Source organism: Corvus hawaiiensis, chromosome 4 (assembly GCF_020740725.1).
Source record: "Corvus hawaiiensis isolate bCorHaw1 chromosome 4, bCorHaw1.pri.cur, whole genome shotgun sequence".
Classification (NCBI taxonomy): Eukaryota; Metazoa; Chordata; class Aves; order Passeriformes; family Corvidae; genus Corvus; species Corvus hawaiiensis.
This window is the reverse complement of record NC_063216.1, coordinates 24691372-24825220: the sequence shown is the minus strand read 5'-3', so window position 1 is coordinate 24825220 and position 133849 is coordinate 24691372. Positions and strand designations below refer to the sequence as shown.

At 41.6% G+C, this 133849-nt stretch overlaps 2 protein-coding genes across 3 annotated transcripts; one reads left to right on the top strand and one right to left on the bottom strand.

Annotated features, from left to right (window-relative positions):
* Positions 1–12665: 12665 nt before the first annotated feature.
* NT5DC3 (5'-nucleotidase domain containing 3) lies at positions 12666–32718 on the top strand. Its single transcript, XM_048301127.1, has 14 exons — positions 12666–12810; positions 15690–15874; positions 18790–18864; positions 19293–19348; positions 21513–21603; positions 23319–23456; positions 24777–24837; positions 25071–25173; positions 25325–25426; positions 26421–26502; positions 26842–26928; positions 28109–28249; positions 28599–28663; positions 29759–32718. The coding sequence occupies exons 1-14, from the start codon at positions 12759–12761 to the stop codon at positions 30018–30020; spliced, it is 1500 nt and encodes a 499-aa protein (XP_048157084.1). The 5' UTR covers positions 12666–12758; the 3' UTR covers positions 30021–32718.
* On the bottom strand, positions 32718–110222 carry STAB2 (stabilin 2). Of its 2 annotated transcripts, XM_048301125.1 has the most exons (67): positions 109835–110222; positions 107456–107589; positions 106499–106614; positions 102510–102595; positions 101638–101707; positions 99748–99843; positions 99453–99578; positions 97831–98027; positions 96958–97091; positions 92603–92730; positions 90973–91055; positions 90175–90324; positions 88742–88885; positions 87896–87958; positions 87684–87803; positions 87009–87062; positions 86234–86314; positions 85133–85285; positions 79860–79946; positions 79233–79344; positions 77817–77997; positions 76709–76802; positions 76358–76516; positions 75864–75959; positions 75023–75118; positions 73990–74037; positions 71074–71210; positions 70591–70705; positions 69582–69659; positions 69325–69417; positions 69093–69200; positions 66899–67030; positions 65820–65945; positions 65175–65231; positions 63872–63967; positions 62940–63135; positions 62320–62415; positions 61252–61297; positions 60118–60194; positions 58504–58629; positions 57462–57535; positions 55552–55623; positions 53533–53652; positions 53110–53157; positions 52070–52153; positions 51823–51969; positions 51302–51427; positions 50905–50964; positions 50317–50493; positions 50148–50237; positions 48727–48873; positions 47493–47549; positions 46929–47052; positions 45742–45891; positions 43832–43936; positions 43358–43465; positions 42490–42683; positions 41359–41500; positions 40917–41050; positions 39669–39834; positions 39328–39434; positions 38594–38713; positions 37653–37811; positions 36717–36824; positions 35905–36033; positions 34702–34821; positions 32718–34119 (listed from the first exon to the last, which is right to left on the bottom strand). In XM_048301125.1, the coding sequence occupies exons 1-67, from the start codon at positions 109916–109918 to the stop codon at positions 34069–34071; spliced, it is 7494 nt and encodes a 2497-aa protein (XP_048157082.1). In that variant the 5' UTR covers positions 109919–110222; the 3' UTR covers positions 32718–34068. The 2 variants fall into 2 exon arrangements, with proteins under 2 accessions (XP_048157082.1, XP_048157083.1); XM_048301126.1 differs by lacking the exon at positions 69093–69200.
* Between the last annotated feature and the right edge of the window lie 23627 nt (positions 110223–133849).

Sequence of the window (133849 nt, the reverse complement as noted above, 5' to 3'; positions counted from 1 at the left end):
AAGGAGGCTGTAAATTGAAGAAAATTTCAGCTTAATTTCTACTTAAAAAACTTGAGGGAGTTTTTAAGCTCTTAGTTGCTGCCATTACTGCTGCCATTCAAAAGAAGTCTGAGTATCACCTTTCAGGATTTAATACCAGAGGGAAAATGTAACTGTCAAGTGGTGAGAGTTCTTCAGCAACTTAGCTGCGTTACAGAGTTCTATAAAGAAGCTAGATATATTATGATAATTGCATGCATAACCATTGAAATAGTCTATTTTAGCACTGTGTTGTTCTGTTAAGTAAAAATTCAGGGGCATGTGGTGATAAGAGAAATAGAATACAGGCAGTGGCTCCTTGCATGCAAATAGCAGAGCGAGCCCCTCTCCAGTGCGTTGAATGCAACCTTGTCAGGTCATCCATGTGTCAGTGTGTAAGTCACCTCTCTGAAGCAGGCCACGTGATTCCAACTCAGAGTTGGAACTAGCAAGAAATATAACCTTGACAGAAATAGCTGTGGAGATAAACTGAGAGGAGTTCATAAGACCCAACTGTGGGTATTGGACTTAACCAGCTAAATTAGCCAGCTAATCTTCCTGGGCTCCATCTGTAACAGAGAGCCAGCCCTCCTTTCACTGTCCTGCTTTGGCTCTGTCAGACTCTTTCCTGAGCTGATTTAATTCTCTAGCCCTGCAAAATACTTGGTAGTTAAATCAGCTTATATCAGGTCCAGGCTGAACCAGACAGGAGCATGGTAAAGAGCAGGAGTTTATGGCTAAGAGAAGGTGATATCCTGGTTTTCATGGTGGTGAGCTGAACCTGGGATGTCGATTACATAGGACAAAGATACTGTACATAGGTGCAAACATAAGGAAGCCATAAAACTAAACAATGAGTTTGCAATGTCATAGTATCTCCTCTCTTAGTACACGGTTAAATTGAAATCTGCAACTAATGGAGGTTACATTTTCATTCATGGATAGTTAAAATGCTTCGTGTCACTGCTAATTAGCTATTTATGGCCATACTGTATTTGGAAAAGTCATGTAAGTGATTTTATGTGAGAATAATTAATGCAGTCTGAAGTTTGTACCACCAAATTGAGTCCTGTCTTTCTTCCATGACAATGTGTTGGAAATATGAAGAGCTACTTATCTGCATTCCCTATAATTCAAACTTCAGTGGTATCTTTTAAAACAATACATTGAGAGTTTATATTCCCTTCCGCTGCAGTGTCTGCACCAGGGACTAAATACTGTGTGTACAGCACAAACTGAAGACATAGCCACTTATACAAGATGTTCTGCAACATCTGGGACTGAGTGTGAATATGAAACCAAAAAAAATGCTGCCATTAGCTAGCTTTTCAAACTGATTATCCAAATATTATAAAATTTTAACAGTAACAAGCAGGATTAAAATACTGTTGTTTGGAGTCTGGAGGAAAGTGTTTGCTCTTCAGGTATTATTTATTTGGGTTTTAGTTGTCTTTATCCCATTCCTCTGGAGACTGATGATTGCACTGCAGCTGGAACTGTTGAAAAGTCTGTAATCTGTGGTGTGTCCTTGACCATCAAATATTTTTGAAATTTGCAAGGTGTTCCTTGAAGTTTGGTGCTGTATATCTTTACAATAGAGGAACTCACAGAAGAGAATGGATTTTAAGGAGCCTACCTCCACGGGCAAAATTAGTTAAGGTGAAGATTTGTATCTAGAATAATCTTTGTACAGATAAAACAACCATGTTTTGGTCATTATAAAGCTCTCCTTGAGTCTTCAAGTAGTGAAACCTCTGTAAGTTTCAGTATCATTAGAAATCCACAGCTGCAGCAACCTATTTCTGTGGCTAATACCATTTTTGCCTGCTGGCACTCGTTTTGCTCAAGAACGCAAAAGAGGCATGAAAGTATAAAAGGTTTCGAAGACAAGACATTAAGCTTTAAATAGCGTGTTTTCTTTTTTGCCCTTCTCTGCCTGGGCAGCACGGGAGGAGGGAAGAACCAGAGAGGTGGAGCCGCAGGGCTGGGGCTGGATTTGCTGGGCGAGAGCTCGCCCTGGTGGCCTGCCGAGAGATGAGCCCTGCCAGGTCCTTAACGTGCACACACGGCTGCGTTGTATTTGTTGTTCCTCCTCCTTTTAAGAAATACTTCATCATCGTATTCTCCTTTCAGCACTACCTTTATATGTTTATCCCCTCATAGAGAAATTAAGACTGGAAAGAGTAATTTCTCAAATATTTCAGCTATTCTTTGCACATCCGTATTTATGTGTGCATGTATTTTAAATAAGTATTTCTCTTTTTAATAGGGAAAATATATTTTTTGTGGTTACACAAATTGCCATCTTCTTGAAAATATGTCACGACTTCTCTCTTCTTGTGTCCCAGAAAGGCACTTTGCATTACTGCCAGAGAAAGTTGATAGACAGCCCTTCAGCAGCACTCAGGTCAGGAGAAAGAGTATTCCTCCATTCAGAGACATAAGTAAACTGCAGTAGCCTAGGAACTCTAGACCTGTTAACTGTACAGAAAGGAGTTCCAGGATCTCTGTGAATAGCTGGAGGTATACTTTAGTTATCTCTGGGTTTTGTTTTTCATATATTAGGACAAATGTAATGTACCTGGGAAATAAATACTAAAATAATGTGGGTTAGAAAAAAAATCTAATTAATTTTGTAAAATCCATGTTTATATCAATGTAAAACCTGCATATTGGTTGTATGTCTAAATTTACTTAAATAGAAGGGAGAACCTTATTTTGGGACCCTGAAAGGAATTTAGAGGATAACACCACAGGTTTTTTTCCTTATTAGACTTATTAGGAAGTCACCTCAACCAAGCCAGCTATACCTAGAGCACAGCCTAGAAGCAAACTAAGGCACAATCCTGAGCTTAAATGCAGCTTGGGAGCCAAAGGGTGGGAGGTGTGTGGGTGGAAGCACAGACAAGGCCTCCCACAGCTGTTCTCACAGGACCCTGCTCCAGGTTACACAGCTGTGCTACATCAGAGAGTGGCTTGAACACTGGCAGCTGAAGTCTCAGAGGAGGGAGGGGGGATGTTGATGATAACAATAATAATAACAACAACAACAACAAAGGTTTTATATGGAAGAAAGGCTGCTAGCTCCTCAAGGTAGTTACAGCTTTTTTGTGGGCCTGGGATTTTGGTTCTGAAGTATTTCCTTTTTAAGTTAGAGGATAGTGAGATACCTTGGCTGAGGTGTTCCAGCTATGCAGACAAGTATGAAATCTCTCTCTTCTTACAGCTATTATGGTGTGAATTCAGGAAATTCCAGTGACCACTTGTACTTTCATCATTGTAAAAGCATCAGGTAGCATGAGCAGCTTGGTAAGTAAGCTACTGGATAACATATGGGGAAAAAATGAAATATTTGTTGATCAGGACAAAGCTATTTTTTCTCTAGGGTGTGTTACTCTTCTCCACTGGAGAAGAAAAGCTCAGTATCAGAAAAGCTTGGTTTCCTGGTTCAGGAGTACACAAATTGCAAAACTTCTTTTCAGATCTTCTCTCTGTCATCAGACCATCCTTTCTGTTCCTGGACCAAATTATTTAATTATTGCATATGAAGTGGAACAGCTTTAACAGGGGTGAGACTATCTCTTGTTTAAATACTCAGGATTGCCTGTCCAACTACTTTTCTCATGTGCTTTTAGCCTGGCATTCTCAGTCATTTTCAGGGATGACTCATTTGACTCTCTGTTCTATCTCTCAGTGTACAAGTGTTTCATCCCTAGCTACCTTGCTACCCTCATGCATTAGGTGTTCTCTCATCAATGTTGTGTATTCTGAATTATAATATGCATTTGGAGGGCTGAATATAAAGAAGTAGTTTTGAGGATTTTTTGAGGATTCATTCTGTTTGTATTCAACAGGTAACAGGCTATGAAAATGCCTGTAAGAGTGATTATGTAACAAAAGCAGACAGTGATAAAGTTTATGATAGAGAAATAGACTTTGGATCTGACAAGATGCTGTGTAAGATGAAATGCTGTCGTGCCTGGCTCATTAAAGCTACAGGGAAATAAGGGGGAGTGAATCTTCTGCGTTCTCTCAAAAGACAGAAACAAGCAAAAGAGGCTGAAATCTGTTTTAATAGTTTTGTAACAAATGATTCAGAAGTTCTTCAGCTACAAGACCTAGACACTTTTAAGGAAATAAATGCATATTGCCATGAATTTTTATTAATAGCTGTGCTAAATATACCATTCCTCTAAAGAAGCAGCGGAATTCAGTGGATGGTGTGGTGAAATTATTGATCTTCGGAAACTAATGAAATCTTTCAGAGGATTTGCAGTAGATTTTTAAGAACAAATGTGTCTATGGTTTTAGATTCTCTGAGTAAGTTGTATTTTAAGAATGATGTGTTACTAGGTTGTAATAGATTTAACTGTATTTCTTGAAATATGATTTCAAAGACCTCCATTATCTGAATTTAGATCTATCACTAGGTACCCAGATTTTTAAAAGATATAAGTGCTCAGTAGGACATGAGAGTCAAATCTTAACCAAGACTTCAAACTCAGTCTGTACCCAACAATTCCTTATTATTGTTGTTATTAAGTGATAGCTGCTTAGCATTTACCAGTTCTAGAAGCATCACCTGTAGTAATTAACTCTTGGTTCAGTCCCAAGAAAACAGAGGCAAGACTTCTGTTGATTTCAGACGTGCATGGTTAAGTCTTACTTGATAATACAGGCACTTAACCATGTATGTTACACTGCAATGAGAGATCTGTCATAGTTTAACGTGCTATTCTCTGTTATCATAAAAACTCTGTTGATAATGAGTTTTTCTGAATTCTCGAGTGCATGAGAAGTTTTGTATAAATCTTCCAATTTTTATAAGGTTGATCTAGAGAAGACAGGAAGATACCTTCGGTTATTTGCCAAAAAGGGATTTCCATAAGAACTTCTTGAATTGTATACACTAGAAACTAAGGGTAGATTAGAAAGTAAGGTTCTTCATGTGGGGTGAATTATCATTGATTTAAAGAGTGATAATGTTTCCTGAGAGGCTCATTAAAAAATGTCTGTAGTGTTTAATTCATGCAGGATAGACACCATGAACTTGCCAGATGGCAGTGCCACACTGGCTATAATTTTACATTTCTTCTGTGTACAATTCTTATCAGTAAGGAGTTTCCAGAATAAACAGGCTGATTGGCTTTATGGTGCTCAGTTCTTTAGGATATTGAGACTTCTTGAATAGGAATCCGCTGCTTAAAATATCGAAAATGGAGGACAAAAGCAAATATGTATTTAATTTTATATTAGAAAATGTAGAGAACATGGGAACCACTATAAATTAACTGTCTATTTACTCTATGTGAAGTGAAATAGTCTGAGCCTTTCTTCTGATAAAACTAATTACAGGGTTCAGAAATTACTCAAGACTGCAGACTGAAGCTGTACCAATTTTATCAGAGAGATCACTGTAATTGCAGCAGTGAAGTGACTGCAAATTCGTGTTGCTTAGTAACATTATGGACAAAGTTATGGGGGACGGAATCATTCTTTTATTGACTTTTCTGTTGGAATGTCATTCACAACTTGCACATCACTATTTTAGCATTGTGTCCTGGCAAGACACAATGTGAGTCCTCTGTTCTTGGAGCTTGTGCCTATGAAGACTTACCTTAGGGAATGACTTTGTGCAATAAGGAGCTAAAACTTCAAGGAGACTCCTAAGTCAAGTGTATCCATAAATCTTTGCAGGTTCCAGACATGGTGTAGTTAAGCTAAACTTAGTTACAACCACAGTGCAATGCAATGCGATGGACTTTTAGTAATTTTCTAGTAATTCACTTCTTGCCATATTCGCGTTTTTTAAATTATTTTTTTAGTCTTCAGATTTTTTTGGGTGAAGGATATTCCCCTTTTTGCTTCTATGCAAGCTATGTTTTGCATAGCAAGATTAATCCTTTTTTTGGAGGTCAAGTACAGCTGGCAGAGTTTTCAAGTCATGTCAGAAAAGTCAGGGCTATATATAAAGTGTTGAGTAATAAGCGACATATTATATGATCACTTCACCTACATTTGTCTGTAAAGAAAATAATGGTTTTTTATACATTTTAAACCTTATTTGAGTTTCATTAGCCTCTTTAAAGATTATCAGCTGTTTCTCCAAACTCTTCAAATTTATTGCCTCTTAATGCGTTGTCTCGGCTTTGGCTGGGTGAGTGACAACAACCCAATTCCCCAGGCATGGAGGGAATCCAGCCAGCCTGATGTATTACAGCCTCTTGTTTTCCCCTGCTCATAAACTCATTGAAAGTAAGATCATAAGATGAGTTTTTACTGAGCTCTGGCTGGGTATATTGGGGGGGGAACCCCCAGTTCTGCTTAGTCTCGTGATGTGACACGCTTGTGTGTTACGCTGATAATTGGGTCAGTCCTGTAAAGAGTGACCTCCTAGTGGTAGAGAGCCAAGACAGAAAATGCTATGACATCTCTTTCTGCAGCCCTGATGTGAGGCAGGCCTTGTGGGATGTATTTCCTAGCCCCTGCACTTGGAACTCCTTGGTGGTGACTTTTTGAGCGTGAAAGGGCAGCATCATCTGGAGTAATTCAGAAAACACTCTGGCTCATGCCACCTTGTCTGTGCAATCCAAAAATATTCTTTGCTATTTGAGCTATTCTAACTCAGATTGGTGTAGTACTGAGAAGCCTGAGCTATGAGACCAGAAGCAGTTTGGTGTGACAGCACCTGGTTCTGTATAGGCTAATTTATTCTGTCCAGAGGCAGATATTTTGAGTGACCTAGGAGCAGAATAGATTGCCCATGGGAACTCTGGGCTCTTGCAGCTGGATGAGTTGGAAGCATTCTATTCACTAGAGACCATTTTGCTAGATATGTGTGGGCCCTGCTTCTTGGGGATTGTCATTTGGCCAGAGTTTGTTCTGTAGCATCACGTGTGACAAAGCCAGAAAGATGTTCCTCTAGAAACTCATGCTGGAGGAGGAAAAATGCCTCCTTAAGCTGTGACCTGGTCTAAGTGCTGAATTGTGTAAGTTTTTTTTTCCATTCTGTCATGTTGGGGATGAATTACCAGACACATACTGAGCCTGGGGATAGAAAACCCTCTGTTCTGGTGTAAGGCATGATGAAATCGTGTCCTGACTCTTAGGAACGTGATACCTACATTTTGGGACTGCCTTGGCCAAATCAAGGGTATATCTACATTTCTTTGGCCTGGTGTTTGATGTGTTTACAACACAAAATTTGAATTAGATGTAGTTAACAGTGCCTGGTGGACTTGGTTTAGTTCAGGATATTTTTTGTGAGGGTTGGACAAGCTTGTCCAAGAGCTAATGGGAGTGGCTGACGACGGTGACAGGTGTTTAGGATGTGATCCACCTTCCAGACAGTGTGACGGTCTCTGTAGTGGGTTTCTTTTCATTTCCTGTCCACTGTGGATTTAAATAAAGGCACACTTGGCTGTGCCTGCTTTGCCAGCATTTTTGTTTTGAGATTTGGTACAAAATAATTCAAGGTTGCTTATTTTTCACCTTGCAGACTCAGACTCTCCTTTGGACCAGATGCTAGCTAAGTGCTCACCTGTCACTCAGCAGGTAGCCTGTGCTGTACTGGATGGTATTAACAGAGAGTAAGGATGGGCTTCTGACTCCTCTGCTAAGTTTGCTCTTAAGTGGATCTATAGTTTAAAATGTATCTCATGTGAAAAGGAAGTGATTTGGTTTTTTTTTTTTTGGGGGGGGGCAGGTTGTGGGGTGTGTGTGGTTTTTTTTTTTTAAGTCTATACAAACTGTGTGCTATTTCAAATTGTATTAAAACATCCTGAGAGTTTGGGCAAGTTTTAGGATATCTGATGTGGTGGATAGAATAAAGTCTCGGAATTCACATTCTAAGGTGCCTAGTTAGTAAAATCGTGTCACTTCAGTTACCAGGAAATCTCATAACTTGTTTGGATTATACATTTTCTTCTAGGAGGAGGGACAGCTGACAAATGCTTACCAGGCAAAACTAAATAGTCAGAGTCTTCTCTACCCAGCTGCATTATGGAAGTGTAACACTGAAAGTATTCAGATCTGCTTTATATTGAAGTTTGTGAGGAACAGTGCAGACACTAATGTTTCTGATTTCAGTTGCTTTATTCTCCTGCTCTCATTTCAACCATGTATTAATATGCTTAGATAGTGTGTGCTTATATTCTTGCTTTTCCACAATGCATGTAGCAAATTAATTTCAAATGGTGCCTTATTATTATTGAAATAGAAGCAAAGGAAGCACGTAAATAGCTCAGGAAAAAAGTTTTTTCCCAAAGAGTTAGATGCTTTTACCAAACAGTTGCACGTAAACACAACTCTGCTTATTTTTACATATCAATACCAAAATGAAAAGCATATCAGGATAAAGAACAGGCAAAAATTTTCCATGTGTAAACATTTGTTGGTGGGAGAGGTAGTCTGACAAAAGGGACTATAAAAGGGTATGTTTTCCAAGAAGACTTGGGTCAATAGCATCTGATGATTCTGTAAAAAAGCAAAATAATTTTTGCAAACACATTTAGGAAAACTTACATAAGCAGGAAATATAATAAAGATGAGGAAAATAACATTCCTCAGAATCCTTTAAGGTGGTAAGAAAGACTGTTCTTTCTTTATTCTTTTACAGGAGGTTGTTTCTGTGCTGCCTTTGCCCATTCTCTGTCAGTCCAAGGTCATTCACCTCTGTGATGAAAACCTGTCTGACAGAATCCGTCAAACGCTTTTATTGCTAACGAAGCTGTTCTGTTTGGAACACTGCACCACAGAAGCTGCAGTGAGACATTGTCAGCTTTCCTAGCGATGCATTTTAATTTCATTTAATGGTGCTTTAATGAATTGCAGTATCTGGTAGCCCAGTCAGAGGCTTTACTTGAAGGCTGTACAAGCTGATTAGAAATACATCCCTCAGTGACTTAAGTGCAGGGAGTGTCTTTATTAGCCAAGGTGGTTTCCGAGGTGTTGAGCACTCTCAGTGATCTCATAATGTGAGAAGGAGCTGGCAGGGCTGAGGAGGCTGCAGGGAGATTTGTGTGTTTTCCCTGTGTCAACAACACTTTCAAACCCAAAAAATTAGATGTGGCGTCTGACTTGTCAGCCGTAATATACACAAAACCCTTGAGAGGTTCTCAGAGGTGTTTGATGTACGCACATACGGAGGTCACATGGCATCTGTGTCCTGAACCTTCAGCAGCGCTAAAAGAGCTGCTGTTTGTGAATGAGGATACTGTGTAGCCTCTCTCTGAATTACTCCTGGTCACAAAATTCAGTCAAAAGTGCAACAGTTCATAAGTTCATATTCTCTTCAGCTTGCAAGAAATCGTGTATGTTATCCCCACCCAGGTCCTAGTTAATTCCACATGTCATGAATAGTAGTGGGATACCACATATAAATCAGCCTACATGGTATGTACATAACTAAACTCATGCCATTTTGGTTTTAGCCCATGCTCTCTCTTGTTCAGTCCATGAAGTAAGACAGCCCTCTGAGATTCTTCTTTGGAGGGTAATTCTTCTGTGAAACTCTTTATGCTGGGTATGGGGTTTTCTTTTTTTCTTTTTATTTTTTTAATTGTCAGACATACCTAAACACCTTTCAGTTTGCACCAAGTAAGTATCATAGGTGTGGTCAACACTGACAATAAAATGAGGGAAAGTCTGGGTTCTTTAGTGCATTGTGTCATCACAGTCATCTTCAGGATCACTTGGACTGATCTGATTAAGAAGTATTTAAAGTAACATTAGCCTGCAGGATCATATTTCATGTTAAGTGCCATTTTAGAAAAAATTTTTGAAGTTGACAGCCTCTATTTCTGCATGTTCTCTTCTGCTAAATAAAAGCTGATTTAAGTATTGGAAGAAGGAATGTGGACCCCAAATAAAGACAAATTAATTTCCACCTGTGCTCCTTCATACCAGTCTACACTATCACATATTTTCCAGCATTTAAACCATTACTTGGAGACCAGCAGGCACAGGAAAGAACAGAGTTGTCTGAAGCTGAGTTGTTTAACAACTTATTTTTAAACACCATTACCTCCTGTTTTAGTTCTGTCTCTAGTCTGTCTCACTGCTAACACTTAGGGATTAGTTTGATTTGTGAGAATACCTTGCTCGCCAAACACCCCATGGAAGTTGCCTTAGCTAATGGAGTTACATAAAGAAAACAACTTTTCTTTTTTTCTTTTTATTTGTATTGCATACATCAAGCATTAAAAAAACATGTTGTCTGATATGCAGGGAGAATGATCTTTGAAAGCACTGGGACTAAAGACTTGAGGACACATCTCTTTTTATAGGTTAGTCCTGGTTATCTGGGGACCTAAACTGTCTGCAGCAAAGACGGGATTTCTGCCAACAATAACAGTTTGCACATCCAAGGCTCTGTCTTGCACATGCTTGCAGAAGAAATAGAAGTATTAACATTCTAGTCTGATAGTATAAAAAAGAAATTAATGTGAAAATTTAAAGCCTTCAGGTTTCGAGGGATGAGTGATAGTGCTACAGAGCACTGTACTGTCTTTTTCCAGATTTCTATTAAACTTTTCTAACCTTAATGCTGGTGTCCCGGTAAGGGAACATGAATCCCTTTTTCTACAGTATTCTCTTACTGCTTATGGCAGAACAAACAACAACTTTGTCAACGCACTGACTGCTGGAAATGTCTTCTTCATTACTGCTCCTTCTTATATTATTCAGAGCAGTTCTTGTAATTCTTCCTTGAGAATGCCTCACCTACCAAAGTGGTTATTGTTCACAGTATTTATAGTCTCGGGACTTGGAGACCAGGCTAGACTGTGTTCAGGAGAAGAACAATGAGATTTTTCTTTTAATTTCAACTGAACTGCATCTGGGATTAATTATCTCATAGGCTGGAGTAAAAAAGCTGTCCAGTTATTATATATTTTTGTTTTGTAGAAGGTGATGAAGAGTTGGGGTGACAAGAAAACCTACAATACTCTGGAACTATGCTGTAAATTCAGAATGACATAGTAAATTCAGAATTTACTATGCCATAAATACAGACTTTTACCAAGCCTTGTAATTTCATAGATGACTTAATTTTTTTTTCAGTTGTACATGGAAAATCTGATGCTCAAAGTTAAATGGCAGTTTTCATTTTCTCTGCTGCAGGGTTCTGTAAAAATATTCTCAGACTAGAAACATCAAAGAAAGCAAGTACCAGATTAATAATTCTCTAGGATTTTTTTTTTCCTCTCACCTTCTCTGTTTTCTAAATATTGACCGTCTTGTTCTCTCCTTGTTCCCAGAATTCATTATGATGGATATGTAGTGGTGCATACCCAAATCACATACTGAAATGACAGTGTAACAACATAAAGGATAATGTAGGAACTCTGATGAAAGCTGTGTCTGGTCTCCACCAGTAACCAAGTCTGGGAAGTCTGTAGCATATCAGACTTTTGGCAATCTCAGTTGTACTGTCAGTTAAGAACTCAGCCTTGGTTGGAAGGACAGAGCACATAGCTATCCACTGACAGACACTTTGAGATCCAAAGTTGATTATTTTTCTTTCAGTTTGTTGTGGTTTTGCCTGTAAAAATAAGGTGCCATTCTTGGGGTGGGAGGAGGGGGGAAAGAGTGCTCAGAGTAGTACTTCACCTGAAATCCTTCAGTTTTATGTAGGATTGTTTACTCTTTTAGAGATGGATGGGGATGAATGCCTGAGTAATTTCCAGACATAAGTGACAATGGGTTATGTAGATCTCCTTGAAATAAGAACAAGTTGTATTCGATGTTTACTGTACTGGAAAAAGAATATGTTTCTTTTGTTGTAAAAAGTTTCTGAGCACAGTGATTCTGCATGTGGAGCTGTAACCATTCTGCTATGGCAGTGGTCTGGTCTTTGTTCTTCTTCATCCATGCATAGTTTGATTTACTTTATTTTTTTTTTTTACAAGTAATATTGTATAGATAAGGCTCAAGTTCTCCGACAGCCAGGGTCTACAGCTATCAGTGGCTAGTGTTTCATAAGGCAACGAGGGCCTCAAAACAGCAGTAGAACGTCTGTGTATTTTACATGCAGCTTGTGTTTTGAGCTAATTTTGTTACCGATGTCAGCAGGTGTATATAGTACTTTGGAAGTGCACGCGGGCTGGAGAAGTAAATATTTGCTTTTGATGTGGCGTTTGTGGTGAAAGAATCCCAGGCAGCTCCGAGCACAGCAGGGACCTGAAGAGCAGCAGAGCCATGAGATCGGGGTATATTCCCCACGCAGCTCTCCTTGATCTTGCCCAGCAGCGCTGATAAAACGGTGCCGGCGCTGTCGGTGGATGGGGGGACGCTGCTTTCCCTCCTCGGGACGGCAGATGGGAGACGCGGGGCCCGACCCCACCGGCTGAGCCCCCGGGGCCGCGCCGACTGCGCTCCGCTCCTCAGGCACCGCTTCCCGGTGCAGCCGAGCCCGCCCGGCGCAGGGGGGCCGAGGCGAGACAGCGCCGGGGCGTCGGGGAAGCCAAGCCCTGCCTCCCGCCGCTACCTGCGGCCGCGGGGCCGGGCCCGCCTCCCGGCCCGGGGCGGGGCCCGAGGAAGTGACTTCAGCCGGCGGCGGCGGCGGCGGTAGAGCGGCTCGGCGGGGCTGAGCGCGGAGCATGGCAGCGGTGGCGGCGCGGGCGCTGCTGGCGGCGGGGCGGGCGGGCGCGGGCGGGCGGCGGGGCCGCGTCCTGCCCGCCGCGGGGGCCGCTCCCCTCTGCACCGTGGCCCCGCAGCAGCAGCAGCAGCCGTCGCCCGACATGAAGAGCTACCTGTGGTCGCGCTACAAGGAGGCCAAGAGGGTCACCAAGGGTGAGCGACGCCCGCGGGCGGCAGCGGCGCGGCTCCCCCTCAGCGGGCCGGAGCGCCGCCGCTCCCGGAGGGAATGGATCCGTGGTGGCGGCTGGGAGCGGGGCAAGGGCGAAGCCTGTGGGGGCAGCGGGAAGGGTCCAGGGGGCGAGCCGCGGGTCCGTCCCGCAGCGGCTGCGGCGTCCATGTGCTCTGCGCTCCCGTGATGTGCTCAGGGCCAAACCGGGAGCGCGGGGAGACCCTCACCGGGTGGGTCCTGTGGGCCGGACACCGGGGACACGGGCTGTGGGGGCGGCTGCCCCTTCATCCTCCCCTCGAAGGGAGGGCTGAGCCCGTCACACCATCGCCCGTCCGGGGCCGCGGCTGTTCGGAGCGCCTTTCGTACAGCGCAGCTTGGGCCGGGCAAGGTGGAGGCGTGTTGTGTGGAAAAGCAATGTAGAAAGAATATCGAGAAGTTGGTCATCTCTTTGATGACTTTTATATATATACACAACTATTCTGAAATAGGCTGCTCTTCCAAAACGTTAAATTGCTGTGGAGTTTTCGACGACTCTTTTAATTCTGCCTGTGGTTCTATTCTAACACTGTGTGAGGCATTATAAAATGCTCACGGTACATACGTGACCTTAGGAAGCCCTGCTCTTCAGCCTAGCCAGGCAAAAAGCTAGGGGAGAAACGCTTTCTTGCTTCTGCCCTTGCTCCGGTGGGAGGAGTATTACCAAGATAATATTTGTTTGAGTATGTGGTCTTTTCTGAGAGCTGAAAGAAAAAGAGGCAGTGTGCTCCACAATACCAAGTGGAGGGCATGTCCTGTAGTGGCAATGGATGGTGCTTTATATTGCATGTTTTGCCTTTAAAAAAAGAAATTATTGTGTTATCCTCACTTAGGAGTCTTGAATGTGAACTGGGACTTCACACTGCTGGGTGCAAACAAAGCATTTATGAATGTAAAATAGTGTCAACATTTTAGAAGTGAAATTAAAAGCTATGTTAGTGATTTCAAGAGAGGTCTGTGGGCTTTGGAGGGTGAGATAAGGGATAGGAAGAAGGGAAGTGCCTTTTATTTTGATTCTATTTTTTCTTTTCCTGTTTTTGGAATTAACTTTTTCTTGTTCAAACCCACACCCAAATAATACTTAAGTGCTGAGGTAGGGTAATGTTGTGAGAAAATAAGTTGGTCAGTGGGTGTGAATTGGTGAAAGATGAGGCAACTGCTTCTAGAATATTTCAGAGTATTGTATTACAAGCTAAGTTACCCAGTGGCTTCATATATATGATATTTCAGTTAGTTACAGCGTTGAGATGACAAAGGTCTCCTGTTTTTTGACCCAAGATTTATAGCACTTGTGATGCTGTCTACTGGCCAGAATGTCTAATAGCCAACTGTTTATACTGTCTGTTTTCAGCCAGCAACTAGTCAAGCTTTTTTTCAGCTGAAGTATCTTTTTATCTATATATAGCTACATAAATATCTTTATTTTTAAAACAAGTGTTGACTCACCAATCTGCACAATTGACATTTGAAAAAATACTTTATAATACAGAAATAGGTGTTGTAACGTGATTTTGGAAGCCCTTTAAAAAGTGTGCTTATGGCTTCAAGTAAATTGAATGTTCCATGGCCCTTTCTATGGAGTAGGAGTATTTGCCTTAACCAGAGCAGGTCAAATTGCATTTGATTTGATTGCTGGGCTTTATTTGAAGTTTGGAATTAAACTCAGTGAATTTGCTTTTCTTCCTCTCTTGAAAATTAAAAGATTTGGGTGTCTGCATCTGAAGTCTGCACACCGACCTGCCTTGTTGAGATGTTTTCAATGATGGAGCATGTAGGGATCTGTCCTCAGAGCTGAAGGTGTTGAGAGAAGCTTCAGCAATTCCTTTTAGACCTATATGGAAAGTAACCAAACAAAGCATATTCCCTTTAAACTCACCTTTTCAAACACGGATTTAAGATGAATGTTCCCCTTTTTTTCCACTAGTAGAGCAGTCTGGAGTATAAAGACTGTATATGAGAAGGGAAGGAAGGAAAACGTGCTTATGTTTTATGCTGCCAGGAGAGTAGCATTTAACCTCCTAATGTTGATTTTTCAAGTTTTGTAAACAAGGAATATAAACACTCTCAGTGTTTAGTACTGACATTGGTGTTGGTCCTAAAGTTACCTAATATATTACGGTTTTAACTTCTCAGTGTACTTTTCCATCAAATATCAACAGAAACATACCCTTAAAAATGGAAGTGGTTTACGCACTCTGTGTGTGTGCAGAGAATAAGCAGAATATTTTTGGTTTTCTGATTTTCTAGGAATTTAATAAGCACAGCAATGTGTATGTGACAGTTATATACACAGTCACATAAAGTTTACTTGTGTGAGTTGAAATTGAGTAGTGTGGTAACCTTAAAATGGTTAAAAAAAATTTAAAGCAATATCAAATTAAAACAATGTCAGTTCTGCTTCAGGGGCAGGAGCTGGACCAAGTAATGGGAGGAGAAGACAAGGCTCCTAGAGTAGTAGTAATAATAATGTAATAATATTCTTCAACTCCAAATTAATTTTCAAAAGCATTAATAAATGTGTTAACGCAGTTAGCAAAAAATTATGTCTGGTGTTCTCTGATAAGCAAGATGCCAAAATGCATCTTCTCTTCAAACTTGGACTGCAGAGAATAGTGTGCTTTGAATAAAAACTATGGATCACCAAGACAAGTTAGGGACAGCATGTTCAATAGCATTATATTCTTAAGGATTAGCTGGTTAGTGTGAATTAATTTGATAGTTTCCATCATCATTTAGCAGTACTTAGCAATTGCTAATGGATTTCTATGTCTTTATTTAAATAAAACTGCAAGGCTGATGTAACTTCTTTTTCCTCTCCCCTGTTCAGAGTTGGTTCCTTCAATTATGAGTAACATGCTGAATCCAGATGCTATTTTTTCAAACAATGAAATGAGCCTGTCAGACATTGAGATTTATGGGTTCGATTATGACTACACATTGGTCTTTTATTCTAAACACCTGCACACTCTCATATTCAATGCTGCTCGAGATCTTCTTATTAATGAGCATCGGGTAAGTAAAATTAATGGAATAACAATAAATATATGATTGAAGAGTATAATAAATCATTTTTGACTGAGAGGCATAAATCATCTTTTCATGCCTCAGTCCTAGCTTGGCTCCCTTATAGCACATTTTGTACAACAGCTACACATGCACAGCAGAAGCCCTGTTTTATTCTCAGCTGCAGTTTTGAGCAGAGAGCAGTCTGTTAAGGAATACAGTTATATTTGTTTTATCTCTTAATGGGGGCATGAGGTTTGTTGTTTGTTCCTGAATATCACTTATTGGAGTCACATTAATAAATAAGAAGCTTAAAAGTTACCATCACTGTGTTTTATCCCTTGCTGTGAGTGCAGCAATTAATTTCCCTATGAAATATTTTTAGCTGGACTTCTCAGCAGGGCTTTGATTGCACTGAGTGCTTGCGAGGTGCTCTATGTGTGTACCTGGCATTTCGGCTGCCTTGGCTGAAGGGGCAGTGTGTGCAGGAATCAGAGCCTGGATACAAGGAAGTGTTCAGCTCAGAGCACTGCCCTGTTCCTCTCCAAGCAGTGTTCTTGCATCGGTGACCAGTTGACATCCAGGCAGTTTGGAGCTGGTTGTTGTCAAGTTTGGGGATGGGAGAAGTTCCCATGTGTCAGGAAGTGGAGATGGGTGACTTTGGAAACTGAAGCTGGGAGAACGACTGGAAAAAGCCCCATGTGAACTAGAAGCAGCAAAATTAATTAAACTGTAGCACTTGCAGGAGAGCAAAAGACAAAAAGTCCATGGAGTATCTTAATGAAACTGCTTGTGTATTTTTATGCAACCTAAATCCGAATGCGTGGTGTAATTCTACTTTCGTATTTGAATCTAAAGGTTAGGAGCTATATATAAACACCTATAAATATCCTTGGAAGAACAAACAAAACTTCATGGGTGTTACAAGCATACACAGCTTTATCTCCCTGCAATTTTGGCATGTCTTGATAGCAATTTCTGTGGAATGTGTAAATATACTTTATTAAAGCTACGTGGTTCTTGGAAAAACCCATGCTACTGTAGGAGTCAAGATTAATTCTTGTAGACAAAAATTCTAACCATGTTCTGCTTTTACTATTTGAATGGATTTGGGTAGCAATAGCCTTCCAGTTTGTCTCAGTTAAAATTTCCTGACTTCTACTAAACAAAGCTGTAATTAATTTTTGAGACAGCTTATTGAAATACATTGTCTCCTTTTGGAATTTAGAGGGACAGCAGTTTTTATTGGTGCTATCTCTGTAGCTGCTTGTATTGTTAATATTTTTTTTGCCTTTACCATTAGAACAAAACCCTCTAGACAGTGTCCATTATGACTGTCACAGTCAACCTAAAAGATGGCCAATTTTGCAGTGTGAGGTAATACATCAAAAATTGCAAAATGCAGTGTAGGAAGCAAGGAATTGTCCAAGAGAATAAACATGAGTTTAATGCTAATTACGAAGCTGGCAGCAGGTGTTCTATGTAAGCTCTTGCTCCTGGGTTTTTTTCTTTCCTGATGCACAGGCCTTGTGCCTTTTTATCAGGACTTCTGTTTCAGTCCAGTTATGCTTATCCCTACCAAAATTGGGGTAAGCAAACAGTACCATTTTCATCATTTCTTTGTTTGGTTTGCAAGGAAGCTTTGATTTGTGTGCCAGGGTAAGCTCAATCTTTTCTTTGCGTGCACTGACGTGTATCTGGAAAGACAACTTTCTAGTAGAATAAATTAAAGTAGCAAGTCAAGTGTGTGGAAATTTGATAAAGTCAGAAATAAATCTCATTGTACCTGCTTGATGTGGTTGCTTTGGGGCACGTGCAGTGCATAGTAGTTTTCAGTTGATCACATTCTCTATCATTCCCTGACGATTTCCCTTCTGTCTCTGCTTCATGTTCCCTGACCAAACCCACACCTCTTCCAACCTGTCTGTAGGCTTTTGATGCTGTTTTTCTTTCAGATCAGTAGCCTGCCCCACATCTTCTGGAAGTGGTAGTAGGGATGATAGGACTGTTTTCTTTAACTGCAGATGCCTGTACTCAGTACAAATGCAATCTACAGCAGTTGCAGAGCACGTCCTCGTCAGCAAGATAAGAACTTTGGGGGGAAATTGCAGTTTATTTCTTGTAAAAGTAGCTAGAGGCTCTGTTGAAGCTGCATAATGCACTTTTTCCCTGAAGGCTTGTAAATTAGCCGTATATGTATAGAGAGTGTTGTAGAGAAGGTGAAAAACAGTGTCAGGTTCTAAGGCTGATGTAACCTGTGGGAGGAAAATGAAGGATTGCCTTCCAGTGGCTTAATCAAGGAAATGATAGTTTTCTCAGGCCTTATTGAAGCCACTGAAGCATTTCACCCTTTAAAAACAAGTGGACAAAACCCTTAGCCCAAGAAATGCACCTAACATTTCTTTTCATGGCAACCTGTGCTTAAAGCAGGACAAAATTAGAGCTGACTGAAAATGGGCTTGTACTAAAAAATGTTAGACTACAGCTCACAATGTATAATGGTGTGAGCTACCTACATTATATATAAAGAACCTGAGGGAAGAGTGCATGACAGACATTTAGTTCAAATGCATCTCTAAAGAAAATTTTTTTTACTGTATTAAGAATGTATTAATAATATATTAAATTGACTTTTTTGAACAAGAGGCTAATGTTCAAAGGTAATCACTACAGAGTACCTGGATGTTCAGGTTCCAGGATGGACTTAAATTTAAAACAATGACCTTGGATTTTGGAAAAATGTTTGACTTGTCTTGCACTGTGTACATATGTTCCTGCAAATCTCACCAGCCTATGAAAAATTCTCTTAAATGATTAGAGCAAATGAGAAGCATAGGAAACTTAGACTTTTAAAATTTTGCAGAAACAATTTTTATTCATTTTGATTATGGTTTTCAAATCAAATCGTTGCTCTCTTTTCTTAGTATCCTGCAGAAATAAGAAAATATGATTATGATCCCAATTTTGCCATCCGAGGCCTTCATTATGATGTGCACCGGGTATGTATAAACAACTTTGTGATGAGTTATGTACTGTGGAGAACATGGCCAAAGAAAATAAATAGAGCTTTTAAGCCTTCTAACTTTTCACTCTGCATTGATGTGTAAGGATTTTGTTTCATGTTCCTGTCTTTAATAGCAAGCTTTATTATTATTATTATTAATTATTGTTTTTTAAATGGCTCTTAAGTAGGAAATATTTTGGGCATTTTGTTCTCATGGTGGGTGGGGAAGGGTGCAACAGGATAAACCTAGGTAAAAGTCGTTGATAAAAGTATTTTCAAGCTGTGAAGAAAGTTGAAGGGAGAGTGCTCAGGTGTTCTTGAGACAGAAAGGTTGTAGATAAAATTGCTTTGATTCTTGTAATTTCATGTCAAATAGTTGATGTGATAAAAATTGTTATTTTCTTTTTTTTCCTGACCTGCAAGGCATTATTAATGAAGATTGATGCTTTTCATTATATTCAGCTGGGAACAGTTTACAGGTGGGTAAAGTTACCTTCTCTCTATGATAACTATACATGCTCTTATTTTTGGAGTCTTTTAACTGCGTTTATTAGTGTACAGCTTGGATTCTTACCAGGAGCTGTGCCCTGATGAGCACAGGCACGAATGAGCATTGCAACCTTGCTGGAAGGGGTTTTCTTTGCACCTCTCTGTGTACACCCAGACGTGTACACATCTACTGCCTGACCCAGCACAGCTGATTGCCCAGTTCAGCCCTGGGAGAATTGGCAAGCTGGTTGGTCACATAGTGCTGACTCACTTTGTTTCCGGCTGTTAAATTGTGCTGAAAGACATCTAAAAATACCCTGATGACTTCTCTGCTGTTGCTTTCTATGTAAATAATTGTCACAGAGTGCCTGTTAGCATGACTTTGGTGTGGTTGTGGAGACACTTGAGAGGTCCTGCTGTGTTTGCACAGAGCTTTTAAGTTTGGACACATCAACCAAATCAAACTTGCACCACATTCGGTACCAGATTTTAAGTTAAACCAGAAGCCAGAGCACCTTTATAAAGTCATTGGACAAAAAGACTTTTACCCAAGTTTATTCTGTTGCACTCTTAGTTGTTTTCCATCACCCACCATGAGGACAAAATACCCAAGTTTGGGTCCAAAAGGTGGTGTGACCTGGAAATGGTGGTTTGCACCACCTTCATGCTGTTTCCCCAAACACCTGTACAGGGATGAGGGGAGGAAAAGAGAAGCTGAAGGCTCTGAGGGTTGATGTCAAGATGATGTGTGGTTATACAGCTGCACAGTGAACTGTGTCAGGACTGTGAGTCTTGTGGTAAAAGTAATCTAGAGCTTTGCCTAGGCAGTCATCTCTTCACTGTGGTTTTCACTTGTCTGTTGTGCTCTGTTGATTTGTGCTTAAGTAGCTCCTGATGCTCAAGTGCTTTCTCCAGCAGTATTCAAATACCACTTGGCATAGCTGTGTGCAGACTAGAAGGTACCTTCTCAAATCTGGTGGTGTTACTTGGGATCTGGTTTACATTTTGGTTGCATTTGTGTTTGCTGCTGTGGAGGGGGTGATGCTGAACTCTGTATGTTACAAAACACAAGTATTATCTGCCCTGTTTGTGCACAAGAGTGACTTGAATGCTGGAGTCCTGCCAGCAACAGCTCAGAGTTGTGTACCAGTTGGTGTGGGGGCAGAAGTGCAGTAAAGGAGCTGGTTAGTGTGGGACTCTGCCACCACAGAAGCCCTGAGGAAGTTCATGTTTCATGCCTTTCCACTGCAAAGCTGGTGTGGACTCTAAGCACTGAAAGCTCTAGGCTTGTGAATCAATTTATTTTTTAATGCCTGGCAACGCTTCTTGGTCAGACCACAGAAAGGGAGCCACTGAAATAATGGTATGTTTTACAAGGCTGCAAAACACCATAAGTAGGTTTGGAAAAAAGAGACCAGCTGATCTGGTTTTCATTAGTGTTTTTTTTAATCTCAAGTAAAATCTCAACATTTCTGTGGCCTCTTGTGAAGATGTTTGCATGCCTGCGGTCTTTGAGATGCTTTAGGGCAAGATGCTTGATACTGTAAACATTCATAATCAAACCAAAGCCTTTAATCTCTTAATAGTTGATAAACTCTTCTTTCCCATTTGTTGTTATATTTTAATGTTTTAATTATTTATCAGCTATCCTTCAAGTAATTTTCAGTTTTGAGAAACTGAACTCTTCATACAGTTTAAAAGAAATTCTTATTTAGTTAAGGGTTGCGTATATTTTTCACTCCCTTAAATCTTCAAGGTCATGCTGCAGAATAATCTGGTTTAAACACTATCATATCATCAAAGCTGTATAAAAGAAAAGGCAGAGTGAGGAATTACTTTGTGTTAAGAAACTGGAAGTTCCAACCACTTCTTTAAAAACCCCTTGAGGCATAGGTTTAATGGAGACTAATAAGCTCTTTTCCCATAAGAAAGTAGAAATGACTTAAAATTGGAATGTGTTCTGCATGCATGAGCCTGTTAAAATGTTACTTGTTTGGTAAGGAAAGATGCTGTTTTAACTTAAAAACAAAAGTGTTTCTGTTACATTATTATTGTTTTAATAAGATCCAGATCTAAGTGTTATTCTCTCAGAGTTCGGTGATTACTTGAAAATTTTACTCTGACTTTTGAGCTAAAGCTAGTGTTGTTTTCCAGAGGCCTCAGTGTTGTCCCAGATGAAGAAGTCATTGCAATGTATGATGGTTCCCATGTCCCTTTAGAACAAATGAGTGACTTTTATGGAAAGGTAAAACCACAAAATGGTTTTTAAAATCGGTTGGGGGTTTTTTGTTTGTTTGTTTTTATTTTTTCATTTTGTGGGGCTTTTTTTTGTTTGATTTGGGTTTTTTTTTTGGCATGAGGATAGTGGTGTTTAAATTTTGTTCTCATTATAACTACCAGTTACATTTTCTCAATATATCATTGACTTCAGTTCAGTGCTGTATGTGAAGTTTGCCCTCGAAAGTGACAAATAACTTTTCTTTCTCCTGCTCACTGTAGTTTCTTCTCTGACTGTTGCCTTACCAAGTCATACAGACAGAGTGGTGGAACACAGAAAATCAAGTGACTTGCTCAGTGTTGCAGAGACAATCTGATAAAGGCTGGGAAATGAACCATATCTGGTTCATGTACTTTACTTTTTCCTGGTAGTCTGATGGCTTAGGTGGTGTAGCAGCAAGAAAATGCATGGAGGCAACTCTTGCATGCAACTGGCAGAGTGACAGTAAGAGGATTTGACAAAAGATGAGTGATAGAAGATGAAACTTCTAAGTTAGATCTTGAACTTTGTCAAGAGAGTTGGTTTTTCCCTCTGGTGGGTTGCTTCCTCTTTCCCAAATGAAGAATGAAGCTGACTTTTTGCTAAAAAGCCAAGTTTATTTCACTCCTTTTGTGTACAGATGTTAATTCCATGTTGACATGAAAAGCCCTTCTTTGTGATGTGGAGTGGTTTATTGTTCTTGTACTTGTTCTTATTTTAAGGAGCTGAATTTAGAATTCCTGAATCTAGTCTCTGCAGCAGTTGTGAATATCACTCTGGTGTTCCCAGATGCCTTGGTCTGTTTAGGTCTATACTTTCTTTGATCTTGGAAAGGACAGTGGCAGGACAAGAGGCAAGGGACACAGACTTGAAACACAGGAGGTTTCCTCTGAACATCAGGAAATGCTTCCTTTGCTGTGAGGCTGACCTAGCACTGGCACAGGCTGGTTGCCCAGGGAGGTTGTGGAGTCTCTGTGGTTGGATACAAAAGCCATCTGGACAAGGTCCTGGGCAGCTGGCCCTAGGTGGCCCTGCTTGAGCAGGGGGTTTGGACAACATGACCTCCAGCAGGGCCTTGCAACCTCTGCTCTATGTTACTCTGATCCCAAGCTGCTTGTTTTACTTCCCTACTTATTGAGAGGTATTTGGGCTGTATTTGCTGTTATATAATGAGATTCTCTACTTCTGTGAAACATAACTATTGTTACAGCTTTTGCAGAATAGAAATTTCTTCCTCTGTTATTGCACTGGTTATTGTAGATCCTTACAACTTTTTATGGTCTCATTTCAAGGAGGTAAATTGTTTTGCAATCCTCATTACTATTCCACTTTACTTAAAAAACCACAAACTAATAAGAGAACTTCCATCCCTCATCCATCAGTGCCTCTTGTTTTTGGAGGTACAGACTTCTAGTGAAGGCCTTCTCTTGACTTTTAGCTGAGCACTGTCTTGTTTTTATGAATTAAAATACTGCTCTTAAGAGTAATGAGTTGGATTTATTTGAAGAATCGATCACAACACTTTTTTTGGGGGTACTTTATTGAAGGTCTTAGTTGAAAAAGAATCTGTAGCAATGTGAACAGGGATGGCAAAAGCTGAGTATCTGCAACTAAGCTGAAGTGTTTATACTGAACAAATGAAACTGTTCTAATCTGAGAAATGCCTGATTTGTTTTTCTTTCCTTTTCTTCCCATCACTGTAGAGCTCACAAGGAAATACAATGAAGCAATTCATGGATATATTTTCCTTGCCAGAAATGACACTCCTTTCCTGTGTGAATGAATACTTTCTGAAAAACAACATAGACTATGAACCTGTTCATCTGTACAAAGATGTCAAGGTAGGTGTCAAGTCTTGAAGATCTGGATTAACTTGTATATTTGTGTGTCTTCTCTGTGAACACTTCAGGAAGCTTCTACCCATTGTGTCAGCCTCAGTGAAATACCTCACCTTAGGTTTTGTATGGAGTAATTATGGATATACAGCCATAAAAACATGAGTAAAATAAGGTAGAGCTTGGAAAAGAATCAATTGAAATATGTTTGAAAGCTGACGTTCTAGGGCTGTTGCTCTTTTGGTAGGTTTGAGGAGTGAATAGGGGGAAAGTTAAGAAGATCTTCTAAGGCAATAAAAGTTCTTTTGTTGTTGAACATATTTTTTCGCACTATCAGGAATTTAACAAGCTATAGGGAATGTAAGAGGCTATAGGGAATTCCCATTTGGAGCTTTCAGTTTTACTGCATCTTGGCTAGCGTACAATCATTTGCTATCTTGGGCTTTTAGACTATCTATTTTGCCTGTTTACCTCTCTTCCTCCTCCAGAAAAACTCTAGCACTAGTCTAGAATAATTTTACCCTCTTGATTCCTCAGGATGTGTCCTGCAGAGGAGTTAATTTTATGTTATGGTTATGTAACATAGAGAAGGCCAGTTCTTGTCGTTTCTGCTGAAGTGTGTATAGAAATTTCTGCACTATTCAGTATTAGAAGCATTTTGGAAACCCTGTAGTGGTATTTTTTGAGGACATAGCCCATGTAAGTACCAAAATGGCACTACCACTGTTCTAAACAAAGCTGGCTGGTGCAGAGCTGGCTGAGGAGAGCTATTAAATGCGTCCAGAGCGCCTTATAAATACTTTGTTCAAGCATTCAGCTTCTTTCATCTGTGTGTAAATTTCTTATGTAAATAATCAGGGCATTTGTTAGTGATTGTAATCTAAAATCTGTCAGATGTACAACTTTTTTGTTTTTTTTTTTTTTGTTTTTTTTTTTTTTTTTTTTGCAAGGGGGAAGGAATGTGTTCTGCTCCAAAGGTCACTGGAAATCTGTGATGACTCTGCTTCTGCAGAGGGCTTTCACCCCACTTCACCCTTCTGAGCAACCTCTCACAGTTATGTAAAACAGCCCCTTTGCTGTACAGTTTTGTACTTCCCAAAATGAAGTTAATTTCTTGGAGGACAGGCTTACTCTTTGTTTAGTGGTGACATCACACACATCTACCTATCTATCTATCTATCTATTTAACATTACATTACATGGCATTTCTGTAAAATTGGAAGTGTTAAGAAAGGAGTTGTTTTAAAAACAAGTAACTATTGCTATGCAGTGAGCATGGATGTTACACTTGAAAAGATTCTTTGCTGCTCATTGCTTTCCTTACAGGATTCAATCAGAGATGTTCATATCAAAGGAATAATGTACAGAGCAATTGAAGCAGATATTGGTAAGTACTAATGGTATAATCTATCAAAGCTTTTCTTACTGATAGTATATGATTTTTCTGGCTTCTTTATTTAAAGATTACAAATTGTAAATTTTTAAATCTTGAAAGAGTTATTCCCACTTGTTAAAGGTGCCTTAAAGTATAACCCTGTGTTCTGAACCCTTGGTTGAATGCAGACAAAGTTTTTCACAAGAATTTTTCAATTGATGCTGTGTTTTCCCCAATCCTCACAGAGAAATACATCTGCTATGCTGAACAAACTCGTGCAGTGTTAGCAAAGCTGGCTGATCATGGCAAGAAGATGTTTCTCATCACAAACAGTCCCAGCAGCTTTGTGTAAGTGAGCAGTTTGTTAAACAGTGTTTGCTGCTTAACTATGCATTCTTTAAGGATGGGGAAGATGGAGTTCTCTAGTGTAACTCATTACATTGCACAGATAACTGCACTCTGCTATGCTTTGTTGTTCATATCCCTCTGTCCTTTTTAGGGACAAAGGCATGAAGTTCATCGTTGGCAGGGACTGGAGGGATCTCTTTGATGTGGTCATTGTGCAGGCTGAAAAACCAAACTTTTTCAATGATAAGCGAAGGTGGGTGTGTAGTCAGTAAAGAATGATTCAAGCAGCTCTTCCATATAAGGCTATAGAGTGTTATGAAATATTTTCATTTGGCTGCAATGTAAAATGAAATCATATTTGGTGAAATCCTATGTAAGGTCATTACAAAATGCAGTGACACCTAATGCTGAAGTCTAAATATTTACCTTTTCTTGCCTAAGAAAGTTTCAGGAGCTGTCACAGGTCTACTGGAGTGACTTAGGGCCACAGAAGCTGTTTTTAACGTCTTATTTGCACGTTGATGAAGTGTTTTTCTTTCCTAATAAACCTGAGAAATCTTGATGCCTTTCAAATCAGACCCTTATCTGGAAATTTCTTCTGTTTTTTTTTTTTTTTTTTTTTTTTCCCCCATCACACATTATATTTAAAAGGCATCTGTCTGGCTGACAGACTGGAATATTTGGACTAGTTGTGATTAAGTAAACACATTTCTATTGTGTATGCCCTACTTTTACCCTTGAAAATGACCTGTTTCTTTATGTGTGCTTATGATTTGAAAGTGAAATAGAGGGAGGTGGGATTATTTTCCCTTTACTTTTTGCATTTAATTAAAAACCACTTTGCTTTATGTCTTGGCCGCAGTCCTGTGCTCTCTCATCTTCAGTTGTCCAGGTGTACAAAATAAGGGATTAGGGGATTCTTACACATGGTTTTTTTTATGTTCTCTTCTCTCCTCCTTAGTGGCAGACAATTCATGCTGTTTCTTCTGCTCTGCCTCAGGTCCCTGCTTTACTTCTCAGCAGTTGTTCTCAAACTGTATTTATAAATCTCATAGGTATACTGGAGAGATACATTGCTTTTCACTGGTTAAGGTGGAAGTTTTGGAGTTTTGCTTTTTCTCTTACAAAATTCAGATGCTAGAGGGAATTTTCCTTTTGACAGATGAATATTTTTAATGTTAAGACTTTAATTTCCTAAGAAGTGACAGAATTTCTACAGCAACATAACAATTGTATATCTATTCTAGACCATTTCGGAAGGTGAATGAAAGGGGAGTCTTGCTCTGGGACAAGATTCACAAGCTTCAGAAAGGCCAGATTTACAAACAGGTATGCTTTCAATAGACTCCTTCTGTTCCAATTTAATACCTGTTTCCTAGAATCCCAAGCTTCTTTGGATATAAAGTCTTCTAAAATGCAGATGCATTCTTTAAGAGAGTTATTTTAATGTCTGAAGTTGTACAAATTCATTGTCGGTATTGTATGTCCTTGCCTCTTGAAGTGCTACTATCACTGAAATCACCTGTAAAATTTGGGATTTATGGTGTATAAGATGAGGACAAGATTTGTGATATGAAAATATTTTTAGTGGAGTACTAAGTTCCTTTTTTGTGCCTGTGAAGGTGCAGGTCACATGCTGTTACAATGTCCCTGTCATTATTTCTGCAGGGTAACTTGTATGAATTTCTGAAGCTTACTGGCTGGAGGGGCTCTAAGGTTCTCTACTTTGGTGACCACATATACAGTGACTTGGCAGTAAGTAGTTTGCTTTCCCAAAATCAGAGAAAAGATGAGGCTTTTTTAGTTTTCTTCTCTTCCTCCCCAGTTATTCAATGTAACACACTTTCATTTGAGATTTTAAAATACAACAAAATTTGGTAGTTAAGCCATATTGCCTTTTTTTTTTTTTTTTTTTTTTTTTTTTCCAGTGAAGAACACTGGGGGTGTAACATGCCAACCATATTTTCCACCTGACTTGTAGCATTTAAGTTGTTTACTAACTGTGGTCAGGAATGTGTGAGGTGGTATTCCCAATCCAGATACTGATTGTGTCAGGTGTAACAGAGAGTAAACACAGAGATCCAAATGTACAGGATATGCCTGACTTGGATGACAGTGGAATGAACTTCTATTTTGAATGCAGGAGGCAATCTTCCTGTCACTAATGGTAAACGTTCTTCCCAAGATCTTGCTCTGATTTGAATCCCCACTATCCAGGCATTTTTTTGCCACCTTACGAACAAGTGCTCTGTGAAGTGTTACTTTAGGGAAGTGACCACCACTTGGCCCTTTTGTAATTGATTTCACATGAATGCCTGCATGTGACTTTTCCGCTGCCAAGCTCTGGTAACATGTTTCAGCAGCAGCAGATGTTAACATTTTTTCCTCAGTCTGCTTTTAAAAGGAACAGTAACTTTGGGTGCTTCAGAAGATTGAGGGCCAAAAGGAGGATGCAGCTCTGTTCTACTCTGGCAGAATGGAGAAGAGACCACAGGTGGCAGCTGCCTTGTGTTGTACCTGTCAGGAGGAGCTTGAATAGCTGGGGCTCCTGGTTGTAGCCTTCTGTCAGCTGGGAGTGTGGGTAAACAGCACAAACCTAGCACACAGCTCCTTCAGGTACTGCTGGCAGCAGCAGAGCTCTCATCTACACAGGAATTTCCTGCTGTTTGGTTTAAACCTAAGGAATTAGTGTTTATTTGCAAGTGCTTGTGTGTTCTTCATCTCTCTCCCTTCAAAAATGTAGGATTTGAAGCTTAATCTGAAATTGAATTCTGTTGGCCATTAGCACAGTCAAGTCCCACTGTTTTATACTTCTGCTTGTACATAAAAAACAGTTAAATTAGTGCCACTTTGGGATAAAGAGTAGTCAGATTCTTTTCTTTTAAGTAGTTCTGTTTAAGACTAAGATCTGTGTTTTGTAATTCTTGGTGAATAGGACTTGACCCTGAAGCATGGCTGGCGCACTGGTGCGATTATTCCCGAGTTACGATCGGAGATTAAAATCATGAACACAGAGAAGTACATTCAAACCATGACCTGGCTGCAAACCTTGACAGGATTATTGGAACACATGCAGGTTTGTTCTGTGTGTGTGTAATCGGCTCTGTTGAGCCCAAGGGATCCAGCCAAGTTTCTAAATGCTGGACATTGATGTTGCAAGTGCTTTCAGTCTCACTGAAGTGTTTGACTGTAGATAAATGCAATTGTTTGTGTGGTTAATGAATAGGAGTTTTCTCAAAATCTTGTCTCCTTTCTCCACTGGTCAGCCTGGATCAATTCCTGCTTTTGGTTGTTTAAAATGGACATGGATAACTTTGGTATATGGATCTCTGAAGTGTTGCTTGTGTCCTGTTAGCTGATAAGGGTTTGTTAATGGAAAGGCTTATTTATCCTTACTTACAGGTTATCCATACTTTACATTTCAGGTTCACCGTGATCCTGATTCCCAAATGATTTTAGAAGAATGGAAGAAGGAAAGAAAGGAAATGAGGTAAGACACAGGGGAGGAAGAATTTGCAGCCTTCTTTAGTAGCCAAGGGTTCTATACAATATCTTCCACAGGTTTCTTTGGAATTTCTCTCCATCCCTGGTTTATATTCCCTGGTAATTACAGATCTTATAAAACATTTTTAAAGTGATATTCTACGTGTCTCTTGTGCAGCTCTTCTCCCCTCTGACACTTTGTACGTACGGACCCTTTTCCCCGTTCCCTGTCTTTAGAACAGATGTAACTTTTGAGTGAAAAGGTAACATCCTATCAAGTCCCATTCCTTCTCATTTTGGTTCTTCTGTCCACGTGTGTTCAGCTGTCACTGTTGATTACACAGCTTCTGCATGAATAAAGAATGTATTTCTTTGTCAAGATGTAGGTCACTTTTCCAGGTTTTTTACTTGATTTCTGCAGATTACATGTGATACGTCTTAGAATACATAGAAACTGAGCTCTGCCCTAGACTGGATTTAGCAATGGATTTATCACAAAGATAGGTAATAGGGCTAAAAGTCCTAATAATCTATTGTCATGAAGGAGTAATCTCTAAATTCAGGGTGTGTGAAGTGCACAGTTGGCAAGGCCAGCAGCTGTACCACCAGCAGTCTTCCCCAGAAATGTAGGAATAAACAAAATGGGAATGTTACTTGGCAGTGACTAATGACAGAAGTTAATTCCGAGATGTGTTTAAGCTTTTGGTGCGTGTTAAGCCCAATATTTGCCTTTTCTTAAGAAGTCTCTTATCTTTGGAACATTGGATGTCATTAGGATTTAGAGAAAGGCAGAAGTCTTCTTCACAATCTCTAGAAAAGAAGGTTTGAGATGTCATGTTTCTGATGTCAGAAGCAACTTATCTCTAGTGGGAGAAGTGTGAGGCTCTTCACAACTGTGATTTCTAGATCTGGGTTGTATATGCACAAGAGGTAAAAAACTTCTGTGGCACATTTTGGTGTTTTGAAGTACAATGGCAAGAGAATAATACATAGAACAGGTTTTAGCATCTGCTTGCTTCAGGTTATGGATGCCAGCTGGTGAAGAGATGTGTGCAGGTCTGTTCACGTCGTTGTCTTTGTTTTCTCTTTTTTGGGGGGACAGGGAGATGAACAGGAATTTCTTCAATGCACAGTTTGGAAGCATATTCAGAACTGATGAGAATCCAACTTACTTCCTAAGACGTCTCTCTAGATTTGCGGATATCTACATGGCATCACTGAGCTGTCTCTTGAACTACGAGCCTGATTACACATTTTATCCAAGAAGGACTCCTTTGCAGCATGAACTTCCTGGCTGGTCAGACCAGCTGTGCACTGGTACATTCAGAATACCTTTCCTACAAGAGACAGTTCAGATCAAATAAACTCTTGGTGGCTCCTCTCTAAAATGGACAAATAGCTCTTGGTTTCCTTGAATGTACCTGTATTTTATTTAAGTCACATCTGTTACTTTGGTTTATGTGTTTCATACTTTTTCTTATAAGCTTTGTACCTGTTTTTCTCCTCTCCTGCTCAGACATGTGAAAACTCCTCTTACACACAGAAGAGATGATGGGCTGCCAAAATAGTAGTGGGCCAGGAGGGAGGGCACATCTGAGGGGGAGGACTGCTGGTGTTCTGGGGTGGTTATTTTTGTTTGTTCATTGGAAACTTTTATCTGCAGCCTTGTGGTTTACGAAGAAATACCTAAGCTCTCTCTTCTGGCCCTTACCAGCACTCCAGCTGCAGTCTATAATGGATCTTGGCGTGGAAGAGCTTAAATCCAGTATTAGTAATTCAGCGATACAAATTAGTAACCGGCCTAGGGTGAGACTGAGAGGGAGGGTCACACTTTGTACCTTTCCTTGCTGCTATAGACAGAGCCTTACCTGTGAGGAGCCAAGGGCTGGAGTGTCCTGGCTCTGCTGCACTGGGCTCAGGCTCCTGGGCTCTTTCTCTTGTCTGTGCAGTTTCTGTTCTTGCCATATCTGTGCTTGGCTGCAGGTGGACCCGAGCCTACAACTGAAACTTGCAGTAGCTTGGGCTGCTTCAGCTTCCTTCTCTTAACTTTTAGGTAACTTTTTTTTTGAGTTTCAGGACACTTCAAGTATCCACTCTCCAATAATAGTAGTTTCAAGAGGTTTTGCATTTTGCATTTCAAAGTGGAGACAGATCTCTCTATCAGGCTTTAGTTTGATCCTAAATGCTGCTTTTAAAGATTTTAACAGTGTCTTATTCCAGTGGTATGCAATGTGGCTTTGCTGTTCCCTAGGAGAGAATGTATTTCGTACAGCCTGCCATAACAGACTTCTACAGTCAAAAGTAAACACGCACAATGGGCAAAGGACTTAAAGGAAAAACTAAGAAATGAGAAAGTGAAACCCAGAGTTTTCTGATGACATGTTTTTAGCTCAAACCCTGAAAGCTAAATTAGGGGTGGTACACAGTTTGAATAAAGAAAAATAGTTTTGGTATAGATTAGAAGTTTTATTGAATTACAAATATTGAAGGTAATGCATGAACACAAACTCTGGGGAGCATATGTGTTTCAAAGATTTGAGCTGAAAAATGTCTATTTTGCACAAGGAAAACATCTGTTGATGTATTTCCTCAAAGAGGCACTTTATAGAACTGCTATATAGTTGTTTTTAAATAAGAATTGTTTCCTTTGTCTGAATCCAAAGGAAATATATTTGTTTTTTTAAGTGGTGCTTCTCACCCCAGCCACTTTAGAAGGCATAATATGATTAATATTTTTCAAATTTTAGTTATAAAAGCCTTGGTTTTTAGAAGCATGTATAACAAAATACATAGTATTTGGTATTCATTTTGGGATATCACTTGCTTTCTGTCATGATTGTCAGGCAAACAAACTTTTGTTGACCAAAAGTTTTCTGGTTTGGTTTGTTTGTTTGTTTTTTTTTTTAACCTGTCTGTATGTGCAAGTATCTAGAGTGAATTTCATGTACAGTATATTTCATGTTTTTAAAAGCATGTTTGCAAAGTAAAGAATGTATTCTAATTTAGCCTGCACAATTTTGTAGGTAGTTTTCCTGTATGCTTGAAATCAGTATGAAGTTCTCAGAGGTGGTTTAGATTTTATGATTTTTCTATGCTCCTATGTCAAACTTGGCTGAAGTGTGTGGTTTAAACACCTCTGTGTTTAAACAGGTGAATATACTTGAAATGAGTACGTTCATCTGACTGTCCTGCTTGTTTAGTGTTGCAGGAAATTAGTTTGACTGTATCAGGAGAGACTCGGTGGGGCTGTGCAAGAAATATTTAGCATAACTTTATAATGAAGTACAAAGATGGGATTATCCTGATTTGCCTTCAGTTCTGTATCCTAATGCTCAGCTAGAACTGAACTTGGTGTGTAGCACCTCTCATGCTCCAGAGATTTCAATGCACTCTTTAAAAAAAACACCCACCCAAACCACTGTACATTCATCCTGTGTTAGGCAGGAACAGTTTCATTGGCTTGGATGGTGTTATGCACATAATGCACGTTTTGTTTCAAGATTATTTTCTTCTGTCACCCTTCCTTTCTCTTAACTTAGAAATCAAACTTCTGTACCAGGCTATGTTGCAACAGCCAGCTGAAGTAAAATATTGTTTATATTGCATGACTTGTTGAAATAAACAACGTTGCATGAAAAAAGTTAATTATGGAAGGGTTATGTTTCCTTAAAATAGTCCAACTATATATAATATAAATTTGAGTGAGAATATTCAAGTGTATTATTTATTTTTCAGTGCTAAAATGCTGCTTTTTAACTTTTAAAAATGTCTTGCATTTTTAAAATGATTTTACCATGACGCTTTCTGCATTACTTATTTTAACCTTATGCTACTGATTTCAAAGAGATTTTTAGGCATGTTTAATGGGCAGTGTCTCTATATTAATTTTGGAAGTATGGTTCATTTGAACACCAAAGCAAGAAGAAATTTTTGTTCTGGTCTATCAAAAACATAGAGCTGAATAGCCTATCAGTAAGAGAAGATTTTAATGAATTGTGGAGCTTTTTTTTTTTGTGATAAAAATATTTAATGATTATTACAAAAATAAATGCTTGGACTTTATCTTCTGGTCTCTGTGAGCCTTAATATTTTGATTGACTGGGGAGAAGGAAAGAGCATGCGTTGTATTAATTGCTAAATTCTGTGGGGAAAACTCTCCTAGATGTGACTGTGTTTAAGCACATTTGTGTTCTAAATTTTCTAATGTCCATGAAAACAAGCAGGCTTGTGTAGGGGGACAGGGGAAGGAGCTGAGGAAATTCTGTTTCATCCAGATGAATGTGTATTTACACATTATACTCCCTTCCTTGTGCATCAACAACCCTGGATTTTCCCCCCACCTTGCTCTGAGGGAAGGCCTCCTGGCGTAGTTCCCAGAGGTGACTAAAGCTTTCCTGGGTTTCCCTCCTGCCCCCCTACATGTTGGGGGGATGTTACTACTGCCAGCAAGAAAATCTTCTCTTTCTGTTTTGTGGTTTGTTCCATGTTCTCACGTTATCATGATGATATTAATATTTTGATGGAAGGGAGGTGACAGTGAGTCAAACTCAAGTTTGATCCATTTCTAATAGTGTGTGGTGACAGTGGCAGCTGTTACTACTGTGCTTGGTAAAAATACAGTATGGGAAGGAGCAGCTGCTGCTGCTGCTCCTCTCAGACCTGAAGAACTGAATGTGGACTCTGCATGGCAAGGGGGTGTTCATCTTCATAGTCCACTCTTCACAAAAATGGTTCATTTGGATGCTTTCCTAACACCTGCATTTCTTCCTAAAGCTGCCTCAGTTACTGCTTCCCTTTGTATAGTGAGGTGAGATGTAAACCAGACACCAAACCAAGTTCAAGGAAAGACAGAGAAGCTAGAGGAGGCAAGGGGACAGACAGGATGGTGGTTTCCTGCTGCTGAATATCTAACAGGAAAGTAAACTAGCAAAAAAATCCCCTCCGTTTAAAAATAGAGGCTTACCACATGTTCTGTTTCACACTTGCCTGTTCTAGTTGCAACTGAGCCAAAATGAAAGCACAGGCCTGGAGTACTAGGAAATTTAGGATATTTGCCAAGTTAACAGCCCTGTGTGCTTGTGGCCATTTTAAAGTCTGTGGAGAAGATTAAAAGCAGTTAAATAGCAGGTGAGTGAAAATCAGCTGCTTTTCCCAGAGAGGTGTCTGCTTCTGGGCTGGTTAGTTTAGACTCAGTTTTGCTTTCAGCACTCATAGTTGGTACTGCTCAGATTCAGCCCACACTTCTGAGGCTGGTATCTCTGTGAGCTATATAGAAGGCATCTTAAACAAAGCTGTGCTCTTTTGGTTTTTAGTTTGTAACAAGATTTTATTCCCTGTAATGTAGGTGCTCTTTTTTTCACAGTAAGTGTAAATAAAATGTGTTTATTAGCTGACTAATGCCAAATTCGGTCTTTAATTCTGATCATGAGGACCACTCATCACAAGCTGTTGGTCATCTGAATCCTATAAAATAGAGTAAAAAGAAAATCAGACTTGAACACTACATTAAGAAACAAAAGTAACTTCTTCGCAGATTTGTCCATACAGATGCCAGAGTTGGCACCTGACATTTTTGCAGCAAACAAGCCCTTTTACTGGATGCAAAACGGTGCATTTTGATTTTAGACTCTGTACCTTGGTGAGGGTGTGCTCTTTCCTTCCCTGCATTCCCAGCCCCCTCCCTGCTGTGTTTCAGATTCTTTGGAGTGCCAGCATGGCTCTCAGCAAGGAGACATGAAGACAAATTAGAAGGCTTCTTAAGTTTGTATGGACATGTCACTGCCATCCAGTGGCATTTGAAGTCCAGTTTAATTCAGCTGTCTTTGAAGGTGGACTTGAGATGCAGCTGTTGACCACAGCTTTGATTTTACTACAGGTGAGACAAACCCAGTTTCCAGCAGCAGGGAGACAGGAGAGCCAGGAACTCAAATGCTGGCTTCTTGCATTAATTTTTATTTTCCAGCTAGACGTTTTTCTTTCACTAAGTCATTCCCTCTTACCACTATATTAGTAGTGTCTCAATCTCAAAGCAAAATGAGCACTTACTGAGAAAAGATCATAAGTAGGTTCTGGTGAAGTCGCTGTCGAAGGACTTTCGTATGAGGGGTTGGTGATATTTGAAGGCTGTGACTTGTCCAGCGATGTGGTGTCAGTGTCATCTTTTGACTACACAAGAGAACCCAAACTTAAGTTTCATCTTCCTCCTCCAGTGCATAAAGTGGGGCACTTGAGCTTCACTACCTACTGGTGCGGTGTTGTGGTTGAACTGGCTTTGTTGTCTAAACCCGTCTCTGGGCATGAACTGTGGTTTTGGCTGTTGTATTATCTCAGGTCACTTAACACTGGTGTCTCTTTTCCTCTCCCTTCCTATTTTTAAGCCTCAGTGAAGAATGGGAGAGGAAGTGTGGCCCTGAAATTGTGCTTGGAGTAAAAAACATCTGGTTTGTCCTAAGGGCTCTCACTGACACCATTTAAAAATGCAAGTGTTTACCCTGGCTCTTGACTCCTGGGTTTTGTTTCTAGAAGATGATTCACGTTACATGCAGGGACTAGAACAGGAAGGGATTTCTGTTCACTTCTAGGTAGACTTTCTTTTGGTTTGGTTCTTGTGTATTTTGTAATATTTTTTTCTCATCCCTCATCTCTGTAGCTTGGCTGTTGCTGGCTGGTTTTGCATCTATGTGTTGCTAGCAAAATTAGTTAAGAGAAATCAAGCATGTAAGTGCATCAGTATAAAAACCTGCACTTTTCAATTCTACAGGCATTTCAATTTGTTTGTTTTTTGGATCTGGCCTTTTTCCTATAGTTTAGGAACTGTTATTAATGTTCTATCAAACGTTTCAACCTCCAGAACAACAAAATAAATAGCAATGGAGGACAGGTGCCCTTTCAGTGGTTGTATTTGCCTGCTTCCTTAAGGGTGAGCTTTCTGGGGAGGCAAAGACTTATGCACTGCTGTGGTGTAGTTAAATGAGCTTTGGGCCAGTCCTTGGCGTTGGAAGTGTCTGTGTGAGCAGACACTTGGGTGGAGAGGTCTGAGGGCAATTGTAAGCTCATGCCCAAGGCAAGTGTGTGAGCCCTTCCTCACTTCCTCTGTGTCTCAGTCTGAACAGTTCAAGTGTGAAGTGATGAGGGTTTTTAATCTAGCTTAAAACCCCTGGAGAAACTGGAGATTGTGGATTTGGGAAGTGCAGTGGGTCTGGGGAAGTGTTGTCCACCCCCTGCTTCGTGTTCTCACCCGCCACCTACCTTGAAGTGCTGGAAGCCTGTGTTTTTCTTCCTGAACCTGAGGTAAGAATATCCAATAAGAGCCACAATTCCAGTAACTAGACAGATGCCAAAGAATATTCCTGTCCCAGAACTGGCATGGAGAGGAGCCTGGAAGCAAGGGAGAGGGTGAGTGAGCTATGGGTGCATACTGGTCAGGTTACAGCATCCATGCAGTGTCCCTTTGAGCTATGCTCTAGTCCTGAGCTGTTCTTGTGTTTGGGTTTCCTGGTAGGTGTTCCCTAGAGACATTTAAATGCAGCCTTTTGACAGAATCATAGAACTGTTTATGTTGAAGTAGATGATCGAGTGCAACCGTTCACCCAGCACTGCCGAGTCCATCACTACACCTTGTGGACCAAGGAGACAACTGGATAACTGGGAGCTTTGCAGGAATTCATGCAGGCAAAAGGTATCTGTTTTCAAAAAACCTTGTTGTTTTGGATTGGAATGAATGCCAAAGCAAGAGTAAACAATGCTCCTTAGAATCTTGAAAGGTCTTTTTGGAAGAACTAAAGTGGAACTTTAAAATCTCTCTTACACACATGAGCTCCATTATGTTATATAAAGAAAATAAATTTATAAATGTGGGAAGAAATTGTTCAGACAAATATTTTGGTATCACTGGTACCTTGTTTTCAACTTCTAATTCTCTTTGAAAGTAACCTTTTAAGCTGAAAGCTGCTTGTATGTCAGGGAAACTGGGAATATATGAATGTCAGCAAGGAGTTTAGGGTGACATAAGACACAGTTACCTCTCACCACCCCAAAAACCTAAATCACTATGTACTTACAGGTTCTGATGGAGCCTTTAGAGGCTCTGAAATGATGTGGATTATCCCATTGGAAGCAATTATATCCCACTCAACAATAGCACTTCTGTCCACATATCGGATCTCACCCTACCAGGAAAAGAAGGAATGAGAGCTGAGCTTTGACCCTTCTCCCTGTGGTACTGAAATTGATGTTAAGATGATTTCCCCACCTCAGCTGCTGACACCCAGAGAGAAAAAATACAGGGGATTTCACACTGCTGCCTCCCTGGACATCAGCTGGGGATGGCCCCAGGCTGGTCATGGTTCTCCTGCGCATGAAGTAGCCATCATCATTACCTGCGTGCTGCCTTCATGTTGCTCTGTCCTTTTTATTTCTTTTCTAATTAAAGGTTTTTGTGATCTTTGGGAAATTGCCAAGCTCTGCCTAGAAGTGCTGTTATTCCTGATGCCAGGCAGCCACTTTCACTGTGGAGGAAGCCACTTGCCACTTGAGTTTGCTGGCTGGAGTTTGCTTGCCGTGAGCACGGCTGAGTTGGTGTCTCTTGCCTCTCCCAGAAAGTTACCAAGAAACTTTACAAATGCCAACACCTTTTTTTTAATTATAAGCTGCTGCTCTCATCTCTTCATCCCACAGCCATCTCCCCCATAATCCTGCCAAGCTGAGAGAAGAGTTAAATGAAGCCCATATCCCCATTTTTGCATTCCCAAAAGCCACTTCAACAGCTTCCTTTGTGTTTTGCAGGTCTGAGCTTGTCCATTTGCAAGCTTGTAAATTTGCAGTTTGCCAGCTCCTATCCTTCAGTCTCTGGACAGGAAAGAGCCTTCTAAACTCAGTCTCATTGCTGCCCACTCTAACCTTATCAAAATGCCCTCCAGATCCGTGTGCCACCCGATCACAGGGTATAGCCTGAGAGGGGGAAAGGCACAAAGATGGGAAATTTATTACAAAGGTACCTGGTCAGCAGTGGGGACTTGATGTTCCTGGCCCCTGGAGTTTGTAATGAGGAGTTTTTTCCCTAGACGAGTTAGAAGGGTGCTTCCATTGGTCAAGTCCTCATAAAACATTATATTGGCATTAGATAGATGATACTCGATGTCTCTCCCAGAAAGTGTCTGCAGATGAGGGGCAAAATACAAGGAGAGTTAATGGATCTCATTAATCCTTTGGATTTACTAGTAGGCTAAGTGCCTGTGACCCTTTTTTCCCCCTCTGCTATTAATGCTGCAGCAAGTGCAGCAGCATTAGAGGTTATTGGGAAATCTGCATGGGAACAGTGGGACCTTCTGTCCCTGCTGGCCTCTGATGGCTGCCTGCAGCAGGCAGCACCTTAATTCCAGCAGGACAAAGGATTTCACTCCTCTGTAGGATGACCTGATGTGATGAGACTCAGAGATATTCCAAACAGCTTGAAGATGTAAACCAGTACGTGAACGCTTGTGGATTGTTTGAGACAGTGTTTGATGGAAGGAAGGAAAGAAAGAATAAAAGGGGTAAGCATAGGAACAGTTAGGAATGGATGCCTTTAATGTATTTGTGGGAAATACCAAAGCTGTGTGCTGCTTTCTTCAAGTAACTGTGCTCAATGCTAATGAGCTGGAGCAGACTTCATCTGAGGCAGACTCCTCCATAACAGGGTAACTAAAATGCCTGATGGAAAAGTCTTTGTAGTGACTTGAACACTTGATAACCTTGCGCCCCTAACCATGGAAGGGAAATGGAAACAATGAATTCATGTCTTTTGTGAGTACAGTTTAAATTATATGGGGTTACACAGAAGTCACATCATACTAAGATTATTTTTTTAAGCTTAAATTTTAATGGGATGCAGAAACTCATAATAGCTGTTTAAAAAGTGTTAATAGAACAAGGAAGGAAAAAAAGAAAAACCCCTGACCTCATTTTCCTTTAATCCACTATCATTGGGAGCAAAGAGAGTGGCGTGCACTGACAGGTCTGTGAGGTACTGCAGGAACTCTCTCCCCTTCCTGGAGGTGTTGGAGTAAGCCATGATGTCCTAGGCAGAAACAAAATCCAGCTTTACTAAAGAACAATTGTGCACTCTTGTGTGGAGAGTGGAAAAGATGAGACCGTATGAACGACAACAAAGGAACTTTCTGTTATTAGCCACAAAACAGCTCTGGAGTGACTTTAGAAAGGAATTTCATATTCAAAACCCAGCTCTAGCTGCTGATTTGACGAGCACATCTTAAGCTGATTTGCAGAAGTTGGGTCCCTGTTGTCTTTGAGGCTGCTTATACATATAGTGCCTTTCTGAGTAGTGACAAGAAAGGAACTCTTAACATTTTGCCTTTTCCCAGCAGCAATTTGATAAAGTTCCGAAGCACCGTGCTCCTTGTGATGCTTAAGAAGTTGTGCAGAGTCTCCTTAAAGCTAAGGCTGCACCAGGCTTTTAATTCCAATTGAATTTAGAATCCAGAAACATCTCTCGGGCAAGTAATTAAAAAAATAGTAACTAAGTTCTGATTTTGAGGGTGCAGATTTAGACCACTCCTCCTTGCTTCACTGGTGTGTTGTTATTGCCTGTGTTTGCTGGGCTAGTAAAGCAAACCTTGGATAAAGCATTTGGGGCCTGCTTTGCTGCACTCCCACCCCATCCTTGGTTCCTACCGACAGGAAGTTTGTCAGAGTTGGGAAGGACATCAGCACTTGCAGCAAGTTCCCACTACAGGAGATGCCGTCTCCCACATAGCCTGGCTTGCAGGTGCAGTTCACCTCTGAAAGGTACAAATACGGAGAGCTGTATGGGCAAACACCCTTGCCAAGAAAGGTTTAGGTGGCTCTGTGCCTGAAAAACAACTTGTAAGCAGCAGGTTATGATTTTTTTTAAAGTTAAAAAAGAGGCAAAGTCTCTTGCAGTGTTGTCTAGCAGCCTGTGGCTGATGGAAGGAACCAAAATCTGGGCTGCTGCCCCCGTTTGCACAGAGAGATGTGGCAAAGGACCCTCTTACCTTTCTCCCTGTAGCAGAAAACATCCCAGGTTTCGCTCAGATTGACTCTTCTCCCGTAGTCCACGATGCCGACGTATCCGGAGCCGCAGTTTGGGGAGGAGAAGCCGGTGGGGTAGCCCACTCTTTCAGCATCCAGCCAGCCAGCAGAGCACAGGTGGTACCTCGCCTGTGGTCAGCACAGCCAGAAGGGAAAAACGCAGGGGAAAAGCTGTGTGGTGGGGCTGGGGAACTGCAGATGGAATGAACAGAGCCCCCGGGGCGCTCAGGCAGCACCTGCCCTGCCAGCACCCCTCCTGTGGATCTGAATGGGCTCTGTCCATCCGTCTGTCCTGCAGCCTGCCCTGCACCGAGCTCTGTGCCAAAGGGGACCAACCAAGCCTTTCCTGGAAAAGCCTCCCTGATCGGAAAGTTGGGCAGCATCAGAGGAGGATGTGAAAGCCAAAGGTGATGCGCAATTCAGTGGTGTGCCAGCCCGCCTTTTGCCTGTGTGGATAGGGCTGACAAACCAACTCAAAGTAGAGTGTAAGTGACCAGGAGTGCTCGAGCCAGCCCCATTGCTGACTTTGCTGCTTTGAGGGAAACATTTAGACTATGGGGCACAGAGAACCTGCAGCTTTGGCTGCAGTCTGAATCTGCAGTAGAAGTAGCTTGATGTACAGGCTGTGGTCCAGCTTCACATTTTGCTACAGGTGTCTCTAAACAGTGAGTGTCTTTCTTCCTTCCATAGTTGGAAGGAGCTAGAGACAGTCAGTCTGACCCACTCTTCTAAAACAAGTTTTGCAAACCCGAGTTGAGATGCTTACCCTACTCACATCAACAATGTGTTGCCTGTAATGTGCTCAAGGAAAGCAAAGTGGAAATGGGTCTGTTAACAGCATTTGAGAAAAAGATTCCTGGAGACTTACTTTAAAGAAATAAATTAAGCATAATTCTGAAGTGCACATTTCTTTAAGAAGTGGTAATAATTAAAATCCCCTGGAAAATACTCTGAAAGTCTGACTCTACCTCTCACCCCATCATCACTGGAAACAAGAACTTGTCAAGTGGTTCCAGTGCTGTGTGAACAGGCATGAAACCAATAAAAAGTCTGAAGACTGCTCCCAGCCAAACATACCAGGGAGCATAGGTGGAGGAAAGGCAGTCAAATTATGCTTATTAGCACAGAGCAGCCCCCTTGCTCCTCCCTCTCAATTTACACTGTGACTCAGTGCTCTTTGGGGATCTCCTCCCTCGGAGAGGCCTCCTCACCTTCTGTGCGTAGAGCAGCTGGTTGTAGGTGGCGATGGTGGCTGACTCATTGGCACAGGCCTCCCTGGCCTGCTCGTAAGTCATTTTGTACTGCCCCAGGGGGGAGCGCAGGTGGAACACCCCGACCGTGGTGTCTGCAAGAGAGAGAAGGACCAGCTCTTCCTGAAGGGGTTTCTGTGCCTGGATGCAGAGCCAGCTGTGCCATATGAATATCCGTGAATTTTGTGAAACGTAGTTAGAACAGATTGATTCCTTAGGGATATTCCCACCTGGACTGCCCTCACATGTTGCTTCATGGAGCTGGTATTGCCAAGTATGTAAGCACACATTCCAACTGCAATCTCATTGTTTCACAGCGACAGAGGTAGAGGGCTGAGCAAGCTAATAGTGCCACTGGCCTCAGGGCACAGGGCTGGTGGTGTGCAAGGTGTGCCCTCCTCACCTTGGAAGTGCAGATCAGCACAGTCAGCATCGGGGTGGCACTGCCCGTTGCCCTGCAGGCAGCGGTCAAGGGGCAGCTGCATCACGGAGCAGTTCAGCCCATCACCAATGTAGTTGCTTTTGCACTCGCACTTACGTCTGTCCTGCTCAGAGAGAGAAGGAAAAAGGCCAAGACAAGCATTTAGCTGACCTAAAACTGGTGTTTCAGGCAACATTCTGAACTGTTGGGAAAATGTCATTTGATGTAAGCAGGAATGGACAAACAGAAAAGTTGCTACTAACAACTAAGCCAAACATTTACACACGTACTCGGATGCTTTGCTGAATTAACACCAAAGCATAATTTCATCCACAAAGTTAGTAACGTGCATAGGAGGGTTATATGACACATAATTCACAAAAAGGGATGGCAAACATATCAAAATGATATTTAAATGGCTGGGCATGAAAGCAAGAATGGAATTTAATGGCCCACTGATAGTAATAAATGAGAGCTATAAACCAAGCAGGAATTGGTGACATCTAGGGACTGCGAGGGTTGACAGCTGGAATGGATTATCAGCAAGACTTTTCTAGATCACTCCTGGAAGGCAGCTCAGGCAAGACACCAGTGGAATGGAGAAGTGATCCTGGAAGCACCAGGACAAATGCTGGATCAAGTCACCTGCACAAGTTTTCCCTAACCACACCGACTATGTGGGTCATGGAATTTGTATCATGTGGCTGTGGAGCTTTTAAGCTGAGTTCAAGCAACGAACAAGTGACACTATTCTCCCAGCTGTCACTTTGTTTAGCTTCTAAAATGTATTTAATTTTGATCTAACAAATTCCTGCAGCAAATAAGGATATCCAGTTAGGGAGAGCTAAGAGTGGGACAGAAAGACTATGTATGCAAAACATCTCATCTTCTGTGTTATCCCATTCCCCAGAGCAAAGATGTCAGATTGCTTCTCACCCTTCAGCTGAAAGCATACCAAACTGATGTGGAAAGTAGGTTGGAGCTAAGTAAGTTGTTTTGGAAAACAGGGATTTAGAGAGGTGCAGAGTGCCATCCAGCCAGAGGAGACGTCTGCTGGCACCAGGGAGAAATGTGTCAGACTTCCCTTCTGGGGACTGAAACCATTCAACTTACAGGGCCTATGACAATGCAAATGGCATGCTCATGGCAGCCTCCGTTGAACCCATCAGCACAAGGATTTATTGGAAGGCAAGTAAACCCATCTCCCTTGTATCCCTTCTGGCAGCTACAGAAGACTTTCACCCCGTGCTGTGTGCATTCAGCCGCCTTGTGGCACCCACCATTGTTCTGTTTGCACAGTTCTACAGCTGCAGGGGAAGAAAGGAAATAAGTGAGTAAAGTCTGCTTTTAAAGAGGATGTTCTTCATAAAGACAAACCATCACCAGTCCTTTCACACTAAAACTACCAGAATACTTGTTTAAGAAAAAAAAAGCTGTTTTCGTTTCCTGAGGCATTACTGAATTTCTGTAAGTCTATCTCTTAGGCCTCTGAAGGCCTTGTCAGGATGTTCTTGATTTAGGAGACATGGTACCAACCCTCAGACTTCTGGCCAGGTTTGGAAGATGTAAGACACCTGGCTGAGAAAGAACAACTCTTTCTGTAGCAGTGTTACCAGGGAACTGCCTTGCCTACAGTCATAAAAATAAATCATAGAATCATTTTTGTTGGAAAAACCCTTTGATATCATCAAGTCCCAGTGTAAATCCTCTGAGGGAAACCCAGCTTAAAACCCTGCTGTGTTCAAACCTTGACTGAAGGGCACTTGCTGCCCATGGTCCTGCTTGGTAAAGTCTGGAGAAGGCAGCCTTCTGATTTAGAAAAAGCTGAACTCTCTATATCCTAACTTTGTTTCACTTGCTGCACAGTGGAAGTTTTTAGGTTGGACAGGCAACATGTCACAGTGGGCAGTAACTGTGTTCACGTGCGTGTGGAGGAGGGAAGAAGCTGCCTTCTCGCTGTGAGCAGGGGGTGGCAGCTCACCTGTGCATGTGATCCCGTCCCCGTTGTACAAGGGCTTGCACTGGCACGTGTTGTTCTCCGTGCAGACGGCGTGGGCCGAGCAGCTCGGGGAGCACGTTGGCGGCAGAGCTGCAGGGAAGGCAGGACAGCTGGAATGAAAGAGCTCTTGTACCACCATGCCCTTGTTTCATGCACAAGGAGAACCCTTCATACCAGTCTGGTTAACTGGGAAACTTCTAAGACATTTAGTTTTTGACTGCCACAGCCCAAAGCCCCTCCATAGGGGAGGTGGGAACTCCTATTGCCATATCACAAAAGAGGAGACAGTGGGCTGAAGGGATTTGTCCTCAGTCCAGAGCAGAGTCCCTAAGTGTTCTTAGATGGCTCCTAACATTATTAACCCTTTCTCTCTTATCTATGGGAACCTTCTGATGAACTGCAAGTACTTTCAACCCATGGCTCCATGGACAGAGTCTGGTGAGAGCAGGCAGAGACCTAGCTTGGTTTCACACAGCCGGCCAGTCCATCCTGTTTCACAGAAACATCGTCCTGTCCCTGAGTATCCTTCGTCACACTGCCCGTTGTTCTTGCATTCACAAGCTGGAAAAGAAGCACAGAAATCACTTGCAGAGTGGCAAAGGGGAAAATCTTGCTCTAGAGAAACACCATCATGTCAGTTTAGATACAGTATTATCCAGCAATAATTTATCTGAGCCTAACTTCATGGTATTTCACCATGAGGCCAGTCAAGCAGAGGACCAGACTTTCCAGAGTTGTTGAGCAATCTTCATCCTTGGAGGTTTGCAAGTCCTGACAGGATAAATCCTGAACAACATGAGCTCAGAAGTGACCCTGTTTTGAGAAGGGAGTTGGACTAGAGACCTTCTGAAACCCCTTCCAATCTGAATTATCCTGCAGTCCTATGATTTTCTGACTGGCATTAGTTCAATGTGCCTCTGACAATGAAAATGAATATTGATCTGCACATTGCAGTGGAGTAGCAAACTCCACAAAGGACTGTGGCAGGAAAGAATTAATGGCTGAGCTGAAGACCCCATGCACCACAACACCAGACAAATCACTCCTAATGAGCAACAGCTGCTAATTGTGGGGAGGCCCAAGAAAAACAAGAGTGTGGAGGGAGAGTGCTTGGTTGCTGTGTGGGAGAAGGTCTAGCTGAGCAAAGAAGCCACATATGAGATTAGTGAGTCTTTGTTGTAAAATGTAGACAAGTTACCTATATTTTTTTTTTAGGTTTCAGATATTTTTATGACTAAAAACTTTTGGATTCCTTCAGTTCCTTTTATAGATGAGGCTTTGCTCCTTCTGCCCTCCAACCTGAGGTGTGGTTTAATCTATAGGTGGTGTTTTTTCCTCCTCCTCTTTGGGCCTTGCAATAACTTATGTGCTAAATCCTTCTTAAAAAATTATTCGTGGCTCTCTATTTTATAATTTAATGCTGTAGAATCCTTTATGGCCTTATCCTTCTTCCTGAAGTATTGTAGTTTAAAGAAGAAAATTATGTGGGATTGGTGGAACTGATTTTTTGAATACCTGTCCTGCTGAAAAGGAGCTCCACTTGCTGGCTTTTTAAAATTTCAGCTGCTTAGTTAATTTTTGGTTGACTTAAATCTACATCAAAAAGAAGGGGCTATAAAATGTTTTTCTCTTAAATTTAATAATCTGGTTTCAAGCTCATGGCTCATACATTTTATGCTATGGTGTGCTATAAAGTGGATGAATTGTAGGTAAGCATAATCCTGAATATCTGTGTCCAAGCCTGTTGTCTTGCCTATACCCCCCCATCCCATGTGCCTCAGGAGCAGTACAGATGCACAGGGTTAGGACGGAAGCATTAATGTTGTAGCTTCTTATCTGAAGGCTTTATGTCAGGAAAGAATTTAAGTTTAAAGGGAGATATTGATCCTGCTCCCACCTAGTTCACGTTTAAAACCACAGAGAGGTGGATTTTTGTGAGCAGTTGCTTGGCTGTCCCTCTTCACAAACTGCCCTCATCTTGGTGTCCTTTTCCTTCTCTGCAGAAGTAGTGCATGGCCTTGGCCTCCTGCATTCCTTGAGGAACCACGTTGCTAAAATACTCTTAAGCTTTGTGGGGATGGAGGAGAAAGCTGTGCTGCACCTAAAACCACTTGTTGCTGGAGGCTCTGCTTCTATTCTATTACTTATGTACCATGTTAAGAGTAGGAGGTCCTGTGCAGACACAGCCACGTAGCCTCTGCACTCCTGGCCTTGAGACCTTGTGCCATCCCCTGGTGTGAGGAGGCACCAAGGAAAAATGTTTGTGTTAAGAGGGAACCATTCCTTGGCTCACTGAGAAACTCCTTGCTGACAGACTAGTTTAGGCTTGACATGGGCATGGATCTGGAGAGGGAGCTCAAACGTACGCCTGCAGGTGAAGCCGTATCTGCCTGGCAAGCACAGCTCACACGCCGTCCCGTTGAAGCCGCTGTTGCAGTGGCACTCTCCTGTCCCCGTGTACCCGTCGTCACAGGAGCCGTGGCCGTTGCATGGGGTCTCTGGGCCCCCTGGGCAAGCTGAAAGGTTCAAAAAGAGAAGTGGCTCTTTAGGTCAGGTGCATGTTTATTCATTGTTGCTGTTGGTTACCTACTGGTCTGTAAAAATCATTGAGCAGGGAGTGCCTGTAACTGCATCTCTGTTGAGGCGTGCAGAAGTGGCTGTGACGCTTATGGCTACTGTGAGCCTCATGCTCTAAATTCCTTGACGTGCTTTCACAGCTCCTATCAGAAAGGCATTGAGGATCCTTCCAGCCCTGACTTGTGAGTGCTGTTATCTGGCTGCTTGCTCATTCAGACCCATCTGTGAATGGCACTGCCTAAATCAAGACTTTTTTTGTGCATCTCTTTGGGTCTGTGTGCTGTCAGGACAACCCCAAAGGGTGGCTCAGGCTGAGATGGCCAAAATTGCATGGGATCTGCATGTGTCTCTGTGAAACTTGGACGGAGCAAGCTGGCAGGGCTATGTGTGGCTGGATCTATCTGCCAGCAGAGATGCTGACCTGGATTGTGACCCTGTGTGCCCTGGTGGGATCCTGGTACTGTTCCCCTACAGGGCTGGCAGGTGAATGAGCACACTTTGGAAGTGTCTGCTAACAAATTGCTGAGATGGAGCCTCCCAAACCATCTCCAGCTCCTCAGAACTACAATTTCTGAGCTTACTCTGCTGATGAGTGCACTTGTCTGTGGCTGAGCAATCATGCACTGGTTCTCAGGTGTGTTCTGGTGTTGCTGAGTGAACCTGAGCCTGTTTGTGTTTAAAGGACTTTCAGCTGGTGACTTGCTCAGCAGGACAGCATTCACTCTCTATAGCATTCACCTGCTACTATGGAGTTTAAAACTTGCTCTAAATGTGAAAAGGAGATAATTTGAATTGAAAAGGCAGTTAACACTTTGTGTTCTTCAGCTCTTGCAACCAAGTTCTTTCATCTTGCAGCTGGTCTCTCCTCATGCCCCTTATCCCAATTCTCCCAGTTTTGTCTGCTGGGAGCTATACAGCTGTACTGGGGAGGGGGAAGGGGAGGGACACAGGCTGGCCATGTGGGTGGGAATCCTACCTTGGCAGTCTGGCCCGAAGTAGCCCTTGCAGCACTTGGCTATGTGGATGACCATGGAGCAGTTCCTACGGCAACCATCCCTCCGCAGCCCATAGGACTCGTAGGTGCACCAGTGGATTCCTTCCTGCGTGTCACATGTGCCAGTGCAGAGAGAGGAGGGGGGAAAACACAGGGAAAGGAGTGCTGTGTGGAGGTTTGGTTTTTTTCCTCTTTAAATTATAATTTCTGATGTTCATTGACTCAAAATGTGATGTGTGGAGAGTGTGGGTATGAGATCCCCACCTTCTCTGATTCTTGACATGCTAAACACTGTTAATGAAAGTGCAGGGGCTGTTCTGGAGTCAGCTGAAGCACTTTTACAGTGGATGCTGTGTGAGACCAACAAGCATTCCCCACCACCAGCACCTGGATGTTTGCCCAGGGACAGCTTTTCCACTTAATTGTGTGGTAGCATTCTCAAAGGTTCTCTATTTATTTATTCTAAGAAGCTTTTTCTGGTTTGCTGTTGTGAAATGCAGAGAAGAGCAGGTTAGACTGCTTACAAGTGAGAATTGAATGTATTACCTTTGGTTTTGTCCCTGGAGGGCATTTAGTGTTACTGAAACAGCTAGCACAATGCCCCTGGAAAAGGGAAAAAAAAGCATATTAAAATAATGGCTACAAAAGGCCACTTGGCTTTGACAAAAAGTCTGTTTTATGAGGGCAGAAAATATGAGCAGAGAAAAGGTAAAGCTTATTGCACTTAAAAAATTAATAGAAAATTCTGGAGAAACGATAGAGGAGAATGACAACAAAATAGTTGTAATAATTTAGTGCCACAAAAATGCAAGAAAATAGTTTTGATACCAGAATATAAGTTCTGGAAGAAGAAACTGCTCTGGATTTAAAGAAACAGGGAAGAGATGATGAATGTTCTTCAAACAAGTATTGACATGATCTGTATCAGATCTGGATGTCTAACTTGGAGGATAGAAAAATGTTTACTTCTCAGGAAGTACTGACCAGATCCGAGGAAATTATATCTATTTAATTTCATTTAATGAAATCATAAACAAGAGGCAACTTGAGCAGGTGGGATATACACAATTATTGGTTTTATGATTGAAATATATGTTCCGATAACCTTTTTTTAAACACTGAATACCTGAAAATTACTGTACTTCTAGGTAATTTTTTCATGCATTCAAATTAAACAGAAGTAAACTTGGTCTTGAAACCACTTCAAGATGTCTTTCAAAATGTCCCATTTGTGGGACCCGTCAAAATTCCCAGAGGAAACTTCCTCCACGCTAACAGTGCCTGTTCAAGTGTGTTAAAAACAAGAAATGCCAGAGACTGAGACAGAGTAGGCAGTTCTCTATCTTGTGTGTCCTTCATACCCTGTGCTGCTGTTCTTCCCTGCTGTAATAGGGAACTTTGTAAATGCCATCTCTACAGACAAATCCATAGTGTGAACTTCCACTAATTTAAAGACACAGCAGAAAGATTTGTCCTTGCTCAGATTTTTGCTTGCATGTGGAAGCTGCTTTTTTTTTTTTTTTTTTTTATGGTCTTAACTGAAACCACTTGTTCTGTGTGCTGCTTCATGTGGATACAGGGTTTCTGCTGTGCACCTCTAAGGCGTTGTGCTGCACTTCTTAATCTCTCTCTAGGCAGTGCAGCAGATGCAGCCACCCTGCAGCACTGGGGCTTACTGGCAGGAGCACCAGAGCTGCAGGGAGGGCTGGCCCGGTGAAGGTGGACGTTGGCCCTTGGGCTGTGTTGTTGTCAGGGTGAGGGACCCGAAATGGGCACTGACCATGAACTCCACGGTGAGGAAGCTGTCGCAGCGTCCCCCCAGGCTGGGCTCCATCAGCAGGCAGTTGATCCCGTAGGCGATGCCCCCGTCGAACTCCAGCTGCCGCTGCACCACCTTGCACTGTCCATCGTTCAGGAACAGGGCGCCCTGGGAGATGGCATGGGGAGAGGGGGACATGGGGAGTCATGACCCGCTCCTGCTTGGGTTCCTGCTCTCTGTAGGAATGCTCTTGGGACAAGGTGGTGTGTCAAACTATCCTGTAAGCAAAATTGATAGCTATAGGGGCTCAAACCAAATTTTGGGGCCTCTCTTCCTATAGCTGAATGCTACAACCTGGGCATATGTAACCTGCTATAATGGGCAGATCTGTGTCTGAAGGACTGTGTCCAGCTCTGAGGTTCCAACAGAGGAAAGATGTGAATGTGTTGGAGCAAGTCCGGAGAAGGGCCATGAGGATACTCAGAGGAGCACCTCTGCTACGAAGACAGGCTGAGAGAGCTGGGGCTGTTCAGCTGGGAGAAGAGGAGGCTTCAGGGAGACCCTAGAGCACCTTCCAGTCCCTAAGTGGGGATATGTGAGAGTTGGAGAAGGATTTTTAACAAGGGCATGTAATGATAAGACAAGGGGTAATGGCTTTAAACTGAAAGAAGGTGGGTTTAGATTGGATATTGGGAAGAAATTATTTACTGTGGGGTTGGTGAGACACTGGAGCAAGTTGCCCAGAGACCTGTGGATGTCCCATCCCTGGAAGTGTTCAAAGCCAGGTTGAATGGGATTTTGAGCAACCTGGTCTACTGTAAGGTATCCCTGCCCATAACAGGACAGGTAGAATTGGATGATCTTCAAGGTTCCTTCTAACCCAAACCATCCTATAGTTCTATGATGTTTTTATCTTCTGAAGAGGACAGAGTATGCCAGTCTATGTCCCCAGGTTAACCTTTTGCATACTTAGACTTAGGTGCTTGCCAGGTATGATCTGATACATTTGCAAAGAAAAATGTGACATTGCTCTGGTTTAACAGGCTATGTGTGTGCCTGCAATCTTAGCTTGTAAGTGCTTACAAGCGAGAGTTTGCATGCAGGTGCTGCATTCTTGGGGTTCCAAACCAGGCTGATCTTGGTGGTTTTGCACTGGTATTTTAGTGTAGAAGTTAAAGTGTGCTGCTATTTCACTTTCAAGTTAACTGAGAGCTGTTTTGAATGAGTAGCGTTTTACAACAGAGCAAATGACAGCTCCAAACTGTCCTGCAAACCATCTAGAATCTGTTGGTGTGGCTCTTGTCATGTACTGGGGAATGACCAATGAATTTTGGTGCCCCTAACCCTGCCTGGGGGCCGTGCAAAAGCATGGTGTGGTCTGCAGGAGTGGATCCTGCAGCAGGGGTGAGGGAGATAAGTCTGCCAGTAGAGTGAACACTTACAATCTCCCCGTTATCCCCACAGCTCACACTGAGGTTGGAGCCCTGCAGGGTCTTCAGTGAGGTGGAGCTGGGGAGCTGGTAGGCCAACACCTGGGAAGGAAAAGGGGAGATATATATCTGGGCTTGCATATTTTGGCTGTGGCAACGCTCCCAAAAAGCAAGGGCTTACCGCAGCATCACGGACAATGTGGAATTTGAGGTACTGCACCAGTTTGTCAGTGTTGGACTTCTTGAAGAGGAAGTCCTGCTGCTCCTGTGGCAGCCCACGGATGGCTATGTCTGTAGGCCAGAAGAGCGTGACGGGTTTGTGAATGGGATCGTTGATCAGTCCAAGCAGGTTGTTCTTCTGCAACACAGAAGGGGTTATTGGGGTGGAAGATTAATCCTCTGCCCAAAGGGATGCTGACCCTGTGGAGTGAATGTCTGGTATAACTGGAGTGTAATGCCCTGTGGGCTGCCTGGTCAAAGCCTGCAAGAACCTTGACTTTAAAACCAGCTACGTGAGTTGAGCTTGAGATACAGTAGGACAGAGCTGAGTGGAGAAGGGAAAGGTGGCTGTGGGTCTGCTTGACATCCCCCCACCTCTGTGGGAGTGTCACTGGTGGTGACCAGGGTTGCTGTGTACTCTATTGTGAGCCCTTTGGTTCTCCTGAACAACATCCTGCCAGTGGTGCCATGTGCTGTGTGTGTGCACTTTTGTCTTAAAAAAAATTGTTTGCAACCTTTTCCCAGTGGCTGCTGTCTCCTGTGTCCTTACCTCTAGCAAAGTGTTGAACAGAATGTACCCATGTTTGGCTGCAACCATTTTAAGACTTTCCTACAAAGAAAGAAAAGCGAGTAATTTACCTAAGAAATCCATTATTTGGGTATTAAAAAAGCAGAGAAGGGCTTGCTTTTCCCTTTAAGTCACTCTTTGTTATAAAATCAAAGCTGCTGTAAAAGCCCTCTGCAGAAATCCTCTTATACTGTCCTTACTTTAGCTGTAATTCTGGTGAATTTGAAAAGTAATATTGAATTTATTCAGCACTGTAGACAATGTTTGTATAAGGTCTTTTAAGTGTCACTTTTTCTTCTTGTTGACTTGTATGATTTATATATCTGACAGTAACTGTGGAAAAGCCCCTGGGTTGGGAATAGTGATAAGCTGCACATACCTTCTTGAGAGGGAAATCCTGCATATGTGATGGGACCAGAATTTGGTTTATGACATGGATCACACCATTTGTGCCAACAGCATCACTGAGTATAACTTCAGCTTTGTTGTTCAAAACCAGTGTGTTCTGGAAAGGCAACAAAAACTTTTTTTGTGAAGCATTATGGGAAAGTGAGGCTGACACTGAATTGCTTTGATATAATGGGCCCAGACCACCTTTTCTTTGCAGCAAACAGTACTTTCATCTTTAATAAATTGTCCTTTGCTTTTAACTTTCCTCATGCTCACAAAGCCAGAGTTTGAGGATAAAATAGCTTATGTCAAAGCAAGGGTTATACAACTCCACTCTTGGCATACTGAGTAAGTGCTGAACCTTTCAGGTGAACAGGCAATCTCATTTGAAACCCTTTTATTTATTTTTGTGCATCAGAGGAGGAAAGGGAACCACTGAAGTTTTTATAAAAGGTGAATGAGAGTGGACTGGCTTAGTGTTCTGCTCCCTGTCTCTCCATGTTGGGTTACCTGGGAGTAGCTGATGTGTATCAGGTCACCATGGAGAGAGGTGATGTTGGTGATTGCTGTCAGGTCCTTGTACAACAGACTGGCACAACCCACCATGTGGTACCGGAGCACTTGAGCCATCACTCCTTTGGCAACCCAATCATTGACCTGCAGTGGGAAGTGGAGGAGTTGAGAAGCAGCTGAGAGAGGCATCTGAAGCAGAAAGCTCATGGCCAGCTCACCCACAATCCCCACCCCTTCTACTCACTCGTGGGTCGCTGTTCAGGATGTCTGTGCGAGGGACAAACAGGGTGAAAGGGCCGGGGCCTGCGATATCTCTCATAGACAAGGCCTGCCAAGTTTAAGAGGATAAAGAAGCACTGAGTTAGTGTTTGTGATGCCACACAGGCACTGCCCTGTGGAGGGGGAGGTGGTGCCTGCAGCCCCATTGCTGCCACATGTTGAGTCCTCTTCCCTGCAACGCAAGGGTGAGAGAAAGTCCTCATGTGGGCTTTGACTCCTGGCCTCATCTGTCACCTCTGCTCACATGTATTAAATGGAAGATTTTGGTTTTTTGACTTGTAGCCACATCTCTATCTCCTCTGCAATAACAAATGGAAGACAAGGGAATTAGATTAGGAGTACTAATGGACTTGGGCTATTGCAGGTACTTCGCAATGACCACTGACAAGCTAAATTGAGAGCTCTCTTAAAGCAAGAGGAAGCCAGCTGTCTACTATGGTAGACTATGAAACTAAAATACGAGTCTTTGGGCTAGCAGACCAGTGTGCTGGTCTGTGCTGCCCTGAGGCTTCTGGTAAACAGAGAATTGCTGTTGCCAGTCTTCAAAAATCAGTGAGAGTTGGCTGCATGGACACAGAGCACCCTGTGATGTTTCAGGGAGGCAACTGAAAAGTTTGCCATTTGGAGATGCAGAAGGGGTAGTAAATGAGTGGTATGTTCTTGTTTCAGACTTCATGAGGGATATGCTGGCAGATCTCAGACTGTGAATGGGTGAGAGCTTCAGTTTTATGCCCAGTCTGGAGGCCTTACATTTCCCTGGGACCTTGGTCTTTATCATTAATACTCTAGATCATTAATACTGTTTTAGTGACAGTTAATAGTTTAAATTAGAGCATTAGTGACTGGTAATCCAAACCCAGTCCCAATTACATTGAAGGATGTTGGTACACACCAGATTCTTGCCTGCTTCTCTCCTGTATACACTCTTGGAGAAAAAAAAAAAGGGAGGAAAACCCCACTCCCAAGAAAACCCCAACAAACCACAACCACTCAACCTTTTCTTACCTCTAAGTGGAAATAAAACCTCGATGTGTTTGAGTTCCTGAGAAGTTCCTGCAATTAAGAACAAAACTCTGTAACATTGCTGTAAATGCACCTCTCAGAAAAGCAAGGCAACTTCTGGTTTGGAGTAAATGCTGCATATCTGTACTGCTTCTGTTCTGTTCTTACCTCACTCTCAAACAGCAGGCTTCTTTGAAACCTAAAACTCCCTAGTTCTGCAGTCATAATGATTGTCCACTAAGGTTTGTTTGTTTTGGCAGTTAAGGTTATCTTGCAGCATCCTGTTCCTATTCTCGATTTCTTGGATTGGGATAATTTCAAATTCTGGGGTACAAATTTGTCCAAGAAAAAAATGGCACATTTCAACCATTGTGTTAAGTAACTGTGTGAAGAAAAACAGGAGACAGCAAATGTGCAGCACTTTACCTGGAAGATGTTGCCTCGGCACTTAAATCCATCCCCAGTGTAGTTAGGTTTGCAAGTGCAGGTCCTCTCTGTCAGCTCAGTGTCATTACAAATGGCAAATTCACTGCAGCCTCCATTATTCTTATAAGAACAAAGTGTAAAATATAAAATTCCTTCATTGCCAGGTGTATAAAACAATTCCAATTCACCATTTTTTTCCCTCCCATATGTATAATTTAAAAAGGCTTAATCACAAGATCTTCTTGAAACAACATCTTTCTGGAACATCTGATGGCATATATTTTCTTGCAAACACTAAAGAGCATGTAGGGCTTGTAAAAAAACAAGTCTCCTTTTATGCAGAGGATGTAGTTTTGATTCCCTCCTCATATGCTTAGTTCATGATGCTGTAAGGATGCAAAATATTTGCATGCAAGTCTCACTCTGCACCTTAGGGATGACTCTCAGCTTCTCTGCCAATGCAGCACTGACTTACTCTAAAGGGAACTATTTACATACTGTAAATCACTGTGATGGTGCCAGGAGCCTGAATTTATGGAGGAGCATCAGCACAGAACTATTGTTTCTTGTCTGTCTGATGGCCCAGGTCAGCTGGAACAGGGACTTGCCTTGTTCTTGTCTCTAAGACGTCTCCTGTCTGCATCTGAGTCCACTGCCAGAGCAAATTTGGGCTTGGAGCAGTGGATGCATCTCACCCATCTGCCTGCCTCCAGAAAGTTCCCTGTGCTAAGCCAAGATGTTCCTCACTCAGGAGCAGCATGTTGGAGCTCAGAGCTCTGCTCAGGCATTAGTAGGTGCTCCCCTGTTAGCACCTCAGCTTGCAAATAAATTTCTCTCCTGGGCCTGAGAGCGAATTGGGAAAAACTGAGAAGCTCTCTTGTTTTCCCATTTTGTACTTATTCCATGGTGTCCTTTTTGTTGCTGATCATCTCAGAGATCCTTTCCCATGGGCCATGAGAGGGAGCAGTGGGGTCTCTGGAGTGGGGCTCTGCCAGTGGGGTCTGACTTGACAGGTCAGAGAGACGCTGGGCTGTAAGCAGTGGGTTTGGCTGGATTTGCTATGGATTTGGCTTGGCTTAGGCACACTGTTGGCAACTTCAGCTATCTGTGAAACTTTTCTGCACAGAGGTTTGGTCATCGTGGAGCCAGGTTAGCCTCTGGTGCTTCTCAAGACGATCTTTACTTTTTAGTATATAATTAGCCTGGCATAATTAGTCAGGTGGAAGCAGAGCTGCCGGAATACAGCATAGGAAAAAGCAAAAGAATACAAAACCATAGGGAGCAGTGGCTCATAACTTTAAATTCCCCTTACTCCAGCTTCTGTTTTTGCCCTTGCTCTTTCATCTCTGCAACCTTTCAAGGTTAGAGAAAACCAGTTGACAGGCCAGGCTGGGAGGGTGAGAATTATTGCTACTGTGCTCAGAGCACAGAGGATTAATGTACACGGGAAAGGGGATATGTCCCTGCTGCAGCTTGCCAAGAGGCAGAGTAGTGCAGCTGGTGCAGAGAACCACACTGATTGCCAATATGTGGCTTGCAGTGTGAGCCAGCCTGTGCAAAACAAATGTAGCTAATTCTCAGCCTTCAGTGACAAGTGAGGGACAGAATGGGCAATGCCACTAGATATCCTGGGTTGGGTGTTGTGGAAGGAAATGGTTTTGTTGGCTTTTTATAGGAACTCTGTATGACAAATAATTTGCTGACTTAGGTTTTACCACTACAGACCAGGGCCTGTTTCTCTGGCTTGGATTTGAAGTGGGTTATTTAAGACTCAATGATGAGTCCAGGCCCTCACTTGTGTTCTGTTCAGGCTGTGGTCGAGGAAAAGCCCTTCCTGCATATTTAGTTTCTCTCATAGTGACAACAGGAAAGCATGTACTGAACCGAGAACATTTTAGTTTAGCCAAGTTAATGTAAATTGATTCTTAGCACACCTAACTTAGTTTAGAATGCGTACAACCCTCCAAAGTATAATGATTATAATAAGACCTTAAATTGTCTCCTTAAATGGATACTCACTTGTGAACACAGACTGATATATGTGCATGTTTTGCCATCTCCAGAATATCCCTTCAGGCAATTACATACTGCCTACAAAGCAAAATCAGAAAACATGCATACATTGAAAAATGCTTGAAATTTTTTTCATCACACATATATATAGTTTTTTTTTTCCCCCCAGATAATTTCATGGTGATATGATGTGCAATTTATTAAGATAAAAGTACATCATGTCTCCCACAGTAATTTCTTGGCCAGTATGAGCAACCATAAACTGAGATTGGGAAGTAACAATTTTCAATAGGCTCTATCTTCCTCTTCCCTACCTATCCATCTCTGGTCTCCTCTCTGCTGTCCTGGTCATTTGAAATGACCCCTCTGACATCTGCACATTATTTTCTTGCTGACAAAACAGGCTAAAACCTTAATTTGTTTTCCTCACGTTTTTTGCATATGTTGGTATTCCCCTCTCATCTCTTTCCTTCCCCTGCTTTCTTTAAGTCATGAAATGTACCTTCAAAACACACCTGGAGTTGTGTCCTGATGCTACTGGCAGCTTCCCATGCAGTGGAAATGCATCTGACACTTTGTCTTAGTTACTTTATTTTGCACTTGCAGTTATCACGAAGATGATGAATAGTTGCAAAGAAATGAATTGTATTTTCCATTTCACTGCTTAATGGTTCTCAATTTAGAATTTACATTTAATATGTAGGGATGTGAAAATTCAATGAGATTTCTGCAGCAGAAATAAAACTGGGAGGTAGTCTAATAGCAGTGTTCTTGTACTTCCTGGATGAGTGAGAGTCCTACAGAAAGCAGATGCATTTCCCTCCTATAAATTTGCCTTTGCAGTGCTGGGATTTTGTAGTGGAGGTTGTTATTACTCTGATGTTGTTATTACTCTGATGTTAATTGCATCCTCATAGGTAAGGAAGAATAAATAAACAGGAAGAATAAATAAACAGCTACTACTTCTATCTCCAGTGAGGGTGTATGGAAGAAAATAGCCATCACCTGTCTTGTCTAGAGGGAGGGGGAAGGGGTTGAGTGACTCTGTCCTCCCACCAGAAATGTGCTGACTCGTAAAGGACAGTGGAGGCAGAGTTATTTGTTTGCACTGGCAAAAAGGGCTGCTGGGTTTGTTGTCCTTTCTGTCCCTGAACAACTGGAAGGCAGGAGGTGGCTTTGACTCCTGCTTTCTTTTTCCTGCCTTGATCCTGAAGAATAACCATTGTGCAGTTCTCACTGGAGGATTACAGTCCTGCCAACAGCCAACATGAAACCACAGGGAGATGAAAAGAAGTGCTACAACCAGGGAGTTCAGCTTCTTTGGAAACTGTTAGAAAAATAAAATCACTAATCTGTGTCGCTCCACTGTCCTGACTGATCTGCTTCTCCTTTGTCCCCCTTTCTCTTTGGAGAGTATGTGGTACCTCTGTGTGGGAGAAGAGATCAGCAGAGGAGCGTGTGGATGCTGGAATGCTGTAAACCCTATGCAAGAGCTATGATTTAGGCCATTTTGTTTCCTTGTGAATACATTTGAGCTGTGCAGGGAGAAGGGCTAGTCTAAAATAGAATTTTTCCATGGACAGTTTCTAAAACAAGAAAAGAAACATCATCTAGCAATACTTTCAAACTGACAGGTTTTCACATCAAAACCTTCCAGGAGGGAGAGAAACAACCACTTGAAATAGCAAAACACTGCTTTCCTCTGCAGTTTTGGATTTCTTTCACTGAAATTGACTTTTTTAAAATTTTTGTCTGCTCTCCCCTTCAAATGCCTTTTTGAGGGAAGCATATACTTTTCAGAATTGTTATGAAATTCACTTTTCTACATAGATTTCCCCATGTCAACTTTGTTTTTTTTCTTTACACATAGTAAACACTTGACCAGGCCTATTTTTCTTCACTAACAAAGTACTCACTTGATTGGGTCCAGTCTGTGTGCATTCTGCATTTCTATCACATCCACCATTGTTCACCAGACAAGGGTTGATTTCTTTATAAAACAGAAACAGTGTAATAGAGAGAGAAATTCTGAAAACCCAAGGAGGAAGAAGTTAAAGCATACCAGGAATTCAGATTTATGACAAAATTAATTCCCCCAGCTATGTAGTACCTCAGTCTAGGTCTTCAGCTGTCTTGGTGAATGCTAAAGCCCTGCTAGCAGCGTTTCTGAAACCAAACCTGGGGAGGTGTGGTATAGTATCTAAAAGTCTTAGTTTGTGAAGGTCAGAGGAGTGTGTTTCAGGCTGCTGAAGATGGGGTTATCCTTGCTAGAGGTAGATGTTGTTTGATAAGACTGTTCTTTGCTGCTGCAGGTGTGTGGTTTGCCAAGTAGTACCAGCCATGTGGCAGGAAGAGATGCCTTTGGCATTGGGGATATGCTATCAGCAAGTTGTACTTGATGCCATGATGACTTTTTGCCTTTTCTTTTATACCCCTGTTATACCTTTTTTACAACTTCTGTATTCTTAGTGCTTTTTGCCTACGTTCTTGGACTTGTTTGTCAAGCTGAGAGACTAAACATTTTAGAAGCTTCGTATCTAGGGATCAGTGTGCCCCAGACCCCAAGGTCCTCTTCAGAACACATTCTGTAAACTGAGATAGAACCATCCAGGGGAAGGTTCCCTGGGGAGGGGGGCTCACTCAAGCCTCTCTTTGGGGAATCTTTGATAGATATGCTAATTAGTAAAACCTATAATGTTATACCTGATCTTTTGGGGGTGTGCATTGTGGTGTGCATTTCGGTGCATTCAACCTGGACATAGTGCACCTAAGGATCCTTAAAATAAATACCAAGGTAAAATCTCTTTTCCCCTTCTAACCGTGTATGACTCTTGATTTTAACACCAGGAAAAGGCATCACATTTCTGGGTCAGAGTGGAAGAAGAACCATCCCCCTGCAGGAAAACTTGCTCCCGTGCTATTCCTCTGTGTGATATATGAGACAGGGCCAGTGCTTACCAATGCAGACGATCCCATCTCCGGTGTAGCCGGCACTGCAGACACAGGCTCTGTTTCCTGGTGTTGTTCTCCTGCACTCTGCCTTGGCAGAACAGCCCCCGTTGCTGCTCTCACAGGCATCAATAGCTGAGCAGGGACAACAGCAGAGATTAAACCAAAGTGCTGGACTGGCTTCTTGCTTCTCATGAGGATCTGTCTCCATCTTTTAAAGGGATTTACTAACGCTTTCAGCACACAGAATCTTTCTGAATTAAGAGGTCACAGACTTCATTAGTGCCAGATATTTAATACCCATTATTGTTTCAAGAGGGAAAGTTGAGATGATGTTTCTAGTCTGGTATGTTAGAGTTCATCCAGACTGATTTTCAGTAACTTTCCATCTTCCAATTCTGCCCATTTCAACAAAGCACCAAAAAAAGGGATGTTTGTGTTCTTCTCTAGCTTAAATGGCCATTTAAGCATTTCCTGAGCTTGACATTTTCTGCACACAGATCATATAACTTCTCTTGCAGGAAGTCTAGAACATAATGCCACCCAGCCCTCCTGTGACAGAAAGTCCTGGTTCTTATTCAGGTGGATACTCATCCTGTTTCTCCAACTCTGGATGAGCTGGATGATCATAATTTGAGAGCAGAGAGCGAGCCCTGTCTGGTCTTCAGTGTGGCTCAAATCAACCTGAATATTGCTTTAATTTTTGTTTCAAATTACCCTAAATTGCTGTTTCAGCAATGTCAGATGAGGAAGTTGATTTTTTTCTGCATCTAGTTTTGCCCAGGAGTCCTCTATAGGAGAACAAGGGTGAGTGGAGAGTTGCTTTGGGTGACCTGTGTCACCCTGCTCTTCCTGCACATGGGGAATTGCCCCCCCAATAGATCAAAATGGATTTGTCTGTCTTGTGCCAGAAGAGAAAATTAAAGCAGGCAGAGTAAGAGAGGCAAAATTTGGGATCAGGACCCTGCAAGCCATCGTGAGTAAGTAGAAAAATGGGCTTCTGTTCTGAAAAGAATCAGTGTTTTAATTAGTTAAGAATTAAGAAAAGTTACAATTATGATTATTGTAGTTGGAAGTAGTCTATTTTGGATAACCCAGATTCTTGGAGCACCATCTAGGATAAGGTGTTATTGCCCCTTTCTGAGGGTCTCTTAAATCTCTCTAGTCTAAAGAAAGGGGTTTTACCACACCAGAAATCTGAGCAAGATCAGAAAGCTGAGGAAATGGTAGAGCTACACAGCTTCCAATAGCTGGAAGTGTTATTGTACCCTGAATTGGTCTCCCTTTGCTGGGCTGTGCTGGGAAAGGGAGTAAAAGTCGCAAACCAGGTTTCATTTCTCTGCAAACAATGGGCTGGGGCTGTGCACAGCATGTTCCCTTTTCTCTGGTCTCCCTCAACACAATACCTCACAACTTGGAGATTTGGAGCCCTTTGTTTGCTATGAATCCGCACCTGTTGGGCTGCTATTTGTTTTGAGGGAACTGGCAACAATTCTTGTTCTTTAACTGGTGCATGGGGAAGTGCTCATCTCTCACCAACTCTACTGTGACCAGAGAGTGCTTCAAGCATGCTTATTTGGTTTTTTTTTTTTTTCTAAAAGGGAAGAAACAAGGTTCACTTGCCTGTGCAGAATGTCCCGTTCCCCTCAAACCCAGCTGCACACTTGCAATAGGCAGTGCCATTTGATAGGAGAAGGCAGCTAATGAAAAAAAAGGAGGGAGGCAACATTTAAAAGAGGGGGAAAAAAAACTGGTCAGGCCTTTTGTACAACCCTCGTTTTTGTGAGTTGTTCTGAAGGTAATGTTGCATAGAAATAACAAGGTATTTAACCATACAGTAGAAGAGGTAGCTAAAATGATAAAAATGGACCTAGTTGGACCAAGCTTTTCAAATGTATTTTGGATGTATTATTTTAGCTATTAGAATTACATACTTCAGTCTTTAAGTATCCCTTTTTTTTTTTTTTTTGGTGCAGAACTCCAGAATTTGCATGTCTATCCATCCAAAGAGCTGTGCACAATTTTTGTTTGTGTGCACCCAATTTATGGGAGGATGCAGCCAGCAGAGTTCATCATTCCCCCTACTCCTGCCATGCCTGCACCTATCCTCACACTTACAGGTGTATGTCAGTGGATGAAAAATACACAACAGAAGAACAATCTGCTTCTGTCAGAAACAGCCTTGATTCCAGAGTGTGTGGGGTCCCCATAAGCAAATCTGAGAGTGTTGTTCTGCCAAAAAGCCTGGTAAAATACTGCTACTATGAACTGAAGGTCACAAACACATGGGGGAGAGAATGACCTACATCTGGGAAAAAGGGGATTTGCCCCTCTGGTTTCTCAAATCCTACAGAAGAACTGTGACTGAAAATGTGGAGTCTTTCTAGCCACCTTTCCTTGTTTTTTTGAAATGTCTTGGCTAGTGTAAATCTTGCTGTCTGGTCAGTGTTGAGGGGACAGATGCACTTCAGTAAATGGCTCAGTGGGGCTCACTTGCTCCTTTGAAAACTAGTTAGTGTCCCAGTATTGGTGCTGGACTGGTGAGAGCATTTCTCTTTTGTTGTCGTTTGTATATTTTGATGTGAAGAGGAGAGCTTTGAACTTTTTGTCTTCATCATCATCTACATTAGATTTCCATTGCTCCTTATCTCTGTGAGATATGCTGCTGAGAAGTCATGAGCAAGGTGGACTATGATTTTTGCCTTGCAAGAGATCCCCTTTTTCTCCCCTCTCTAAATAAGTACATTTCATACATACTTAGCACTGGTGTGGCACGAGGCGTTACATGCGTCGTCTTCGATTTCTGCAAGTGGAAAAAAAATTGAAGCAGGGATCAGAACCTTTTGGGTCAGATGTTGACTTCTAGGTTCAGAGTGTCTTGTTCCTACCATGTGGAGCTGGAGTCTGAGTTCTGCATCAGGCAACTGTGCTCTCAGTCTCTATAGAGACTCCATCTGTGGGGTCTGTGTAGATCAGTGGATACCACTGAAATTCACTTGGAAGGGTTGTGTCCTACTGTCAGGAAAACATTTCACCTGTCGTCATAGATCTGTATTTACTCGGGTGAATCTTGCATGATATTATTTTCGCTGTTAGAATTCCGTGCTTTGGTCTTTAAGTATCCCATTTTTAATATATTTTTATATGAATTATATAAGGGTAGGTTTTCTAAAGGAAATGACATTTTGCTCAGGTGTAGTAACTACAGCAACCCTCTTACAAAACTCTGCTTATTACTAATTATTTCCCTGGGAAAATTTAAAACTGATATTGAATGTTACTATTAATGTGTTTGTAACTTGTTTTTGTTTTATATTATAGGTAGGGTTTTGAAATAGTTACTGCCTAATTTTAATTATGTCTAAATAGAATATAATTTGATTTGATATAGGAGCTGTATTAAGCCAGCACAAAATGATTTATTTGCTAATTTTTTTAAATCACATTAGCAAGAACATAATTTAATATCTGGTGTTGTACAGCTACATCAACTTATTGAAGCACTTGAGAGGCTTTTGATCTGAGGGTCAAAATGTCCTGGGCAATCCTGCTCTAGAAAACATATAGCTTTAATAAATGGGATATTCTTTTGGGACAGATAGAGGGTGGCACAGGTAGAGAATTAGCTAAGTAAGTGTCTCAGTGTCATGAGCAGTATCTCAGCTATCTCTCTAATAATACAGTAATTAATTGCCATAGCACCGGAATGTGACCCATATTTCACTGCCTGGGGCAAGCTGCACTGGGATCTGATTGTGGCTGTAGTTCTGTCATTTTCTGAAATGCACACTTTTTACCTCAGGTAAAAAAAGGCAGGACACTCACCAGTCTCACATGTCACTCCTCTCCAGCCAACGTCACATTCACAGGAGCCGTCCCCATCGATCCCACTGCTGCATTTCCCATGGACACAAGTGCACACTGTGGAAGAGGTGGGGGAAGCCACTGTCCCTGGCAGCGTAGCAGTGTGGGCAGCAAGGGGCAGGAAGTACAGTGGGGGTGGCCCAGACATCACCTGCTGATGGCATCTTCTGCTCTAGGCTGTTTCATTGCTTTGTCTGTGCCTTTTGGTTTCTAATGACACAATAACTCTAAATTCAAACTATGCTTATCTTCCTCTATTCCCAGGGTCTGAAACTGTATTTTAATGGGAAAGAATTAGTGAGAAATAGCAGTGCTAAAGAGGATTGTTCTTGCTGGATTCTTTTCTAAGTCAGTGGTGTGCCAGAATAGAAGACACTGTCTCCAGCTAAGGGATGAGAGAGCAAACACCATTATGGGGAAAGAAAAGAGGTTAATGGTGTTTTTTAAGACTCTGGCCTATTACCCTGAAATTGCAGTACCTTTCTAGAATCTAGAGTGGACGTGGTTAGAAGATAAAAGGGGAAGGTTTGTACACCTGGCAAGGCGAGCAAAGCTCCTGTGTGGTTTGGGGAGCTCAGTACCTTGGTCACAGTTGGGGCCGTATTTGCCCTCGCTGCAGCTCTCGCAGGCCGTGCCCACAAACCCCTCCTCGCACTGGCAGGTGCCCGTGCCGTTGATGCCATCCAGGCACACGCCGTTCCCGAAGCAGGCGCTCCCGGCTTTTCCCGGGCAGGGCTGGCACTGCTGGCCGAAGAACCCCGCGCAGCACTCCCTGGTCTGGAAACCCAGAAATGCTGTGCTGAGGGTCGGGGTGGCGAGCAGGGCAAATGAGAGGTCTGGATTTTTACAAGGGCTTGTAGTGATGGGACAAGGGGGAATGGCTTCAAGCTGAAAGAGGGTAGGTTTAATTAGGTATAAGGAAGAAATTCTTTACTGTGAGGGTGGTGAGACACTGGCACAGGAGGCCCAGGGAAATTATGGATGCTCCATCCCTGGAAGTGTTCAAGGCCAGATTGGATTGGGCTTTGAGAAACCTGGTGTAGGGGAAGGTGTCCCTGGGCATGGCAGAGGGGTGGGAATGAAGATATTTAAGTTCCCTTCCAACCCAAACTAGTCTTTGATTCAGTGATTTTTAGCAGTACATCAGCTCTGCTGGTCTGTGATCACACTCCTCAACATGCCAGGACTCAGGCTGTCACCCCCAGTCCTTGGTGGGACCCAGGTACTCTTCACCACCCCAGGGAAATGTGGACAGAATTTCTAGGGACAAGCATAGGGTTACCCTTCCCAAACCTGTGCTCTGTCTTCTACACCATGTCAGCTCCTGGCTTTCCCTGTGCTTTAACCTTTCAACCTCTGCTGTGTCCAGAATAAAGGCCAATAAACATATTGCCAGGAACTGCCCTGACATGCTGTATGAGCTTAGTGGGAATTATGAAGAGGGTGAAGCTCAGGGAAGGGGGTTCCTGGCCACCACCATAGAAATGTACCCCAATAAAAAGAGTGAACTCACAATGATGGTTTTAGCACACTTGGGCTGGCACCCGATCTGGATGGTGTACAGTCTCATGTGGTTTTCTGTGAGGACACAGTACTTCTTCTCCCCTGCCTGAGCAAATATTGGAGAAACAGATGCACTTCTGAATAATACTGATCAGCTACTTTCAAATGCGTTAAAATTATGCATGCTGTGCACTGACTCACACGTTCACAATTAAAATGAAGGAAATACTTATAGAGATAAAAATGTATTAGCTAAATAATTTCTAGTGAGCATGTGATCAGTTTAACTCAGTGTCTTGTGGTGTTTTAAAGATGTCTAAAATTGCCTTGCTCAGAACTGAACAGATTCTACTCAGAAGTTTTACAAACATTTTTTTTTCCATTTTTCACATTTTCTGATCTTTCTAGTTCCTCTTGGAAAACTGAGTTATGAAGTTCTGCAAAAGCAGCTGTTGAAACATTATCTTCCAGGTATGAACACAATTGGGAAAGATTATTTGCTGAAGAAAGCTTTTGATCTCAGTACACCCTTGTGAGGAGATTGAGACAAGCATCCATCCAGCCTTTCATTGTAAAGGAATTGTTAATGATTTTGAGTTTTTCCCATGAGGACTTAAATTTGGTTTTGCCAGTCAAGTACTTTGATGAGGTGGATGAGACTTGATCTGCTTTGGAATACCATTACTGGCATAATTAATTAAAAAATAATAAATAATAAAGGAAAATATACTTATGTAATCCCAGTGGAAGGGCTTTTGCAGATAGGTTAGGTACCAATAAACTCTAAATATCTGCAGTTCCCATGTGTTGGACCTGGGAATCCAAAATCTCTATAATCTCCAAGTCTCCTTGTGACCCCAACTCACAGCATGTTGCTGGGGAGGGATTGAGTTTGCCCTTCTGTACATCTCTGGTTTGAAGGGCTCAAAGCTGATTCTGTAATTCCTTCTGGAGCAGGCATATTTCAGACCACATTTAACTCCCTTAAGTTTTGCATGGTAGAGGTAAACTTTGCAGTTTGAGGAGTCTTTAGTTGTCCTAGTGCATATGAGAAACCGGCCTTGAAAGATTAGTTTTATCTTTAAGCTGCCCTTCTGCTACCTTGATCCCAGGTAGATTAAAAAAAAAAAAATCTCTAAGGTCAGGGTGGATTGAGTCTATTGACTATAACCATTATATGTAGCAGGCTGAAGTAAATACTGTATCTTTTGTTGAAACTGAGGCAATTATATTAAAAACAGGATTGAATGCATCTGTAGTCGGTTTTGATATAAAAAAGTCAACAACCCTAGCATTAATGAAAAAATACTTACTATTTCTTTTGTTCCTGGGGGACAACTTGATGGTTGTGAACAAATTCTGCACTTCTCCTTAAGCAACACAGATGAGAGGTAGTTAACAGACTGTACAGAGCTGCAGGCAGGTTGTTTCATGGAAAAAACATGATTTCCAGCCATATTTCTAAATCTAGTCCTTGAGGGGCGTTATTAGGATAACCTATTAGGTAAAGATGGTGAGGGAAGCTGTCCTGCTCAGCAAGGAAGGATATCCCTACGAGCGCCTCTGTGGGAATACTCTTCCCCCAAGGGGAAGGGGGAAAAATCATTTGGTCATTTTTGTTTGCTCTTCTAAAGTGATGCTTCCCACTTTATAAACAAGTAACCTGGCTACAAAGACACAGAATACTGCATTATTATTATTATTATCTGAATATTAGAGCTCAGGAATGTCTTGTTCCTGAGCTACTCTGCCTATATTTTATTCAGGCTGTCAGAACACTGATTTCAGGACCAAAGCTGTCCTAGGAGATGCTAAAACACTGGTAGGAATATCCTTTGTGGAAAATGTGTGCATTCCTTGCTGGGAAGCAATATCACATGTCCTACACATTTGAGCTGTGTTTGGCTGTAGGTTTCTCTGAGGGGCCTTTAAGCATCTATACAAACAGGACCACTTACAGTGATCACGGTGTTATTGATATCACATCTGTTCTTCTGGATTTCCAGGACCTTTCCCAGCCCATGAATAATTCCTTTGTCTGTGGCAACATTTGCATAGCTTATAGGAGCATCGTTTACATATAGCTGCAAAAGACATGCAATCAGTTAGAGAGCAGCAGAGGTGTTCCACAGCTCTGTGGTAACCTGAGCAGCGGGAGGTGGGAGAAAGGGAAATGCATAGGGATCACTTAAGCAAAACCAACAAAGGTAGTTAGCATCAGGCACTTGCTCATATTCCAGCTGTTCCATTTAACTGCTTCACTGCATTGGAAGGCATGGCAAAAGCATGCCAAAAAAGGTGGGTTTCCTGTGTCTGGGGCATGAGGGGCTTCAAGGAAACCCTTCCAGCAGCTGCTCTTTCAAGGAGGACTTTAATTGACTCGATGCTACCCCCCACTCCCATCGTGCTCTCACCAGCAGCAGTCCCACTGCAGGTGCTTTTTCAAGGCTCAGCTGTGACCAGAGCAAAAGGCAGGGCTGAAACTCTGCTGGTGAGGAGCTTTCTTCCTTTGCCTATACCGAGAGGGAGTTCTAGGACAGAAAAGGAGGACCAAGTTCCCTTCCTGGCCCTGTCTCTTAATCTTGCTGTGCCTGATTTTTCCACAAGTGGTATTGAAAGGCAATTGATATTTGTTGCCCAGTGCTTTGAGCTCCTAGGATTGAAAGTGGACTAACTCCCCAGAAGATACAATTAATGTTTTATAACTGGGGGCAGGTTTCTAATAGCCCTTGGAAGTCAGATTAATGACTGCTTTGCAATTCAGGCTTGTAGTTGCTAGGGACAGATGTCTAAAATTCAATCTAAATGTGAACAGCACTACTGAAATCAAATTCAATCAAAGATACCTTCAAGGGTGACTTTGAATTGAGCAGGTCTGAGACAGGCCTTGCATCTGAGTGACAGCTTTTGTGCTGTTAAGTCACAGAAGCTAATGAGGGATGCACAATTCCTTTTGACTGTGTGTCGGTTTAAAGTTGAAGCTGGAGTTGTAAAAAGCAGGAAACCTGTTTCTCCCAGCAAGTGCAGACTGCAGTACCTGGCTGTTGTGGAGGAAGAACCCAACCTGGTAGGAGAACCCCAGCATGGTCTCCCTGTGCATGCCATTGTGCAGGTTGTTCTTCAGGAGCTTCTCATCCAGCACAACATGATAGCGGATTTGGCCCTCATCCTGCCAACACACAATTACATTCAGAGTTATGTAACAAAACCTGAAAAGTTACTAAGGAAAGCATTTTCCAAAGGGTTCAAGCCAAACATAAATTGCCTGGATTTAAAGAGAAGCTTCTCCAGTAGGCAGGTATTTAATATTTACTCCTGTAGAGAGCCTGCATTCTTGTCATAATGAAAATTTTATTGACCATGGAGGATGAAAGACAATGAAACTGGGAGGACCAAGGTTTGCTTGAGCCTGAAACATCTGTTTTTGTGCATAGGGTTGGCTGATAAACTCAGGGAGAAGTCAGATGACTTTTTAGGCCTCTGAAATTCATGAGTTCTTTTGACATCAAAAGCTGTATATTTACGAGTGCTATTGTAATCTTTCCATACCTATTCCTTATTCCTTTAGGAATCCCTGAGTAACCTATAAGGGAATAAACTGTAGGTGAATGTTTAGAATAATTTATATATATATATATTTATATCTATAATCTTTAAAGGCATCTTCAGTCAATAAAGACTGAGAGTCATGTCTGTTAATTGAAAAGTTTTCTATGCCTAGTTGGTTGAGTGTATTCGTATTTCATGGAAAAGTGATGAAGTTACTTTCTGTACACCAAAATTTTGTGTGGGCTTCCCAAGGCTTCTGCATCTTGTTTTGAAGCAGGAGACTCCCAGAACTCTACCCTACTGGGAGGAGGAAGCAGAGGCAGGATGTGTTGATGAGAGATTGACCAATGTGAGAGGAGCTGGGGCATTTGGAGAGGTTAGGAGCTGCCTAGCCAACAGACAGTGCTGCTGCAACTTTGCCTTTGCAGTAAAAGGTCCTTGTGGGAAATCCTGTTTCTCACTGTTCCCTTGTTCCAAATGTCCGTGCTGCTCCTGGCTCTTCTGCTCCTTCAAAAGTGTGTGAAAGCATGAAGCAGCTCCAGGATGTGAGATTTGTGATGTGGTCTGGCTGTGCCCACAGAGTGAAATAGTGGCCTTGATGTCTCTTAGGGCTGGCCCTGTTCCATAGATTTGGCGAAGAAATATTTGCAGATGAGAAAGTGGGAATTAAGATAGAGCTAATCTCCATCAATGTCCAGCCCAATTTAATATCCTGAATTTGATGAATCGGAGGAAAATCTAACTCTGATCCATCTTGATGTGGAAATGATGATGTTTTGTCAGGAAACAACTAAAAGAGTGTTCAAAAGTCATTTGAGCAGATGGAGCTTGATCACTTGTGAACATGGGATTTTCCCATGGGTCTACTGTTGGTAAATGATCTGGGATGAGTCATTTGAACCCTGTGCTCCTCAGCTTCTTGGCTGTAAGTGTGAAGACCATGCAAGTAGGGATAGAATGTGGCAGGGTAACTATTTCTGGAAGAGATAGGGAAGAATTAATGCCATTGGGCAAGTCATGGGTGAAGCTTCCTCTGAAAGGTGCGTGGCTCTTGATATGGGCAATCCATAAAGCTGTACCAAATTGGAGAAAATACGAAGAAAGCTGCTGGGAAGATGCAGAAAAAGGATAGCTTATCTTGGGAGGAAACCAATAGGGTTGAGAAGGGGGTTTGAACTTGTAACTGTGTCAGGGTACAAATGCCAGAGAGAGAGTTGCTGCAGCTAAAACATTTTCCTGGCACAAGAATAAAGAGATATAAACCGGCCTGAGGTATGCTGTCAAAATAATATAAGCTAGCTCTGGGCGTGAGGACATCACTCACCCAGTAAACTCATTTCAGTGTTTTTCCTGATCACTCCTGTACTGATCTTCTTTACATAAAAAACTCTCTCAAAATCCCAAACCAAAAAAAAGTCTACTGATAAGAGGTCTTGGAATTCACCATGTTTTTAATCTAAAGAAGGCCAAAACACAGAACAAATAGCTAGGCTCTTCCAGCAAGTCAGGAAAATATAGGTGGATCCATCCCATTTCACCTTCTCTGGTGTTCTAGACAAAACCTAACTTACTGGAATTCTGGGAAACAAATCTCCTCCTGTATCCGTGTCCTTGTAACCCATTCACTTGAAACAAAGATTAAATACTGAGCTGTTAGGACAAGCCTTGTGAGTAGTACATACCAGAGTAGCAGATTTCTTGTCCTTTAGGTAATTTTCTACGGCATCATTACTTGGGGCAAAGACTGTGTATGTGTTTGCTGCTTCTATTTCATTAGCCAGGTTGTATTGCTGTTGTGAAACACATTAAATAAAATCAGAATCACCACTGATAGCCTGACACTAGTCCGAAATGCAAACAAAGCAGAGAGCTTCCTCTGTCCTAAAAACACGTGAAAATGATGTGAAAGCTTACAATAATGTAGCCCCTGAAAATGGAGTAGTCAGGCATTTGCTCCAGGCGGGCCAGCAGCCTCGGCATGACAGCGCTGCGCAGCGGGGTCAGCACCTGCAAAGGAGCAGATATCCCACATCGCCTGCAAGCATCAGCTGCAGGACAAAGTGCTGCTCTGTGCAAACAGGTTTTTCAGCCTGTTAGTAGTTTCTGGGCGGTTAACTGTTCTGCACTGCTTGTGGTGCAGAGGAGCAAATCCTTATCAATATATTGTATACCTTATCAATTACGTGAATGACCCCGTTTGTGGATGCGATGTCACTGGCCACAAAGTGAGCGCCCTCGAGGGTCAGGTTCTGGAAAAGCGAGAGGAGAGAGGGTTTGCATTCGCATTGTGGGGGTGGTGTTTTCCCAGCAGCTCATCCTGTGGATTTCCACACCTTCCCTAATGCTTGCCTAGGGCTGCACCATGGCACCGCTCACACCTGTCCCCACCAGAGGCTGGGTTACCCTCAGGGAATCACGCACGGGGGAGGGCACTTTAGGACTCTTTGCTGTTCCTTGTGTGCAGACTGGCAAAGCCCTGGGCTGGCTTGCCCTGGAGTGGTTACCTGGGGTAGGTGGAGTTGCCCCCACCACACCCTCCCAGTTCTGTGCAGCTTTGAAGGACCCTGTTCATAACTTTTCCTTTGTTGCGTGGAGGTGGGGGGAACTTCCCCCTCCCTTAATGGGGATGAAGTGCTTAAATGTGACTTGTGTATTTCCAGGAAATCTTCCTCCTAACGTGAAATTTACCTAATAAAAAGGCTGAGGGGGAAGGGCTGTAATTTGTTATTTACCATTAAAGATACCTTCAGGTGGTTTAGGACTATGAAGTTGCATATGTGGAGATGTCTTATCACTGCTTCCTCCTACCTTCCCAGTTCCCTGAACTAGGTTGTTTGGTTTCCTTGATGCTCTTTGTCTTAATTTAGCCCACAAAGGCTGCTCCAGGCAGAGACTGCCCTTCTACTTGGTTACAGGACTGTCCAGTGTTTGCAGCAGCTACTGGGACATTAGAAATAAATAATATTGTGGACAAATTTCAGTGATGTCAAGTGGTGGAGATGAACAAGCTAATGTTTCTGCCAGAGGACCCGGTATACGTGAACTATGCCTTTAATTTTATGACATGGTCTCTTTTAAAAAAAGCATAATGTCTGCGTGGTTTTGTAATACAAGAAAGTCAGTGGCAGTGATGGTCAGGGGTTGGTGTGTGATACCACAGTGGTTTGCAGGTCATCTCACCCCATTTTCTTTAGACAAGTGTAGGAATTTGCTCTGTAGCGATGTTGGCAGCATGTCAGAGGACGATAAATTCTGGAAATCAGCAAAGCTGTAAGCTCCTGTCAGCACATGATACCTAAAGGAAATTAACTGGATTTGAATGTTTTGTATTTTCTCTCTCTTTTTTCTTTCTCTTATTTCAGATAAGTATGCTTAGTGTGCTTTAAAACCATGGTTTTAAACAGGAATTGCTTCTACAACACCTTGTTCAGCCATATTCTGATCTTAGCTTGGCCTTTAAACATTTCTGACATAATACAAATAATGCCTTTTTTTCCAGTGGACTTGTTACAGAGATTTATACCACTGGAACTAAAAAGGGAATCCTATGCCCGCCCTTTAAAATCAAAATACCTGTCTTGCTCTAGTGGCTTCAAACCAAAGGCTTGTCCAGCATTGAAAGGAGTTAGTTAAAAAACCCAACCCCCCAAACCATTAACGTACATAAGGAGAGTTGGAATGTTACTTTCTGACATCCAAAAGGCTTTCTCATCTTCATCCATGTTTTCAATTGCTTGCAGAGAAGGCACAAGCACAGTTAGGTTTGAGGTTGTGGACAACATTGAGTTTATCTTGGCCTCCTGCATGAAAGTAAAGAGGGTAAAATAATTCATTCTAAGGATGGTCTATAAATAGTAGCTGGTGACATTTTAAACAAGGTGGAGTATGTGACGTGCTTTGTGACCAGCCTGGAAAGGAAAAACTATTATACTGAGCAATGACTTGAACAGCAGCACTTAGAGCTGTACAAAAATGGTAAATGAGTGTCTATTTTTTACAGAATAGATTGCCAGCATTTAAAGGGCACAAATAATGTTCAGGTCAGGATTGCTTTTTATTAGGACACACATAACTTGACTCCCACAAAAGTTAGCCTGTCTCATAGATCTTGTATTATGCACTTGAATGTTTAAAAAAGCATGGTGGTGATAAATGCTAGTGGTTACTGATAAATTCAAGTAACTTGATCTTACAGAGCACTCCATGCTGTTTAATAGATAGAAGGATTATGAACCATGAAATAAGAAACTCCTGTGACACAATGTTCCCATTTGGAAGAAGACTATTTAACATGGCAGGGATTTTTTTCAAGATGTCCAAGAGTTATCTGTGCCCACTAAGCACTGCAGTGGAGCTTGCTGCTGACAGATCTAATTTTAGATGGGGATTGTGAGATCTGTGGTGTGCATGAATTAATTCATCTTCCATGTTTTTAGCTGCCTTAAGGATGGAAAGAGCCTCCACTGGAGAGGATTTTTCCAGTTGTGTGGAAATTTTTTTTTTGAGTAAAAAATGAAGAGCTAAATATTTACAGGTGATCTTGCTGAAGATGGGATTCTCCAAACTTTTCACAGACTCCACAACTTGCCATTTTTGATACTGCAAAACTTGAGGGAGCAATATGAGTTTGGGTTCTACCTTTTGCAGCTGGTATGCTGCCTAGAAGATGGTTTGCTTTGGATAGTCCTTCATTACCCATATTGGGTTTTAAGTCAAGAAGGGAATCAGGTCCCTTAAATAGTTGGGAATTTTGTCTCTGTTAAAATCATCTTTCTTTCTAGCCATTGTCCCTATCACCTTCCAAATATTTAAGTATAGAAACAGCAACAAACTTCCCCTTCTCATCCTTCCTGACTAGCAAGAAAAATATTTGGTTATGAAAAATGGTAAACATCACATTCCTGCTCGAGTACAAAGTTAAAACCCCACAGATGGATATCCCTATTTCGCTCATGTTTGTAGTTACCGATGTTTATTTTAAGTGATAGCATTTCTCTGAAGTGTAGCAGAAATTTCCACATCTGTTTCAGTAGATTATACAGAATCTTCCCTCTGATTTGTTCCCTCATTATCTAAAGAGCACATTAACAGGTGAGCAGCATTTCCTCTTGTGCCCAATTCCTTTAAATTCTTTCGTTTCTCTGTAGTGTCCAGTGCCACAATCTGAGCTCAGGGCCAGGCAGACAACTGACCTGAATTAGCCACATTGAGCTCTCTTAAGAAGCTCCCTGAGGTGTTCCTTGCAGTTATGTGCTTTAATGATCCCCAAGCCATTTACCTTTGAAAAGCCTGAAAACAACTAAAGTGCTGTGACTTCTTCTGATGCTATTCATTAACACATCACTGTTCTTTTTTGTTTGCCATGTATTTGCTATAGCCCTCTTATATTTAGGTTTTAAGCTCTTTCTGGGAGAGACTGGTTTTGACCTTTTTGCATACAGTGCCAATCACAGTAGGGTAGGACCTCTAATGTTACTGCTGGCCCAGTAATAAATGACAGCATGTGAAAATAGAAAGTAGATTGTGACAACCAATGTATCCAGAACTTCGGAGTTCAAAAACTAATTTGGTGTTTCTTCCATAATCTGGAGCCAAACAAGTTAATCTCTTTCCTCATTGAGGTTGTTCAGCCTGGAGAAAAGAAGACTCCAGGGAGACCTTTTGTGGCCTTTCAGTACTTAAAGGGAGCTTGTAAGAAACATGGGGCAGACTTTTTAGCAGGATCTTTTGCAAAAGAATAAGGGATAATGGTTCTAAACTGAAAAAGGATGGATTTAGATTAGATATAAGAAAGTGTTGTTTTTTTTTTTTTTTTTTTTTACAGTGAGGGTGGTGAAACACTGGAAGAGGTTGCTCAGGGAGGTGGTGGATGACCCATCCCTGGAGACATTTAGGGTCAGGCTGGGCAGGACTCTGAGCAACCTGATCTAGTTGAAGATGTTCCTGCTTTATGGCAGGGAGGTTGGACTAGATGGCATTTAAAGGTCCTTTTCTACTCAAACCGTTCTATGATTCTATTTCCTGCACCTGAGTCAGGCCTGCACAGACTGAGTTTTTTCCTGCTCTCTTGCTGTGCCAGCAGCACACTGACTGGCCACACACTTGCATTTTCCTGCCGTGGAGCACAGTGAAAATAGGGAGGGTAAGGCGTTGTCTTCCCTTCCCACCTGTCATTTTATCAAATGAGAGAAATTGGAAGGAGCCATCTGGGGTCATGTTCAGTCTCTGCTTTTGCACCCTGCTGCTGGTCATCTGGCCTGCAGCGTGTTTTCATTCGAAGCTAGGCATGGCTTATGTAGCTCCCTGCCTCAGAGAGCAGGCTTGGAACCAGCTCTGCTGCTTATGGAGCTTCACTTGCTGAATTTGGGTTCAGAAGTTGTTTTTCAGGCAGAAATAGGGAACTAGATGATCAACCCCTCCATGACTGGTGGGAAAGGCACCCTGATGCCTCTCCTGATCTTCAGCTTCCTCTCTCTGATGGAGATATTGCTGTGAGGTTCCCATTTCTAAACTCTACAAGGCTCATGTTTTTCTGCAAACTTGAGCATTCTACAAAAATTAACCGTGAAGTGTACTTACATTAACCCACTGGTTAAAAGCAGATGCTTCTGACAGAGTGGATAGCTCCTGATTAGAAAGAAGAGAGATCAGTGAGTTTGTAAGCTATTACCAAAGTGCTCTGGCCTCTGGTGTAACTCACTGTGTCCGGCCTGGTTGATGTGATATGGAGGAGGATGTTTTCAGTGTGTGTGAAAAGAGAGGATATAAATGCTTTTTTAATCCTGGTACTTTCTGGTAATGGGAATGGTGAGTTACCAACTCTTGAAAATCAGGCCATGGATTGCTTAGGGCTTAGGTGTGTACCTGATCTTGGTACATATCATGTGCTGACCCCAGGCTAAGCATTAATTTCCTGTGATTTTAAACTTAATTCTTCTCTTAACTCCATGCAAAATTAATTGAAATATATGTTGTTTTAGCTGGTATTTGTACATCTTACACATCACCCAGCCCTTACTCTGCCACAGTACTTAGAACAGAGATAGATGATATTATAAGCATGGGTGGCAGATAGTGCTGAGAGCCATGTAAGATTGTTGCCAGGAGCTGAAACTGAGGACACTTCCATTTTTCCTGTGCTTTTAAATGCATATTTATTTCACCAATTGACTTGCTTTGGTTTTATCTGCCTGTGGGTCATCACAGTTTGTTTCAACATGATAAATTGATCATTTCCACTGAGAGAGACTGCAGTGCCGAACTTCAGAAGAGCTGACTGCTTGATGCTCCCAGCTGGGAAGTGAGTGCTTAGCACTTCTGCAGGTCTGGACTTTGGGACTGGCATTTTTCAATTTGTTTTCACTTTCAAATTTTCAATTTGTTTGAAGCCAGAAATATGCTCTGCTCCCTTAGGCCCCTTTCTAAGCCATGCTTCTAAACACAACAGATCATTTATGAGTCAGTCAAGTGTCTCCCATTGGAACACTCTTTGCAGAGATCACTGGTGAGCATCATGTTTTTCTGACTGTTTATAAAGGCTTTGCCATTCTCTGTGGTTAAGATCTAGTGTGCAGTAGGTCCTGTGCCCAGAGGAAGTGACCACCTTACTTACCTCTGCAGCATTTCCGTAGCATATTCTACCGTCCCCCTCGTAGCCCTTTGGGCACACACATTCCCAGCCACGAGAAGACTCAAACTGACAAGTTGCCTTCAAACCAGAAAGAGAGAGAATTTGTCAAATACTCAGGAGACCACTCCAGCAATGATGATCTGTAAAGCCTCTTACTAGGACCCATTTATATACAAGCATAAACTCACACAGGATCTTTTTACCATCTTCTGCGGGTGTTGTCACCTTCCTATAGGACACACTCCATCAGCCCAGGGCACTAACCCCCTCACCTACCCACCGTGCACAAAGTCTGTAGGAATCTAAACCCTTGCTCCCCCTTGTCTTATTTCTTCCCTACGTATTCTGGGCCCTATTCTTTCACTTGGCTATGCAGATCCATGCTCTGCTCCCCCGTGCTCCTCACTTCAGCTCTGTCCCTGTGCCCCACCTGAGGCTGGGACTAAAGGCTGCAGCAGAGCACATGCAGCTACTGATAAAGCTGATAGATGCCTGGGTAGAGATGCTTGCCTTGGGTAAATATCCTAACAGGATAATGCATCCATGTTGTAATTGCTGGTAGAGAAACAGCATTTATTTATTGCAGGCTCGAGATAATCCTTCTGTACTGGCAGATTTGGGAGCAGCCCTTTGCAGCCTGTCCTCAGCTCATGTACCACACTGATGTGGTTCACACAGAGCTTTTTGTGCTTGTAGAACTGCTTGGGAAGTGCTTTCTCAAACAGAAATTGCAGGTTTGAAATGGCAAATAAATTCTATGGTGTGCGCAGGAGGTGAGGTGTGATATGTATCTGAACACTTTGTTCGGGGAATGATTACTCACCAGATGATGGCATTTTCCATTTTGTTCCAGGCACGAGTTTATGGGTGTGCATTCAATTCCATTCCCCTGAAATCCATCCTTACACTTACAGTCATTCTGTCGTTTCGACAAAACACAGCAATTCATTAAAATGATTAAAATAGTGTGCATGTTCTAGACACAGTGAATTAGTTTCTCTGTGTTTCTGTAGCTTAGCACTGACTTCAGTGGAATGACACTGATTAATATCTCCAGAAGACCTTTATTCCTGACATCTACTAATGCACTTACAAAAAATGTGTTTGCTGCCAGAGCCCCACCACATAGAAAGGAGGCAGCACTGGGATAGGAATTTAGGGAGACTGTTTTGGGTAGAGAGCACCATGTGGAAATAACATTGTGGCTGTGAGGGAGAGGAGGATTTGGGGAAGAAAAGAGGGTAGGAAGTGCAAGCTCTGGCACAGCAAAATGGTTGAGGACTTGCGCTGAAGGTGGCATTGAATGTGAGGACCTACCTGACCCGGCCCAACGTATGTGCAGGTGGCATTCTTGTGGCACCGTGCCGTGGTGGGCAGCAGGCAGTTGTTGATGGCTGAGCAGTCCCTTCCATCGCCTGTCCATCCTGCCTGGCAAACACATCTGTGCTCCCCCGGGCCTGTCTGAATGCACTCAGCCTGGGGGACATGCAGAGGCATCCATTCAGGACTCTTAGGGGACAGCTGGCTTTAGCCATAAGGCTTGTCTAAGCCATTGTGGTGTCTGGGGAAAGAACCTGGAACTCCAATGAAAACTCTGACTCTTCTGCAAAAGTTTCTGGCAAAACCTTCCCCTTTGCTTACCTTTCTGTGGGAAAAGCACATACTTACGTTGATATTGCAGCCACCAGGGTCTAAAGCAGCACAAGGATCAACTTTGCTGCAGCTCAAGCCATCTCCCTCATAGCCAGGTTTGCAAACACAGCTACAGAGACAAGAGGAGGAAGGAGGCGTTAGGCGTGACAGGACAGCTCTAAAGTGAAGTGATTGTTTTCCACTGCAACGTGCTATTTATAGGCAGCTTAAAATCGGTAACCTTGGATTCGTGATGCAAGTAGCTCAAGTGTGCACATTATGGGGTTTTTGTTCCAAAATGTTGACTGGGTTAATTGACTCAAATCAGGGATCCATTCTCTATGTACAAGATAGGGAGTGAAATTAATTCTGAGCTGACGTTGTTATTGCAAAGTTGAGCTAACAGCTCTAAATTATTTATGGGCTGCCTATGCTCTCGTTCAGCGACACAAGATGGCTCTCTCCTTGAAATGCATGCAAGACAGTGAGTCCCCCTGTCTCCCAGGGTCCCTCCCCAGGATTAACCTTTGTTGGAGGGAATTACTTAAGCTCTCAGGTTCTGCAGCATCCCCCATTGTGCTTTGTTGTGACTCGTTACGGATACACTGCACCAAGAGGCGAACTTGCTGCATGTGAAGGTGAGCTTGAGGCAAGTGCAAGGCAGCTGTAGCAGTGACAGAGTTTTGTGACCAGTCCTGTCAGAACTGAGGAACCTGTGCTGAATTCTGTAGTGCTGTGCCATGAAAAACGTATCAGAGCTGACCAGAGTGAGATATCTATCCCCAAACTGAGAATTTCATTCTTTTTCAGCAAGGTTTAAACTCCCAGATCACTAAGGGATGGTTAGAAATAAGAGCTTCCTAAAAGCCTCTGTAGATGTTGGTAGGAAGGGAGCCTTTTAACTGAGGATCAGATCTGTATGCAACTATCTTTCAGTGGTAAATATATGAGGTACAGAGTATTGAGAACTCTTAATTATTATCTTGCAACTCAAGGCTGATGTGGTGCATGATTGCTCATTTGCTGCATAGCAGTATTGCAGGGACTGCTGTGTGTGTCCTGCTGCCAGGGACAGTTTTGGTCAGACAAATGGGAAGGAGCTGCAGCATAGTGAATATTAATTTGAAGCAAGTTACTGACTTACCTCACTGTGCCATTGCTAAGATGACAGTCTGCATGTGCATGGCAGAGCTGCAGGGAGGGCTCGCAGGGAACAATCTGCTTCTCACAGAGTTTCCCTGTGTATCCAGTTCTGCATGATCCAGGAAGACAGGTCCCATCGCTGTCTACTCGGTTATCACACTGCCCATGAAGGCAGAAGCACTCTACCAGAGATAAATTACAATGTGCAATTCCATAGTGGAAAAAGGCATTTATCCTTACGATATCCTTACAATCTCTTATGAATCAGCTCTTCCCATTTTTTTTTCAAGAATCTAAGATTTTGTATTTTTTAATCTCACTTGGATGGAGGACTTGTTTGTTAATCCTAGCCATGTCTTTCCCGGTGTGTTTTATGGGTAACTATTTAAAACCTGTTGTATTTTTACAGTGCACTTATCAATGAATTTCAAAGTGCTTCAGAGAAGTAGGAACAAAATGCTATGTCCTAGACTATTAAAGTTATTAATTGCATGACTTTTGCTGTGCTTTCAGTGGTAGGGTAAGCCTTTAAACACTGAGCCCACAGATTCCACAGATTGCAAAGTGCTGGGTACACAGAGCAGCAGCACAGACCTACCGGCACTTTTCTAGGACTGGGTGGATTAGTGCTACTGGGAGGCACAGCAGTGTACCCAAAGGACACAGCAGGAAAGCTTTGTGCATTCCAAAGTAGTGCCAGTGGTGACCAGTAAAGCAAACACTTATTACTTTGGTGGGACTGGAGTATAGGAACTGCCACAGTTCCTTATGGAATTCGTGTCTCAGCTTTTGTCCATGTACCTCTGAACCTTCAAGTGAGCCATGCTTCATGACTGGCATGCTGTTTCATAGCAAAAAAGACTAAAAATTGTTTTGTAGATGCAGAATGTATGTATGTTTGATGTTATGTATGCTGTAAACTCTCAAATGTATTGTGGTTTGGCTCAGTAGGATTAAATCTGTCAGTGCAGAATATAAACTATAAAATAGATCAGAAATTATTCAGTAAGGGTAGTTAAGTGGCCTCAACATGACCTGTTTATAGATCTGTTTTTTCTTAGATTATATATGGTTGTCACTGCAGGCAGAATCTGTTCTGTTGTGGGCAATAGCAGATGGGAACAGAATAGCAAAGATTTTCTTTTCAATTACTTAAGTGAGGGAGACAGAAATTAAAAAAACCCAATAAATTAGTATAAAACAAGCTATGCCCCATGGGAAAAGTAATTTAGAGTATTTGCACTGACCTTGGGCTTATGATGTGTCCCTTTGAAATAAGAAATGAAAATAACCCAGGAACATCTTTCTCATCCTCTACAGGGACTATTTAGCAACCAGTTAACTCCTACCTGGACATCACTAGGGTCCAAAAGAAATAGCCCATGCTCTTGTGCTGAGGCTGTACAGCTGCACTTACCTTTGTCACACTGAGGTCCGTATTTGCCAGGGTCTGAGCAGAACTGGCAGCTCAAGCCTTGAAATGCCTCAGAGCAAACACAAGTGCCATTTCCACCCAGGCCATCCATGCACTGTGATATGGAAGGGAGTCGACTGTTATGTATGAATTCAAACAAGTCTTTACCCTAGAAAAGAGACTATATGCCTGTTGATATTTTGTGACTCTGATAGACTCTCAGGAAGAACCCCAGTTCTGCTGAAAAAGGTGTTTCAAAGCAAAAACCGTATGCTTTTTCTTTGCTGCTATATATTCTATGTTTCTTTGCAGTTTCTATGTGAGAATAGTGAGCTGGGCCATTACTCTGTGCTGTGCAAATTAAAAGCATGAGAATGGGCCACTCAGCCTTGCCTGTGTGCTGTGTGTTGGAACCCTAGAAATCTGCAATTTGGCCATCTGAGAGGGGACAGTTTCATTTTCCCTCCTGCCTATAACTGAACCTGAAATTCATGGCCATCACTGCACACAGATGGAGGGGGCTGCTCTTGTGGAGCCCAATATTCCTGCTGTGCAGAAATGCTCCTGGGACTTTTGGGACATAATCCTTCCTCCCCTGGAGTGCAGGGTGCTGCTGGATGCTCTGCTTACCTGCCCATTTCCTGAGCAGGGTTTGGAGAAACCTCCTGGACACGGTCTGCACTCAGCACCAAAGAAGCCTTTGCAACACTTTGGTTCCTGCAAAATAAAGGGAATATCCTCTTTTTCAGTGCTTTAGGGCAGAGGCAGGGCACAAAGACCAAATCTTTGTGTTTTGGCCCTCTGGGAAAGGCCCATAGGGATAACGGTCTCTGAAAAGCATTGTGTTGAACCAGAACCAGCTCTACAATGGCCTTTTTAAAAACCAGGAGGGGCACTGACAGTTCAATAAGGGGATGCACAGACCACCAGATATTGCCCTTGTTCTTATCAGACTCAGTGTTAGAAATCCCCATTGTGTCCCCACTTATGAACACACCAGTGTGTATCTGCTCATATTGTGTACACTCTCTTATTTGCCAGTGGGAGTGCAGTGCCATTAGGATGCAGGCAGTTTCCTTTGCATCTGAGATCAGGAACCTCAAGATGTTTCACCCCAGGGAGATGCTGTGACAGCCAGGCATGCAGCTTTGGTCTTCCTCCTTCCCCTCTGCACCAGGGTGGGATTTAGCCACCATGCAGCTCTATATGGCCTTTTCAGTTGTATCTCTTGTTTCATTTGTGAATTGGTTTCTTGATCTGTTTATTTATGAAGAGAGAGTGTATTAGAAAAGACTCATTTATATGTGTGATTCAAGGGAAATAGGAATCAGCAAAAGGCTTACAAAGTTTACAGTTTTTATACTTATCTGCCTGTTACCAAGTGGTGCTCATGAAGTGCAGAAGCCTGTTTAGGGGCCCCAGAAGCCAGAAGGATATAAGTACTTCTTGGGGGCTAATGACTTCTGCAAGAACCAGACTTGCCAAGCAGTAGTCGGGGCATGGCTCCTATGGGTGCTTCCCACTCACTGTTACCCAATATCATGGGAAATTCTGGGAGAGGAGTGGCTGGGACCAGGAGGGGATGAGTTGTCTTGTTCTTCATGGGTGAAGCTGTATGGGAAAATGAATACACCTGCTCTTGGAGCCTTATGTGTAAACTCCTGCATGGCAGAGTATGAGTGTGCTGTTGTCAGTAACATAGGACAGCTAATCTGTATTTTTTCTGATATTTAGCTCTGAGATGTACACTAGCTCCTCTCAGCCTGGTGTAGAAGTGTATGGAAGCTACATAGACATGTCCAAACATCTCTCAACTCCAAAAGGAAAGTTCACCATGTATAAGATAGTATTTTGGAAAATTTTACATACGCTTCACCTTAAGGAGCTGCAATTCTATACCTTTACTGTTATAATGCAGTTTCTAGCACAGCTGAGTTTTTGAAAGGTTGGGTGTTCAATAATGCACCTCTGTTTTGAGAGAGGCTGGACCATGCACAAAAGGGGAAGCATTACTATTTGTAAACTATGTAGAATTCTGTGACACAGTCTTAATATCACGGCACAATTTACCTGGAGAACAGAAAGCACCTTGCTACTATTGCATTTTAAACTTTTATTAAATAATGTATTTTTCACAATATGAAATTCCTTTTCATTGTTTCTGTCTACTAATTCACAGGACTACTATCAGTGAATTTTTATAAAATGGGGAATAAAATTCCCATGATAGCTAGACTTGAATTTTATATGTGGAGAGATGTGCGGCTAAATTTGCATCTCTTAGATACAAAGCAGATGGGAGCTCTTCAATCCTTCCTGAACTTGTGTCTGCAGACTGTTACTTCAGGGAGGATGCTTAATCAAAAGGAAACTTTTAACAGATGTGAGGTCTATTTTAAACATATTCAGTTTATTAACTCTCAAAGCGTCATCACAGTGATTCTCATTCCTCACATCTCTCCTCGGCTGAAATAGAACTTAACCTGAGGAACAAATAAGAGCTTCTATGAAGTATACAGAGAATTTTGCAACAGCAAAAAAAATAATGCTGAAATTACCAGATGATTCAGTCATTGCCAAAAAGAGATGAAAGTACCATCTATATTTGTATTTTTATGCAGTCTCCTGTATTCATATCTGCTTCTTTTGCTCACTGTACTGGGAGAGCAGTAACCAACATATGGGCATGCCTTCCACCTGTGCCTTTTGTGCAACTGCTGAGCCTGTCTGGAAATGTCACCCATGATGGGCTGTGCATCCTGGGGACAGGGACTGAGTGTGTGTGGTAAACAACCTGCACACACACCCTAGGTGGGAACAATAGGGATAGGAATTTGAAAAGGCATTATACCAACTGCTGAGATGCATACTTATGGACAGCATACCCTGTACATTTTAAGTACGTCTGTTCTATGACCTCTAAGTGTTAGAGAATGAATCTGGAACCAAGGGGCAGCACCAGGGCTATATCTGCTGGCTCTGATTTTTGCAGAATGGTTGTTCGTTTCCACCTTCTCCCTTTTTCCTCCATTTTTCCTTCCTTCACTCCCTTCTTTTAAGGAATATGAAGCTTCCTCAACAGAAGAAAACAAGGGCATGAATGCACTGATGTCCTCTACTCAGCTCAGTATAATAAGATAACTAATATTGTCTGAGAGTCTAATGAAGGCTACACACTTAACTTCTGTGAGAATATTTTATTACTTCCTGGAAAACCACTGCTTAGTTGAGTCTTGAATGTAGGCAGTGTGAAGAGAAATTTGTTTTGTGTATAGGTGGCAAAGAGAAAAATATTCTTTGCTTCCACATCGTAGATCCTGCACTCCACTATGATCCACTGGTACATAGATATTTTTTTGTCTTCACCTTGTGGTTAGTTTTCCTGACTAGACAATTTATCACCATGTGGTGGTGGCAGAGGTTGGCAGCTACATTACTGAGGAGATGTAAGCTCCATTGGCAGTTTTAAGGGTGAGTTCTCTGCAAGCTCAACACACAACTTCAGAGAGGTTGAACCTTTCAGAGTGTGGATATGGAGTTTGTCAAAGCTATGCTCCTTGTGACTACCAATGTCTTATTTTTCAGTCAAGTTACCATAAATCCTAGAGCCAGCATCTGATGTGCTACATGACTGTGTTTTGTAGCCATTGGACAGGAGATAATAAACATGAATTATGGCATTTCTCCCACAGATTTATTGCTGGAGCTCTGGGGAAAGAATCAGGTACGGGTTTAGTAGTCCCTCATGTTGTACAGGACTTAAAGGAATAAAAGACCAGACTTACAAAAGCATTTGTGCAGCAAATAGCTGAGGTACCAATACCACTACTATGTTTTAAAGGCCTGTGGGTCAGATGTATTTTAGTAAATGCATTTAGACATTGCAAAAGCTCTTTTATAAGCTGTGTAGTCATGTCTAAAGCTGATATAGGGTGTTGCCTTTGTGTTTCTGAAAATCTCTGTAAGTGTGCCTTTGCCTCTTTAGAACTTAAAAATCTGTCTGGTTGTTGTGGGCAATGTTTCCCTCTGTTGGTATTCTCCTTGCTGCTCAGCACCACTTGGTATCACCTACTCAGTCTCTTTCCCTCTCTGAAATGGTTCCAGCCATTGACGTGTACTTGCTCCCTCCTGTGCCTGAGGAAGGGAGTCTGGTCTCTCTCTTCTGCTATGCCCCAATAGAAGACAGAGAAAATTGTCTGCACCTGCAGGCAAGGTCAGTTCTGCCTACTTTGAGTAGTAGATTGATACACTGCCTTTACAGAGAAGTAATGGGACCACAGACATATATTCCCATCAACTCTGCCACAGGAGTGATGATGTCTGGGAGAAGGTGGAGCAGGGAGCTGGGGTCAGCTGCTCCTTCAGTGCTCCGAGCACCACTTGTCAGAGATCATCAAAATTAGCCATGGTCCACACATCAGGCAGGTACTGAGGACCTGTTGTCCCTTCTGTGCTCTTTGTGACATTAAGAATAAGCCCTGCTGTCCTTCAGTTAGGGTCAGGTGCAGCTTTCAGCATTTGGGTCTGGTTACATAGATAAGTATACATTAGCCTAAAGGTTTCATCTTTAGGGATGCAAAGTTCTTGTATGTGTATAGATCTACCAGTTCCTACAAGGTTTGTGTCTTTTAACTCTTTAAATGCAAGTAATATTTATTAGGTGGTGTTACTTCTGTTTTCTGAGAGCAATGGAAATGCTTGGTGCAGAGTCAGAACCGCACAAGCCATTGCTCGTTTGTGTTCTCCTGGCTAGCAGTGCTCTGCTTAAATCTTGGAATATGTAACCATATTTTTAACTATGCATGAAGCTTTCAAGGCTGACAGAAGTGCCTAACTTAAATTTGGGGGATAATTTTTGTGACTGATAGTGTTTATTTTTTCTTTAAATAATTTTTTGTCTGTTGCTTTAGGGTTGATTGATGTTGGATGTGATTTCTAGGTAGGTTTTTGGTAAGGAATTCAGATAACTGGAGTGTTCAGGGTGTGGATTGCTTTTTGCATCAGAGATTGATGCGTGGAACTCTGCCTGGTTTATGATTATACTGCACATACAGCACTTGTAGTTACTGCCTGAGGCAATAGATCTTTACTGACAGTGTTTTCTTCATTACATTTTGATGCTGTCCAGCTCTGCTGGGAACCTCTTTCAAGGCTGTGGTTCTGGACTGTTGTAAGCTAAGACATTAAATGTTTTCCTTTTGTACCGGAACTGTTACTGGCCCAGATATGGACTTGAACGTGGTCCAGAGGCAGCTCACTGGAGCTGTGCTTACTCCAAGTGTAAGACTGGACTGACACTCAGCCCTCTTACCAGAAATAACATCTGAGTGTTACCAAGTAAAGGCCTGTACTGTTCTACCTAACTGAGCAAAGTTTGTCAAAATCCACCCTTTTAAATAGGAACAGTTTTGTTTCTGGAGGAAAGTAGGGCTAGGGAATATTGTGGCTGCTGAAAATTACGTATTTCTAATATATAAATATAAAATTATTATGTTAATATTCTAACTTGCTGTTTCCTTTCCCTGCATATTTAATAGAAATGAAAATATTGATCTGGAGTGGTTTCCCTGAGAAACAGGGAAGAGTTTTCCCTGAGAACATGATACTTGTACATTCCCAGGTACTTGTATGCACAGATGGAATTCGGGAACTGGAGGAAAGAGTTGGACTGGAGAGACAATATATTTCAAAGGGTTAATGCAACAACTAGATTTTTTAAAATGGTATAGGATGTGTTAATACGAGTTCCCTGTTTGCAGTACTGCTGGTCTGGTGGCCATTGATATATTAATTTCCAAAAGCACCTCTTTCGAATGGATGGTATCAGAGAAAGTTAGTAAAGAGGAAGCTGGAATGCCTTGTATGGAAGAGTTGGAGATACAGATTCATCGTGATTTCCTTACCTTTGTGGCTTGACTTCTTGTCTCGTCACACCGATGTGGTAGGATTGGAACAATTGTGGGTGGGATGAGAACACCCTCAAGGGTATAAATGCGCCCATTTTTTGCAACTACATCTGTTTCTTCCATTTTTTCTCCACTCACCAGGACTTGTCCCTTTGAAACAAGAAATTATTATTAATAATGAATTGTTTGTAGCACCTCAATTTCTGAGGATTTAATTTTAAATTTTTAAAATTTTTAGTCATACTTCTTTTGAATTTGCTACCTAATTTTTATTATGCTTGCTTATACAAGAAGCACACGTATATTGTGTATTTTCTTGAATATTGATCTTCAACAGAGGTATCCAAAGTTTTTCTATGAATCTGCACTGTTAGCCTGTGGAACTGGTGAATAATAGACTGGCCAAAATGAGAAGGCTACTGATGACTTTAGGCACTGATTTCAGTGGGCATAAGCATGCCTTGGTGTTCTCTCTGACAGAGGAGGGGGGAAGTGAGAGAGAACCTGGGATCTATCCAAATTCACAGGAGAGAGGAAAAAAGTATTCTTTTGGCATTTACTTCTGCAGCTGCTCTGCCCTTACAAGAATTTTTATAGGTGCTACTCCAGAACAGAAGGAAGTTAACCTAACAGATCAGTTTGGTTTTCAAAAGTATTGACAAATTACATGTTTAAAAATGTGTCAACTAGGGCACTCCAGGTTCAGAGACTATAACATTAAAGAGATAAAAAGAATAATTATTTTTGTGTGCATCGATAAGTGTTTAAAATTACTAAAATATGTAACAGAATGATTTTAAATATTTTAAATAGATTTTTTTTTTAATTAGACAGAGCATAAATGAGGATCATTCCTGGACTGTGGATAATCATAAAGGCAAAAACTCTGTAGTCATTCCTTATATACCAATCATTTGCTCTGCATCCTTTATAATACTAATGCTAACAGTAGGTGGGAATTGGAAGTTGAAAATTCCTGCCTCATTACAGCAAGAAATTCCTCTGCTAATGCCTCCCCTTTTCCCTTTTTTTATTCCCCCTGCATGCAAAGCTGACTTGATCAGAGTGAGCTGCTCACAGGTGAGCTCTGTGACTTACAGTGCTGGTCCTGTTAAAGTGAATGAACTGCTTTGCCATGGTCCTGATGTGCTCTATTGAGACAAGGCTGGCAACCTCTAGCTGAAATGAATATAAATTGGTTGAGAGAAGTGTAATATCATTACTCTTTACAAATCCAGACAGATTTCACAAGAAAGACTTTCTCTGGGGTGAGAAAATTATTATCGATGCGCTCAGCCTCCCATTGATTAATCTGCTTGTGTAACAAAGTTAGTGTCATTAAGTCATGACTGAGCTTGCTGGTTCCTGCATGTGAGGACCTTATTGCTCGAAAGAATATTAATTTTTCTTCCCATTATAACAACCAATCTAATTAAAATTAATACTTGTCTCTAAAAATAGCCCCGTGTGCATCCATAGACCACTGGGGAGATGGTAGTGCTGGTACCATGAAGGTACACATGAATCTCATGTTCCCTCTGATCCCACTCTCTGTGCTGGGAGTGTGACCACCTCAGATAATGTAAACAGAGCCTTTCACTAAGCATACAGTCACTTCTTTCCTTCCTTCCCCACAACAGAGGCTGGGGTGGGGATGGACCCCCCCCAGGAAAAGCAGGGAGCCTGCTTAGAGGATGAAAAACCAGCTCTTTCTGAAAAGCAGAAGACTGGTTTTAGCAGAATAGGCTCAAAGAGAGCTTGATTTCAATGGCAGCAAGTCCTTTTCCTGCTACTTGTGCCTGCAGTCCTGACAGTACCCCCTGGCAGTGCTTCTTGCTCTTACACTCTGGGCTGGCAAAGCAGCTGCGCTCACCTCAGTGTTGGAGACAATGTGATATCGGACCAGCTCCAGCAACTTCCAGGAACCCTGCCAGTGCAGAAAAGAGGCTGTTTTAGCCCAACATGAGCCTCACAAACCCAGCCTGGCATCTTGAGTGGACATGGGGATGGAAACAGCATCACTGGCTGGTGCACCAGGAACCTCTGGGTCAGGGTGGTGCTCAGCTTGTGTCGGGCACCCTGGCATTCCATGCCCTCACCCCTACACCATGTTTTATTTTGACATGGGCCTTTCATGACATGCATGTGTGCTGGGACAGGCAGGAGGTGTCCAGGGTACAGGACACTAATATCGACCTCCTGGGACCCCATCAGCAGTGACTCCCATCCAATGGAGCCCTTGTGGCAGCTGCTTCCCTTGACTGTTCCCACCAAGGGTGATGCATTCCAGGAGAAGTTTTGGGGCTTTGCCATTCTGTCCAGGCTGCGATGTCTGGGCAAAAGCAGAGGGTTAGGGGCCTGGTGTGGAGGAACATCATCCCAATATGTGATGGGAGACCCCAAAACCTCTTCTTCTCTAGGTGTTGTCTGGATCTTTAACTGTTAGAGATGGCTTTTCAACCTTGATAATAGGAGCTAATTTAGATTGGACAATACAGGTATGCATCTCCTATCTGAGAAAGATTTGACTTATAGAAGGGGACTGTACCTCTGCAGAAAGCAGATAATCCAGAACCTCAGCTTTCATATTACTCAGAGCCTGGTTACTTGGAACAAAGACTGTGTAAGCCTGGTTATCCTGCTGTAAATCCATTCCTAGGCCAGTTTTCTGTTTTGGTTTAAAAATAAAAGAGAAATGACATATTAATGTCAAAGAACATCTGAAAGTATCTTTATGTAATTGCTTTTCTGGATCCTTACCTCTAACAAAGATGTAAATTGGCTGTATCTTCCATCAGCTTGAAGTACTGACATTATAGTTTTCTGAAAGGGGATAAAAGTAAAATTTGTTTTAGTTGGGAACATGAAATGAATGCCTGGTCTCATGAGACATTTCTTGACTTACTGTGTGAGTCTCAGTTGTTACAGATTGAATACATTTCATTTCGGGGGCTGGTGGTGCTTGGAAATGGCTGAGATGGCAGCACTTCGGTCCTGGTGCTATGCTGGCTTATAGTTAGATTTTGTCATTGTCCTGAAATACTGTGTAGTCAGAGGAAACACAAGCTGTGTGTGTATGGGGAAAGGGTTTTTACCTCTTCATCCCCAATGAGAAAAGGTAGAGGAGTAAAATATTTGGCAAATGCAACATAAGGAAGAGAATGTTTAAGCGAGCATGATACGCAAGGCACCAAAACCCAAAGCATTCAAAATCAATTTTTTTTAATATTAGGCTTTTTGGGGGGAGGAATTGCAACTTTGAATACAAGTCTTGCCTCCTGTCTGTCCAGATGTCCCTCCTTTCAGTATGTGATTCTGGCATTCAGTGAAACTCACTGATTATGACTGCCAATTTTCCAAGGAGCCACTCAGATGCAGTGAGAACATCCGTACCCTCCATGGACCAGCTTGGCAGAAGGGTGAATGTTTGTTTTCCGTGGAAACTGTGTCATTACCTTTCTCTTAGAGTATTGCTTCTGTGAGCTGATGTGCAATGTCTCAGTAGAGTCTGTTTAGTTTCTGTCAGTCATCCTCCTTCACATCCAGTTGATGTGAAACTATTTCAGAAGGAAGTTTGACATTGTATGTATATAACTTATGGCTCACCTCTTTGCTGCTCTCAAGTGTTGGCTCCACATTGTCCATGGCTCTGTCAATAATGTGCAAAATTCCATTGGAAGCAATAATGTTTCCCTGCAAAATTTTTCCTTTTGCCCTTCCTCCTTGGATTCTAATTCTTAATTGATTATCCTGAAAGAAGCCAGGCAAGAGAGAGTGAATTCTTTACACAAAATGACAGCAGAGTAAGTACACAGGTTGAACGTAGTCTAAGACCCCCTCCTGTTGCCAACACCTAAACAATTTAAATTTGGGGAGGCTAAAGATTGCTTCCAATGCCTATCAAGGAAATGGAAACAATTCCTTTTCATCTGGAATGTTCTTTTGTTTCAGGACAGCAAAATTCAGGAGAGAAACAGAGACAGGCCCTGTGGTGAATTCAGGGTACCTGAAAGTGTTCTAATGACTGCTAGTAATAAAAATCTGCCAGGAAATGATTTAAAATATTGTTGTACTTGCAAAGGTCAGCTCCTGTAATCTTGGGGGACTACAACCTATTTCCTTATATTCTATGTATATTTAAAACAACAAAATGTTGCTGATTCTGCACTGTACTGAAGCCTGCAGGAAACAAACAGGGCTCAGACAGCAAGGATATTTTCCTGTTACAAATGGAGTGTGTATTCATTAAACATACAGGATAGATATTTCTTCTCAGATGCCACTGATATACTGCAAAACATGAGAAATTCTTGATTTCAGCCTCCACATAGGCCCAATCTATTAAGAGACACATAGTGGACGAAGAACAGTAATTCCAGATTATAAAATCTAGTGTATCATCCATAGAGAACAAGTTTTTTAAACTGTGTGTTCAGACTGCCCTGATGTTTACTGACATTGGATAATCTGGGCTAATGATGAACTCTGCTATGTATCTTCCATGGTTAATTGCCATGTGTTCTGTCTCTGCTGAAGACTTCCATTTGCTGCATTGTTCCGAGGCTGCTGATGCTCAGTGGGAGGTGGGGTCTGCAGCTCAGTAGTGCTTGCTCCATGTGAGCAGTACTCACAGGTTTCTAGCATAAACTCCGGGCTTCTTTCTCCCCTTGCCATCTCTTACTTCACCTGGGTCCTCTTAATGCCCCTCCCCTGCCCCCCCCAGCTCTGTTGGTCATACCTGCAGATTTAAAATAATGTTAGCAAACATTTTAGACCAGTCTGTGTTAGTCTGCCAAGTCACTCAGGGCTGATACATGTCTAAAGTTAATTACTTTTTCACTGGTTTTACTGGGAACTTTGATGCCAGTGAGGTTTCAAGTTTTACTTGAACTCCTTGTAGCATGTGGCCTCAGCTATGGTTTTTCATAATCCAACAGTTATCTTCACCCTGATATCTCCTGGCAGAAAGAGCTTTCCTACTCCTTGTGGAGGGAACAGGGAGCACTATTCTTGCTGTGGGAGGCTGAAAGGCCACTTACCTTTTCTCCCTTTGACATCTCTCCTGACTTGCCAGTCAAAGTATATATTACATTAGTATTATTCAAGCTACTGGTGTTCAGTTGACCTGCAATAATATGGAGTTTAACGAAGTACTGGGCTTTCTGTTTATTTTTCAGAAGATCCTTTATCTAGAAAAGCAGAGGAACAGAGATTTATTTCAATGCAGGCTTAATCTAAAAAAAAAAAAAAAAAGTCATGGGTGAATGCTTTTTTGGTCTCTGCAGCTGTTACATTCTGAATTTACATGTTTTCCTGTGAAGTGATGGAGTCTGAACAAAGTGGAGACCACTCTGGGTTTCAGTTCAGCTCTCATTATACCCTTATGTTCCTGCATGAGCAGTAGGTGCCTCCAGAATTGTCCTGATGTCAGTGGAAGGTGCTGACTACTTACATATCAGTCTTTTTTTTTTTTTTTTTTTTCACTAAAGCCTTTTTCTTTATCCCCCTTATGTAAAAGGTGACCTGCAGGCCTCCCTGCTGACAATTCAGAGCTTTGTTCAATCCCTGTCTCAGCCAAATGAGACGACTTTGAGTATACTCATGTAAGACAGTCCAAAATTTACTTGTGGTGTGACATTGTTCTACACTAACACACCAAATTATTTTGTTTTTCTTTCAAGTGGGAAAAATGCAGTCTGTGACCCGTAGATTTAAATGTGACCAGAAGTGTACTAGAGCAAATTATCTGTGTCTGCTGAATCAAAACATGACACAGATGAGATTTCTGCAGAAGCCAAATCCCCCCTGATGTGAAACCCTTTCTCTTGTTTACTTACATTTGTACCTTTGAGTCCCTTGTTTGTTGGTACAAGCACAGTAAATGGTCCCAGAGTGCTCAGTGGCCATTCGTAGGTATTTTCTTATGAGAGGAAGGAACAAAAAAGTTTAAATGCCTATTGAAAAGCTCATTCCACAAAGGGACTGTGCAAAGCTGTGAGGAAGGAATAAGCAAGAATACTATCTGTGATGATTAAATATTAATTTAAGATTCCAGAGTCCAAGACATTAAAAGGTGAGAGACAGATGAGATGTGAAATCCAGGTGCTGCTGCATATTTGACACAAAATGAGGCAAAACGTTCAGAATGCTTCTGGCAGCCTGGATTCTGTGGCATGCAGGCCAGAGCAAGGACACAAAACCGGCAGTTTCTTTGGAGATGTGTCCTTACAGGAAGACAGCCTTCTGCTTTAAATCAATTCAGTCTCCATGGGGTGAGAAATATACTGCTGATAACCTGCTGGTCCAGCAACTATCAGCAAACACATAACTGGTAATCAAAACTGATGCACTGAAAGTTAATTAGAATTCATTTACTACACAGAGGTTATTTCTGTATCCAAGACAGCAGCGTGAGAGACCACTGGTTCTGCAGCCGAAGGTATTAAATATTTCTAATATTCAGCTCTTTTTCTAGAGGTATAAAATCAGAACTGAAAAAAATCTTTACAGTTGTTACAGCTGTATTGTACAGAGAATGCATCTCAAAATTTATATGCTGTCTTACAAAAAAATCTATAAATTCTTAGCTTTTGAAAGACATCAGTGTGTAGTGAACATATTGTGAGATAACCTCTGTGGTTAATGTCTTTGTAGCTTCTGGTTAGTAAATCATATGCCACACTTATGTCCAAAAATTATCTGAAGAACAGAAAACCTGGGTTGTTGATAACCCAGCATGCTGGGTGCTTTTCAGACACATGAGGAGAAATGCACAGAGAAACTGCAACTGAACTCTCACTGCTGAGGCAATGAATATTGATCTTCACTTCTGAATGTGAAAGTCACTGCCAGGTTTTGTCCTTGGCCAGATATGGGGGATTTTTATTCCACTCTGTTCAGGAATTCATGATCTTTATTTTAATTGCTGGGCTCCATGGGATTGAGCAAATGATATTAAACAGAAGGATTTTTTCCCCCACATTTACAAGTTTAACTCAAAGATCCAGCTCAATTCTAGCAGTGTTTGTTCATAGCTCAAATTTTTGGCCATAGAGAAGATGATGAAGGCAGTTAGATTAAGTTCACAAGGTAACTGGGAATGCCAGTGTTTTTGGTGGACTAGTGTGTGTCATTCTGGACCAAATCTCATTTGTCTAAAGCAGTGGGAGCAGGGAGAAGTAGTGGGATAATCCCAATTATTACAATGTGGGGCAAAATCCACAGGTGATATCAAATGATGCGTGAGGGGTTGTGGAAACATGTTTAGCACTTCTTCCTGGAAGTTCTTGCAGACTCCATTCATGGTGTGATGAGCAGAGCAGCTTTAGATGGTCTCCAGGACTTTGCAGTCAGCAGCTGTGCCATGCTGTGGGTGGCACTTTCCTGTGTCAGGGGGTGTTGGGGGATCAGTTGGGCAGGATCAGCCCCCTGGGAAAAAGCTGACCCTACTTGTGTGTGGTTACTTACCCATGAGCAAGAGGCTGGATGTCAGCTTGCCCTGCCACTGTCCTCCCGTGTTCAGCTCTTGGAGGCGTTCCATGATGTTCCCATAGCACACAAACCCATTCCCCACGGAGCCCCCTTGGCACGTGCACCTGTGAAGGGATTGGGATTTTTAGCTGTGGCTCTCAATAAACCAGTGCCAGGTGTTACCTATTGCTTCTCTGAAGGTGTTTTCAGGAAGTACTGGTGCATTGTAGGTAATTCTTTGCTTCTGCATGCTGTGGAGTGTGTCAGTGTGTGGGGCAGCCTGATGGCTGCTTGCCTGATGTGGTGGACTCCTGTCAGCTGGGCCAGGAGACAGCGGTGTCTGTCCCACAGGACCTCTTTGAATAGAGGCTATGTGCAACCTCTGCTCCCAAAATGTGGTTGCTGGAGCCCAGAAATTTGCTGGAACCCAGAAATCCACTGAACCTGCCTGTCTGTGGGTGAGGAGAGAGCACAGCATAAGTGTGTGCGCTGCCATTCTTGCAGCAGGGAGGCTGTTTTGTGAAGACCTCACTCGTGACATGGGATTTGGCAGGATTAATGGTGGTTAAGGAGGGTGATGGCAGCTCATCACTCCTTGGAAAGAGCTGCATGGATTTTGTAGAAAAAGCAGTCTGGTGTCAGTCCTTTCAACAAAGCAAAGTAGTTTGGTACCCTGCCCTTTAAGTAATGCCAACATTTTGGGCAATAGAACTGGTACTTTTAACATTATCTTTTTTTTCTGCTGCAGTACAAAGTCTCATGCTTTTTTAGGTGTATGTGTTGCTGCTGTCTCTGTTGTGGAAATAGCATCTCGCATGTTACACCCTGGCTGTCTCCTGGGGACTCCAGCCTGTGAGAGTTCCCAGTGATGTGCACCTGACCCAGCACTCTGGATGTCTAAAGCAGACTCAGGTCACGGTGCCCATGAGATGGACAGACAGACACTGGCTTTTAATAGTGCCTTTCCCTGCGAAGTCTGCAGCATGTTCCATATCCATATAAGCCCTACCCATGATGATTCATCTCTCTGGATTTTTTTTTTTTCCTAATGGTATCACTAGAGAAGGAAGATTACTTCACATGAGCAAAAGATGCCCTCTCTATAACTAATCATTTGCATGTGCTGGTTGTTAAAAACACACACTTGCTACTCACACCCCACAGTAGTATCAGCCTGATGCCAAACCCTCTCTTTTTTCCCATGTATGGTCTCTGCTGTAGCTGTATCTCTGGTGAGAGCAATGTTTTTTGAAAATCCCCACAAGTCCCTGCAATCTGGGGCGCTGCATACAGGCTCAGAGGAGTGCTGAGATTTTGGCCAAGAGGCTCAAGCTTTGGCTCTGATACTGGGTAAAAATGGCAGTCTAAAAGCATCTTGAATTTTTAGGATGCTATTCTGATGGCGAATCCACTTCTTTTTAAGTGGATCTCTTGAGCAGAGAGAGTATGGCTATGGAGCCTGGAGATGAAGGGTTTACAGCTGGGAGTGAGGAGCAGCTGCTCCTTGGGAGCTGATCCCTTTTTTTCTGCTGGGGTAAGTATTGCTGTATTGCTGAAGGTAGCCCCCTTCCACTTCTGAACAGAGAAGAAAACAACTGAGGCTTCAAAGGAGCTGCAAAATAACATAGTAGAAAAAAGGAACTACCCTTGAAATATGGCACAAATCAGATCTAGGTTTCAAAATAAAGCTCTCCTCTCTTTTTCATCCAATGTTCATAAAGAAGCAGGTGGTTAAACAAAATAACTTTTTTGGCTATCATTTCTGGGGGCACAGTGAACTGCAGAAATGCCTGCCCAGTTTGAAACTTCCCTTCTGAGGACAATATTGCTCATAACTGCGTGGGCATCCAAGTAACATAGTTTGGATTTGTGTGCCAGAGGAAAACACTGAGCAATTGCAGATTAGCACCTATTGCATGGGACTGAACCCTTCAGCCTGTGTGTTTCCTCACTCCTTCTGATGAAGGAGTTGACTTTCTGTGGCTGGGCATGGAGAGGACCAGCTGGATGACTGACTAGATCTGTTTTGTCTTAGCTTTGTCTGGAAGACCTGCTTTGGAACACATAGCTCTTATGGCTTTAGAGGTTTTTCTTTGGATGCACAGCTTTCTGTATGGGCTGGGTGCCTCTAAAGAGAATGGCTTTACACCAAACCCTGCTGGACTACCTAAGCTACTGCTGTTTGATGTTTTCATGGTGTGCTGTACAGACAGCATAGGCAGGACTGAAAAAATAGGAACTGTCACCACTTCAGCTTACTCAGGGAAGAAAAACTGTATTGCTCCAGAACAGGAAAGCTCAGCTTTCTGTCTCCATTTTACCAAAACCTTTTATAATAGAGTTTTGATTTATGAAGCTACTAATTTCTGCATTGGAGACCTAGAAGAAAAATAAGAATGGGATTAAGAGAGAAAATAATAGAGTTTAACTGATGGAAAGGTAGCTCTGCTTGGAAACCAGAGAGGTTATGATCTAATATGCAGTGTAATTCTGCACTGGTTGAAGCTTCATAGCTTCTGGGCAAGGCTAAACATGATTACTGTGCTGAAGCAACACTATGGAAAGCATCAGCACTTACTCAGGAAAGATCTGTGTGGGAACATAAGACAGAGGCAACTGGGATTTTGGAGGAGGTTGCTGTGTTATATTCACAAGTCCAATGTTTGGGTTTTTTACATCTTTGCCTGTATGAGAGATTTATTCCTGTACAAAAAACTTGGTTCTGGAGAAAGTAGAATTGTCTATGTGGGGAAAGCTAATAGCACAACTGTATCCTTAAAAAAACCAAAACAAAAATAGAAAGGAAGCAATGCAGTTTTGTGGCCTCTGTCATAGCTTTGTGTTTTAGAAAAAGAAAAAAAAACCCCAACCAAAAAAGCCCTCCCAAATACATTTAAAATCTGGGATGCAGCCAAAATACAGTCTGCCACTTACCAGAATCTATTTATTGTGCCCACATTTACAAATCAACAGTTTTCTGTGTAAAGTTCCTCTTTCATAAATGGATTTTCCTTAGCTTAAGTTTGATTTCAATCCCACTCCATTCTTCTGTACTTGTTTTTGCCATTAAATATCATTAAATGAGGTGTAAAGCATTTTTTTGTTCTTTTCCATCCCCAGTAATAAAATTATAATTTTCCTATTCTAAAATTCTCAAAACTTTCTTGGCTTTCAAAACCATGTTCTAACAGTGAAACAGCGACTAATTAGGAAAAGAGGCTCCTGATTTTGGATGAGAAATTTTATTTCAAAATTTTGGCTGATGTTGTGCAGTATGGTAGTACTCTAAATATTGTGGGAATCTATATGAAGCAGTCTGAGTAGCATACTATGCTATAGAAGAGAACTTGGGGATATTCTAGATGAACTTGTTTGAAATGCACAATAGCTTACACAGAAGTGATGTTGATATTACCCTGCAAGAGAAAGCTGCATGATGACACAAGGACTGGCAATAAGAATACTCTGCTGAGTGAATGCTTTCTGTCTACAGATCTATATGATGATTAGTTCCTAACTTACAGTGAATGGCCTGTCTTGTCCTTCATGTTCAAGCTCTCAGCTCCCAAAACCTGATATTTCAGGCACAACTCTTTAACCCAGTACCTGCCATCACTGGCCTATGGAAACATGTAAGACAAATTCTGTGGTTTAAGAGAGTTTTGTTGAGTTTAGTGTTAAGACTTTCTTCCTAACATCTGTGTAGCATATTTCTGTACAGGAAAAGCAAAGTCTGCCAGAGGTTTTTCAGTTTCCCACCTGCTTGACTCAACGGTATGAGGAGTCTGCTGAGGTTGGTGTTACTTTTACAGCATGGGGGGGGGCAGATTCCCAGGTTGTATCTGTATTAGTATAGTCAGAAGAGGCAGGGCTCCAGTGCTATCCCATTACTAATGCTGATTAATTTTCAGCAGGCTGCCTGGTGTGTTTCTGGCCCACAACAAGTAGCATTTTCCCCGGGCAGTGCCCAGGCACAGCTGAAGGGATAGCATGTGCCAGGGACTGCTGCCAAGAGGCAGTTACTCTGTTTTGGAAGAGACTTTAGCTGTGAGACAGACAATGCTGCTTGCCCTGAGGAAAAGAGGTTTTGGTCCCTTTTATTTACTAGTGTAGAAATGACCTCTGAGTGCTTTAAAAATAAAACTTAATAGGCATTACCAAATGGCCTGATGAAATCTAACACTATGTTAATTGGCTGACCCTAACCCCATTAAATCTTGTGATTTGTCCTTGATAAAGAAGCCATTAAAGAGAACTTCAGGAGGTGTTCATCCACAGGATTTGTTTCAGCAGCCCATTTACTAGGGAAGGAGGGAGAAATGTGTGAAACTTTAATAAGCAAAAAGACTCACGCAATCTGTCCTGGTGCAACTGTTAAGCATTTAGCTTTTTTGTGGCAGGTGTTGTTTGTTTCACAGATGTCCATCATACTGCAGCCTTTCCCAGGTACAAAGTTGGTATAATGCTCCTTGCATTCACAGTGGGACTGAATCAGAAGGATGTGAGAGGGGAAAGAACATTAGCCATGCAGAAATTGTGGATTTCAGCATGATTTCTGGTACTAGGGCTTGAACACAGTGTCTTAGTTAATTACCTGATGAGTTCAGACGCAAATATAAAGCTTATATTTGTACACAAGAGCCTGGGTTTCAGCCACGTGCACTTCACTGAAATATGACCACAAACTGCAAAACAACCCTGGATGATCAAGTCCCTTTTTGGCTCTTCAGGCTGTCCAAGCAAACCAGGCTTTTTGAAGTCTCGCTTTTTTGATGGTGTGAATATTACACACAGAAATTGGAGCCAGTTCCCAACATCATGAATAATATGCAATCTTTATAAAGTGCTGTTCATTGATTGCTTTCAAAGACCCAGATTGCTTCTTTCCTAAATAAACTAAATTAAGACATGTATCTGTGGTACCTGTATAAGGACTCTACTGGTCCTGCAAGTCCTCTGGGTTCAGAGATACAAAATTTAACTGGGAGATTTATTTCAATGCTTCCATTTTGGGGAAGCAAATCATAGCCAAAATATTCCCAGAAGAAAGAACACTATTGCCATTTCTCTTTTCAGAGGGGAGATAAAAGGACTCCCTCCTGATCACCAGCAGGGTTTATGTCAAAACTAGGAGTAGCATTTGATTTCCTTGAGACCTATTTCCATACCCTCATGGCTTCTTTTCAGAGAAAAGGCGTTATTTCTTCTCGGGCAGTTACACTCACCTTTCCTGGACCATCATAGATGCAAATGCTGGACTGTGCAGGGCAGCTCCCATGTGCTGCTTGACAAGGGTCTATGGGCAGGCAGATTTGACCATCCCCTCTGTAACCTTCCCGACAGGTGCATTTGTGTTGGTTTGGCCCCAGGTAAACACAGTTGGCATTAGGATCACAGACCTTTTTGGAGCACGGATTGATAGCTTGTGAAAAAAGAAGTGAAGTAAATGAATCATTGCCCACAGTTCTAAAATTGAAGACAAGGATTTAATAGAGCACCTCGATGCCAAACAAAGCCTGGGCAGACTAAACTTTTCCTAACAGCCACGTCTGAAGTATTGTGGAGGCATGGAGATGGAAGGGAGGAATGTGTTTATGCTAAGGTAGCAACCAACTGTTTGCTTTTGAGCAGAAATGATCTCTTAACTAGGCAAATCGAGTCATAAACAGATTAGAACATGTAACGTGCTCATTAAAATATCACAACTATTTCCTTGTTCTCTGGTGGGTTTTAACTGGAGAGATATGAGGTCTGTACAAGCTTTAAGCATGTTAGGTCAGTTGGAAAATATTTCTCAATACAACAGGCCTTCACTGTTTTCTTTCCGGTGATTAAACAATATAATGTCATCGGTTCAGCTGTATGGAAAACTGGCCAGCAAATGCTTTAGTCTTCCACACTGTTCTACTTTCAGGACTGCACTAAAAGCTTTCTCGTTATTTCCCTGAACCATTTTTGAGGCAATGGCACTGCTTGTTCTTTTTCAAAATCAAGCAGTGCTTGCAGAGCATCTTCTCACACCTTTGTGTGCAGGTTAGGTTAAGGTTAAGCACACATCCTATCTAGAAGATGGCATGCCCTGGACACACCTAAAAAGTGGTGCTTCTCACTGTTTTCCCCTCTTCTCCCTTTCTTTCCCCTCAGTTGGGACTGATCTGAGCCAACATCTACTAAATTGTTCTTCCAGCATCAAAGTAAACAATATTCTTTGTTGCAATTGGTCTAGAAAGAAGAACAGGTACTGTAAGCCATAAGGTGAATAGAGAAAAGAAAATCTGATTCTCGTGCAGTTAATTTGGGCATTCAATGGCAAGTAGAGGAGTCTATAAAGACACTTGAAAGGTAGCCTTTACCTCTAGCTGAGATGCTATTAGCTTTGTTTCATGAAAAACAGGAACGCTAAAATGAAATTTACTTGCCTGTATAGTTTGTCCTTGCTGATGGAACTGAGCTGCCACATGACGGATGCTCAATAAATATAAGCCCTTGGTTGCTGTTGCTGATTTTATGGAAGCAAACTATGAGATTGAGCTCTACCAAGCAGAGGGATATGACAGGAGTGGATTTGTAAGCCCTGATGACCCAGTATCCACCTTATGTATTTCAAGGGGGTTTACTAGCTTTAGGCTGGTTGCATGGACTGAAACTTGTTAGCAATTGGATGGACGTGCTTCTGAAGCACACTTTAGGATTTAGTTTCATCCTGAAGGAATCTAGTTTGTGCTTTGGGATAAGACCCCCAGAAAAATTAGACGGTGAGATGTGGTTCAAATACACATTCCTTATCTGAGCTGTAACACTAATGGTGGTATATTCAAAGAACTGGGCAGACACGGAAATTACTCACGTTCACACCGTGTACTGTCCCCGTGGAAGCTGGGCAGACACATGCATTGAAGTTGTCTTCCATCCTCCCCTGAGGCAGCACACCTGGAGTTCGCAGGGCACTGCAGCGCCTCGCATTCGGCTATCGCTGAGGGACAGAGGGGACAGGCTGAGCTGTGCCTGCACGCTGTGAGGCTTTGAGGTTCAGTGTAGGTTTGGCTGATTTTGCATGAATAACCTGAGACTGATTTATCCTTCCCAGTTCTAACTGTATCACAGCTGTTGAATACATCTCCTGTGGAAAATGATCTACTTACGCTGATCGCAACGGAGCCCTTTGTATCCAGACAAGCAAGTGCATCTTCCATCCCCTGTAATTCCACTGTTGCATACTCCATGAACGCAGTCACAAGCTGGAGGGAGAAATGGATTTGCTTTACTGAATAATAATGGTGTTTGGAAAGACATAATTAGTGGCTATTCATAGCAAAGAGTGTCCTGGCCAACAGCTTTGGCCAAACCAAGCTTTGACCCAAGTGCCTGAATTTATGGGCTTCCATTACTGAGAGGATCAATACTTGCTGTTGCTTACAGCAGTCAATAATGCACTAATTTTGGAAGGCAGTTAAGAGCCCAGGGTCTGAAAATCTTCAGGATGTACTCTGTAAGCACCAAACTGACTTGTTGCTAATGCCATAAAACTTGTAAAATTTGACAAAATTTGAGTCTGAAGCTAAAATTGGATATAATGTGTAATATAGACAACTTTAATAATGGTTAACCTATTGCTTGTTTTTGCTTCAACTCTGTTTGTATGGCTCAAGCATCTCAAGAAAAGATGAGTTTTGTGACTTTTTTTCCCCTCCTCAAACAGAATTTATTTAGTTAAAAGCATAATTAATCACTGTGGAGATCTCAGGCTTCTTTCTTCCTATATTCTCTCATTTCTGGTTATATTCTGTTTATAAACCCAGTGACAATATGCACACAAGATGATGCATTCACAGTCCAGGTGACTATGAGACCCTTCTATAAATAATTTTTGAAGCCTTAAGTATACTCAAAAAGCTTTGTAGTTATAACTGTTGGAATTACGGCAACGATGCTTTTTAAAAAGGCCATTTAGATTTACACTTGGAAAAGTCTAAAAGATGTACAGAATTGTATTGCTGACTTCATGTTTAAGCTGCAGTGATGTAGCATATCCTCTTCCCTTTAAAAACATAGCCTGTCTTCATGCAAATCACCTGCACTAATTAATTAATAACTTCCTACCTATGTTGGTAGTCATTATATAAAAACCAGGAATATCTAAGGTATTACTGAAAAGCAGTTAGCCACAAACGAACATTGTTTATATTTTATTTATTTTAGAACACTTGGAGGAGTGCAAATATCTGAAAGCTGAAGTGTAAAATATTGCTTAAACTAATATGTAACTGAATCCTCCAGTAGGTTTTTGGAAAAGAATGACATTTATGATATTGAATCCATTCAAGGAGACTATTCTCATGAAAATGTTTGCTCAGTTACATTTCTGTGTATCAACACTGGCATCCAGTGGACAGCTGGTGGAAAAGGGCCCTTTGAGCCGGCAGTGGTGTAGGATTAGTGTAGAAAGGCCAACACAGATTATTTAAATTGAGACCATTTGTGACTCTTTAGAAGTAACATTATGTAGATCTTGAGGGAACAAAAGGAGTTTCTTAGAGATAAACAACTATTACTACTTAAGAATAAGACTGTTTTAAAAATGTTTCTCAGGCAGTTTTCTGGTTTTTCAGGGTAATTTTCAGCAAGGGTCAGGAAGTTAAAATAGTAAAGACTGTTAAGAAACAGGCAAAAGTGGAAAATGTTATATGCATATATATACCTGTGATACAAGTACATTCTACAAAGTGCACACAGCTTTCAGACTTCCACTTCTGATAGGTGCATGGCTAATCAGTGAATTCATCAACCACCCAAACCCCAAAATTATACCGAACACACCATTTTTCACACTTCTGACAGAATTACGTATCTCCCTGGCACAGAATAGAGTGAAGAGCTCTATTTCCTTTCCCCATCATGTTCTCTGAGGCAGACAGCAGCTCTTACTGGGAAATCTTTGGGCCCTTTACCCATTTCACTGTGATTTCTTAGAGTCTGAATACAGCTTTCACTCCCTTCTTTTCCTTAACCAAGTAAAGAAAGTTCAAACTTACCTGATGTGCAGTCAGGACCAAATAAATTGTCTTCAGCACATTTTTCACAGGCTGTCCCACCAAACCCTTTCTGTGAATTACACAATGGAAATCAAAACTTAAGTTTCTCATCTATGTCTAGACAGATAGGTGTATGCTTAGCAGGCTGAAAACAGCATCTTTTGCTGAGAAAAGAAAATAACATGAAAGTTTCAATCAGTAGCTACCACAATCTAGAAAACATGGTCTTTTGAACAATCTTGCCCCCACATATTTTTTAAAAAAAATTGTAGATCTTCAAATCAGATATTCTGAATGTCAAGTTAACAGTGAAGTATTGTAATCAGGCCTAATGTCCAAATCAGGCTTACAATTATTGGGTTGTATTTTCTGGCTAATTCTACCTCTGTCTCTTTTTCTTGTTTCCCCAGAAGAGGACTTTGGATCTAAGGATGAACCAGTAGAGGGGGAGGTAGAAAAGATTAATTTGAATTATTTCTTTAAAATCTTTTTGCCTGAGTTTAAGCACTACACATTGCACTCTCAGCAAAGGAACAGCCTATGGAGAGTATAGCCCCATGTATAAGTACTTTCTATTTAGGGCAAAAAGTCACAAGTAATAGCACAATTTAAAAAAATAGAGGAAGTCAATACACTTGTCTCAGGAAGGCAAGATGAAAGAACTTTTTATAATTTCACCCAAACCTTCTCAAGTCTGTAGAAGTAATAGTGTGAAGATTAGTGCAATTCAAGCAAAGAATGAACTCCAAGCTGGTCATCTCTGCTGTTTCTGGAATACTTTCCTTTAAAGTATTTATACAGTGGAACATGCATTATTTTTCAGCACAACTTACATTGCTGTATTTTTTTTTCATTTAAAACAAAGGATGTACCTTACAAGTGCATGTTCCATTCCCAGTTATGCCCTGTGAGCAGCGTCCTCTCCCATTGCATGGTGATGCAGCTCCTCCTGGACATGCTGGAAATGACAGTGTTTGAGCCATCAGTCACCTTGCTCTGATCCATGTGCTCCTCCTGAACCCTACAGGTGACAGCCTTGGCAGCTGCAGGGTTTTGGGCCAGACAGGGACCCTGGGTGACAGCTGCTGTTTTGCAGCTACCTGAACCCTCTTCACCAGAGTCTTAACATCAGCAGAGACCATCACACTCTCTTACCTGGGAATTTAGGCTAGTGACTGAAGTAAAAGGATTGAACAAAAAATAATTCTCTTTTTCTAAATAGCATATGGTTTTGTCCCTGCTGATCTACCTCTGTCTGCAGACATCCTAAGCTGTTGGCTTTTCTGATACAAGTGGAGCTTGCCTGACTACTCCTGTGTGTAGGTATAACTCTGATGGATTGAAAATTTGTTCTCAGGATTTTATTTGATGCCAAGTTAGAGTTTAAAAAGTCTTTTTTTTTTTTTTTCCCCGCACCAAAAATTACATTTGCTTTATGTGGAATTTTTTCCTTTTCCCTGCTATCTCCATAAGACTGTGATAATTGATCCAAATGGTCTTGGAAATTGAAATTCAGATATCTCACAACCAAATCCTGTCCAAGGAACTGTGATCACTATTCAAACTTGAATGCCAAAGGTGTGTTATGCTCTTCAGAGCCTCTGGTTCTAAAACCATGGTTACAGGCAGTGGTATAGAAGGTGAGAGAGTCTGAACAAAAACCCCAGCCAGCAGGATGAGATAAGAAAAAATGACCGTATTTCCCAATAAAAATAGTTTAATTTTTTTTTTTTGTCTGAAAGGTTTCAAGATTCAAAGATTTACTGAAAGATTGCCTACAGGAAATGCACATTACAGTGGTTTTTAGTCAGATCGTTCTGTCAAATTTTCTCTCCTGTGTGGATACCCTTATTTTTCCACAATTGTCCTGCCCCTCCTTGGAAATGATGTATTAACTCTTATCCATAAGCCTTTCCTTCCTGTAATTAGAACTCCCATTAGGTACCATAATTTTGATGCAGGTGGTATCTAAATGTACCAAACTCCTACTGGCCTCACAGGTACTCTGCTGTACCTTACTGGTAGATTTATTGCTTATAAAGAGTCTCAGAGTTTGTTCTGTGTGGGTGGAGAGGGGCAGCACCAGATTTATGCTCCCCCTGCCTAAGTTAATCCTGATTTAGATAATGTGGAAGTTCTAGTAAAAATGAATTTGGTTTGGACAGAGTGGTGAGCAAATAAGTGCATGTGCATATGTGTACACCTAATTCCACTGAAAGCTTTGGCTTTATACCAATCTGTTAAAATTTCTTAATTTATTCCCTAATGTAGCCTGAGGTCTATTGTATCCCGTAAGATTCTTGTGAAAAACCAATGCATTTAAAGATGAAAATTTTAGTGCTGTTTATCTCATACGTGCTGTTTTAAGAATTTAGGTTAAGTAACTACAACTGAGGGAAAGTAATAAATACATATACTTTAATCTTTAAACTTGCTTTTAGTGAATCTTGTTTTCTGGCTACTGTATGATAGCTAAATCTTATCTTTAGGACTTATGGTAATATTTGCACAGAATGGAAAAAAATTTACTTGCACTGATGCTTTTATTGAGCATGCAAGGGTAGAGAAAAACCAGAGTTCATGGTATAATTCCTAGGAAAAGTTACTTTAAAATTGTTGACAAAGCAGGTTTTTTTTGCTGTTGGTATTCATTGCACTCCTCCTTGTCTTCACTATATCTTATCTCGTTTTGATACCAGCACCAAGGGGCAGCTTTATCAGAAGTTGGTTAAACTACCATATTGTTGTACAAGTTTGGCCAGGCAGATAAAGTGCTTCCTGCAACCAGCAGGGCCACAGGAGGCAGTTCTGGGACACTGGAGCAGTGCTGGCACAGTCACCTGCTGACACTCTGGGGAGACCTTGGCTTTTATCGAGGATGCTTTTTGAAAAGCAGTAAGAAAGAGATGCTCTTGCTTATCTGTCAGAGTGTGAAGGCCAAATCTTTGAATCTAGGCCAAAAGAGCCTGAATTTATCAGCTTTATTGTTTTGCCTTACTGAGTTAAATTCAGCACTTTCCAAGCATTGTCAAATGCAGCCTCTTAAAATACTTCTCTTCACCTGACTCCCTGTGAGGCTGAAGCAGTGAGTAGTACTTGTAAAGATGTATTTTGGACCATATAATTTGACAGTATTAAATCTAGTATCTTTTTCTTGGCCTTTATTTTTAGTTTCCCAATTTTCCCTTGCTTTGTTCTTCCACTGCTTTCTACTCGGTTGGTCATGCCACAAACCTTTCAGTTGGTACCCAGGCTTTTCTTTGGAGCCATAGAAATATTTGCCCAGAGCAGGAAGTTGTGTTGGGGTAGGGAGTAGCTCTGCCCGCTGTAGTACCTGTGGCTGGATGATGCTGGCAGTGTTGAAAGGCTGTGCTCTTCCCCCCTGGACCTTTTCTGACCCTCTACTTTTGACTTTATGACTTTTTACAGAGGGATTGGTGTGCAGCTGGATGGCTTGGTGTGCTTTGTGGGGAGGGAAGGGGACAAAAGATCTTTCACTCACATGTGTGTTTCAGCATGTGCTATCATTTAAGGAAGTCCGAGTGCTATTTAAGACCTAATTTTGTCCTTGCCATCAGATGCTAAATGTGCAGTAAACCCCTAGTCAGGGATTTTTGCCTGGCCTCAGGAAGGACTGTCTTTCCTCCAAACACTTCAAGTTGTGCAGTATTACTATTGCAGAGGTTGTGATAACATAGAGATAACTATTTTTTTTTCCTCCAAATGAAAGCAGAAACAATGCTGAGACCTTGATTCTTTGCTTTTTTGGGTCAGGAAGTTTGTCCAAAGCAAGAGAGGGCTTCCTTGCTTTTTCAGCCTTTTTCACACAGTGGTGCAGGCAGGGCTCTGACTCTGGGACAGGGGACCCTCTCCAGAAATATTGATGTCCCTTGTGTGGCTGCCCAGAGCACCCTGGTAATGGGAGGATGAGCACTGAGGCTGCCTTTGATGGTGGGATGCAAACCACCACACAAGTCACTCTTTCCAGAAGACATGAGCACACACTAGGCACTCAGCTCTCAGCCTGCCTTTTCTCTTGCAGTAGCTGTGAGATGCAGTTGGACTGCTTTCCCTTTGCAGATAAATGACTGGTATTTAAGTAATAGCTTGGGCTAAAATCGTACTTTTTTTAAAATCTAATTTTTGGACAAGGGGACTTCACAGGCATTGAAACAGACCTTGAGGCCCTTAATTAAAGGAGGAAACACTCTGGCTGGGCAGGGAAACTTCTCCTGTGGGTCTGGATGCCCATCTTGGTAGCCTGACATTTTATGCACTTGTAGAGATGCTGAAAAGCTTTTCCTGAGGAAGGGGCAGCAGGAGGGGAGGCACTCCTGATTTCCTTTCTTCAATAATGGCCTTCAGCATTCACAGGCAGTTCAAGAAACTCTTTCTTGAACTGGAAGAAAAGATCACCCCTGCATCACAAAGCAAAGAATTAAAGAGATTTGGAAATATTGCAGATGTGGATGAGGGTGGTTTGGACCTAAAATGAAACATTTAAATATTTGTGGTTTGAAAATCTTTATTTTTAAAATCCGTTGTGGGGATCCTCCCGAATGAAATAATTTTTCAGGCATTGACTGAAACGATTTATTTTGAAAATCTCAAAATCAGGGAGATTTCTGAGGCTCTTTAAATTTTTCTATGAATTTTTCTTTCGAAATGAAACTTTGAATATCTGTTTTCCTTCAAATCCTCTAAGTTTTAGCTGAAAACTGCTATTTATTTCTACTTCTATAACAAGCTCTGAGGAGCAAACTTTTCACAGCAGTAGTTTCTAGAAAGATGAAAAGTCACTGCTTTATTTCTCTTTGAATTCCATATGAAAATAAAACCCCCAAAGACCAAACCAACTCACCCATGCAGTCTGGGCCCCAGTGTCCCTGGCAGCACTCGGGTTGTTCAAATTCCTTCACACAATGATGCCGACAGCCCGGAAAAGAAAGTGTGTATGCTTTAATTTCCAGGTAATACCTGTGGAAAAGAAGTTAGAGCTGCTTTAAAGTACTTACAGTCCCTTGTGGAGAAAAAGGAAATTCTTAACTTCCTCTTTTCCCTTCAGTGTCAGAAAAGAGCACTTTAAGCTTAGTTGCATTGATCTGCCTTTTTTTCTTCTTCATTAAAATATACATTGAACATCAAGGTCTAAAAAGACCCTTGGAGCTGTTTCTTTTGAACAGTGTATTTATCTTCCCACCCTAACCTAAATACAGCACTTTTCTCTAAGTTGTAATTTGACACTGTTTTAAAATTATTAAAAAAATTATTTAATATCAGGGTTCTTTAAATGCTAAATAAGCTCAACATAGTTACGTTTTCTCTAAAATACAGCTTTTTCTTTTCTTTCCAATCTGAACGGCAAGATTTCAAATTGGTTTACAGATATCTCTTCCTGCCCTTCATGCCCACAAGGCCCCTATCCAGGAGTTTGAAAAATACATTATTTATATAAGATTAATACATAAATATCATATGATAATATATTATCATATATTTAATAATGTTAATATTATATGTGAATATATTTATCATATATTTTTGTATCATTCATATTAAGTATGCAGAATGAAGAGATTCTGTGATGTTATTCAAGAGGAAATCTGATGGACCATCAATAACAATGTTTATTTTCCTCATATCACTTGATGATTCACTTCAAATACTCTGAATGCAGCTTGAGTTCTGGAGTTGGTGAAGCCAATGGCAAATGTTCCATAAGAAAATTGCATAGACTGGAGCATTTTTGATATGAATGAATACTTTCTAATTCATGGAGAACAATATTCATGGAGAAAAGCTCTGACAGAGGAGATACCTGCAGTCTGGTGTGCCAGTCCCATTGGTAATTTTGGTGTAACCAGCAGGGCACTGGGTGTCAAGGTTTAAAGAGCAAGGTACACATTTGGTTTTCATTCTAATGAGCAGCTTCTGATCACAGTGCTTCTTCACCTGCAATAGGAGAAGAATAATTAAAAAGAAAGAAAAGCACTACCCTGAGTGACATTGCTGAAAAATGACAAATTTGACTCAGCTTTGTTCTCACTCATGGCTGCAAGCTCTTTTCTGTTCAGCAGGAGCTAAACTAGGTTAGATCACGTATTAGCGCTTTGCAGTAGCTTTGTCTGCACAAAATATGTCCAACCACTGCAGGATAAACCCTTCTAACTGTAATATTTTTCCTAGGAGTGCTTTATCAAAAATTCTAAGTTTGTCAGACTTAAAAGCCAGGTTACAGAGACCACATATCCTGTGGGGTGTTAGTTCCAAGGCTGCTGACAAGTGCCTTCTCCACTCAAAGGCAAAATTAAGCAAGGTGTGTTCCACACCACCGGCCTGTGGAACAAAGATTGCTCTCAAAAGTGGGTTTTGTGTTATCAGCACCACCATAGTGATCTAAAGAGCTATGGCTGTTATTTTCAAATTGCTGTCAAAGAATGACATCTAGCTTTGCATTCGAGTCTGGTGGGGGTTTTTGGCCTGGCCCCACCAGAGCGCACTGAGAAGAGCAGCCTCCTCTCTTTTTTTTAAACCTGTTTTTATGTATCTATTTTAAAACAATAAGTCTTTGCTGAACTGCATCTAATGTTGGCTTCATCTCCTTTCTTCTTGGCATTTGTAGAAGTAAGTTCATAATTCACAAATGGTAAGAAATGACCTAATTCAGAGTATGGTTTTGAAAAACCAGCAACATAATCCTGTGTAGTCCAGAGACTACGGGACCTTCTGGGCACATGTGGGATGCTGCAGCCTCTGCAGAACCTCACAGCCGGTCTGGGTGGGTACCCTGGCACCTTGGGTAGGATTTCTACATGTCCTGTGATGGTCCTGGATGAAGCCTTCAATCAGCATTTTCTCCCCATGACAGCCAGACGTTTCAGCATCAAAGTTTGTGAAGATATATCAGAGACACTGATAAGGAGATTTAGCTTCATAAACTCTGAGCCACTATATGTGATTGCCATCACCCACTTATAAGCACATTTCAGCATCTATTTAGTTGTCAAATTTTAGTCTTCATAAGTGTACTGTGAAATCTGGTCAGGGTAACATTGAAATATTTGGGTAGTGAAACCCTTTTGTTGTGTAGATGCTTTTCAGGTGTCTTTGAAGTAAAAATGTGACTTTTTTCCAGATGTGGGTATAATATAGGTACAGCTTGAAAAGATATTTGGTTGTCATCAAAAAAGCGCCCCACAAAATTTCATTTTTGGAACATTACATTCATTGGGAGTTTTGAAAAGGAAACATTTAAATAAAAATAACTTATGTCCTTTCCCTACCACCAGCTGTAAACCACTATTTGTTTTGGAATCGTAGCATTATTTCCACTTTCTCCCATTTCCTCATTTTCCCTTTTTGCTTTTAGGGAAAATGGAAGAAAGTTGACTTTTTAGTGTCTCCTGTTTTTTTTGGTTTTTTGTTTTTTTTTTGTTTTTTTTTTTTTTTTTAGAAAAAGAATAACTTTAACATATTTCCCAGTACATTTTGTACATTTCAATGTATTTTTCCATTTAAAAACTGCAACCAGCCAACAACAACAGCAACAAAACACCTGAGTGTCCTCCCTTTCCCCCTCTTAATTTCTCTCTGTCCTTTTGTTTCCTCTTCTAAATGTGTTCTGCCTCTCTACAAGCGTGGTGAAAACAGATGTTGAGAAATTCCACAGGTTCATAGTATTTGTACATGACAAATGCACCACTTCCCCAGAAGTGTACAAATCCTTTAATTACACTTATAACTTTGTGTTATTACTTCAAATAGCTCAATTCCTTAGATTGTTTTTCCTTACCTGTCTAGCATAGCTTTTCTTTCTTGTAGTCAGTAGGAACAGATAATTTTCACTATAGAAGAATTTCTGCTTTCATCTCCTGACTTGTGAGAAATCCCAATCAATTTCTTTTGATAAATGCATAATTTACAGTCTTTTGACACTTTTGCCATTTTTAGAGACTTTTTCAGTGTACTCATGCTACATAATTCGAGCCAAATTCTCACACACAATAAACAGATGCATTTCTGTTATTTCAGAGGACTGAACTACAGAGCTCTTAGGTTATAATTAATTGTCATATACACCAGTGACTGTTAAAGTGGGTTTTTCTTCTATAAGATATAGTATCTGATAGCTGTTCTCTCTATAATACAGAGTAATATAGACAAATAACAATCCATTACATAAAAAGCTGCTTCTTACCTCATCTTGGACTTGTGATGTCAAACATAATTTCACTGCAACCAAAAAAGCAAAAAAGAATAAAAAACCTGGACTTTTTTCCATTGTGAATTGGACTTTTTCTCTTTCAAGCCCTCCACACACGAAAACTCAATTTCTGATGTAAAATGGTGGTTAGAGGTGCTATTTCTTCTGCATTCTCAGGCAAATACTTTAACAGGAGTCTTGTCTTCCCCAAGGTAAATGAGTGAAGGATATGGCATGTGGAGCTTGCCCAGGCAGGAGAGATTCCAAAATGCAGGGTATTTGCTGAAAGTTTTCACTGGAAAGCTGGATAAAGCCTCCCTCACTGAATGACAGGATATCCTGACAGGGCTCAGTTCATTTATTCCTCTCTCTGGAGCTGTTGATAGTACAAAACCAAGGACACTGAACTGTTATGACAGAAGATGATTTCTTCTTTTAGGTGAGCATGGATAGGGGGCTGGAGTAGCTACTGGGCTTCTTATTATTACAGTTATTTAACTGATCTAAGGGAGAGCAAAGGGTCTCTGGAAGTTGGCTTATCAGCCCTAATAACATAAGGGTGGGTTCCCCCAGTGGGGTTCTGGGAGGAATACCACTGACTTTATCTCAGGAGGCCAAAAGAACATCTTCCAGCTTTGGTTAGCTGGATAAAAATGGGCATTTTCCCTCCTTTTTTGCTATTTTTGTTAAATCATTTTGACTGTTTCTCTGGGGCTAAGTGGAGGAAAATTGACTCAGCTATATGACTTGGATATGGTTGGGAGAAAGAACATTCCGATTTGCCAAAAGCATTTTGATTTTACCATTTTGATTTGTCACAAGCAAATATTTTTCTTTCTTCTCAGAGTTTTTCAGCTCATTTCTAGTGCTGCTCTTTGCTGCTGTGCTGGTCAGTCTTGTAAGGACAGGCCCTCTCATGTCTCAAATACCCAATAATTTGGCTCTCTCCAGTTTGTCAGCTTTGCCTGATCCCCCTGACCTTAGAATTTCTTCTGTCATTTGAAGGTACTCTTTAAGGGTGCCTCAATACTGAGCTGTGCTTTGTAACATCTTATCTAACTCCATGTTGTTCTCCTAAAGAAGCCAGTGGCGATAAACATATAAAATAATGTACAAATCCATCTACTTTTGTTGTGTGGTCTAAAAGAATACTGCAAAATTGCTAGAGATGGCAGGGCAAGGTGTTTCCTGTTCACTCATTAGATCCTGTTCCTCTTTCCATATGATGAGGAAAATAAATCATTCCTTGTTTATGCAGACATGATAGCAGCCAGGGTTGTGATGGACATGCTGACAGTAGGCATGTTCCTGAGAAGGGCTGCTTCTTTTTTCTGAGGTCAAGGCCTTTCACGTTCCTTTGGCTTTGCAGACAATGTACAATCTGGCCTGAGGAAGGAAAGGCTCAGGTTTTACTCCAAAAGCAGAATCCTGGAGGATCTTCTCTTCCTTGTGGTGATAGCCCATGGCCACATCCCATTCTCTGTGGGATGTTTGGGAGTGAAAATTACCCTCCCTCTTCTGCAGAAGTGCCTTGTTGGAGTGTGGGCAGAGTGGCTGTTTGCTCAGGGTCTGTGCCACCTGGGGAAAACATGTCTGTGTGGTTGCTGTGTGTGTGCTGGCAGGAGCTGACAGCTCCTTCAGCAGCTTGAGGTCAGCTGGGTCTCTTGCCCATTGCCACTGCAGACAGCGCAGTGGTGAAAGGGGCTGTAAATCAAGCACGTCCCTTTCCTGTCTTGTAGATCGAGATAAAAAGCAACAGCATCAGCTCTCTTGTTATCTGCTCTTGCCTCTTATATAGGCATTTGTGTGAAGTAAACTCTTTTTCACTTTCCTTCCTCTCCCTTCTCATCAGAGCATGGCCTCCTCACTAACTGCTGTGATGGCTGCTTTCCTTGTTCCAGAGCGACCAGCCACCCTTTCCTCCTGGTGCTGATGGGCGTTTTCCTTCTTCATGCAGGTTACAGACTGTGCCAGGCTCTGACTACAACTCTGCCTGGCTGGGTCCTGCTCTTTGGGCAGAAGTACAGGCTAGAAGGCCACCTGGCACACTGGGTGGGTCTCCCTGGGGCCTCAGGGGTGGGAAGGTGGCACCTCGGTGCTTGAAGCAGCCTGTGCACGTGGCAGGGTGTCTGCCAGCCAGCCAGGGAGCTGGCTTCCTGAGAGCTGGGATCCGTTTGACATGGGCAGCCCAGCCCAGCCAAGCCTCCCTCCTCAGATGGCCTGTGTCTCAGCTGCTAGTCCCCCTTGTGCCTCTGAAAACTTTCAGGTGGCAAGCAGCCTGGTGAAAAAGATTATTAAGAGTTCACTGTGTGTGCTTTAACACTGCAAATACCACATGCTGGGGCATAAAACTTCTGCGTGTCACAGTTTTTGTCGGCTCTGCTCTTGCATTCCTAAACTGGATGCTCCTACTTTAAGTAATTGTGAACTAGTTGTCCTTTTAACTTTCTTTGTCCGCTTTCTGCCTCTCCCCAGGTTACTGCTTCTATTTCTGTGCTGTAAAAGACAACCATCCAGAGAAAACATGATGGTTCATCTATGTAGATGTTTTTGAAAACAGTGTTTGTGCTACAACTTATTTCAGCATCACAATGAGGTAGTTGTTCTTTCTTAGAGCCAGGCTCATGAGGTCAGTACAAAAGTAAACAAAAATCAGCAGAGATACGGACATGATGGTTATAGCACTCAGCTTCCTCTACACTGATTAGAAGACCACACAGTTTCTTGCATTTTAAAAATTTTTAATTGATTATTGGCTACACATCTTGCATTGTATATTTTTCCCTTTACCTTTCAGACTGTGAAGTTCTCTCAACCAGAGGTGACTGAACTTCATACGATGAGGTCTCAGAGACTCATGCAAAGCTCAGCCATTTCACAATCATATTGCCACAGCACCATTTCAGAGGAAAAAATAAGAAAGAAATAAGACTACTTTGAAACAAAGCACTCATTGCAGCCTGAACATTCTTGAGCTCTGCATGATAAAAGCTGGTACTGCTTTCCTGGTATGTTCTACCTTACTTGCAGCTCAGCTCCTCTCTCAGGGGTGCAGCCTTGTTAGTGAAATCTTAGGGAATGTCAAGGGTGAGGGCAGTATTGAGCTAAATTTGATATTCTTACTTGGTAATTTGGAAGTAAGCAGAAGAAAATCAATGAATTATTGTTTTTTGCTGTATGTGGCTTCTGTTTTAGAGCCAGTCACAGCAGGAAAACTGTCACAGGGGTGTTTGAATACAGTTGGAGGCTCCACATGTCTGAGGGAAGTCACTTTGCTCTTTGTTTGGAAACTGGCTAAAGCACCTTGCAGAGGGGTAGGGAAATATAAAATGTGTTAAATGTGTTCATAAGAAGAAAGCTTCCTAGAGGGAGGGAGGCTTTGGCTCTGCCAAGAGAAACGTCTGAATGCTAATTGTAGGTGGGAGGAAAGGGGGTACAAACCGTCAAGTTGCCTAGGACGAGGCTTGGGGAAAGGAGGGGGGAGTATTTGGGAAATACTGCCTTTGATTAACACAGACTTAATTGGAGCATAACAAAGAGATTAAAAAAAAAAAGCTTTGGCAAGTTAAATCTTTCCAGTGCCATACATCTGAGGAAGCCAACGGTGGCCTATGGAGAGTCTGAATGGGCAATGTGGAAAATGCCAGGGGTGTGTAATTTTATCTGTGGGGTTATGACAGCCATCATTTTGAACCCTGGTGACTATCAGAACTAATTAATTCTCCAAGCCCAGAGGATGCATTAAGATGGAGCTGCAGCTGGTATGCTGAGGAATGCCGCGCACCCGGCGGAGGCCACCGCTTTTATCCATGCTAATGAGGGAGAGGGCCCAGACAGCTGATCTAAACCCCAATGCTCATGATGCATACAGCTGATGGCAATGCAGACTGCCAGGCAAGGGGTGGTCTTAGCCATAGATTAGATCCTCATAGTGGCCTCTTCAGCTTTCTTTCTTTCCCTTCTGTTTTGGTGGTTTTTTGGGGTTTTTTTTTTGTGTTCTCAAAAGAGTCTTTCAGCTGGTGAAATTGTAAACAAAAGGCATTCTCGCTGAAGCCGTGGCGAGAGGGCTTTGCTAGGGAGCCATGAGGAGAGTGGTGTGTGTGGTGCTAACTTGGACAATGATATTTACCTCAAGTTTTCAGGGCAGTATTGGGTTGAGGAGCTGTAAGGCTGAGCTTAGAATCAGTATCGTGCTCTAAAGTTGAAGGACCACAAAATCAGGGGCTGCTCACAGGTACCTCTGCTACCCTTTCATGTTATTTATAATTGTGTGTTGCTTAAAACAATGAAAGTCATCCTCAAGGCACAGGTAAAGTCCCAGGTCTTGTAGGTTCCACGGGATAAATGACTTATAAATAAGTCCCCAGTTTCTTGGAAGTGTTCTCCATGTAGAGATGTGAGACAGATGTACAAGGGCATGAATCTGCAGGGTTCCTGAGCAGCAATGCCATGGGGTGGGGGAAAGGACTTAGTAACCTGCATCTGGAAGTGCAGGTGGCTTACAGGAATATTAAAGCCATATTTGTGTCCCTGTCTCTACTTTCCATCTACTGCCTTGTCATTCTTGATAGACCATACACAGACTCTGATCCTATGTTGCTGCCAGTTAATGGTGTGATAAATGGAGAAGGTACTGCCCTGCTACAAAATCTTGAGATCTTTTAAACAGTCTGGCTCTTCCTGGTGTTATAACACACCTCAGAATCATTAACTCTCATGTTTAATGGAGTATAAATATAGCATGTATTCCTTGCAGAGATTTGAAATAAAATTAATCACAATTATGAGCTGCTGGGTAAATACACTAAAATAAATTTGTAGTTTGAGTTAACATTTGGCTGTGCAATGTCAGCATGTAAGGAGCTTCAGCTTTAAGATGTGATCAAAGGATGTTGGAAGCTAGGAGCAAATAATGGACTTTCAAAGCTGGCTCAAGTGGATCTTGATGGCATTTTTCAAGCAAACTTATTTTGCAGTTTATAAACATCCAGGAAGGACAGTAGGGTTGTTTGTATGTGTCTTGTACTGCAGTTCTGCTAAGGTTGCAGTATGTAAAGCAAAAATACTAGGGAAAGCCTGAGATTTTGGGATTTGGGATGAGTAGAGGGATGTACAGCATGGATTTCTGGTGCTATAAAAGTTACATTGATTTTTCTAACTCTATGGTAGAGAAGCAGGACGGAGAGCAGCACAGACATTTCAGATCTTAGCAGCTGGCTGTGGTAGGACTGGCGATGTTCGAGAAATCCAGGCACCATAAGTTAAGGGATTTTGTGGAGTTGAGGGCAGGAGCAGAGGCTGTGTTGTTGCTGCAATGTTGTTACCTGATGACTTCCTTCCTTGCTGTATCCAATGCAGAGAGCTCACTGTAGTTTTGGCCTATATAGACTTGTATGCTTTCAGAGTAATACGTCTGTTTTGTCTAGACAGACTTAAAAAAAGTTAGATTAATATAGTTAATAATTTACTACAAATGGAACTGAGTTGCAGATAGTGATATGGAGCAATCAACCCTTGCTCAGTTTTTTTTTTCTTCTTTCTCCCTTTAAATGCAGCCTTTACAGCATTATCCAAATGTGTGGTTTTGTGGCTATAGTGGATTGATTTCAGCCAATTATCTTGACTAGGAAAAACCATCCCAAAATCTGATTGAGGAAGAAAATCGTGCAGAAAACAATGCAGCATAATTTCCACAAACAGAATAATAACACAATGTTATTTTTCGTTGTCTTCCTCCTCATGGTGTGTAAACTTGCCATGGTTTTCATCAAGTTATAGGGCTGTGTTACGTGCTGTGCAGAAAGGAAATCCCTAAGCCATGACCAAGGGCAACAGGTTGAGCACGGGGACATCTGGCTTTGCTGGGAAGAGCCAAGTGCGGTGTTCCTGGCGTGTGTTAGGGGGCTGCAGGCCAGCAGAGGGTGTGAACTGCTGCCGTAAGAAACAGAGCTGGACTTGGGAGAAGGAAGCTCCGGCTGGTTTTGGCTCCATTGTTTAAAGATGTGGACAAGCCACTCTCCCTTCTGCCTTGGCTGTGTCTTCTTTCTGCCTCTCTGTAGTTTGGCTGTCACAGAGTGTGTGCGCGTCGGTGCCTCCAAAGGCGACCCCGGAGGGGAGGATGGCTCCTGTGCGAGTGAATGCTGGCGAGCAAAACTCACTTTCTCCACCGGCATCCTCCACCCCTCTTCAGCTCAGCGCACAGGATCATGGAATGCTCTAGGTTGGAAGGGGCCATGAGGATGACCTAGTTCCGCTCGCCGTGCGGGTCCGTGCGGGACCCTCCCGCGGGGCCACCGGAGGGCAGCAGAGCCCAAGCCACGGCTCCAAGCCCCCAAAGCCGCACCTGGAAGCGGCTCCAAGAGTCCCCATGAGCCGCTGTGAGAGCCCTGTGGGAGGGCAGGGAGGCAGCTCCCCTGTGTGGGTAATTCCGCTGCATCCCACACCGCGGGGTGAGAGTGGGAACATGTTTGCAAGACTGGGGTGGTTTCCTAAAATTGGTCTGAGAGCATGCGGGGATAAAGAAATATAGAAAAGAAATAGGGGCTAAAATATATGATGTGTAATAAGCATATTGGAAATAAATCCATAAAAGCAAAATATAAAAAGCATAGATATTATTGTAAAAATATATAAAAAAGTAAAAGGCAAACAAATATATAAAATAAATATTGAAAGGTATAAAATAAATATAAAAAGATTTAAGATTAACATAACATATATAATAAATCTATAAAAGGCTAACAAATCTATAAATCATATAAAATAAATATATAAAAATGTAATTATAGCAATATTAAAATGATGCATGTTTTATATCTAGATATTTGGAAACCGTCATCTGTTGCAAAGAGTACAAAGTATATGCGGTAGAAGGGAGAGGATATAGTCAGATACCTGCACAAGCATATGCTGCATCTTAGAAAATGAGCAGCCAGGGAGCTGTTCACTTTTCCCTGACTCCCACAGAGTTGTACATACACTACGAGTAAGAAATTTGAATGATTTCAAATACATGGGAGCATCTGCTGAGGATTCATCCAAAAGATTCCGCCTTGTCCCTTCTTTTTTGAAGACTAAACTTTGTTGCAAAGTTTGCTTTTTTTTTTTTTTTTTTTAAATGATGATGAAATAAACATACAGGGATTTTTCCAAATTATACAAAAGCTATGGTAAAAAGACTACACTTTGTGTTAAACGCACTGGAAACTCTAGATAAACATAAAAATGCAAAGCCAGTGCTACTGGCAACGAGATTAGGCTGAGCACACATGCAGAAAACCCTCCTCAACTGCTCACCGATGTGTAGCAAGGCTCTGTACAGGAGGCACTTGTGAAGGACTGTGCAAAGTCCTCACCTACAAGCAGGTAAGTTTTGGATACGTCTAACGTAAAACAAAAGACCTACAGTTTTGAAAGTTTTGTTGGAGAAGTCAAGTATTTAGAACTATGAACAGTCCAGAATTAAGTGTCTTCCCCAAGGCTATTCACTTTAGCAGTTAGACGGTATTGTGCAGTAGTCCTCTGAAGAGAGGAAAAACATAGGTTATGTGGGGGTTATAAAATAGAAACTCTCTAGTTTGAGTGCTTGTCTTGTTTTCAAATTTTAAAAGTAGAAATCTTGTTTTTACTGCTGTTGGCTTTTTTATTTGTTTGATTGGGTTTTTTTCAAGTTTTTGGAAATGTTGTCAATTAAAATATTAAAAAAAAAAAAAGAGAAAAAACCAAAACCCAAACCTACCTGTAAATAAATCTTCAGTGCAGTTATTTCAAATCCACCCAGGTTATTAGCAACAGGAACAAGGCTGATAATGTGAAACTCTAAGGAGGGATAATTTACATCTTTGAGCCCAGTACCAGCGCTGGTATTTGCAGATGTGTCTCTTCCTTGTCCTGCCAGATAGACTTCCAAGACTGTCATCCAGCAAGCTCTCTTTCTCTCTGTGATTGCAGAATGTATTTAACATCATTTAACTTGAGCCATGTTAAAGCAGTGCTAAAACAGACTATTTCACATTCACAACTTTTTAACGTCCTCCTTTTGCACATCATCATCATCGTTGTCATCATCATCATCATCAATGACATTAGAGTAGCCAGAACACCAAAGTCCCTGCAGGCCCCATGAGTTGTACCATGTGAGTGTCCATACATGACAAATGCTGCCTGGCTGCCCATAGTTTTTTAGGGATAAGGAATGACACTGTAGGACAATGCAATTTAAACTTCAAGTTATAGTTTGTTTGTTTGTTTTTTAAATTTTGTCCCACAGCTGTGAAGTTATATAAAGACTTCAGGAGTCATTCGGGGAAACTACATTATTGATCTCCTTCCTAGGAGAAAACCAAATAGATAATTAAAAATATGGCTTGAGTATTTTAATGACAGAGATTGTCTTAATTCTTCTTCTGACTCTAGTATCCATGAAAGATACAGAAAGATTTGGAAGGATTTTGAGAATGAAAATGGCAGATATTAGAAAATGAGGAAGGGATAAATGTCTGTGTGGAGTAGGTAGAATACTAAAAAGAGATAAAATTAATAGAGGCATTATGATGTGTATAGAAATCATAAATAGCAAATTCTTGGTTTTTTCCTTATTGTAATTCTACAGTAAGAGAATTTTTGAAAGAATTGTCTTAAAAAAAGAAAAAAGAAAATTTTTCTTTGTAAATAAGAGGTGAAAAAGCTTTCAGTCATTTCTGCTAATGCAACTTCTCTTTTTCTTATTGTTTAATTGTAGGTAGGTAAGTCTTCACATATTTTAGAAGTTTGTGATTGAGAAGAACAAGGCAGAAAATTGGCTAGAATCTGTAAGAAGTAAAATCTTCCTTCTTGTAGAAAGTATTTTGAATACCTTTGATTTGTTGTAGGTCGAGTTGAAAAGATTTTACTAAAGGGAAAATATAAATGTTGACTTTTTTTGCCTCATCTGCTGGGTAAATCATTTTCCTGACGCACTGGACTCCTCAAAAATGTAGTAGCTTGTCTAAAACTTGGTTGAGGAGCAATTCAAATGCCTAAACACTGGCATCTAATGCTGCTTTAAATGCCTTTGGTACTAATGAGTGCTGCGACTTCCTGGAGTAGCCTCTTGCAGCCACATGGGACACCAGGAAGCCTCTGAAACAGTGCTAGGCAACTGAAACACACCCTATGGATATAAGGGCTCTCAGGAACTAGGAACCTGAAAGTGCCAAGAGCTGCAGGGTTAGTGTGGCTACTGAGGGCAGGGTGTAGGATGACCACAGATATCTCCTTTCCAAGTCCCATCAGGCAAACATCTGCAGACTCACACTTTCTAAGATGCAGATTTCCATCTTACTTGTGAATCCGCAAGTTAGGAAGAAGTGGCTGCCTGGAGGTCCCAAGAACTGCAGTGCATGGAACCAGTACTCTGAGGGGAAATCAGACTCATTCCTTGAATCAGTATCTTCCCTCATAAAAGGTTCTTCTAGAATCCAGTTTTTTTCTTGGAAAATCAATATAATGGAAAAGTCACAACTTGTGGCTTATTTGATGCAGGCTGCAATCAGAGGGTAGATACTCATCTGTTCCCATCAACCACTGCTGAGTATTTCAAGAGGTGTTATGAAGCAAGTTTTCTGTCTGAGATCCAGCTCTCACTAGCTCAGCACTCTCAGCTGTTGACTACTTTTTCAAAAGAACTCAGTTCCCATTGTGACTATTATGGACAGGTTTTCAAAAGATTTCAACAGGCTGAGTGCTGAGATCTTTTGAAAATATCCTAATAATTATTTATGTGAGTAAATACCATCTGAGTCTGGTTCTAAAAGCTGATTCTTTCTGGAAAGTCTTACCAGTGATATATATTATCAATTTTTCATGTTCCCTGTATATGATTTGCCTTTATGTATTTTCAGCATTTGAGTTGTTTTAGATGCAGTTTCTGCAAAATTAGAATAGTAGAGCAGCCATAGATTTAACTAGGGGGAAATAATTCAGCATCAGTGAAATGCAGCCTTCCTATTGATGGATCGACCACATGAAAACTTGAATGCTATTATTGAGCAAATTTCCAGAATTGCCAAGAAGTAACAAGAGGAGATATGGTAGAAGAGTGAGGGTGAAATCTTCATGTAGTGTTATACCTCAAGACCAAAATCTAGGGAAAAAAGAGACAGTGCTGATGGCAGTCTTGCATTCCAGGATGACAGCACTGGGGACAACAGTGAAGGCTTTAAACACTGTGTCCATTACAAAGTTGGATTTAACTAATTCCTGTCACAGTGCTTAAGAGGCAAAATGCCCAAATTTGTGTTCTTGGCAAAACTCCTGAAGGAACACATGAGTCTGAATTTAACCCTTGAGATATGTCAGAGTGCAAGAACATAGCAACATGCCATATGAAATCAAAGGCTCATTTGGACTGGTGTCCTCTTCTTGAGAGTGCTCAATGCTAGATGCCTAGCAAAGAGTATAAGAAACAGGTCAAATATAGAATAATGTTTTAAAAGTACTTTTTCAGGATTCTACCTCTAACAAGTTATTTTTATCTGGTTTATATCCTTCCTTTTGTGTCCATGGCATCTTGTGGCAGTGATTTCCACAATGTAGTTGCACTCTATGTGAAAAAGCTTAGCTCTTTTATTTGAAACCTTTTGTCAGATGCTGGGGTGTGAGAAATAGCTAATACTCTATGACTTTGTGAAATCGTATCATATCCCTCCAAACTCTGCCCCTGTTATTTTTTTTCCAGATGCAAGTGTTATAGTTGATGTAGTTTCCCCTCATACATGAATGAGTCTTCCTGGATCTCTGACCTCTGTTTTTCTCTTCTCTGAGCTAAACCATCTTCTGATTCACCTCTGTAGCTTTGGAAATGAGATGATCTAAGCTGCCTACAGCAGTCAAGATGTTTGTGCTTCACAGATTTCTCTGACTATATAACAGAATTTTTTCTTCTTCATTCTCAATTCACCTTAAAAATCTTAACATTGTATACGCTTCTCTGTCTACTCTTGAAAAGGGAGCTGATATTACAGAGGGGGAAGCACAAGGGTCCCATATTTTATTTATGGAGCGTGAATGCCGGTTTAAAGACCGTTCTTGGGTCATGGTTATTTTTTCCATGCACGTGTGAATTAATGCAGGATTTCATTTGCTGCTCAATACCCTGGCTTCTTGTGAAATACTCTTGCATCTCTTCACTCAATTAGCCTTACAATCAACCTCTACAAACATTTTCATAACATGTCATGTTTTGTTGCCTCATTAACAACTCCATTTTCACCCATGCTTTCAGCATAGTTATGTGTCTCACTTCCTGGCCAGTATTTTCTCTCTAGGGAGGAAAATCAGCAATCTATTCCTTTTCTTCATTTCCTATATTTCAGTTAGCTGATAGCTCACTTGAGGAGCTTCATTCCATAGCCACTTGGTTGCTTTCAGAGGCTTATGTAAAGGGCTATTACAGTACAGTGGGGAGCCTGCATGGCTGGGTCATATACATGGCTATAGTTCTGATGGAGATGGGGAGCTACAGTCCTTGGAAGAGCAGACTATCTGTCAAAGAATTCACAAACCTTTAATCATATGCTTTTATTCTTGCAAGTACTGCGTAAGAAAATCTATTGTCTCAGTTTCTTGGCCAAGGTGCTCAGCTGTATTATCAAGTTGCCACAAAAACTTTGTATTTCATCTATCATTTCTTTATCCAAAAGCAAGGTGTTAGTGCAGACATATACTCCCACTTTCTTCCACTCTTTGAGGCAGAGAAATGAGAAGTGTTTGTTCATTTGGGACTCATGCAGAAGTATGGCAGTGATATTGTAAAGTGAAATATTTATTACTTTTGTTTCAAATTGGGTAAGAATATCGAAACTATATAATGTTGGTTTCATGAAAACTGTGTCCAGTGAGCAGTGTATTGCTGTATCCTTTGAAAGCAAAGGTTGCACAATAGATAGAATTACAGGATTATTTTGAACAGTCTTTGAATAACTTGTTTTCTGACTGGCTTGTTGCTATAACCTCATGCTGCCCCTGATGTATTATCTTTGGCTGGAAATTAGATACCAGCACAGAGCTGCAAACATCATGTGCAGAACATGAAATAGAAAATCTCAAATGTATTTGGAGTGAGGCTGCCCTATATATTAGATACAAAGAAGAGTACTTTGAGACATAATGTTGTGCAAGTTGTATTTTCTTCCTTCAATTATTTAAACCACTTCAGCTTGTCTCTCAAACTTAATAACACCATGAAACCCCCCGGTGAAGGTACAGTTTATGCTACCAGGTAAGGTGTATTTTATTTTCTATTTCCTAAATTATTATTTGTCAGCAAGCACTCTAGATTGCTTTTCTGCAATTGCCTTCCATGTGATAGGTGCTCCAAGATGTTTTGTCTCTTAGAATCTTGGTTATGGAGAGCCCTTTACAAAAGAAATCTTTCTCATTCTGGTTATTGCTGACTTAAGGGGTTTGGGATTTTTTCTCTTTGTTGTGTCAATGTTTAGAGAGTGCTTGGATGTATGTAAAGCACTTCTTTACCTAAATCCCATATAGAATTTATGGGAAACAGAACATTTTTAATAAAATACTTTTTTCTTTTAGGAATATAAAGCATAACTAAGTTTTTTTATGAAAACTTTAATATTGATCTTGTTGTTCTAAAATGATCAGTCCAAATATTTTGCCTAGTTCTAATATGAGCATTGGCAGCTATGGACTCTGGCATGAACACACAGACAATAACATAGGTTTAACTTTTATTGATATTAGAAAATAATTGCCCCAATGAAAACATCCTGATGTTAAAATGTAGCTCCTGGAAAATGTGGCTTTATGCAAGGTTAATAAGGTTAAATCTGTTTAGTTATACAAAGCCAAGAGGTAGCTAGTGTCAAAAGTACTAGGTAGTACCTCTACAAAAAAAGCAGTAGTGTAGGAGGAAAACATAGCTTAGTAATTTCAGAAGAGAAAAATAGTGCACATTTTTTATAGTTGAGGCAATTAGTCCAGATAGCAATCTGCTGGAGTGAGCTGCATTCTCCAGGCACTGAAGGAAGGTTTTTAGGTACCTTTCAAAAGCAGATGCTACAGTTGTATGAGTAACTACTGACTAAAGAGTGGGACTTAGTGCTGTGCTGGAGGGTTTAGGTTGGATTGTGAGGACTGGTCTGTAACTCCTGCCCAAGTTGTACTTTGGGGTTTTAGCCTTTTTGTAAATTTTGGCAGAGGTGTGTGTTTGAATTATGACTGGACAAGATGGCACATTTCACTTAAATCATCTGAATTTGGGTTGTCATCAGGGAGATGCTAGTGATGCCAAGGCTGAATTTATGAGGTAGGTTGGATACTGTATTCCTTGCAGCCCCAAAACTGTTCCTGTGGCAGCAGAGTAGAGAAATCACCTGTGCTTATAATTGAAATGTTTTCAGAACAAGGAGAGAAAAACTGACTTGTGACTTAAGGAGATATTTCCAAAATCCATTCAAGAACATCCAGAAAAGAGCCAGCTAGTTGTAAGAAAAGGAGTGATTTAAAAAGGGGGAGTAGGTTGGCCCTGGCTCTGATCAGTTGGCCTAAACATATCATAGGTAGGACCACAACAATAATTAATGTTGGGTCCATTGCTCTTAAAATCAACAGTGAAACACAGAAAGCTGCACGGTGCTGTGATGCAGCATGGGATGGATCTGGGAAGAAATCCTCTCACAAACTTGTGCTTCTATCTCTATATGGCCCATCTTGCAGTAAGACTCTTGTGAAACCTGGAAACTCCTCAGCCAGACCAAAGCTACAAGAAAACTGGGACATGTTACTGTCTAATTTCAGTCTTGGCTGAACCTTCTTTATTAAAGTCCTGGTTTTCCTGTGTGGAGATATAAAGAATGTTAATAATGCAATTCATGAGAATGTGAAAACTCTCTGACAGTTACAGGTTGGGAAGTCAGACTAAGCAGGACAGATGCATAAAATATGGTTTAGACCCTGCTGAATGGGAGGTCCAGCAGCACTATTGCTTCCTCTCAAGTGACAGAGGTATGTGTTTTGGGTTCAAGGACATGAAATTCATCCTCTGGCAACCTGTGTGGTATGGACCACTGTAAATCCCTCTCTAAACTTTCATTTAGAAAGAAGTGCTGGAGTCTGTCTGTAAAAGCTAACATTCTGTTTTCCCCAGTGATAAATTACCATAACATTTGATAAACACAGTATGCCATAAGAGGGTATATCAGCCACTGTTATCAAAAGTTAATTTTCTAGACTAAATATTCATTTGGATCATTAGAGCTATTAAATCCTGTGTCAGGTTTTAAGGAGCTGGCTGTGCCTGAGTGCTAGAAGGAGCCTGAAAAGAATCATATCCTGTCAAGATAAATGATTGAACTGTTCAATGAACTCTTTGACTGGCATTGGTTCCAGTCATGCCAGCTGAAGCTCAATTCCTCTTTGTCTGTGTGGTCTTGTTTTCACCTTGCCTGTGGGGTGAAAGCAGTTTGATGTGACCCCCTCGCTGATGGAGGCAGGAGCCTAACCTCTATTTACACCCTGTCATAATGGGGAGCTGGCAAACACTGCTGCTTGCTGCTGCTCTCCTCATTTCCCCTGCTTTTTTTTTTGGTGAAATAGTTAGGAGTTGTGCATTCTAATAATAATCTAATTAGCATAGTAGGCTTATAACATCTTGTTTATGTTGTCTACTCTATTTTGAACAAAAAGAAGCAAAGAAAATATGCTCTTTTGTATAGCTTAAGTACTGCCTTAGGGACTGCATATGATGTGGAGCAATAAGGTAACTGGATAATGTATGTAGAATTTTGTCCTTTTGAAATTAAAATTTGAGATGTGAGCTAATTCCATGGTGTACAAAGCCTGAGGCTCACATTCTGATTTGGAAGTTGGTATATGACACTTGATACCTGATTTATTTTTTGGCCTTCAGCAAACCTTCTCCTAACAAGCTGAGTTTGTTGATAGTGCTGTATGATTGCACTGACTCTAATTTATTTTCTATAACAGTAAAACTATTGTTCAGCCCTTTTTCTTTATGGCCAGACTTTCTGTGTCATCTACTGCCTCCTGCTTCCTCCCTCCCTCTCTTTCCCTCTGGTTCGCTGATTGTTTCTTGGGCCAGACCAGAAATGTCAACACAGCCAAGTACCCCAAGATCTCCCTACCCCATGCTCAGACAGTGACTGACCTGGAGCACTGGGAGTTTAGTGGAAACGTGCATGTGCCCTGGGAAATAGAAGGGAGAAAAGATTTGCTGGGGACTCTTCTGGAAAATAACTGTGTGGATTTCAGGATTTTCAGGTGAAGTGGGACACTGCAGGTCCACTTGAATATATTGTTGTATTATCACAGGGCAGGGCCCTGTTTTACTCTACGGTGACTGCCTCCTGACAGTGATTTATCACCATAATGTATATCAAGTTTGTGACCTACAGCAGTGACTGCTAGCTCCCCTAGAATTCACAAAAGGAAAGAAAAGAAGCCTTATTTATAACTACAAAGGAAAGAGGTGATTCTAAAAAGAAAGAGAGGAAGGAAGGGAAAATGAGCTGATAAATCTCCTTTGAATTTTGAGGGATCATTTCTATCTCTACAAGGAGAAAAGTTATAAATAGAACAACAATATATATACACCATTCTTCTATGACTACATTAAAGGGAAACAAGATGCAAATGAGATGGAACAGTGTGGGGAGACATATATGCAGATATAATGTTAGAAAATAGAGTGCCTTTGTAAATAATAGAAAAAAAAAATTTTTAATCTATTCAATTTATAATTCAGATTGCTAAATTGTTTTGAATGTAAATCCTGATGTGAGCAAAGAGAGCAGGGACAAGTTATGTTTGTTCCTCTTGACCAATTATACATGTGTCCCTACCAGAAGGGATATCTAGTGACAACTGAGTCACAGCACTGCTGTTACTATGCAGCAGGTGGAAGAAAGCCCCTAAATCTGAGGCTGTGGAGAAGACATTAAATCAAATTGCCTGAAAGGATAAAAATCATTGTCTTCTCACGGTGCTGCTGGAAATGGAGGAGATGTGAGGAAGAAATCATTGGTAATGTCAGAGGGAGCACGGAAGGCATAATCTCTGCCTTCCAGGTCCAGGAGATGGGGAGTGATTTTGATGATCGTGTGTCTGGCCACTGAGACCAGCAGAAGGTCTCTCTTTGTTTCTCTTACACTGTAACACCTCAGAGAGGAAAACTTCTACTTCTCCCCTTTGTCTTCCTTTGTCCTGTTTGTATTAATCCTAGAAGGTAAAAATATGCAAATTAGTTCATGGTTTTTAATCCTGTTTCGGACCCGCTGTCATGTTAGCTGGTAAAGTGTTGCATGCTCTATAACACTTCACTTTTTGGGCCCAAAGATTGCTTCTGCTACCATGAGTCACTAGTGAGAGTGAGCTGTGGGAAAGTGGCTCTTCCGCTGTGCCAAAGTTGTACTCTACTACTAGTCCTGAGTGGCTCATATGTGGTAAGAGGGACACCTGGAGTCAGCCATAGATGGGTGTAGTGTACATGTAACAGACCTGGTTAGATACCTCCAGAAAATATTCTTCTTTCCTGTGAGATGATAACTAGTTACAGCAAAGACTGTTTTTAGGAAAGAACAAATTATTGAAACTGCATATTTGAACATTTTCTAGACGAAATTTTTATTTCTGTGCTTTGGCACACTTGAAATGATCAAAAGAAAATATTCCAGCTGGATTTCCCCTTCTTTCTTTCCCCATGGCTATTGATTTTCAAACCTTTTCAGGATTTTGGCTTTTTGTTCCATTGAGAAGAGGAAGAGTTTGGAGCCTCGGATTGGCAGCAGGGAGGAAGGCTGCCCAGCTTGGCTCTCGCTCCCCATGGTGTGGTTGTAAGGATTCATGCACATCAGCAAGGCAAAGCCTTGCAGTCTGATATCCTGGCTGCCTTCTGGTCCCTGAGTGGGGCTCCAGCATGTAGCAGCAGCTCATGGCAGAGAAGTTCCATGCTAAAGCCCTTTCCCAGAGCACCTTTGTATGCACAGCAAAGCCTTTTTACTTGTGCTTTCCTCAGTGGCTCAGAGTTTGTCCCCTACATTGCGATGAGCTTCGTGCTTCCAGGGGCTGCTTGGTTTTGGAGTAAGCCATGAACTTAGAGCACCAATTGCACTAATTTCTTTCACACCAGCATATTTCCATTGTTGCTGCCCTTATAGTTGTGTAATGTTTCTTCTCTCTCTTCTTTCATGGCTTTCTTTGCCTTGACAGGCTCAGTCAGATTCCCTCATTCACATCTGCTCATGTGAGGGCTGAATAGAATAAATCTATGCAATGATGGCTTCAGAAAAGAGGGGAGGAGGATGGTGGAGGGAGAGCTGTCTCAAAAAAAAATTTCTACCTAATAAGAGTGCGATTTCAAAAAACAGTTTCAGTTAGTTTGTCCCAAGCAAGATGGTTGTGGAATGAGTAGTAACAGGGCCCCAAATCCAAAAGACTTATCACCCCCCTGTTCCTTTTTTCCTCAACTTAAAAGTCACCGAAGCGAAGGAACAGACAATGCACAGATTACTTTATTTGGCTTCGTCAGGTTTGCCAGGAGAGGAGAATGCTGCCAAGCTCCCCAAGACAAGCTATGCTGGGTGCTTGCCCTTGTGCCAGTGTGAAGACAAAAAAAAATCAGGAGCCTTGAAAAGAAGCTGGTGCAGCACATGGCTCTTTCCCACTCCTCACAAATGATGGCTGTTGTGCTCGTTAACCTCTTCTGGGGCTCAGTCAGTTCATGCTGTGCAGCAGCGGAGAGCTGAATGAAATAAAAGGCTCACAGGACCCATAGAAACACCATAACTCCTTCATTCCCAACACACAGGCTAAGGCTGCCTTCCTCGTGGAATACCAAGTGCCTCTCGTCAAACTCTTAATAAGTCAATCCTGGCTCCATGTGGCGGTGACAGCTCGGATTCCAGCACAGGCGCATGGGGCCAAGCCCGGCTCCTGATTTACCCCACCGGCTTTGGCAAGACACCTCAGGCTCGTGCTTGGCTTCGCTCTGTCCACACGCTCGAATGAGTCTGAGTCTTCAGACATGGGTTCAGCTTAGCTAAACCAGCCCTGTTCTTGTGCAAAGCCTAGTCCTGCTCAGATCCTTAGCAGGGATCTAAAAGTAGACACGTAATGAGCTTTTAGCTTATGAAATCATTAAAAAACTCCCTAACATTCCTCATAAAATAATGTCTTTTTTATCTGAGTGTCTACGGTTCTGATAAATGAAAGAGAATCTCTTCTTTGTGCTTCTACGTGAACAAAGGGGACTGTACAGGCTGAGCCGAGGCCCACAGAAATGAAAGGAAAACCAAAGGCTTCAAGGCACTTCAAATGTAGTCTCTTCTAACTAGTAGCCTTTGATTTTAAGGATTTTTATCTCAAACTGAAGAGGACAAAGCTACTGTTTAAAAGGAACTATGAGCAGTTGAAGGGCATGATAAACTCCCATCTGAGTCTGTGTACCACAAGCAGACTAAGATATGAGCTCTGATATTTAAAACAAAAGGGAAGAAAATTTAAAACTAAGCATAGAGCTAATTAGGAAAATCTCAGAAAACATAACAAGGAAAAAAAAAAGCTGTGGCAATTTGAATGATACAGGGAAACACACTGTACCACAACTGAATATTTTCCTTTAACATTTTTCACCTGCATTGATATATCAAAGGGCAAAATATGCAGGGAAAAAAAAAAAGGGAAGAAACTGCCACTGTAGCAAAACTTCTAATAAAAACTGTGAAATACATTTAATGGTGGAGTATTAATGTATTGCCTTGGACCTCAAACTACAATATTATACAATGCTTCTCAGATGTCAGTGAGTGTGGGATGAAGAGCTGTTTTCCATATCTTGTGGCTTTGTTGCCTTTCTGTATGAGGAACTATTGCTGGAATTACCCTTTTTTCCCCACCCCAGGTCCAAATCAGCGTTGTTTCACTGAATTATTTGAGCTTTCGGACAGTGCCCCCTCTGTTGAGTCAGTGAATACCTTGCTTTGCCGTCAGACTGACGGATCTGTTCCCTTGATTCCTTGGTTAAGCTGAGAAAGCTTTCTAGGATCACCATGCAGTGAAAAATAACCAGATGAGGAGCTTATATAATAGCAATTTTCAATTTCAAAACTACATTAAAAGTGTTTTTTAATAATCCTGTATATTTTTAAAGGAAATAGCATCAGAAAGTTTATAGCTTGTCCAACTTAACCTTGGAGAGAAGCATGTAATTGAATTTACTTTTGTTTCATTTCAATTTAAATCCATGAATGTCTGTATGCTGGTCTTATGCTTGGTATGTAAAAACCAGAAAGCAAAGCCTAGTTAAGAGAAGTAACAGCAAAATAGTATGAGTGTTTCTAAGGGATGAAAAGTGTGTGGTCTTCATTCAGATTTCAAACTGGTTTGACCCCATGTCATCCTATTGGCTTTAGTTATTGTCCTGATTTATGTTAGCACAGACAAGAGCAGGATTAGATATAAATGTGGTAGTCCATTGTTTAGATGAAACATGTTTGTTTTTCATTGCAGCATTCAGAGAAGTTGACTAAACTAAATAATTTGAAATATCTTTTTTTTTTTTTTTTTAGAAAAAAGGTGTCTAAAACCATCTGTAGGCTCATTTTATGCCAAATTTAAAATTAGAGATTGAAACATTAAAAAAACCCCATAGTCCTAGATCATTAACAAAGCACTCCTAGACATATTTCTATCCTTTTTTTCAGTAATTAACATACATGAGAAGATGAAGTTTTTAACTGAACTACAAATTTTATCATCTGCAGATGCTGAGATTATACTTTCGGCGACATGTACCCAATTAACTTAAAAATGTTTTAAAAAGTGCTATTTGCCTTTTCATGTGTACCTGACTTACCAGAACATTGCACTGTTACTAAAGTTCACCTGAGTACGCATATTCTTATAATGAGAAGCTTTGCAGAAAAGAGAGTACTTGCAAGCTGAACATAAGATAAGGCTGGCTTAACCTGGCTGATTTTTTTGAGTTTTAATATAGTTAGGGAAAAGATATCTTCACTTGTGTACCACCCTACGGCCAGTGGGACTAAGTAGAGCCTGCTGAGTGTAGAATATGGTCCTTATTTTAAAGTCTAATATGGCTTAAAATTAGAAAGCGATATGAATAATATAGATCACATTTGTATTCTTAACCTGGGCTGGTGCAAGTTGGTGAACCAGGAACAGACAATGGAGAGCAGTCAGGTGTATGTGGCACTGGATAGCATGAGGAGCCCAATGGAGCATGGCAGCATGTCAGGAACATGTTGGATCACGATGATAGGCATGAAATCTGTGGAGAAGAGCTCTCTTTAAAAGGCAAGTGGGGGTAGATAAGAATCTTTCCATACCATGGAATTGGAGCCTGGTGTGGTAGCTACTGGTGTTCTCTGTTTTAACCCTGACTAACTTTAATGGGAGCAAAATGGAGCCAAGATCTTCTAGACCAGATGTTGTCTGTTTCATGTACTTGCTGCCTCTCCCTCTCCTGCTGGGTGACATTTCTGCAAGGTCTCTTCCACAGGTGTTGTGATGCTGAGTCAGGCCCAGCCTGATACCTGTCCTCAGCCCCAGGGACACAGAGAGGTGAGAAGAGGAGACAGGGCAGGAGACCATCTGTGGAAGGTGGAAGGACTGGGGAGATCAAAGGAAGGAAATGGGGAAGAGGAACTTTCCCAAGTAAGAAGTGATAGGACAAGAGGAAGCATCCTCAAATTGCACCAAGAAAGGTTTAGACTGAATACCAGAAAAAATTTCTTCATTGAAAGGCTTGTCTTCTTTGGAACAGGCTGCCCAGGGAAGAGGAGGAGTAACCATCCCTGGAGGTATTTAAAAGATGTATAGATGTGGAACTTGAGGACATGGTTTAGTGGTGAACTTGGCAGTGCTCGGCATTTTTGGACTTGGCATACTTGGCAGTTTATGGTTTGAATCGATGATCCTCAAGGTCTTTTCCAGCCTCAATGATTCTATGACTGTATATATTGGCTTGAGGCTATATTTTGTGACCTTCAACTTGTGATGTGGTCCCACTGAACAAAGCTTTGTAGAGTCTTGCTCTCAGACTGATGTGAGAGACAGTGATGAAAGGAAGTTATCTTCTTTGTGCTATCTCTTTCCCATAAAATATAATTGGAGAAATTGAACATGATACTGTGTTAAAGATATGGCTTGTCAGATAATTATGCCTCTGCCTCTGGGTTTTAGACTTCTGTTCCTAGTTTTGTGTAAGCTGTTTTAAAATGCCACATCAAATTATGCTGAGAACATAAACATTGTGAAAAAGATGTGTAAGAGTTAAGAAACACTGCAATTGAATCGCCTTCAACAATTTCCTGCAGTATATATGTTATCATACAGCTTTCAGCTGAAGAATGATACTCGGCTTTGCAAAAGAATCCCACTGAAAGGTGGACAGACCATTTGAGAACAGCTTTTTAAGAACACTTGTAAGTTTGTTTGGTTTTTCTTTTTTTCCTTTTTTCTTTTTCCTGAGAGACTGGAAATAGAAGTTTAATAAATAGGTGAACTAGAAGCCTTGCTTATATGATATTTAGTGTGGCTAAACTGTGATGCAACAGTGTGAATGCCCCTCTCGACACACAGTCGAGCTGCCTCTCAACCCGCTGCAATGGTTGCTACTGCCGTGCAGCTGTAGCAGTGTGCTCTCAGCATGACAGAAGAAATTATCATTTATCCAGATTCTTTTTGAACTTTGGAGCTTGTATTGTGTTTTGTGCTGCTGAAGCCTGGGTGGTTTTAGTGCCTGAAGTGGCAAGTTAGCATCCAACTCTGTGGTGACCTGCAACCACTGCCTGCAGAGTAAAGGCAGCCTCACTGTCAATCACTGAACTTGAACTTCATGTTTATAATGAAGTTTCCTAGAGCTGATTCCCTCTCTGTTTTAAATTGAATGTACAGAAGGATAGCCTGGTAAGAGGAAAACATATGGATGTTCTGGTATTTTGGAGTCCCTTGAGGATGCAGTTTCTTGGGAAAATAAAGGTAGGTTTTACAAAGATTATGTGCCTTAGCATTAGGAATCAGATTGATTAATACAGAGCTTCTTCAAGCAGAATGACATCCCCAAACATCACAACGTGTCAGAAAGAAAAGCCATGAAGAAAATAGCAAATAAATGCTCTGCCAGTGGTGAAATGCTCCAAAGTGTGTGAAGCCTTAAATGCGGCACCATTTTGTCCTTGTGAGCAGCATGTGCTTGTAAAAGAGGGCTGCACAAAAAGTGCCATTATTTCTGTAGGTGATAGTTAGCTCCATATTCTGGCATGTTTCAGTAGTTTCAGTTAAATCTGGCAGGGCAGACTAGGTGTGAAACTGTGCTGAGGAATGTCGCACTAAAGCTGTATCAGAAACCAAAATGAGAGATAAAACATTTTTGATGAGCTGAGGTTATACCTTCTATCATTGTGAGAAGCAACTAATTTTTTGAGGGTTAGTTCATGACTGCGTCTGTGAACTCAACACCTCACAATGTTGAGCAATTCAGAAATAATGCCAAACAGCATAGCTAGACTTTGCCAATCCACAGAATTACCCTTTTCAGGATGAAATTTACATTAAAGGATCAACAGTTCCCTGAAACATGGTTGAGCTGGATTTGCAGTTAGAACATCAAGAAAGAAAGAGAGGCTGAGACCTAATGAGAGATCTTGGTGTCAGAGGCCAAAGAGGACAAAACCTGCACTGTTGTCACAGGAAGCAAAAAGCAGGACAAGGTCCAGCATGGATGGAAGTGCGCAAAAGTTAGGGTAGGTGGGGTTGGCTTGTGAGAAGCAGGACCCTGCAGCCAGGGGAGGTGAGGCTGGTACAGGTGCCTGTTGTCACCACTCCCTTGGATGCTGTCCCAGTGAGTACCACACTGCTCACTGATGAGCAGGAGGACCTTAGTGCAAAACTGGTGCGTTGGCAGAGGCAGGAGTCTGGTGATCAAACTAAAGCCATTAGGAAAGGGAGAGGTTAAATCAGAGCTCCTTCTGACTGAAAGAAGATTGAAAATATCTATTGAGTCTCCTTCCTTGTTGCATGATTCCCAAAACAATGTGGTAAGCAGTGTCTCTTATAAAGAGAGAATTACTGGGTTATATGTGCTAATTAGGGTTCTGATAGACATTGTCTATTGATTTGTCTATCAGCCTCCTGATTAACATTCATATTTCTCCGTGAAGAAAAGCACTGAAAGATAGCTTGAGTCTTTTTTTTCCTGCTGTCAGCTGGCTGAGCAAAGAGAGGAAACCATTGCTATGGGTGCCTGCCTGGCTTCTGGGTGTTTCCGTGTTTGAATTTCCTGCTTGTGACAGCATAATGGGATTTTTCTTCTCTTTACTATATTTACAAACATTTCCATTATCTGAGGAATCAAGCACAATACTCACCTAGGGGTGCTTGTGATGAATTATTAATCTCAGGGCACTCTGACAAAGAGTTGCTTGAAGCATTGTCAGGGGCAGTAAAAAAAGCAAATCCAGCCTACAGTTCTTAGAAAATGATGAATTTAAATACAAAGCAATTATTGATGAAGACAAATATTAGTGTAGGGTTGCCTGCCACCGGCTTTGTTTTGATCATTGATGCTGAAGTGCGAAGTTGCACTCCTTGCTTTCTTTGGCAACAGAGATTATGAGAGTTTATTTTTGGTAGTAAGAAGAAAAGAAGAGGCATGGGAAAATATGGCCATTCGTTTTCTTTGTATTTGTTTTTGGCAGTGCCACTTTAGAGGAACTCTTCCCCTTTAAATAAAAAATTCCCTTGTTGTCAGCTTATTTCTCTACATGATTTTAGATCTTATAGTAAAGAAAAAGTAAATGGGGTTTTGTTAGTTCTATGGCATTTGTAGCAGTTCAGAGAAGAAAAATAACCCATGCAATGAGCAAACATGGGATAGGTGGAGGATGCTTTGGAGCAGAATGATGCACAAGTGAAGAGTAAAGCAATAAGAAAAACAAGTTAATGGAAGAGACAAAGACTCAGAAATTA

Coding starts and splice junctions, on each gene's coding strand:
- NT5DC3 (XM_048301127.1), top strand. CDS start 12,759: ATGAAGAGCTACCTGTGGTCGCGCTACAAGGAGGCCAAGAGGGTCACC. Junction 18,865..19,292: donor TTCATTATGATGTGCACCGG/GTATGTATAAAC, acceptor CTGACCTGCAAG/GCATTATTAATGAAGATTGA. Junction 23,457..24,776: donor ATCTGTACAAAGATGTCAAG/GTAGGTGTCAAG, acceptor CTTTCCTTACAG/GATTCAATCAGAGATGTTCA.
- STAB2 (XM_048301125.1), bottom strand. CDS start 109,918: ATGGAAAAAAGTCCAGGTTTTTTATTCTTTTTTGCTTTTTTGGTTGCA. Junction 91,056..92,602: donor ATCCAGCCTCTTGCTCATGG/GTAAGTAACCAC, acceptor TCCTCTCATAAG/AAAATACCTACGAATGGCCA. Junction 38,714..39,327: donor CTCTGACAAACTTCCTGTCG/GTAGGAACCAAG, acceptor GTTTCTGCCTAG/GACATCATGGCTTACTCCAA.